The sequence below is a fragment of the Vipera berus genome, assembly GCF_964194415.1.
Source record: "Vipera berus genome assembly, chromosome: 8".
Classification (NCBI taxonomy): Eukaryota; Metazoa; Chordata; class Lepidosauria; order Squamata; family Viperidae; genus Vipera; species Vipera berus.
In genome coordinates this window covers 16,763,594-16,905,623 of record NC_138211.1, presented here as the reverse complement: position 1 = coordinate 16,905,623, position 142,030 = coordinate 16,763,594, and the positions used below count along the sequence as shown (strand labels likewise).

General features: G+C 41.0%; 1 protein-coding gene and 1 long non-coding RNA gene across 2 annotated transcripts; one reads left to right on the top strand and one right to left on the bottom strand.

The window, feature by feature from the left end:
- The first annotated feature begins 27,218 nt into the window (after positions 1-27,218).
- On the top strand, positions 27,219-34,096 carry LOC308671745. The gene is made up of 4 exons (XR_014027286.1): positions 27,219-27,412; positions 28,044-28,169; positions 31,173-31,330; positions 33,229-34,096. It is a non-coding gene; the product is annotated as an uncharacterized lncRNA (long non-coding RNA).
- Positions 34,097-47,441: 13,345 nt separating this feature from the next.
- STC1 (stanniocalcin 1) lies at positions 47,442-69,138 on the bottom strand (the record flags this gene model as incomplete). Its single annotated transcript, XM_081334174.1, has 4 exons — positions 68,889-69,138; positions 64,953-65,095; positions 54,852-55,063; positions 47,442-47,712 (listed from the first exon to the last, which is right to left on the bottom strand). The coding sequence occupies exons 1-4, from the start codon at positions 69,007-69,009 to the stop codon at positions 47,442-47,444; spliced, it is 747 nt and encodes a 248-aa protein (XP_081190300.1). The 5' UTR covers positions 69,010-69,138.
- Positions 69,139-142,030: the final 72,892 nt, after the last annotated feature.

Below are 142,030 nucleotides of genomic sequence, written 5' to 3'. Positions count from 1 at the left end.
GCTTCTGGAGAGGAAATTAAGACCCGTGGCTGGCTGTTGAAATGCTTAGATGGTGTGCAGACTGGGTGGCCTGTGGGATGATGCTTTTTTAATATGCTCAACCGCTTAGCGGCAGCTTTTCACCTGTAGCGCACATTCTTAATGTTTGCTCTACGCCTGTGGGAAATGACCTTCTAACACCCCAGCAGAAGCCCTTCAGTTTGGGAGAGTGAAAGGATCAACTTGAGACCTCCAGCAAGGGTTGCCAACTGTTTGTCTTGTTGGAGGGACACATGGATTCTAGACTTACTGCTTTCTCTGAGAGAGTTGTCTCTCGGCCACCCATCGGTTCATTAGCAAGAACCCTAAGATATTCTGATGGGACTGAAACAAGCTGTAAAATGAACGTTGCCCTATTTCAGGGGTCTTCAAACTTGGCAACTTTAAGACTTGTGGACTTCAACTCCCAGAATCCCAGAGTTGAAGTCCACAAGTCTTAAAGTTGCCAAGTTTGAAGACTCCTGATCTGGAGGAAGTGCCTCTTACACCCAATTTTATGTATATTTCCTTTGGAAATGAATCCCACAATGTCCAAGCCAAATAAAATTATTTAGAGCAGGGGTCTTCAAAGTTGGCCCTTTTATGACTTGTGGACTTCAACTCCCAGAATTCCTCAGCCAGCCAGCCAGTTCAAGTCCACAAGTCTTAAAGACCCCCTGCCCGATTTGAACCCTCAATCCAATCCAACGAAGCACAAGTGGTCACATTCACATAATGCACAATATCCAGACCAATAAACCACATTCTGGCTGAAAGGGACGATCTGCTTCATTCAGCAGGCAAAGAGAATGGTGGCTTCTATGCCACACAGCCTCAATAGGAGAGTCTGCAGGGGTGACCTGCCTGAGCGGGGGTTGGACTAGAACACCTCTAAGTTCCCTTCTGAAGATGAAGACGAAGATGACATTCAAGATATCGGCTGTGGGGTCAGGTTTGACTCCTGCAACTGAATAAGCCCATCCATGCAACTTTCTTGACTTAGTTCAGTTTTGTGACCGCCCCTTTTTTTCAACTACTCATTTAGTACAATGCTTTTCAAACCTCAACAACTTTAAGAGGGGAAGACTTCAACTCCCAGAATTCCCTAGCCTGCATGAGAATGCTGAGATTGCGAAATACTGGTCTAGTAGGTTGGGCAAACCCAGCTGAAAAAGATTTTGCAATCACACCTCCACCTGGCCCAAACACAGCCACTTTTACAGTAAGTAAGGCCTAAAGGTTCATTTTCTTCTTTAGCTTTCTTTTGGTTAATTTTTATTGGTTTGGTTTTATCTGTGATATTTTACCAAGCATCTGGTACAGACTGTGATGTTGGAATAAGTTAAAAGGTGCTTTGAATGTTATAATACAAACCTTGTACCTGATTAGGGTAGTCTGTAGGCCAGAGCATGGTCAAAATAATCAATAGTAGCCACAATGACGCAGTTTTTAATGTCTGGAGCTTCTGAACTTTTTAAAAACATACTTGCAGATCCCTGAAATGAATGCCAGTCACATAATTTGCATTGTGACATCACCACACAGTTTGCAATTCTCCTGTATGCCCCCTTCCATGAGTGTTCATGCTTATTTATTTAGCATATGATGGGAATATGACAAAAGAGAAGTAAACATATACACACAGTCCATGTAATTTTAACTTCTATGGGAATATGGCAGTGGCCTCATAACTAGATGTCCGGTTCAGTTATCCCGCTACTCAGCTATCTGGTGTTGCTTTGTGCAGATATTCTAGGGAATGCCTGTTGTGGACAATCTTTCATAATATGTTTAATTGTTTGCATATCAGCAGCGCAATCACAATAAGGAGAATCTTTCCATCCCCACTGATACAGGGCAGAGGCATTCCTTGCAGCATCACACTTAATTCTGTTCACTTTCAACCAGACAGAATGAGGCAGGTCAAAACCAAGCGGTTTGGTAGAGGGATCACTAATGGTCAGGCCACAAGAAGGTAACGTGGACCCTTCCTCTCTCCAGCCATTCTTGGGGATAAACTAGTTAGATGTTAAGAATGGCTGTTTTCCATGCGGGTCTATGGGATTTCAGTCTTGTGATGGGCTGTGCGTTGTCCTGGCCAAAAGAGAGGAATTGTTGTTCAGCATCCTTGACCATAATGGTCTTGCTCCCTTGGAAGATTATATTGGAGGATTTTGCTTCTACTTGGAGTTCTTGAAGTGCATGCTCTTGCTCCTGTAAGCTGCTTTGGGAAGCAATCTAGCCTTACAGGCAGCTGTAAAATAGAAAATCTTATGAATCGACCATAGGAAAGAAAGGGAGGGCTTGAAAGATGTGGTTAACTTGCTTCAGAAATGCTGCGAGATGTGAGTTTCTGAGTTTATTTTGTTGTTCTCTACATTGCCCAATACTGGAACTCAAAGCATTCCATTTGGAGAAAGGACAAAAGCTGGGAGGTTGCTGGGAACAGGAATAATTCCCCACAGGGCTTCAGTGTGTGTGTATATGTGTGTATGTGCAATTTCTCCATTGGTTGTGTAAACGAATACAGGTGGCCCATGACTTACGACCATTCCTCCAGTAATTGTTCAAAGTTACAACGGCACTGAAAAAAAACGACTTATGACTGTTTTCCAGGCTTACGGCTGTTGCACATTCTCACGGTCCTTTGAACAAAATTTGGGTGCAGCATCCCTGGGGTCTGGTACTCAAAAATTTGGTGACTTGGGCCCTGGCTTGTCTTTATGGCATCATCTTTTGCATCCCTGTGACAAGCAAAGTCAAGAGGGAACCAACTTCATTTAACAACCCTGTTATTAACAACTGCAGTGATTCACTTAGTAACTGTGGGAAGAAAGGTCATCAATGGGGCTAACCTCACTTAACAACCGTCTTGCTTAGTAATGGAAATTTTTGGCCCAGTTACGGTTGTACGTCAAGGATGACCTTTATTTTGTTTTTCATAAAGGGACTTTCTCCCCCCCCCCCCCCCAAACAGTTCAATTTTCCTGCTTATAAAGGAAAGTTTCCCTGTTGGTGGGATCTAGATGCCATTTCTACATTCTGAGCAGTAATGAATATTTTTGGAGGGTTTTTTTTTGCAAGTTTGCCTCTTTGTGGCCCATGTGGGTATTGCACAATTCAAACCCTGCTGCGTTTGGAGGAAAAAAGAAATATTTTGACTCGGTGGGTGCCTTACAAAGAGATTGCTTTGAAGAAGTTTTATCAGTTGATCTACAAAGGATTTACTTTAAAGCTTTAGCGTATTTCTTTTCACGATATTTTACGGAACAGTTCTATTTATTTTGTTTGTATTTGGAAGAATATTCTAACCGGGCTTTCTGAACAGGGAGGCAACATATTATTAATCGGATAAGCCAGAAAGTTTGCAATTACTAAATACATTGTGTTCCTATTAAAAAAAACAACAACACCCCGCAACTTAAGTTGGTGATATGACTTTCTCTACCCTTGTCTGCGTTGGATGAAAAGGGGATCGTTCTACTCAGGCTGATTAAGATCATTGGAATGGATGGGACCCAGAACGTTACATCATTCTGAATTTTGTGTGGAATGCATTCTCTATGTCCAGGTGTGTATTTGGTCAAAGTGAAAGGGTTTCTTGATAGATGGTGCTGATTTTGTTACAGGGCAGAGTAGATAATCTGGACTTAGGTTTAGCTCCACTGTTTCTGGCTCCAGACTCTATCAGATATGTTACTACACCTGCCTCTTATCTTAGTCAGTTGGAGTCAGTAAACCATTGGCTGTCCTGTACGGCAAATGTAAAGAGACACTATTGTCTGAAAGACTCTGCTCCTGTGGCTCAGGAGAGGTGGAGACCATTGGACACATACTCTTTCGATGTTCCTTCCATAGAGCAATTTGGAAAAACCATATCTTCCCCATAATTCAGTGGTGGCGAACCTATGGCATGCATGCCAGAGGCGGCACTTGGAGCCCCAGCCCCGCCTCCCCTCGCAGCTCCCTCCTCCCGAGCAGCCCCCCTGGAGGAGAGTCGGCCCCCCAAGCGCAGCCCATGTGGAACAGCATAGCCAACGACATGGCAGCTGGGCAGCAGGAACAAGACTCCACCCTCATGCCCCATCACGCGCAGTTGATGCTGTGGGGCGCGGGCAGAGGGCATGGCCACCATGGTGCTGCTGGGCTGCCTGGGCGATCTGCGGCAGGCTGTGGAGGCGGTGAGGCCCTATGGGTGGATGGAGCGGGGACGGGCTGGGGGCAGGGCGGGGCAGAGTAGAGGAAGGCTGGGGGGCGGCGGCGGTTTTAGGGCACTCGGTCTCTAAAAGGTTCGCCATCACTGCCATAATTGATAGGTACCCTGGTCGTTCGGAAAGTACTTATCTCCAGTGGCTGCTTAAGGACGAGCAGGCCGTGATCACGGGGCAGGTGGCTAGATTCTGCGCAGCAGCACTGGGGATTCGCCAGAAACATACATAAATATTTTTTAGATCTTGTTAACAATCTTTTATAATGAATTTTATGACGTGTTTTTATTCAGTACTAGACCATACTCAATGTATTTTTATTGCCAGGTCAGTATGGCTCAGTCTCTCTGAAGGCAGATAGGTTTTGTTATACTGTCTGTAAAACTAGGCAGACTTTGGACACTCATCGATTGCATCATTAATTGTAATATATTGCTATGTCTTCTTGTGTTCTCTTTAGTTCTGTTTTATTGGAATGTTTAATTTCATGTTTTGGCCTATGGCTGTATAAACGGATTGACTGAATCTAGTGTGCTCCCTACCTACTAGACTCAACTTCATTGCAGTTCATGTTGGTGGGACTGAAAAAGCACAACATTTGTACAAGGAACTGGGATGCTTATTCTTGTCCCAAAGATTGACCACATATGGCCAACCTAAAATTTTATTTATTTAGTTAGTTATCTATTTGTATCCCATCTTTATTAATTTTACAAATAACTCATGGTGGCGAACATGCACCTTCCTCCTTCTCTTTTTTCTGACAACAACAGCCCTGGGAGGAGAGTTGGCTAAGACTGACTGTCCCAAGGTCACTCAGACGGCTTTCATGGCTAAGAAGGGACTAGAACTGCTCTCTTGCCTGGTGTCTTAACCAGAATGTTAGGAATTAGGTTCATGACCACATCTAGCATAAAGTAGATGACTTGGTCTAGCAAGTACTAGATTGTCTGTTTAACATGGTCCTGGATCTAATTTGCAACCCTTCCTAGACCCAAAGGCTGAAAATGTTGACTGGAAGAATCACTGTAGCTGCTAACAAAGTGGTAATCTTACACTCTGGGTTTGTTGGTGGCAGGAGAGTTTTGGTACCTAGAAGAAATGCTTGACTCTACTGAAACAAACAAGAAGAGCTTGGTGTAGCCACTTGTATCCATGTTTAATGGCTATGGAGATTGTTAAAAAAATAATCTTCATCAGAGTCCAGTCCAAGCTGGGAATAAACAAAATGGAGACTGCTTTAGAAAAAAGGTTGTAGTTTATTGAAGAGGAGACCCAGACAGAAAGATGGCTCTGGAAAAACTGACCGCATGTAGCAGGGAATGGTGGGTTTTTATAACTTCTTGGGCTTTTGTTTGGAGTTGTTTCTGTGGTATGAACTTTGACCTGAATCTGAATGTGCCTTTCTGGTATTCTGATGGTGGTGGGTTAGTCCTATTATGTCCCATGGGTCATATCCTGCTTTCCTGGGGCTGTGGCTGATGACTATTGGATTTTTTTTGGTGTGAGGGGTTGTTGATTCTAGGGATCTTTGTCTTTCTAATCCAAGCTTCCTGGCTCCAATTTTTCTGACAAGATTATCACATCTGCATTTCTGCAGACCTGGCTTTTGTTTGGGGCAGAGAGACGTTGGGGGGTGGGTGGGTTGGTTTGGTTTCTGCCTTTATCCTTTGGGGAAATAGATTTTGCCTTTTTAATATTTCCCAAAATATTTCTTTTTCTGGATTCTTCCCACAAGATTGAGGAAACCTAAGCTTTTCAGTTCAATGGCCATTTCAAGTTTAAAGGTATCTTAATTGGAATTACAGAAAAATATCTGAACTAAAAAAAATTGGAAGCAGGAGCCATGTGCTCAGGACCAGGATTTGTAAAGTTGCATACTTATGCATGCTCAACCAGAAACACAATCCTTTGCACAATACCTTTGTCTTCGACTTCACACAGTTGAAGTGGTTGAACGTAAGCTAGAAAGCAGAGGAGAAATGTCTAAGCAGTTTTTAAATAAATTCTATTAACAATACATGTTCGTAATGTCCTTACTAATTACTGTAGCCTCTAAATCAGGCAAGGGACGTGGTGGCTCAGTGGGTTAGGATGCTGAGCTTGTCGATCAGAAGGTTGGTAGTTTGGCGAGTCGAATCCCGAGTGCCGTGTAGCAGAGTGAGCGCCTGTTACTCGTCCCAGCTTCTGCCAACCTAGCAGTTCGAAAGCACGTAAAAATGCAAGTAGAAAAATAGGGACCACTACGGTGGGAAGGTAACAGCGTTCTGTGTGCCTTTGGCATCTAGTCATGCCGGTCACATGACCACAGAGACATCCTCGGACAAGCGCTGGCTCTTCGGCTTTGAAACGGAGATGAGCACCGGCCCCTAGAGTCGGAAACGACTAGCACGCATGTGCGGGGGAACCTTTACCTTTTACCTAAATCAGGCATGCTGGCTGAGGAATTCTGGGAGTTGAAGTCCACAAGTCATAAAAAGGCCACCTTTGAAGACCCCTGCTCTAAATAATTTTATTGGGCTTGGACATTGTGGGGTTCATTTCCAAAGGAAATATGCACAGAATTGGGTGTAAGAGGCACTTCCTCCAGATCAGGGGTCTTCAAACTTGGCAACTTTAAGACTCGTGGACTTCAACTCCCAGAATTCCTCAGCCAGCCATGCTGGCTGAGGAATTCTGGGAATTGAAGTCCACGAGTCTTAAATCAGCCAGGTTTGAAGAGGCCTGTATTAAAGAGAGTGCGATTGATAGAAATAAAATATAACAGAGATACAAATGGAAAATCGTGCCTGCTTTATTTTCTTCCTTTAAAGTTCCGGAAAGGAAGCCAGAACTTTAAAAGGAAAATATCCTTCAGTGAAGTGGCCCATGTTGGCCAGCAGATGGAGACAGAAAGCTGGACATCCTGAGCTCTCTGCTATTTCTCTGTGGGAAACTGAGATTTTTCCCATGGGGTGAATGGACTCTTAAAAATGAGTGAGAGTTGCAACTTTGGACACAAGATTTACATCTGGATTCACAAGACACACAGAACCTAACCAGGAAGCCATATTCTGGCTTATCACAATGCCATTTCTTCTACGATGCTTGGTTGACCACAGATTACTCAACCTCTTTTTAGCCTAGTCCAGCGGGGTAGGCAACCTTGGCTCTTTTATAAGAATTCTGGGAGCTGAATTCCACGAGTCATAAAAGAGCCAAGGTTGCCTACCCCTGGACTAGTCTGCTGTTTGAATAAGCTGTTGGTGTGATCAGGTGCTTCCTGTGCGCCATTTGTGTATTTAAGAATGTGCCTACATTAAAGTTTAATCAATTAATGCCTTTCTTGGAGAAGTTCAAAGCAACACACATGGTTTCCTTCACTTATTTTATCCTTTTAGCAATGTTGTGAGGGAGACCGAAGTCACCCAGAAAACTTTGTGGCTGAGGGAGAATTTGACCTAATCATAATCATAATAGTAAAGTTGGAAGGGACCTTGGAGGTCATCCAGTGCAACCCCCTGCTCAGGCAGGAAACCCTGTACCATTTCAGACAAATGGCTGTCCAGTCTCTTCTAAAAAACTTCCAGTGTTGGAGCATTCACAGCTTCTGGAGGCAGGTTGTTCCACTGGTTAATTGTTCTAACTGTCAGGAAGTTTCTCCTTAGTTCTAGGTTGCTTCTCTCTTTGATTAGTTTCCAGAAGTTGCTTCTTGTCCTGCTTTCAGGTGCTTTGGAAAATAGCTTACTACTATTGAGCAAGGTACCCCCTATACTATACCTGTACATTTGGTTTTTCTTGCCTAAATGTAGAACCTTACTTTTTTTAGTTCTAATTTTTAGTTCTAATTTGGAATTCAGACTGGGCTCCCTCACTTCATCAACTCAACTTTATCCAATTATGTGGATGTGTCTGTGGTTGTATAACCAGGGAACGTAGTAGGAAATTCCTCAGCAAATACAACTGGATTTGTGCCTCAGAATTATCATGTAGGATGGCTGGACAGTGTGCTTCAGTGTACAGGTAGCTGTTGATTTACAACCATTTGTTTAATGACTGAAATTACTGAAAAAATGGATTCAAAACTGGTCTTTGCACTTACAACTGTCACAACTTCCCCATGGTCACATGATCAAAATTTGGACAATTGGCAACTGACTTGTACATATGACGGTTGCAGCTGTCCCGAGGTCACATGATCCCCTTTTGCGACCTTCTGACAAGCAAAGCCAGGTTCACTTAACAACCAGGTTACTAACTTAAAAACTGCAGTTATTCACTTAACAACTGTGGGAAGAAATGTTGTAAAACAGGGCATAACTTACTTAACACCTATGTTGCTTAGCAACAAAAACGTTGGGCTGAATTGTGTTTGCAAATTGAGGAGTACTCAATGCCATTGTGACTCTGACATTCTTTTTAAGAATTTAATCCTGGCTGCTTAATTTTATTTTTATGGGTTTGGGTTTTTTTTTTTTGAGGGAAATTGACTCACTTCTGATGGAAGTGAGGATACTGGAGGATTTGGGGAATCTGGTCTGACTCATGAATTGTGTTGTGATGGTTTGGGGAAAAAGGAATTTGTAGTCAGATTGGTTTCCATCTATTATATTTTCTTGTTAAAAGTAAAATACACTTAATAGCGACGAAGAATTGGTGCCTTTGAACGGTGGTGCTGATGTAAATTATTGCGTAAACCGTGGACCGCCGGTGTTAAATCATATAAAACCAGACACCTCACTAAGATCATAAGACTGTGTCTGATTTACTTTGGCCATGTCATGCATGCAAATTCATTGGAGAAGGCAATGATGGTAGGAATAGTTGGTGGAACAAGAAGGGCAAGCAAAGAGCTCACTAACTTGATAACATCAAATCCAATGCATCCAACAATTGAAAGAAGTTGTGCTTGACAGGGTTGCAGGGAGATCGCTTCCTATAAAGTTGCTAAGGAGTTGGACATGACTAAATGGTTGAAACAACAACACTAAATAACCACTGTGCAGGTTAGCATCTTGTTGATATTCCTGACTTATTCCTCTAGAACAGGAGTCTTCAAACCTGGCCCTTTGATGACTTGTGGACTTCAACTCCCAGAATTCCTCAGCCAGGCACGCGTCCACAAGTCATCAAAGGGCCATGTTTGAAGACCCCTGTTCTAGAAGTTCCCCTCCCTCTCTGAAATATTAACAATGTCACATTGTACCAGGGTATCGTAAGAAATGGAACTCCACAGACAGGAACTAATAACGATTGATTCCTTATCTATATAATCCCTTTGTCCCCCCAATGTCTCTCTAACTTCATTTAAAATGGGGGGGGAAAAATGTATATTTATTACTTGGTTTCCTTTTGATAAAACTGTTTGAAGTGAAGGCGGGCATTTTTCTTCTCCTTAAAAAAAGGAAAAAAAGTCTTCTGCAAAACATCAGGAATATATAACATGTGTTTGTGCCTCAGTGTGTTTTCCTTTTGTTTTTTTAATTAGAGGCATTTATTTAATTTTGAACAAAAATGACTTGGTGAGGAATTACGACCTAAACTATGTAGACTCCAAAGAGCAAGGAAATTGCTTAATTTCTCCCTGACGTCCTTTGTGGGGTGCCTGAGCTGTGATTCCTGACATGATAGGATCTAAATAAAACACAACTTGGAAGCAAGAGCAGACTGGAGGAAAAGCATCATTCATTAGGAATGATTAGATTCTATAGATTTCCATGCCTCCCCGCCTCCCCATTCCCTTCTACTGGGTACATGTTGGGAATAAGCTGCATTCTCCATCTCAGCTTCGTACCTTGAAGAAGTATGTCAAACATGAGCAGATGATTTGACATTCCACAGGAAACAAGTCAGGGTCTTTAATGACATTATGAAAGAATTTGATGAATGATTCATTCCAAAGGTTTGTGGTTTTGATAAAATACTACTAAAATGGGAACATTTTCTAAATTTGTGTATTACGGTAAAGGGGTTTTAAAAAAGAAAGAAAAAAGACCATCTGTGGGCTATTTATAGCTCAGGGTGACCAGACTTATGTGGTTAACACTGCCTGGTCATCTCTATGGTTCATCACCAGTGTTGCAAAGTTATTTTCTAGTCCAACCTCCTGCTATAAGCAGGAAAGACTATACTATTTCGGACAAATCGTTGTCCAATCTCTTCTTAAAAACCTACAATGTTAGGGCACCTACAACTTCTGGAAGCAAATCGTTCCACTAATTAATTGTTCTAACTCAGGCACACTGGCTGTGGAATTCTGGGAGTTGAAGTCCACAAGTCCTAAAAGGGCCAAGTTTGAAGACCCCTGTTCTAACTGTTAGGAAATTCCTCCTTAGTTCTAGGTTGCTTCTCTCCTTGATTAGTTTACATCTGCTGCTTCTTGTCCTGCCTTCAGGTGCTTTGGAGAATACCCCCCACTTTTTTGTGGCAGCCACTCAAATATTGGAAGACTGCTATCCTATCTCCCCTAGTTTTTCTTTTCATTAAACTAGACATACCCGATTCTTGCAACTTTTCTTCATATGTTTTAGCCTTCGGGCTCTAGACAAATTTTAATTTCTTTACTTATTTATTATTGATATGACTGCCCATCTGAAGCAACTCTGGGTGGTTTGAAACAATATTCCTACTTGTACTCTGCTATGTGTGAATTTAATGGCCCAAAATAATATTTCCTTTTTTAAAAAAAAATCCAACCACTTGAAGTCAAATGTGGAAAGGTGATTGGAAGTTTGAAAGCTGAGGATGGCTGGTATTTGTGCACTGAATAGATAGTTGGACTCTCTGGTCTAAATGACTCCTCCCAACTTTTAAGATTCTATCACAGAACATCATTAAAGTCGTCGTTTGCAAAATACCACAAACCTTTGGCTGGCAAAGATAATGACACTATTGTTGTTGTTGTTAGCTGCGAAGTCATATCCGACCCATCGCGACCCCATGGACAACGTTTTTCCAGGCCTTCCTGTCCTCTACCATCTTCCGGAGTCCATTTAGGCTTATGCCTGCTGCTTCAGTGACTCCATCCAGCCACCTCATTCTCTGTCGTCCCCTTCTTCTCTTGCCCTCAACCTTTCCCAGCATTAGGCTCTTCTCCAGTGAGTCCTTCCTTCTCATTAGGGGGCCAAAGTATTTGAGTTTTAGCTTCAGGATCTGGCCTTCTAAAGAGCAGTCAGGGTTGATCTCCTCTAGGACTGACCGGTTTGATCGCCTTGCAGTCCAAGGAACTCGCAGGAGTCTTCTCCAGCACCATAGTTCAAAGGACTCAATTCTTTGGCGCTCAGCCTTTTTTATGGTCCAACTTTCTCAGCCATACATTGCAACTGGGAAGACCATAGCCTTGACTATACGGACATTTGTTGACAGGGTGATGTCTCTGCTTTTTAGTGTGCTGTCTAGATTTGTCATGGCTTTCCTCCCGAGGAGCAAGCGTCTTTTAATTTCTTGGCTACAGTCCCCATCTGCAGTGATCTTGGAGCCCAGGAAAATAAAATCTGTCACTACCTCCATTTCTTCCCCATCTATTTGCCAGGAATTGAGAAGGCCAGATGCCATGATCTCGGCTTTCTTAATGTTAAGTTTCAACCCAAGTTTTGCACTCTCCTTCTTCACCCGCAACAAGAGGCTCTTTAGTTCTTCTATAATGACATTAGCTTGGGTTATAAGGTGAAATGCCCCAACCTTCAGGTCTTAGAAACTGTAAAAGAACCACTTAGTGCTTTTCTATGGAAATTCTCTCTCTCTCTCTTGCTCTCTCTCTCTTTTAAAGGTTTTTTTTTCATGCAATCCAGTAGTACTTATCCAACAAGCGTGTTGTCTGAGTTTATCATTCACTAATACAAATTTAATTCCTAATCCTTTATCCTTTTCTCCAGCCATTGATAAAATAAGTCCCAAGATTGAAAGCTTGTCTATGGAGATTCTCAATGGTTGTCCCAAAAGGTGCTTTTCAAAAGACAGCTGGGCTTCGGGGGGTTTTTTCCTTGAAAATGTTTCGCTTCTCATAGAATATAAAATAACAGAACTGGAAGGGACCTTTGGAGGTCTTTGAGTCCAACCCCCTGTTTGAGCAAGAGACCTATATCCTTTCAGACATGTGGCTGTCCAGGCAATTCTTAAAAGCCTCCAGCAATGGGTTTTTTTTCCATGCAAGAAGCTTCTTCAGAACTTAAGAGAGTCCCGTTGCCTTTTGAAAAGCACCTTTTGGGACCATGTAGTGATTGTTTATAAAAGTCGAGAAAGACCTGTTAACACTGGACTGGATGAACTTAGAATCTGATATCAAAGGGGAAAGATGTATCCTAAGCTTTATTTTAGCTTCGGTTCCTTCAAACAGAAGCATTCTAATGCCTCGTGCAGTCTACCCCTCTCTCCTCCAGACTAATAAAAATCTCCATTAATCACTTTTCCTCAGCTTCGTTAACAAATGCCTTAACCAAATGTTTATAATTTTCCATGTTTGTATTTTTCCATGGTTTGCATTTTTCCATGTTTTGGCAATATTGCATTTTTGGGTGGTCAACAACTATTGCATTGTAATTGTGGGGTAGGGAGGCGTGTAACAACAAAGGCAGAAAAAGAAATGTCATCTGCCTGTGTGCGTATATATAAAAAATGTTTGGAAGTCTATTCCTCTATTACTAATCTTGCTCTTAGGTCTATGTAAGGCTTACAACATCCATTCTGCCCCTTACTTTTTTTTTCCTCCTGCAAAGGCAAAATAATAGACATGTTTGAAGATCTCATCCACTTTGGAGATGTTGGGGGGCCACAAGAAAAATGCTGCTGGGCCCTACTTTGTGTACCCTTACGTTAAACCTTTGTGTGGTATGCTTATTTCTGGCATAGTGTGATGTATTGAGCTCACTCTTTACGGCTTAGCATTGCATGCAAACTAAGGTACTGTATTATGACTTGTTGAACCAGCTGAGGTCTTAAAGAAATCTTGGCTGACTATTTTGTGTAAACAAAGCCCGTGAACAAAATAGGTGGTTGGTTGCTGAAGGCATTCTTGTGCCTGAAAGGCAGTTGTTCTGAGAGCTGTCCAAGGTTCTGCCTGGACCTGAATTTACTCAGGAGCACCATCTGGCCACAGGATGCTGGTCAGCACTGCAAAGGGGGAGGTGTGAAGTGTAACACTGTTGCTGTGGTCAGTTTAAAATGGGTGGTTAGGCAGACTTGCTATTGATCCTGCTGTTCTTTAGCTATTGAGTAAAAGGGCAGGTAACCCACAAATTCTTTTTCCCTTTCACAATGGCAGTCATTATGTAACCCCCCCCCCCGACTTCTCCTTTCATTTGGATCACAAATGTCTTAGAAAACCAATTGACAAGATTTCTTTGAGATTTCTTCCCCCGCTTCCCGCATATCATTATCCCCAAACAGTGTCCACAGCCTGGAGTTCTGGATTGCCAATCTGAAGACTTGACTGGGGACCTTGGACCCAACGTGGACATCAAGCACCTTAGGAGTTGTTGTTTAGTCACTAAGTCATGTCTGGCTTTTTGTGACCCCATGCACCATCACTTCCCAGAGTTTTCTCAAATTCACGTTTGTTGTGTCGATGACACTATCTAGCCATCTCATCCTCTGCCACCCCCTTCTCCCTTCGCGTTCAATCTTTCCCAATATCAGAGTCTTTTCCAGTGAGTATCTGAGGAGAATGGGAGGCAATTAGCATATCACTGAAGTTTCATTGTAGCATAGAGTGCAGATTAAAGGGGTAAGCCAAATATTTTCTGGGAGTTAATTATAGTGAATATGGAAAGAGTCATTTCCGCATGAAGATATGCACAACTCATGGCTGCTGCATAGGCTTGCCTTTTGTTGTGAGCTCAGATGAATATTCTGAACCAAGTCCCCAAAAATGGATAAGTAATTGAGTTTATAGCTATCACTGCCAGTAGGTGGAGCCCTTTCTTTCACTTACCTTTTTTTCTTTCTCCAAACTTTGATGCTGGTGTTTAGAAATAGCATAGAATATCAGCAGATAGGCTAGAAATATAATCTAGGGCTAGATATTTGTTGTAGCTAAAATGAATTAAAAATGGTCCTAACCGGACATGGAGGTAGTTATTATTTCTTCTGCTACACAGTGACAATGTGAAAAACCTTTGTGGATTCCGCCCCCCCCCCCCCCAGCAATGAATAGCTACATCCAAACATGTGCAAGACAATGGCTGGGTGCACAAAACACATTTAAACTGGGTTATTAAATTTACTTTCTACTTTTGCAAAAGGCAAGTGGAGCTGCAAACTAGAAATGGAGAACAGGAAAGTGAACCAAGGTTAAAGCAAATGTAGAACGACATATTAATGCATTTGATAAATCTGCAACACACCTCATTAAGCAGGTTGCACTGCCAGTCGTTTCAATGCAATGTTGCTAGGAAGTAGAGGAATCTTCAAAAATGCAATAAATATTATACACACACAAACACACACTCACACCCCTTTACGGTAAAAGGACGATTTCACTGTCTCTTGCTCTTCCAAGGAAATCATGTGCCTACTCCCTTAGAAAAAAGGCTAAAATTCTGGGATAGAACTGATGTTTTCCATGCAAAAAAATTTGGTGCCTACCATGTCCAAAGAGAATTCAGAAAGAATCCAATCAAAAACTGCTGCATTAGCTGGTTTTCTGACAAGGAACAAAGTGGGCTTTTCTGCGACTTGGAATTAAGCCCATCAATGATCTAACTTGGAAGAACATGGAGCAATAGTCAGTTTGAACTTCATCTAATTCCGATCTTCACGTACTGATAGTCCCGGTTAATATAAGGCAGTTTTCTTTGTTCCCTGCCTAGTGTCATCATCAGCCACTCTTTTCATCACTATGTTAAAAGCCACCTATATTTTTTTTTTTGAGGTGGGGAGTGGACGTGGGGAAAGTCTTCACCTAGAAAGAGTCATAGATTGCTGTATGTGTCTCTTTCTTTTCTTCTCTTTTAAATGAAATAAATAAAAACCTTCCTACTTTTTTGAACACATTTATTTATATTTCACATTTCTGAACCGCTCATCTCCCTGAAAGAGTAGATTCTGGGCAGGGTACGATAAAACATCAAAACATAAAACAGTACAGTGTATAAAATTAAAATGTTAGAGTTAAAATTTTAGAATTAAATCGTCAAAGAAATGTAGATTTTTTTTTTCAAGGAGGCAAGCATCATGAAACTCTGTTCAAAATTACTTGACAAAGACAAAGGGAGTGGTCTCATGTCTCCAACCGTCCTCACTTCTGAAGAAGCTTCTTGGATGAAAGTGAAACATTTTCAAGGAAAAAAAAACAAAGTCCAGTTGCTTTTTGGAAAAGCACTTTTGGGACAACCATGACCTGGATGACTGAGTATCTCCATAGACGCTTGTCTCCTGGAGTTGTGGGTGCTCCATTGCTGGAGGTGTTCAAGAAAAGATTGGATAGCCATTTGTCTGGATTTGATAAATTTTTTGCCTTAGGTAGGGGATTGGATTAGAACAGGGGCCCCCGACCTGTGGGCCATGGCCCACTAATGGGCTGCGGCCACTTGACGCATGCACACATGTGCATGCATTCACCCCACACACACACTCGTGCTAGCGCCGCCCTGAGCATCCCACTGGCACTAGCACCGTCTTGAGTATCCTGCTGGCGCTAGCCCCACCCCATCCCTGAATGTCCCACTGGCACTAGCGCCTACCCGAGCATCCCTCCGGTGCTAGCGCTGCCCTCTTTGCAGCACTCACGCCTGTGCAGCTCAGTTTGCATGTATGCATGTGCTCATGTGCAGCTGTTTGTGTGTGCACATGTGCTTGCGTGCGGCTGTGTGTGTGCATGTGCTCATGCATGGCCCATTTGTATGCATGTGCACGGGGATCATTTTTGCACGTGCATGCGTGCGGCCCATTTGTGCACCTGTACGTAGCGGTCCTACCTCCCTTTCTGGGCCACCAAATGAAAAAGGTTGGAGACGTCTGGATTAGAAGACCTTTTAGGTTCCTTCTAGTCCAGGGGTAGGCGACCTCGACTCTTTTATGACTCATGGACTTCAACTCCCAAAATTCCTCAGTCAGAGTGAGGAATTCTGGGAGTTGAAGTCCATGAGTCATAAAAGAGCCGAGGTTGCTTACCCCTGTTCTAGTCCTATGGACACTATGATACTTTGAACCAGTGGTTTGATTTTCCAGGCTTTGTAGACGGTTCTTTGCAGCTGAGTCCAACCTTTAAAAAGTCTGGCCCAAAGACTGGAGCAATTGGAGATCTATGTATGCACTACAATAATAGAAAGCAACTTTCAGTGTGGACCTAAAAATGAATGTGTTTATTTTTGTACTCACAATGCAGTCCGACGACGCAAGTGTCTATTCAAGGGTCAGTTCCACTGAACTGAATGGGGCATTTTCTCAGAGAAGCCACAGCTAGGATTTATAGCACTATGTTCACAGAGGCCACCCAACAACATTGTTGTTTGGGCAATAATCGAAACAGAATGGTGAAATGCTATCTCAGAATATATCAGGAGAATGGCAGCCCAGCATTTCTGCAGAGAAAATAAAGACAGATTACTAAAAACAAGTATCTTATAAATAGTGGTTCATTCGCAGCCTGAAATTACTCAGCAAAGGATGTGCAGCTGTCTCCATTGACCCAGAATAGGATCATTTATTTATTTACAGCATTGTAATACTGACTTATAATATGTTATCCTGTCAGGGTCAAGAATCAGAACCCTGAAAGCTGATCTTCTAGCCCAGTAATTCAACCGTGAGGTCTTTCCCATCATTTGCTTTCTGATTTTTAAGTGGAAGTGCAGACATGACCCTGGATTTTCACCGTACAAAGCCTATGGCATGCTTTACCACTCATCTAGGGCTACCAGATCTGGGCTGCAGAAATCTGCAAAACCACCAGAGGGCAACAAAGAGACATAAACAATTTTTACTCTTTGCTGCCTTCTAGCAGTTATCTGTGTTTTGCAGCCCTGAAGCGTGGCTGTGTATTCATCCATGGTACCTCTCAATAGTTGGATTCACATATCGCACTAAACATGACAACGGCATTAACAAAACATTGTTGCTATATATACAAAATCACAAGGGGTGGTATCCTTCTTAGCCAAATCTATTTTTTTTCCTATTTTTTTCCATGTCTAGATCAAACTTTAAACTGCCAGAATGAAACCACCTTCTTGGCTTTGTCATTGGCCAAAAAATAAGTCATTATCGGTAGATATTTCTGATAGTAGCCGACATACCAGCAGATGGGTTGAGCTTTATGTCTCTCCACATTCACACATCATGTTGTTACCCACTAAAAGCCTCCACTTGAGCATACTGGTTTTACATTTAGGCACTCCAAATCTAATCTACTAGGACAGGATTGGGGAAAGGAAGAGAAGGGGGGGCATTATTAGTCCCATATATAGAGGCTTCCCTCCTCCCAAAGTATTTGACATCCTTTTTTTGAAAGGTTTTTCTTTTTCTTTTGCAAAAAACATGTTCTTATTTATTTATTTCCCGCCTTTATTTTTATTTTTTATTTTTTATTTTTTGCAAATAACTCATATTCACTATTTCGCTGGGCCACTGATTTCAGTAGATTAGAATTAACAGGAGGAAAATACTCAATTGATATGAAATGCTATGATTAAAAAAATAGATGATGCATTGCCAACGGACGCAGCAAGGTCACCCTGGTGTCCTCTTTGTATGATAGAATGACCGCTTGCTCAATGCCCAGCCAGCCTGTCTGAGTGGAGACAGATCAAGCCAGCAGGTTCATGAGGAGGAAGGTGGTTAATTGCAAGTCAGTAAGTAGTTCACTCCATGGGTCTTCCTGCACAGATCCCAAAATTCTGGATCCTTGCTGATCAATCAGATTGAACTGAATTGTATCGATTCAATTTACACACCGCCTGACTCTGAACCGACTCTGGATGGTGCACAACAAAACCAAATAGAACAAAAATACAGTAATACACACACACACACACACGTGTGTGTGTGTGTGTGTGTGTATGTAGATCTAAAGAAACATGATTACCAACTTAATCCGAAGAGAGACACCCACAAAAACCCAAGACAGAGAACAAGAAAATGGCAAAGCCCTCCTCCCATACTTAAAAGGGACCACAGACAGAATCAGCAAGATCCTCCAAAAACACAACATCAAAACAGCATTCTACACAGACAGAAAAATATCCACCATCCTAAGAAACCCCAAAGACATAATTGGGTTAGAAAACCAAGGAGTATACGAAATCCCATGCACCACCTGCCCCACCACATACATCGGACAGACCAACAGAAGAATAAGTGCACGCATTGAAGAGCACAGGAACTCACTCAGAAAGGGAGAACAAACTTCATCCCTGTTCCAACACTTTAAAGCCACGGGACATGAAATTGATTTAAAAAAACCCAAAACTATCGCCAAAATTGAACATTTTAACAACAGAATAATCAGAGAAGCCATTGAGATAGAAAAACGCCCCCACAGCATGAACAAACGAGATGATACCTCTCACCTACCAGCCATTTGGAAACCCGCCTTGATTGACAGACGAGTCCCAACCACCAAGAATGATACCAGACCTAAACTCATGATAACATCACATGACATCACCACCACACAACCATTCAAAAAGCAAATCCGAACCCACAACGTTAACGACACACAACCACAAAACAGAAACCTAACTACAGCTGCAACATCAGCCACTTTAAACCCCTCCAAACCACACAATAAGCAAACTGACACCCACTATAAAAACATGGCACCACCACAAACACGGAGCCGAACGAAAACAGCACAACTCACCAGTTCAGGTCTAAGGCTGGCAGCTGAGACCAGCCCATCCACTCAAAACACATCCAATCAGAACACAGCCCCCATTCAAAACACACTCCCACCCAACCAGAACACAGCTAACCCCCCACCCAATCAGAGCACACCTCCACCCACAGAACACACCATCTTCTGGAGTCCATTTAAGCTCACGCCTACTGCTTCAGTGACTCCATCCAGCCACCTCATTCTCTGTCGTCCCCTTCTTCTCTTGCCCTCGACCTTTCCCAGCATTAGGCTCTTCTCCAGTGAGTCCTTCCTTCTCATGAGGTGGCCAAAGGATTTGAGCTTCAACTTCAGGATCTGGCCTTCTAAAGAGCAGTCAGGGTTGATCTCCTCTAGGACTGACCGGTTTGATCGCCTTACAGTCCAAGGGACTCGCAGGAGTCTTCTCCAGCACCAGAGTTCAAAGGCCTCAATTCTTTGGCGCTCAGCCTTTCTTATGGTCCAACTATATATATAAAATCCTATGTTGCTGTTAAAACCGGAGGAACTTGCTTGTTTGATTAAAAGGAAAACTGGCAACTTTATTTACTAAGGAACATGTGGCAGACCCATCCATTGTTTTGCCCGCCATTCACCTCCCTTTCCCCACTGTGTGGAGGAACCATGGACTGGCCTTAAGTCCCAGGGTTTAATTAAGGATATTAATTAATTAAGGATAGGATATGGCCCCCTCCTTTTTAGCCCTGGCTCTGCCCAACTTGTCTTCTTTTGTGTGAGAGATGATTACAGTATTCTGATTCCCTCCCTCCCTCCCTCCCTCCCTGCCTCCTTCCTTCCTTTCCTCTCCTGGTCAACGGAGAACAGAACCGCTCAGGTTTCCATTATTATTCAGAGCCGGCTATTGACACACAAGGACATTGTGAAGAGTGCCGGAGGCTAATCTGGGTCACGTCACCTTAGGACAAGCTGCACTACTTGGAGCAGAAGCAGAAAATTGCTGATCTTCTGCCGCTCTCCACAACCCTCCGTCTGGAGAGAGGACACTTCATTTTCTTGTTTATTCAGCACGAGACGAAACTCATTTACTTGACATATTTCGTACTTGCACTCCCGGATGGCTGTTTAGCCAGTTAAATTTCTACTATTTCATTCCTGGCTGTCTTAAATTCATTGCTTTAATGGACTGCAGATAGTCCCTGAATTACAATAGGTCATTTAGTGACCATTTGAAGTTACAATGGCACTGAAAAAGGAGACTTATGACCATTTTTCACATTTATGACCATTGCAGCATCCCCGTGATCCATATGATTTACATTTGGATGCTTGACAACTGGTTCATAGTTATGATGGTTGCAGCGTCCCGGGGTGTGTGTGTCATGTGACCATGTTTTGAAGCCTTCTGACAAGCGAAGTCGAGGGGGGAGCCAGATTCACTTAACAACCATATTTCTAACTTAACAGCTGCATTGATTCACTTAACAAATGTGGCAAGAAGATGGGGTAAAACTCACTTAACAAATTTCTCACCTAGCAACATAAATTCAGGGCTCAATTGATGTCGTAAGTCGAGAACCACCTGTCCATATTTTTCACTGAAGTCTTACTATGCCTAGCACTGAAAATGGGGCTGATTTTATCAGGAAATTTTTAGACTTATAGGCTGATGGAGTTGTTTGGAATTTTAAGAGCAAGCTGTGGACAGATTCTTAATATTAGTATGGCTGTTAACCAACTTCTATTTATCAGAAGGCAACTGAGGTGGTGGCTTAAAATTATCTTGTTTACTTCCTTGTAATTATCTTATCATTATCTTCTTTACACTTGGAATACGGTAACCAGTTTTGGTCACCACGATGTAAAACAGATGGTGAGACTCTAGAAAGAGTACAGAGAAGAGCAACAAAGATGATTGGGGGACTGGAGGCTAAAACATATAGGGAACGGTTGCTGGAATTGGGTAAGTCTAGTCTAGTGAAGAGAAGGACGAGGGATGACATGATAGCAGTGTTCCAGTATCTCAGGGGCTGCCACAAAGAAGAGGGAGCCAAGCTATTCTTTAAAGCACCTGAGGGCAGGACAAGAAGCAACGGATGGAAACTAAGCAAAGAGAGAAGGAACCTAGAACTAAGGAGAAATTTAATCAGTGGAACAACCTGCCTCTAGAAGTTGTGGATGCTCCAACCCTGGAAGTTTTTAAGAAGAGACTGGACAGCCATTTGTCTGAAATGGTATAGGGTTTCCTGCATGATCAGGGGGTGGGACTAGATGACCTCCAAGGTCCCTTCCATCCTCCTCCTCCTCCTCCTCCTCATTGTTATTATTATTATTATTATTATTATTATTATTATTATTATTATTATTATTATTATTATTATTAACCTCCTTGTAACATCTGTTATCATTTTCTGCCCATTTTCTAACCAAGTGAGTACATTTCCTAAACAAACAAACAAAAAAACAAAAACCCCAACAGTAACTATGGCAAACTATCAATTTAATTATCCAAATCTGTCTCTGATGTTTTACTCTGCAGCGCGCCTGTTTTGTTTTTGCTTTCTCTTTCTATACATAACATGTATAGGCTATTTTTAGAAGTCATCTAGGGCAAGAAACATGATGGACACCAAGATGAGTTTGTTCAGACTGGGTCCCTAGAATGCCATAATATGTCAACTAACAAATTTTAGCTAATAAATAGGACAAAATAATGCGAATTGTTCATTCTTTTCTTGAGTCTCTGGAGCATTGCTAGTCAAAGCAGAAGACATTGTGACACGAGATAGAAGGATAATTTTTGATCTTATATAAGGAGCATTCAGAATATTGCTAAAGGCAGCAGAGAGGAAAGGAATGGATGAAGGAGGAGAGCAAATTCTGTTTCCCTTTTAAAAGAATGTGCAGTTTTGCCCAATTATCTTTACCAGTTACTTCATTTTTCACATTAAATTGTAGTGTAATTCTCTTGTAGTCCAAGTACTCATAAAAGTATTACCTACGGATTACCTACGGCAACACCTGCGACCGGCGTCAACGTCCCTCCGTCCAGTGCGCTCCCACAGAGAGGGCCTCCTCAGGGTGCCGCCGATCAAAGAATGCCGATTGGCGACCCCCAGGGGGAGAGCGTTCTCTGTGGGCGCGCCAGACCTTTGGAACAGCTTACCGGTTGAGCTCCGGATGGCCCCCGACCTTCGCTCCTTCCGGCGCGATCTTAAAACATTCTTTTTCGAACAAGCTGGCCTGGTCTGACGGGGTGGGGTTGGGTTTTTTAAAATTAGTTTTTAACTTAATATGTATTGATTTTATGGGCATGATGTTTAATTGGTTTTTAATGGTTTTTTAATTTTTGTATCTGATTTTTATTGTGTATTGCCCTGTTCACCGCCCTGAGTCCTTCGGGAGAAGGGCGGTATAGAAATCAAATTATTAAATTAAATTAAATTAAATTAAATTAAAAGGAGAATGCATTTGTTTTAGAATCAGATTGTAGACAGCAATGCTTGATGAACTAGAGGTAACATCCATTCATCCATCCTCCATCTGTCTGTCTGTCTGTCTGTCTACATCCATCCATCCATCCATCCATCTCATCTCAAAAGCATTAATGTCTACATAGTATATATACTTCCACCCACTCCTAAATCTTGTCTTCCTCAAAATCACAACCTATATGAGATTGCCATGGAAAACTTCAGCCGAGCCACTGACCACTTACTTGCCTGCTCCTGATTTCCCCTGCAGTCCTCTTAGCACCAAGGGCAGCAAAAACATTTTGTGATAATTGGATCACACAGGAACAGGCAGATTTCCTCAAATGCCCTGTGACCACCAAATATTTTCAGTTTAGACACTAGGACATCTTCTCACTGGCATATGCTCTGAAGAGTCACTGAACCTTGAAGAAACTGCACTTTTCAGTTTAACCGGAACAGAGGCAACTCTGGGAAATCAAGAAGACGCAGCGGGTGGAAGGAGACAGATGGACAGATAACTAATCATAATGGGAATCCATTCTGGGTTTCATCAAACAACATGAGCGACACGAGCTCTTGCTCTTAGTCCATCGATCACTTGTTTCTGATTTAGAAAATAATCCTGAAGTATTCAATATGGTAGAGTCTTAGTGGGTGTAACTAGAATTAATAATCTTTATTACTTAATTGCGTTTGATTTAATGTTACCGCATGTAAGATGGCCATTGACTTTGTTCATCTTTAAAAGGAGAGTGAGAACATATACAGACATCTGGATACAGAGACAATTCATGTCTTCATTCCAGTTGTTGGTGGAGACAACCTCAGAGGAGTGTTATTGTTTTTATAACTACCCATGACATTTAGCTGGTCACTGAGTGAATGACATTGGCCTTGTGGTCTTATCCAGGTGGGCTTTTCTTAGAGTTTTATTCCAATGCTCAGCAAATAAAATTTATATTCCAATATGTAATGACTGCAAGATGTCTTCACTCCACTACTAGTCCCTGTTGTAAATAGGGAAACAAAGATAAAGGGAGACTGTATGATGGGTTTGAAGATGCTGCCGAGTTTGCATCTTTTGTGGTTCAACACTTTCAACCACAGAGTTCCTCCAGTGTCTTTGCTATTTAACTTTTTCGGGTTTTTTTACCCGATTTCTCTGAAGACATCAACTAGATTTCTTCTGCCTTTATTGTCTGAAAGTGAGAAAAGATAGATGGATTTGGCATGCAAGGAGTATGAGGGGATTTCACCTCTCTTGGTTTCACAAAGCCTTCTGGATTCCCTTGGAAGGTTCTCCCTTTTTAATCCCCTCAAGACCTCAATCACAAGATTTTGATGGCAGTCTGCCACAACTAGTTAGAAAAAGAATACACCCATTGAGCTCCATTCAGTCTTGCGCTGAAAAAGTAGTCTCTCTCTCTCTCTCTCTCTCTTTTTGTTTTCACAATGCCTAATTCACTCAAGTGGTACTGAAGGTGCCTTTTGTTGCTTTGTGGGGGAGATCTGAAGTATGATATCTTGGTCTAGAATGGTAAAAAACAACACTGTGTAGTAGATCAGCCAAAAGATGCTGTAGACCAGGGGTGTCAAACTCAATTTCATTGAGGGCCGCATCAGCATTGCGGTTGCCCTCAGGGGGCCGGGTGGGTATGGCCAGGGTGGGCATGGCCTACTGGGTGGGCGTGGCTAGAGTGCGTATGGCCTACTGGGTGGGCGTGGCCAGCTCTACATCGTTCGCAACAAGGGTGCCTATGGGGGCCTGGGCAGGAGTGGGACATATCTGAGTGTCTCTGGTAGATGGAGGGTCTCTGGGCCAGGGCCAAGGCAGTGGGGGCCGTTCCCTCACTGTTTCCAGGATGGTTTCACGGGCCACATGTAACCACTTTGTGGGCCGGATCTGGCCCCTGGGCCTTGTGTTTGACATGTCTGCTGTAGACAGATCTGTTAGTTTTGCTAAGGTGAAGTGAAAGGAGACACCAAGTGTGTAAACATGTAAAATTATAGTTACTCATCACCACACCTTTGGGGGCTGGGGTAAAAATAAAATTCTTCTTCACCATGTCTGTGGAAGTTGTCATCCAGGTCATGGTTGTCCCAAAGGTGCCTTTGGTTGGTTTGAAAGAAGGGTCAAAGAGGCCATCTACATTAAGATTGAATAGCCCTCTCGCAAGAGAGGGGGAGGGATACAATATCACCTATCTCCTATTTACAACACAGCAGTTCCAGGAAGGTTCCACACCCTTTTGCACTATTCAAGTGACCCTGAGGGCACAAATAAACCTCCAAGCGGCCTCAACGACTCTCAGAAAGAGTGCTAATGACCAGATGACTGCAAGGAATATAAATCCTTCCATTCTCCACCATTCAGCCAGAACTGAAAAAAGCTTCTTGGGTGAGAAGCGAAACATCTTCACGCAAAAACAAAGTCCAGTTGCCTTTTGAAAAGGCACCTTCGGGTCTCCTTCACCATGGTGCAAAGGAAACCAAACATCTGAAGCTTCTGTTTCTTTAAGGAGAGAAACTTCCATTGATACCAACAGTTCTTCATTTTGCGAAGATTTGAGATGTATCTCGAGGTTGAGAACTACATACATCTCAAGGTTAAGGTGTATCATTTTGTTCATGACCTCTTCTATATCACTTGGGAGTTGGGTCCTGCGTCCTGTGACTGCTGCTATTAGTATTTATTTATTTATTTTTTAAAAAGTGCCTATTTGTTTATTATTAATTTTTGCCCTACTTTTTAGACAGCGTCTTCCAAAATAAGACAAATCAGCCAAAACAAACCAAAGAAAAGGCCCATTATCAAACATATGAACCAAGAAGACAAGAGACACAATGAGAAGGGAGTAAAAGGAGAGAAATTCTCAAGGGCAGAAAAAATATCTCTATACTTCCAATGAAGAATCTCAAGACTCTGATAAGCATGTAGAAAAAATTCACAGGCACTCGAACTATTTCTCACCGAAAAGTGCCTAGGGGTTCCCTGTCCTCCCATCTGTTTCCATGGGCCATCACAGCTTTCTCATCAACTCCCTGCCCAGAATCAACACTTTTTACATTAGTTTTCTGTCAAGGAGAGTCTTAGACAAGGTGTTCTTGAGCATGCAAGGAGATAAATTAGATTTTTTCCAATCTTCCTCCAAGGTAAATTAGGATGAATCTTTGTGGCTGTGGAAGGGGAAGGGAACTGCAACCACGGAGGTAGTGAAGGGCTAAGCTGTGTAAGGAGAATCTCCCCTCACAAATAAAGTGAGGGCAGTTCTAAATTAGTTATGAGCTTTTTGTTGAACAGGGAACTCAAAACCTGGTCAATCTTTGCTTATGCTGAATCTGTTCAGGTGATCCAAGAACTTAGTTTAAACGTCTGTGAAGATTCCAGCCTCCAACTCACGTCATAATAATAGCACAACCTGTAAGGGAAGATGGATGTTTCAATATAACATGCTACCAGTGGGACACTTTTGAGATGAGAAGAACCCTGCCTATTGCAGATCTAATGCGGCTATCCTAACTGAAGAAGTAGATGAAAGGTTGACCTCAGCCTTCCCAGGTAGAACTCAGAGCCAGCTAGTCAAAGGTTGGTGCCTCTCATTTTTGAACAAGTCAGATGAAGAACAAAGAGCTGAAAGGATGGAAGGAAGGAAGGAAGGAAGGAAGGAAGGAAGGAAGGAAGGAAGGAGAGTGTTAGCAGTTAAATGGAAACAGAAATGTGTATGGTTGGGAAGGAGGGGTGTAAGAGATAGCCTTGGCTTATTAAGGACATTAAAACATGACTAAGCTTCTTTACATTATTAGCCTTCTCAGAGAGCAGCTGTGTCTTATTAGTGCAACTTGAAGATCAGAGCAATCTTTTCTTTGATCTATCTTTACAATGTTGCCAGCAAATGGGGGAACATGGATGTATTGGGCAAAGGTTATTTCTCAATCATTTCACCAGCTTTGGGCCAAAACAGCTGAGAACACACTATGGTGCCCCTTAGGGCTGGGAAGATGAGAGGACAAGAGAAGAAGGGTAAGTAGATAACAATCTCAGATTGTTTTGCAGAAGAGTTAGGAGGAAGTTCAGCTCTGATTTGCTTGTGAGCGTCTGCAAGGCAGGCTTTAATATAAATATTTCAGAATGTGGATCTCATTTCTTCTCTCTAAAAAATTTCTAGTGAACCCAGCTTCCAGTCAGAAACAATGCCTTGCAAAAGATGGAGGTTTGAGGAAAAAAGAGTTCCCTTACAACTGCAGATAGTCCAGTTCATTTACTGACCGCTCACAGTTACGACAGCAGTGGAAAAAAAGTGACTTACAACCATTTTTCCCAGTTACGACTTTTGCAGCATCCCCATGATCGTGCGATCAAAATACAAATGCTTGTCGACTGGTTCATACTGTGTTTTCCTGAAAATAAGACCTAATGGGAAAATAAGCTCTAGCATGATTTTTCAGGATGCTCGTAATATAAACCCCACCCCCAAAATAAGCCCCAGTTAAGATTGTCAGCCAGACGGACACATTTAGTACCGTATTTCCCCGAAAATAAGACCTAACCAGAAAGTAAACTGTATCCCAAGGTCATGTGATCATCTTTTGTAACCTTTTCAAAGGGGAAGCCAAATTCACTTAACAACGGGGTTACTAACTTATCAACTACAGTGAGTCCCCTAAAAACTATGGCAAGAAAAGTCTTAAAATGGGTCAAAATTCACTTAACAACTGTCTCACTTAACAGAATTTTTCAGGCTCCATTGTGGCTATAAGTGGATGACCACCTCTACAATCTTGGAACCAAGAAGTTATGAATTACAATGTAATAATGCATTTGCAGCCCTAATGATGACCAGCAGTGAAGGATTAAGATCTGCAGCTCAGCAACATCCAAAGAATGGCCACAAGATTGCCGGCTATAAAACTTTATACTTAGCTAATTGTGCCAATATGGCATCCTGGCAATATACGAAGCAAAAGTGAGCTAACTTTTAAACTTGCACTCCATTTTAAGTTCTCCAGGGAGGAGGAGAAGTGTCAAAATGCCTACATTTAGCAACTTGTGGACAGAAATGCATATGTTTGTGAAAGTAAATATACAAAGTTGTTGTCTTACAGAAAACCTGGCAAAAATACATATTCTTTTCTTTGTTTTTTTTTTGGTTAGCCAACCCTGGTCCTTTTGAAGAAGGGTAGATTAGAAATATTTGTGAACTGAATAAATAGAAAGGGGACATACATTCAAAAATGTATTTACATATACACACAGCATACAACATATTCATTTCTGCATATTTATTTTAAAAATTCTCTAATGCAGAAGTAGTGTGAATGTAAGGCTGAAAATAGAAAAGAAACTGACATCGGCATATTTGCCAATAGCTAGTTGAAGGCCATATATTTTGCATACATTTTTAAAAGAAAAGGAGAAAAAAAATCCCAAGGCTTTTCAAAATCCTGCTGGGATGTCTGGTTTTGGCCATGGCAGAAGAGAACTTTGTTCCTTGTGGTTTATTTTGGTGGCAACTCACAAACTTTGGGATATTTGGAACTTAAGCCTAGTAATGTACTCTTTTCAACTTATGTTCAAAATTTTTTTTTTGTAAGCAGACCTCTGCCAGTAATAATATATTCTTCCTGGCAGCCAACTTTAAAAGAAGAAAAATGAAAAACAAAAGAAAAGAAGGAAAAAAGAGAGGGAAGGTATTTCAGAAGGAGAACAAATGATGGTCCCAGGTATTTTGGATTTTGGCCCTCATTACGGCTTGCTTCTCTCTTCACTGATAATTTGTCTGTATTATAACCTAAAGCAAGGGTAGGCAACCTTGGCTCTTTTATGACTCGTGGACTTCAACTCCCAGAATTCCTGAGCCAGCTATGCTACCCCTGACCTAAAGGAACGTGGCTATGAGCAAGGAAAAAAAAAGTCCACCCATCATGGGCATAACTTGGTGGCCTTCAGACATTTTAGAATGGGTGTTAGCTCTCTTAATTAGGATTCAACCGCAAATCATTGGAGCTCCTGATACTTCAGAGCTTGACTTACATCAGCCGTCTTTGGTGCTCTCTGAGCTTGGTTGTTTTCTTGCAGACGTTTCATTACCCAAACTAGGTAACATCATCAGTGCATTTGATTTATATCCTCAGATGGACTTGACCAGAAATCCAGACATAGAAAAGATTCTGTATAGCAGACAAGAAAGAACCATACAACAAGGTAACCAGAGGGATAGAATCACGTGAAGTGTTAATACCACTTTACAATGCCTTGGTAAGGTCACACTTGGAACACTGGATCCAGTTTTGGTCACCACAGTGTAAAAAAGATCTTGAGACTCTAGAAAGACTACAGAGAAGAGCAACAAAGATGAATGATTAGGGGGCTGGAGGTTAAAACATATAAGGAACGGCTGCTGGAATTGGGTATGTCTAGTTTAATGAAGAGAAGGATGAGGGGGGGACATGATAGCAGTGTTCCAGTATCTCAGGGGCTGCCACAAAGAAGAAGGAGTCAAGCTATTCTCCAAAGCACCTGAAAGCAGGACAAGAAGCAACGGATGGAAACCAATCAAAGAGAGAAGCAACCTAGAACAAAGGAGAAATTTCCTGAGAGTTAGAACAATTAATCAGTGGAACAAACTGCCTCCAGAGGCTGTGAATGCTCCAGCGCTGGAAGTTTTTGTGAAGAGACTGGACAGCCATTTGTCTGAAATGATATAGGGTTTCCTGCCTGAGCAGGAGTTGTACTAGATGACCTCCAAGGTCCCTTCCAACATCATCATCATCATCATCATTCTGATGGGTAGCTGCATCTGCTTAACTACTTCTCATGAAGCAATGTTCATCATCACATCATTAATTTATTCAATAGTTCTTATTGAATAGTTCAACAGTGGGCAATCTACTGGATTTCCAATATGATAATTCTTTAGATATTTGAAGATAGTTATCATGGACCCCCTATCTGTGTGTCATGCCCCTTCAGGGTATGAATTGTCCCACATTTAGAACATACAGCATGTACTACAACCTGCCCCCAGGAATCTAAATTCTGTATTTCCCCAGTTGCAGCTTTTTACCGTTTCCACAGATTGCCAAGAACAGTGTGTTTTAAGGTTATTGTAGTCTCGATTTCACTTTTGGGACACTGTTCAGGGAAAACGTGCATTAGTTACATAAGCACAGAAAATCAAGCTGACCAGTTTTCTATAGACATTGTGAAACTGACTAGACTGGATTAAGATCTAATTTGTGAAATCTACTAGAAAGCAGGCCAAAGGCAAGGACTGTGGGAAACAGTGACTTTTGCTTCCCAACCTCAGAGAAAGATTCCTTCCTTCCTTCCTTAAAAAAAAATCAGTTGTGCATATTTAGAACATAGAATAACAGAGTTGGAAGGTACCCTGGAGGTCTTCTAGTCCAACCCCCTGCTCAAACAGGAGATCCTATACCATTTCCACAGCCTTGGTGGAGCAGTGGGCTAATGCCTCCTTAAGTAACACCAGCTGCCTGCAATTAGTGCAGGTTCGCATCCCACCAGGCTCAAGGTTGACTCAGCCTTCCATCCTTCCGAGGTAGGTAAAATGAGGACCCAGATTGTTGGGGGCAATAAGCTGACTTTGTAATAATGCCGCTTGGGGGAGGTGTGAAAGCCCTAATAAGCAGGCTTATACATAGAATGAAGGCTACTGCTACTGCTAAGTTTGTAAGCCGCCCTGAGTCTTCGGAGAAGGGCGGGATATAAATGGAATTAAAATAAAATAAATAAAAAATAAATTTCAGATAAGTGGCTGTCTAGTCTATTTCGAAAGCTTCCAGTGATGGAGCACCCATGACTTCTGAAGGTGAGCCATTCCACTGGTTTAATCACGCGCACCATTAGGAAATTGTCTCCTTCGTTTTAGGTTGCTTCTCTCCTTCAGTGGTTTCCATTCATTGTTTCTCATCTTGCCTTCTGATGCTTTGGAAAATATTTGACCCCCTCAGATATTGAAACATTGCTATCATGTCTCCCTTCGTCCTTCTTCTCATTAGACCAGACATACCCAATTCCTGCAACCATTCTTGGTATGTTTTAGCCTTCAGACCCCCTAATCACCTTTGTTGCTCTTCTTTGCACTCTTTGCAGAGTTTTAACATGTTTTTTTTATATTGGGATGACCAGAACTGGATGTAGTATTCCAAGTGTGGTCTTACTAATGCTTTGTAAAATGGTGCTAGAGCTTCACTTAATCTTAATTCTATCCCTCTGTGAATGCAGCCTAGGTTTGCACTGGGTTTTTTTTGGCTGCTGTCACACACTGTTGCCTCATATTTAAGTGATTGTCCCCTAGAACTCCAAGATTCCTCTCAGAGTTACTGGCGTTAAGCCAAGTTTCACCTAGTCTGTACCTGTACAGTTGGTTTTTCTGGTCTAGGTGTAAAAACTTTTATCTACGTTGAATTTCATTTTGTTAGATAGGGCCCAATTCAAATCTATCAAGATCTTTTTGAACCTTGAGCCTGTCTTCTGGAGTGTAGGTGATGGGAATAACTACAACAACAACACAGTTGGAAGGGATGTTGGAGGTCATCTAGTCCAACCCCCTGCTCAGGCAGGAAACTCTATACCATTTCAGACAAATGGCTGTCCAGTCTCTTCACAAAAACTTCCAGCGCTGGAGCATTCACAGCCTCTGGAGGCAGTTTGTTCCACTGATTAATTGTTCTAACTCTCAGGAAATTTCTCCTTTGTTCTAGGTTGCTTCTCTCCTTGATTAGTTTCCATCCGTTGCTTCTTGTCCTGCCTTCAGGCGCTTTGGAGAATAGCTTGACTCCTGCTTCTTTGTGGCAACCCCTGAGATATTGGAAGATTTACTATCATGTCACCCCTCGTCCTTCTCTTCATTAGATTCAAGGTGCTGGTGATGACCTATAAAGCCCTAAATGGCTTGGGTCCGCGATATCTGAGGGAACACCTGCTGCCGGCATCAAGCTCCCTTCGTCCTGTGCGCTCCCACAGGGAGGGCCTTCTCAGGGTACCGCCGGTAAAAGATTGCCGGCGGACAATACCCAGGGGGAGGGCCTTCTCTGTGGGTGTGCCTACCCTTTGGAATCAGCTGCCTGTAGAGCTTAGGACTGCCCCTGACCTTCGCTCATTCCGCCGGGACCTGAAGACCTGGCTCTTTGAGCTCTCTGGCCTGGACTGAGCATATTAATTGGGATTTTAATTGTATTTTAACTGGGGTCTTATTTCAAGGTCAATATAATCTTTTTAATTGATTTTAAGTTTTGTAATTGTTGTATCTGTTTTTTAAAATACCTTGTGAACCGCCCTGAGTCCTACGGGAGAAGGGCGGTATATAAATCAAATAAATAAATAAATAAATAAATAAATAAATAAATAAATAAATAAATAAATAAATAAACTAGACCATTGGTGGCCAACCTAGGGCACACATGCCAGAGGCGTCACTCAGAGCCCTTTCTGTGGGCATGTGTGCATTTGCCCCACCCCACCTCGCCCTGTCGCCCCCTCTTCACCAGCAGCCCTCCTGGAGGAGAGTCACCTCCGGGCGCAGCCCATGCAGAGCAGCGCAGCCAAAGACATGGTAGCCAGGCAACAGGGACAAGACTCTACTCTTGCGCCCCGTCATGTGCAGATGATGCTGCGAGGCGCGGGTGGAGGGCATGGCTGCTATGGTGCTACAGGGCCGTCTGGGAGATCTGCAGTGGGCCGCAGAGGTGGTAGGTGGCCCTGTGGGCGATCAAGTCGGGGCAGGGGTGGAGCGGGTTGGGCGAGCGGGGCGGTTTTGGGGCACTCGGTGTCTAAAAGGTTCGCCATCACTGGACTAGACCTTTGAAATGATGCTTAAAACTGTTGCAAAAGAAAAGAAGAGATTAACTTGGCAGAGGTAATCAAGAAAGACTAGCAGACCAAAGAGACAGGAAAAAATATCTCAGACCTGAGAAAGGAGGGAATGTGAGAAAGAGACTCAAAATAACCCCACCTTGATCCTCCTTAGTATAAGAGGGAGCAGAGGGAAACTGAAAAGCTTTCAAGCTTCATCTACTATACCCGATAGGAATAAAGCTACTTCAAGTATCTGTTTCTTGATCTGGCTTATCGTGAAGGGTTGATCAGGATTTTGATACTTCTGATCATTGGTCAAAAGGTTCTTAGGTTGAGATGGGAGAATTAAAGTCCAGGCCTTAGCTGGCCTTAAAGATTGTGGAAATTTCTACAAGAAACCACAAGCCTGAGGGTTGGACATGTGATCCAAACCACAGAAGGCATACATGGGTATTTTTTAATAATTTCTATACATTATCTACTGTGCGCTGGCTTCCTCTTATGTAACTAAGTAGGAATAAGAATAAGAAATCTATATGAACTTGCTTCAAATTGCATTCAGGGTTCTTCCAGTGTTAAGGGAGGATCCACCTCTGTTCAGCTGAATAAATGTGTGCTTTTAAGAGAGATAGCTTGGACTCCATCTCTTTGTTTGCACCAAGCCTGATCTCTGCCTGACAGAATGGCTAATATTGAGGCACACGCACAGAATAGAATACTGAAGTTAAAAAAAGAAAGAAAGGAAAGGAAACGAATGTACAATAGCAGTGGAAGCCTGCAAAAGCCATTCTATTCTCTGCTGAAAATATGAGGTTTTTTTTTCCTAGCTTATCTTTATTCTCTTGTAGTATCAGGATGGATGGTGCATTTTTTGGCAGGTCAAGTGCCTTCGGCGAGGTGCTTGGTGCTCTCTGAGCTTGGTAGTGGATCTTGTATTTTATTTTTATTTATTTTTTTTTGCAGATATTTAATTAACCCAACTATCTAGTCTGCATGAACCATCAAACTCAGAGAGCGCCAAGGACTCTACAATTCAAACCTGAGCTACAGATATTCTCTTCTGGTGAGCAGCAAGTGGATTCTGACAAATGATCAGCGTTGTGGGTCTTTTGCTCACAAAAGGGACTGACAACGAGCATGCCGTCTGTGGCTCCCTTTCCTCTACCTCAGGTTAAAATACATTAACTAAAATATATTCTTATTCATCTCGAGTTCTATATCTAGTCTCCCTTTTGGTTGTCTTTTCTGGATTACTTTATTTATTTATTAAATTTATTTGCCCTCCCCCATCTCACCACAATGTACATCATGACAGAGATTTTTAGATTAATCTTCAGAATCAGGTATTTTTCTGGATGTTGCAAAAGAGCCAGTGTTGCTTCTCTGTTTCCTTGCTCTAATAATCTAATGTTGCATATCTAGAAAAAACAAACTGGACCAAGTTGTTTTAAGAGCTGAGGCATGTTAGGCATATGGTGATAGCCTACATAGTTGGGTTGAAAATATATAAACTATGATGTTGTGACTTTAAGATGTTAATTGGCCAATGGGTGTGTAAGTGTTCTCATGGCCATAAGAGGGAGCTAGGAACGTAGCTTCTTTCTCTCTGAATTCTCTGCTCTATCTACTATTGCTGTTTTTGCTCTGTTTTGCTGTACTGTTGGTTTACTACTGTGGTAAACCTGAACAACTGTGTTTTTGACCTCTGGACCGGTAAGAAGACTTTGTATTTGGATTGCTACTTGGACTGTTACTATTGTGTATGACCTGGACTGTTAATTTTTGACCGTGCATTTTTCTTTTTACACCACCTCAAAAGTAAAATACTTTTTGTTTTCACAACTCAGTGTACTCTTGTAGTTACTGTGTGACTCTTACTGCTCTCAGTACCCTTCCTTTTCTGTGCAACTCCTTGGTAGCACAAGGAGACCTCTGCACAACAAATCCCTAACAAGGCACAAAAGCTTTCTGGGAATGACAGCCGACGTGTCTCTTCCTGACATCTGAACTGAGCTGTCTCATTCTACATAGTGGTAAAGACGGCAAAATTGGGCATTGCCTTAAGTCCACTGAGCGATCTTTATGTTCTTTTCTGAGTCTGTGCTGCTGTCTGACCTCCCCACCCCAAGGGAAAAGGGAAGGTCAATATAGGGAGCCCTTGACTTACAACAGTTCATTCAGTGACTGTTTCAAGTTACGACAACAGTGAAAAAAGTGACTTATGGCTGTTTTTCAAACTTATGACCATTGCAGTCTCCCCATGGTCATGTGATCAAAATTCAACTGCGTGGCAACTGACCCATAGTTATGATGGTTGCAGGTTCCCACAGGATCCCCTTTTGCGACCTTCCGACAAGCAAAGTCAATGGGGAAGCCAGATTCACTTAACAACCGTATTATTAAGTTAACAACTGCAGTGATTTATTTAACAATGATAGCAAGAAAGGTCCTAAAATGGGGCAAAATTCACTTAACAACTGTCTCACTTGACAACAGAAATTCTGGGCTTAATTGTGGTCATAGGTTTGAGGACAAGCTAAAATTATTATTCATACTAAGAGAGGGATAGCAGCCACAAGAATCATTGTAATAGTAACGACTGCGATAAAAATGATAGTGTCATTGTTGCAGTGGACATAAGTTTGGAAAGTCCGAGGGAGACTGTGAGGGACGGTGGGGTCTGGCATATTGTGGTCTATAGCAGAGGTCCCCAACTTATGGTCTGTGTTCCGGTACCGAGCCATGGCCTCTAGGCCACTGGGCCCTGGGAATAGCTGGTGAGCCCTGCCCCATTCATGGTAGCACTGCCGTGTGGGAACTAGCAGCCCCATTTGCGTATGTGCAGGGATGCTAGCACCGCCACCAGTGTCACATGGCCAGGTGCAGCCCATTTGCGCATGCATGCAAGTGGCAACACGCATGCCATGGGTGGGCACAGTCCACTTGCACACGTGCGCAGATGCTAGTGCTGCTTTTGTGCATGCCCCATTTGTGCACATGCACACGGGCCACACACATGCACATTTCCCTGCTGTTCCCTTTCCTTCTGGGCTGCCAAGCTGGAAAGATTGAGGAACTCTGGTCTGTAGGGTTGTGTAGAGTCAAACATGACTTAGTGACTGAACAACAATGACAGCAACCATAAAAATATGTATCAGTTAATAAATCATAGGCATTCTTAAGGTACCTGGCAGGAAAATAACCCTCCTTCATTCATACTCTGTGACCCACAATGGCTTCTAAATCAGCTTCTCAGTTAATTAGGAGAGTTAATTAGGAAAGAAGCTTTTAGTCTTTTCTGTCATGTATAAAACCACCCAGTGGGGCTAATGTTTGGTTCACTGTATTGAAGAAACCTTGAAAAATATTTGAGTGAAGCATCTACTATGAGATAAGTATGTAAGAAATAATAAGAATATATTCCATTTGAATTTTGCCCACACCAAACCTGTGTTTGATGCTTCTCTAGTCCTCATCTACAATCACTCTGGAAAATTTGAGATTTGGAATGACGGGAAAGGACAGGCTTCACAATGTTTGTGTTAAGGGTTTGGCCAAAGCTGTTAATTCCCCCCCCCTCTGTCTCTGCATTAATCAGATTTTCTTTCCCAAAGTTCCACTCCCCTCCTTAAGGGAAACTGCTTCTTGACCCGGTTAGTGTCCCTCAAGAGGTTTGGGTGGATCTGCTTTAAGTCCCTTCCTCTGATGGAACGATAAAGCATCTGTCATCTTGGATTCAGTCTTATCCAGGCTTAACCCTGCCATGTCCACAAGTGTACGTGTGCTGGAGTTGTTCTGCAAATGCGTCCAGGTTCAGATTACTTCTCTGAAAACTTTTTCTGAAACTTGAGCTCAGCTCTGTATTTGCACTACTGAATTGTTGCTGAGATGAAATTGGAGGAGGAAGTATTATGCACACACACAACCCCCGCTCCCCCTCCCTTCCAGTTCTTAGAGAAAAAGCAAGTTTCAAATTGATAAGAAGAAGAATTCAAACAACAGCATCTGCCTATCCCACATCTTTGGGAAGCACTTGGGAAAAAAAAGCCAATCCAGTCTAAACATCTGGCTGACTACACGATCCACCATAATATGCTCAGCTTAGCTGATTAATGTGCTTAAACTGGGGTTCAAGAGAAAAGTCAAAAGGCAGCTTTCAGCCTTTGGGATAATTTTGCAAAAGGGGCAAGGGGATAAAACCAAGAGCATAAGAGCAAACATGCTTTTCCCAGGCATGATGCTGTTGCTTTTATCATCTCTTATTTTGCACTGAATTGTGCTCTGCCAAGGATGCTTGCAAGTACAAACCAGAAAATTGATAAGAGACATTTCTCACCTGGGAGATATTGCTGCTGTAACATGAGTTCTGTGCATTGTTCTAAGTGGCATTGTAGTTTATTTGATTTTGCTTTAGCATCTTTGGTAAATTCAGCTGTTGTGCTTTAGCACAGTGGGAGATCACAGCCAGCTATGATTATTCAACAAACTGTTGTTTATTGGTGCTGTATGAAACAGGTCACATGGTTTTACCACGTGATAGCTCTGGCCAGTGGTGGGATTCCAGTATGTGAACAACCAGTTCTCTGTGTGGATGCTGCTTCCGGAAGTCCATTCTGGGCCTGGGAAACAAAAAATTAGCTACCGGTTCTGCCAAAGTCATGAGAACTGGCTGAATCCCATTACTGGCCATGATTCATTTCCTTTCAGGTTAATTACTTGTGTTCTGTCCCAAAGAACAAAAAAGTATGTCACCTTGCATGTAATTAAAGCACCGAGTCTCCTGTAGGAGCAGACTCCACATGTATTCCTAAAAACTACCTTTTACATTATAATATTAAGATCCCCATGTCCTGATCTACTTTATTCTTTTTTTTTACTTATGCATTTTCTCCAACCGATAACTCAGTTAAAGTGTAACCTAATTTAGCACACAGCCATTCTTGCTGGATTGGTTTGTTCTGGTCAAAGCTGAGATCCCACAGCCTGTTTTCAGAGTAGGGCTGTGCATGGTGCCGATTGGGTAGTTCTTCTGCCAGCCATGAAGCTGTGTTGGTCCTTCTCTGCATGGCTGTATACAGTGCTGATGGACTGGCCCATCTAACAGCCATTCATGCTGTGCCCAGTTGGCTGACTTTTGTTTCAATTACAACCCATTCTTAGAACAGCTATCAAATGTTAAAAAAAACAACCTGGGAAAATAGTGCATTAAATGAAATTCCCAATAGATGTTCTAGATTGTAACCACTTCAGGCACAAACATTTAGATCCTATTTGGTCACAAAACATAACTGCCTGAAGAGGAAAGAAGATAGACATCCTATTCAAGAAGATTATGTAAATTGCAAATGGGCATATGGATGAAACAGTGGGTGGAAACAAAAAGCAATGAATAGAAACATATCCAAGAAAGGAGCAACCTGGAATTAAGGAGAAATTTCCTAACAGTGAGGACAATTAACCACTGGAACAGCTTGCCTTCAGAAATCATGGGCGCCCCATCATTGGAGGTTTTTAAGAAGAGATTGGACAGCCACTTGTCTGAAATGGTGTAGGGTCTCCTGCTTGAATAGAGGGTTGGAGCAGAAGACCCCCAAGGTCCCTTCCAGAGCTATTCTGAATTGTACTGAATATGTTGATATCTGGTTTCTGCACTTAACTTTTGGGAAGAGGCTAAGAGACATGGTAGATGGGACAAGTTGGAAACAGGTGGGGTTTTACAAAGTAGGTAAGACAAAGAGTGTCCTTTGTCAGGGGAAAAGTATTGTTAAAACAACATTAAGTATGCTTTACACTGTTTCTTGTTTGATTCTGGTCTCAAAAGAAAATAATATCTTAGCAGTGATTTTCAGCACTCATACTAGTTAAAATCTGCACAAAAGGGAGTTTGAAGGCTGAATGTAAGTCTGGCCTTTTGTTGTCCACCCCTAATAGAAATGAGTGCACAATAGCTTATTCTTTTATTTTCTTATCTGTGCCCAACTTTAAAGTACTTGAATACATCTATAAAAAATGAATACAGCAGATCAGGACCTTGGCACTTAATATTATAGTGTAAACGATAGCTTTTGGGAAGCAAAGCAGAGTACAAGATGACAAATTCACACCTCAATCATTTTATACAATTCATTTTAAAAGCCATATGATTTTACTTTCCTTTATTTCTTTAGCCTTTGGATTGAGATAGGGTGGGGGAGTGAGAAAAAAGAAGAGAGAGGGAGAAGCAGGAAGGGTGAGGGCCAGGAAAATTTGAGCCAGTTTCTTCCTTGTTACACAACAAAGCTAAAAAAGAGCAGAATATCACTCAACTCTTTGGTGCTGAGCCACATCAAATCACCCACAATTGTCCACTTTTCCTAGTCTTAAGAGCTCGTGTTTCTTTGTTTCATTAAAATATTAATAGCCCTTGGTTTCCTTTTAACCATTTGCTCGGCAGTATTAATCATATAGAGCCAGATAAAACATGGACACACTATAAATTATAATTAAGTAGACAATGAAGCACTGGTCCATTTTACCCAGGTTTGTCTACTCCAATTTCCTAACAACTTGGGGCCACCCAAGCGTGAATCCCCCGAATTTCTGATAGACCAATCACATTTAAGAGGGTCTTTGTAGAAAAGCTCTTTCACCATGTCTGATCAAGGTTGTCCAAAGTTTCAAGCGAAACCCTATTCTAGCTCTTTGTGAAGGCGTGAAAGACTGAATTTGGAAACTATAAATTGCTTTGCTTTTGAGCTATGGCCCTCCTTGTATGCCCATTAGACTTCATATCATATATGCTGGTTGATGCAATCCCCTGGGTTTTAAGATTAAAATCCCTCTAATGACCACCTCCTTATTCCTTGTGACTGGATATACCAGGGAGTGAAAGCATACATTCTAAACTGTTGTGTTTACATTTTCCAGTGAACAGAATATCACTGACACAGGGGTTTTTCTGGAAATTGTTGCAATGCAATGCACCACCTGAGATGTTCATCTCACTCCATTATTTGAGTTATTGACCCATCTGGAAGGGCTCCTGATCTTGTGTCACCATTTTCTCTAACTCGGTTACTGAAGAGACTCAGAGCATGGTCTCCCAAACTTTGTCACTGTGAACATGACTCACAAATGTGAATAACAAGATGGGTTCTTGAACAGTAGAATGGAACTATTGTAGGACATCTTTTCCTAGCTTGTGGGAGTTCAATAATGGCTAATTTAGCAATAGTAGCAATAGCCAAATTACACTCCAAGTCCCCTAAATAAGTTTATGAAAAAAAATTATGCAGAAAACTGAGAAATGGGGTTTCTATAAGCAAAGGGGATGGTGAATATTGGTCAAATTCCAAAGATGTATTTCTGCACTGAATATGTGCCAAAGAGGACCCTGTTCTCAAACTCTGGAATCTCCTAAACAACCATGATTTGGGGGACTTTCTTACCCACCTCACACAAGTTTAATACTCTTCTTCCAGTTTTTCATTGGTTTCGTTTCTCAAAGGATGCCCCATGGTTAGTCTTTCATTTGTTTTTGATGGTTGGTGGTTACTAATCTCTGACCACACCTACTGTCCAAATACATGCTCAGAATAAATATGTTGAGTGCCTGTTGGGTGAGAAAAAGGAAGTCAAAGGAACAGCCAGGACAAAGAGAGAGGAAACAGAAGCTTTGGAGAGACAAATGCCTTGCCAGGTGTTGGAATGGATTCTGGATTAAGACCTGCTGGTCTCTCTGGAAATTGCAGGAATCTTAAATAACAGGGTTTTTGGTTTTTTTTTATTTTGAAGCAAAGGTCAAGCAATCTGTGTTTCTCAGACCGATTTAGATTTTGGTTGGACTTTTTTAAAAAACAAAACAAAAAACCATTGACATCCAGAACCTGGGAATGAATGGTCAGTTCCTATTGGTCTGTTGCAGTGGTGGGATTCAAATATGTGAACAAACGGTTCTCTGTGTGGATGCCGCTTCCTGAAATCCATTCTGGGCCTGGGCAACAAAAAATTAGCTACTGGTTCTGCTGAACTGGTGCGAACTGGCTGAATCCCACCACTGGTCTGCTGGATGGGCAATAGTTGAGAAGAAGATGGGATCAAGGATGAGCTTTCCTGAAAAAGGTGGCCTTTACCTGAACTTAAAAACTTGCCTTGCTAATGTTCTTTAGAGCAGAGGGACATTCTTTGATGTACCAAATATGGTTAGTATATGTTTAAGGGAATTCTATGCCCCATGGATAGAAATCTCAAGGATGTTCTGGGCCACCCATCCACCTCCCCTTTTTTGCTACATCTTAGACCTCCCCAAACATTTGTCAGCGTGCTTTTCAGAAACTAATCAAAGGAAGATGGGCAAAATAGATCAGACTGGCTTGGATTATTTTTTTTTGCTGCCTGGAATGGGATGATTTGACTATATGTCTAAGATGGTTTGTTCATTTAGGAAGGCAGTTTGGAACAGTAAGTGGTCCTGGATATTTCAGAGATGGAGTATATAAGCCAATTTGTGTTCCAGATTAATACCTGTCCATTACTTGCAAACACTCTAAGAATACAGGTAGTCCTAAATTTACAACCATTGGTTAAGCCAGGGGTCTTCAAACATGGCCACTTTAAGACTTGTGGACTTCAACTCCCAGAATTCCCTAGCCAGCTGTGGCTGGCTGAGGAATTCTGGGAGTTGAAGTCCACAAGTCTTAAAGTGGCCAAGTTTGAAAACACCCCTGGGTTAAGTGATCATTCAAAGTTACAATAGCTCTGGGAAAAGTGACTTATGACCAGACTTCCCACTATCGCAGCATCCTCAGGCACTTAATCAAAATTCAGACACTTGGCGTGCATTTGTGATGGTTGCAGGATCCGGTGTGTGTGTGTGTGTGTGTGTGTGTCATGTGATCACCATTGGCTGATTTGTGACAAGCGAAGTCAATGGGGAAAGCCAGATTCGCTTAAAGATTCTATTGTTCACTTTAACAGCTGCAATGATTTGCTTAAATATGGCTAGCAAGGTTGCAAAGATGGCTGCAACTCACTTCACAACTGCCTTGTTTAGCAACAGACATTCTGATCCCAACCTGGGTCCTAATTCGAGGACTACCTGCATCAGGTTGAGAACCAGTGACTTTAGAGAAGAGAGATCATTACTACAACCTCAAGTGAATTTTTAGCTGTTGTCCAATAATTCAGGCTGAATGCCAGCTTCAACTGAATGAAGGCTACTGCTAAGCTTGTAAGCCGCCCTGAGTCTTCGGAGAAGGGCGGGATATAAATGGAATTAAAATAAATAAAATAAATAAAATAAACTTGATCAAATAGAAAGGATATATGCAGTACCAGAAAATAACCCCACTTTCCAACAATTCAAAAGAGGCATTTTGTTCTCTTGCAATTTTTCATAGGACAATCAGTGCTGCAGTTTAGGAAAAAAGATATATTTTTTTTTAGTAAAAAAGAAGGCAGACACTTAACATGGGGCCAGATTTTTTTTTAATTTGCTCTCATAAGGAATCCACCACAAGCTTTATAATGTTATGCATTTTTTTTCTTACTTATAAAAATAAGCAGAGAAAATAACTTGCATCTTTTTCTCATTGCTGCAATAACTTTTAAATAATCTTTATAAGAACACCGGTGGTTATTTTCTTTTTCTTTCTAAATTTTTTTTTGCAATTTAATAAATAAATAATGACATATACCAGATATGCTCACTGTTTATTCCAGCATTTGGCCAAAAGAAAAAAAATTAAATTATAAATACATACTATATATATATATGTATCTGTATAGAAATGGCACAAAATATCTAAAGTGCGAAAAAAATCACAATTAAATCATGCAATTTTTCTTTATTATTTTTAAGATAAGCCAGCCCTCAATTTCAAGTGGGATTCATCAGTATTATAAGGCCAGATGTTTTTAAGAAGGGGTGCACTTTGATCTAGTATCACACTGAGTTGCAATCACTCTATTGCATGGACTGATCGCACACAAGAGTTCTGTTATTCATCTACCTTAAGCTTATAAAAATTGCTCAGAGCTATACCAGTTACTTATTTTAGGCTTTTGACAGATATGAAATGGAGAGTGTACAAGCTCCTCTTCCATTCAAAGTGGGAATTCCGTTTCCTCGTCATATTTGGATGAGGAAGAGGAGGAGAGAGGATTTGTGTGTTTTTTTCTTTTAATAGTATGCAAAATGTTCCATATTTGGACCGGCTAGAATTTGAAATGCTCCTTTCAAATGAGCTGTTTCGAACATTTCTGAAGTGCAACTCCTCCAAAAGGCTTGAAATGTCCTGTTTTGAACCTGAAACCATTAATTTAGGATTCAGAACGGCTTGAATCTGAACATTTTGCACACCCTTTTTAAAAAGTTCTCTCTCCCTTCCTTTACACTTTTTTTTTGCCCCCAGTAGAAACCTTGTTCCTTACAAGTGGCTAGTTCTGTTCATGCAAGTCACTTTCATGGCATGAAGAGGGGATACAATCAAGAAAAGGGGAAGAGGAGAAAGGGAAGGCAGGAGTGCCTGGAGCAAGGGTAAGGAATCTGTTACTCTCCATGGTTTTTAGATGTTAGGCACAACATACAGGTCTTCAGATCCAGCCCAGCATGGTTGGAGATGTAACTCAGTAGAATCAGGAAAGCTGTATTTTGCTAGGCTCTTGCTTTAAATCACAAGCTATAAACTCCCACAATCCCTTGCCACATTTTGATGAGATGTTGACATCTGCAACATCTTGAGAGCTCTCCTTTGCCTAAGGAGGTTGAGATGGGGATATATTTTGCTTTCCTTAAGACAATTAAGGCCCAATCAATTTGGCCATCTTAGGGATATGCAGTTGTTTCATGAACAAGCTTGGGTCTGGTCTATAGTCCAATGGCATTCGTGGGAAGAAGTCAAAAGGAGCAATATGATGGTTAGGACCTTTCACTGAGATGCCACATCCACTATCCAACCTCTTTTGACCCATTTGTTGCTACAGTGACCATTATTATAAGTACACTTTTTCCCCCCAAGGAAACCCCATTCTAAAATAAAATAAAATATCAAGTTTCAGTGCAGTTAAAATTACTCTGTGAATCAACCTATGGGATTTAAGGAATTACTATACTTGTCGATGTAAAGCAAGATCCTCTAATGCAGGGGTCTCTAAAGTTGGCAACTTTTAAGAGTAGCGGTCTTCAACTCCCAGAATTCCTCAGCCAGCATGGCAGCTGAATTCCACAAATCTTGAAGTTGCCAAGTTTGGGGACCCCTGCTCTATTGTGATATAATCTATTCGCCAAATAGATTTTCCTTCCCCCATACACATTCTCTCCCCGCCCTGTCTATAATTCCAACATGCCATTAATATTCAAGCAATGTACTGTGGAATATCAATGCTCCACACTCACAAATCAAGAAACACGCTTCGTTCCCCAATCAACCTTCATTTTAAAGCATTGTTGAAAAGACACATTCCTGAAACAAACAAAGGAATCGAATTTACCTGAAAAGCGTTAAGTTTCTATTCCACAGCATCACACCTAGACTGAGCTTGACTGCATAATATGGAGTATAAAAATCTTGCTACTGGCAATTCTTCCCTTCTTCCTTTGCTGCTTGTAAGTCTATAACCACATTTTTCTTGGGCTACATGCATTTAAATGAAGACAGCAAAGGCTGAAGTACTGCCTCGGGTGAGAAATGTATTTTTAGCAGCAAGTTAATGCTTAAAGGCGTCGTGGTAAACATTCTATTGCTTTTTAAATAGTTTTCCATGAGAAGCATATTTTCGGTATGTTCATTGTGACTATTCGCTTCTCTACAGTAAGGTAATGGTCACCTGTAGTTGCCACTTCCCTTGCTGGAGAGGTTTGCAGGGGTGTCCACAGAGGGCAGCAAAAGAAAAAGAAAGAGACAGAGGTGGACACACCATCTGAAGCCACCATCTTGATCTTTTTGACCCTTTTCCTCTGGTGGATGACCTTGCAAATTTGGAATGTACATGGATCAAGTCTCTATTGAACCTGACTGCAGTCCAAAAGATTTCTCATTAGAAGATGAACTTCACACAAGATGGACAAGATTTATTCTGAAAGTGCAATAGGTAAAGTGCCTGTTTAAATCCTTCCAGTAAAGTTTCAAAGCCAGTGCATTAGGAAAGCTAATTTTTCAGGGGAGCAGCAAAGCCTCGACTTGAACAGCCCTCTTTTAAATTCAAGCTGCTCCGGAAATACCTCTTTTCAAACTGGAGAATCAGAGAAATGCCCAGCGGAATGTATCGTCCTTATAAGTGATTTGCAAATAGAAACCTACTTGATCAGAAAGCGTGAGAGCCTAGTGTTCTGCCTGACATGCTAGCTTTCTAGATGCGCCCTCAGCTTCCCAACAGACGAGATATATTCCAGGAACAATTTCTCCAAAATTAATTTCGGCACCCAGCGTAGTCAAGCATATGGCCAGAGTCCTACCAAAGTCTTCCAGTAAAATTGGCCTACGTTCCCTGCAGTAACCTCATGCTGAAGCATTGTGAAACATGCAAGGTGGCAGGGCACAGGTAGCTTCAAAAATGTGGGTCTGTTGCCTGCCAAAACTTGCAAGAAAAGAGAAGAGATATCTCAGGAGAATCCATCAAACCTACTTTGCTAACCTCTCCTCTTACACTACAAGCTGATCCTGAGTTTTGCGATTCATCTGAAAGGCTGCTTCAGTGGGACATTAACTTTGACATTTCAAAGGTCGCACATCAAGGGATTCACAACAGACTAAGTTAGCTGAATTTGTGATTTAACAACCAACCTGACCATGAATCTGGAGGGGACCCGAGTTGAACTACTTAGTCTTGTTCCAACCCAGTGCATTGAGAGTTAAGGCAAGCCCTCACTAATTTGTTAAGCTATGAGTAGGCACGTCATATATAGTTCAGTTTTCTGAAGTTATTTTTTTTGAAGCAGTGTCCAAGAAATGTAGGCAGGAGTTTAATGTAGGCAGGGGTTATGATATAGCATCTGACAATGACCGAAGTAATTTTCTTGTCCAACCCTTTCTCTTGATTCAGGTGGCATTCCTAAACCAAATAATTTAACAGTATAGTGCCCTTAGAACTGAGTCACTTTTGTACTGATGCTTTTCAACAGAGGTGTTGTTCTCCTAAAAGTTAAGTTGTCTAGAAATCTGCAAAGTTATCAAATGGAACTATGAATTGCAAAGCTATTTGATACCATTTGAAAAAGAAGAAGTTCCCTGGAATTTTTGTCCAGTACACAATTTGTTCAGGTTCTATCACAGAGTAAGGCTCAAGGCTCTATTCTTAAGACAGTGGTCACCAGATTCTTTAAACTGACTCAGGAAAGTAATGGTATCTAAGATGGTTTCATCCGCTCTTTTAGAGACCATGCAAGAGGTATAAGCATCCCAAGAAAATACAGACACGTCTTAAGCCCTTCTGTCCACTACCATGCAAATGGTCCTCTAGTGAAGACCTTCCACTTCAAACTGTAAGAGGCTACTCTTAAAATAAAAAACTGCCCTTCTGTCCAAACAACACAAGACTTTCTTCTAGCAAAATAGTATGTCCACTGAGATATAACCAAACCTATCCCTACACATACCAATTTCTCATGCAAACACTTTGTTTTGGGCATGCCACATTCCATCATAAAGTTCTCTACCTACAGCCTCAAGAAGTGCAGTGCAAGACAATTTCACCACCCTTAGTTAGGACTAGGACTGGACAGTCGTCTCCCACCCAGTGTACTTATGATGTGTTGGATTATGTCTACAATCACTCTATAACAAGCATGCTGCTGGAAAGTGATGAGAGCCATAGCTCAACACATCAGGGGACAGCAGGATGTGGACGATAAATCTTGAACATAATTTTCTATGGCTAAGCTCTTGCCATATGTTAAAATGGAAAGTGGGGAGGAACTGTCCACAGGAAGTGAAACTCTTGCAATGCAAAGGCAGCAGCACATTTCATACAAGTTGTTGGTGTTTCAAAGTCCCAGAAGAACAACTTGGACATCACTTCATCTTACCCCACCTGCTTACAACCTCTGGACTTTGCAGAGTAGTGTAAGGGAAAAAAAAGATAAATATCTAATCTTTGGCAAAATGCCTTTTTTTTTGAGGAAGACCTGAAGGGGCAGCAAATCTAGTTGTTAGAAAAGTTCAAGACTTAGCTCTTCATTGGCTCAGTCCTCAGGCCAGCGAAAATATTGTTTCTTCACTTAATCAGAAAGGCTGAGACAACATTCCAAGCAATCCAAGATGAACTGCTCATTTGTTATAGGACCCTCTTTTACTGTCAGAATTCAAAGAGGTCAACGTTGATTAAAAATAGTCATCTCAGGAACTCTCAGAAGTGAGAAAATTAAACCTTGGAGCATTGAGATTCAGAGTCTAGATAGGACCATGATATTTGCCTATGAACCAGTACCATTCATATCAACGAGGCCTACAGAATACACATTTTTCTTTCTTCTCGCTTTGTTTTAGACTCCCCATTCTTGTCTTCCACTTAGGATAAGCAGAACTATATCTACACTGACTGACTGTCAAGTCACTTGAGCTACAGTACAAGAAAAGTTTGGTGTCTGCTGAAGTGCTCTTATGATCACTTTCAAAAAGCTTATATTCGTTTGATCTGTTGGGGGCAGATCAATGGATCCACCATTCCATGATGAAATGGAGCTTTTATATAGTCCTAACCAGAATTCTATTTTCATACAGTTTGTCTGAAAGGTGGGGTGGGACCGGGGGATGAGAAGTAAAAATTCTATAGCAGATGACCAGGGACCAATCTATACTTCCACAGAAAACATGGAGAACCAATTATTTCTGACTGTACCACTTCAGAATATGCTATGATTAATGGCAGAGGAAAAGAAGTAGACTGTCAACTATTCTTTCCCAATTAAAGGAGGTCCTCATGAAATATTTTAGACTGTTGAAAGAACTATTTAAGCATGAGTACATTTGCAGTATTAGGCTTTAAATAGGCAGTTTTCCCCACCTCAATCTTTAAGTGGTACAGTCCCAGGAACACTATGCCTTGTCCTTTTTGTTTGTTTGTTTGAATGTATAGATTGGCTCAATGTCCTTAGAAGTCAGTTACAGTACATTTCTGTTGTATTGTGAATGCAAAAGGAAAAAAAGAGCAATTTCTTAGTTTGGTACAACTGGGATTCTCTACTCATTCAGTGGCACACATTACACACTTTCTGAAGAATCACTCTTCACGTGGGCTGGTGAAGGTCCCTCCCCCCGGAGATTCCTCAAATAGATTTTTAACTTTTGAGGCTCGGCGATGCGTCTCCGATTGAAGTCTGCTCTCGGATGAATTTGGGCGCAACGATCTGTCTGCAGGAGATGGAACAGGCTGGCCATGTTTGGTCCAATTTTGGCCATCAAACTGTCTTTAATGGTCCCGACTGTTTCTTCCCCACACTCCAGCAAACTTCTCACAAGTTTGCTGTAATACCTGCATAAAGACAACATTAGTTAGTACTCCATACGATTGTCCCAGGCTCAACAGAGTTCATAGAATTCAGGACCATTCAGAAGCCAGTATGCAGAAAATCTATGGAGATTCTCAATCATCCAGGTCATGGTTGTCCCAGAGGTGCTTTTTCAAAAAGGCAACTGGAGTTTTTTCTTTCTTTGAAGAAAAAGAACTGGAGAAGCTTCTTGACTGAGAAGCGAAACATTTCAAAGGAAAAAAAAACCCCCAAGAAAGTCCAATATTGGGGCAATATTCAGGACCAGCACTCGTTATAACAGGTCAGTAGCTTAATATTTAGAGATGGAGATGAAGGTGGTTTTGTGGCTTAAGAACACTCAACCTATTTTTGCACAGCCCAAATGCAATCTTTGGTGACAATCAGGGCTTTTTTTTTCTCATAGAAGGCTCAGAACGGAGTTCCGGCACCTTTTTTGGATGAAACCTTGTACGGTAGGCAAGGCGGGTTGTATGACATGTGTGAGTTCCGGCACCTTTTTCTTTTACAAAAAAAGCACTGGTGACAATATACCTTAACCATGGCCCATGATAGGGTCAGCTCTGTCAATAGGTAGCAGAAGAAAACAGAGGAGGCTTCTAGCAGCCTCTTCAAAAATGATCAGTTTGGTAGCACCTTTTATTAAATGACAAAAGGTTTCCTTAAAAACTTTAAATTTTTGATTACCATAGGGTTACACAGCTCTCCTGAACCCCATGGGCTGCTGTTCATGAGCACCTGCCATTAAAAGCTGTTGCCACGTTACGCTATGGTAAGGCTGACTCCTTCAAGGAGTAGATGATGGAGAGAAGGTAGTAGATGGAAGAATGGTGAGGACAGAGCAGTGTTTCCCAGCCAGGCTACCCCGTATTGTTCGTGCTAGTTTACTGGTGGTAGGTCTGGTGGAGACACCCTATCTGAAAATAAAATCCATCTGTCAGCCAAGCCAGCTTCTGAACATCACCGTATCTTTTTTCTTTGGTAGTTCAACATCCTGGTGCTATGCTGTGCTTACTTCTCAATCATGCTAAGATGTTTCTGCTCACTCAAGAGTATTTTCCTCCACCTATCCATCTGCCCATAAAAGTGCAACACAAAATTCTTCTCTCATTTCAATCTTTATACAAAGCTTGTGTTTTCTGCATGGCTTTTAAAAATAACTCTTAGTCTCCAACTCTTGCGTCAGAAGCCTAAGTGAATGCTAGGGTCTAAAATAATACCATATTCTGCTTTCCTGGGATGAACACTGCTGCTACTTCTCTTCCATTTTTTTCTTCTGTCCTTTGTCAGCTTATGAAGGTATAAACCTTTGGAGCTGAATCTCTACTGCTATCCTGGTGGTGCTTTGTGATGAATGTTCTCCAACCATCAGCCATCATCAGTCCTATGAGAGCAGAGTACCAGCCAAAGCCAAAGCTTTGTTTATTCTAGTTTATTCTAGAAATGTGTACAGGTAGACTTTGACGTACGGCCACAATTGATCCCAAAATGTATGTTGATAAGGGAGAAATTGGTTAAGTGAGTTTTGCCCCATTTTAGGACTTTTCCTGCTACATTTTTTTAAGCGAATCACTGCAGTTGTTAGTAACACCGTTGTTAAGTGAATCTGCCTTCCCCATTGACTTTGCTTGTCAGAAGGTCGCAAAAGGGATCCCATGACCCCGGGGACACTGCAACCGTCATAAATATGAGTCAGTTGCCAAGTGACTGAATTTTGATCCTGTGATCACGGGGATGCTGCGATGGTCACAAATGTGAAAAATGATCATAAGTCACTTGTCCATGCCGTTGTAACTTCAAACAGTCAATAAATGAACTGTTGTAAGTCAAGGACTCTACCTGTACACTGCACTTCAAATCGGCGTTTGCAAATCAAATCCATATTTGGATACTGCAGTGAAGCAGTATTACCATTTCAATCAATTCAATTCAATTCCCTTTTGGGGAGGTCAAATTACAAGGAAATGATTTGAGGTCAGGAAAGATTTTTTAATGATAACAACTGTTTTTGGAGGTATTTCAACAGGGACTGCATAGCCAACTTTGGAAATGCCATTGTAATGGATATGTGCCTGGGCAGAAGGTTGGACTAGATCAGACATGTCAAACTCATGACGTCAGGTGACGTTGCGTGACATATCGGGACTGTTTTGCCATTGCCGGCAATGGGGTGGGCGCGGCTTCTGCGTGACGCATCTGGCCCTTTGGGCCAGCAGTTTGATGCCCCTGGACTAAATAGTCTTCTAACCTTTCTATTCTATGACCCTAAAACCACAAATGAAATACACTAAAAGCGTAGATAAACATCGGAGAACAATGTGAAAATGCCTGAAGTGAAAATGCATTGTAATATGTAATTGTAATATGAGACCTCCGGATTTGTGCAGTCCTTGGTGCTCTCTGAGCTTGGTTGTTGCACTGATGATGTATCAAGTTGGGTAATGAACCAACTGCAAGCAAACAGCCAATCTCGGAGAACACTAAGGACTCTGCACTTCAATCCTGAGCTACAGATATTCTTTTCTGTTGGGAAATGTCTGTGGAGATTCTCAGCCATTCAGGTGATGGTTGTCCCAAAGGTGACGTCTTTCAAAAGGCAACTGGACTTTTCACTTCCAATCCAAGAAGCTTCTTAAGTTCTGACTTGTATGGTGGAGAACGGAAGGATTTCTGCAGGATGATTGCAAGGAACATAAATCCTGCCATTCGCCACCATTCAATCAGAACTTCAGAAGCTCCTTGAATGAGAAGCAAAATATCTTCAAGCAAAGCAAGAAAGACCAGTTGCCTTTGGAAAGAAAGCTCCTCTGGGTCTTCTCTTGGGTACCTCCACATTTGTCCATTAAAAAGCACAAATAAATCACATCAAACTGCACTCCTCGCTGGCAACGTATTAGTCAGCTCCATCAGCCAGTTCTCCGCGCCTCCTAAGCTAAACAGTACCATCAGTCTTTCAGCCATCTCGCCCTGAAAGCAACTGGGCTGCCCCTTCTCTGACAAAGAGCTTTAATCAAGCTGAGACCCTTTTCCAGGGGTCTTCAAACTTGGCCCTTTTATGACTTGCGGACTCCAACTCCCAGAATTCCTCAGCCAGGCACGCGTGCCTGAATTCTGGGGGTTGAAGTCCGCAAGTCATAAAAGGGCCAAGTTTGAAGACCCCTGCCCTTTTCCCACCCAGCAACTGCCCGCAGTCACATCAGAATGGCAGAGCAACACAAAGAAGGCTAATCTCATGCATTGTTCTCATAGGTTTGCCTCAGAGGGTTTGGGAAGTCAGCTCCTCCGATGATCCAGACGCTGGTGTCTTAAAAATCTGAAATATTTTTTTTCCAGCCCCATAATAACCGCTCCAGACATGCAAGTCATATTTTCATTTACAGAGAGGAAATTTGCGCAAGCATGGGCCGAGAACCTGTTTTAGTGCCGCACATGTCAATTTTGGAAGGCGGATGAGAAAAGGGAAGAGGGTTTAAATCCCGTTAGATGCTCATCCACTTGGCTGTTTCACTTAGGGACTAGCAAAAGACGCACCAGAGGCCTTTATATTAAATTGGTCAAGTCAAGAATGCTCCCTCTGTCATTTTCACCTAAGGGCTGGCTGCTGGAGGTGAAAGCAACAAAAGACTTCCCGATTTTACTCATCTGGAGTCAATTAACTTGAAATGGCATAGTGTTTAAGAGACGGAGCTAAAGCTTAGGAAATTGCTTGGCCTCCGCCACAAAATCTTCCTCTTTCAATTCCTCTGAAGTATAGAGGAAATGCAGGAGACCCAGTGTGTTGTAATCGTTACGGTGGACCTACACTTCAAATCCATTCTTGGCCCGGAAAGCACACTGACTGCCATGGGGATAAAATGGAATTGAAATCTTGGAGAAAAGGAGATCTAAATTTAGATCACAACCGTAGGCAAATTCTCTGAGCTCTCAAGAGGGCTAAACAAATATAAAAGTTATAAAACGCTGATCATAATTTATATCATTTTCTTCTTCTCTCTCATCCTGGGAAATGTGGAAGAAAAGAGATGAGGAGGGCAACATGGGAAGTGGGACTCCATTACAGGGGCTATGGGGGCACTGCTGAAAGACCAAGTCTGGACAGATCTTCACAGATAGTCCTTGACTTAAGTCCACAATTGAGCCCAGCATTTCTGCTGCTGAGACATTTGTTAAGTGAGTTTTTCCTCAGTTTACGACCTTTCTTGCCACAGTCATTAAGTGAGTCATTGCAGCTATTAAGTTAGTAACATGGTTGTTAAGGGAATCTGGTTTCCCCATTGACTCTGCTTGTCAGAAGGTCACAAAAGGGGATCACATGACCCCCCCCCGGACATTGCAACTGTCATAAATATGAAACAATTGCCAAACATCCGAATTTTGATGTGTCCATGGAGATGCTGCAACAGTTTGTAAGTGTGAAAACTGCTCACTTTTGCAGTGCTGTTGTAACTTTGAATGGTGGCTAAATGAATGGTTGTAATTCGAGGACTGGATCTGCAAAGAGTCAAGTCTGACATAACAGCAGATAATCAGTATGTGTCTATGGCAGGGGTCTTCAAATTTGGCCCTTTTATGACTTTTGGACTTCAACTCCCAGAATTCCTCAGCCAGGAACATTCTTCTTCTTACTTCTAGGTTGGCTCTCTCTTTAATAAGCTTCCACCCATTACTTCTTGTCTGGTCCACTGGTGTTTTGGAGAATAAGTCAATCCCCTCTGCTCTTTGACAGCCTCTCAAGTGATGGAAAAGGGACGCGGTGGCTCAGTGGGTTAGGACGCTGAGCTTGTCGATCAGAAGGTCGGCAGTTTGGTGGGTCGAATCCTGAGTGCCACGTAACAGAGTGAGTGCCTGTTACTCGTCCCAGCTTCTGCCAACCTAGTAGTTCGAAAGCACGTAAAAAAATGCAAGTAGAAAAATAGGGACCACTACGGTGGGAAGGTAACAGCGTTCCGTGCGCCTTTGCCGTCTTGTCATGCCGGCCACATGACCACGGAGACGTCCTCGGACAAGCGCTGGCTCTTCGGCTTTGAAACGGAGATGAGCACCGGCCCCTAGAGTCGGAAATGACTAGCACGCATGTGCGGGGGAACCTTTACCTTTACCAGTACTGGAAGACAGTTATCATGTCCCTCCCCCCCATCCTTCTCTATGATAGGTTAAACATACCTAGCTCCCTCAACCATTCATCATACAATAAATGGCAATAAAGCTAAATATCCTTGTCCATAAGCAGGATTCCGTTCTACTCCATCAATAGTTCTGAATCATTCACTTTTAGTTTCACCCTCTCTAAATGCTGTGTTGTGACTCAGGGTCAGCCTGTGGGTTCGGCACCCGGCTCAGAGGTATCGGATGACTCAGATGAGGGGGAGGAGGTGTGTGTGGGTGACGAACCGGCTGATGATGGCTTGCAGGCTTGGCAGAGCTCCCAGCCGGGGACCTCCTCTCAGCTGCGTGAGCCCGATAGTGCGGAGGATGATGACCCACAGCTGGCCCTGTTCAAGGACGCCCGACGCAGGAGGCAGTCGAGCAGGACTAAGCAGAAAAAGGCTGCGGGTCTCCTCGGGAGGAGGCACAGGGAGACCACGCCCTGAGCTCTCTATAAAAGGAGTGTTTGGGGAGGGGCTGGTTGCTGAAAGCAACTTTTCCGCTTGAGACGACAAGCTCTAGTGTTTTTGTTAACTGCGTAATTAAATCTTGGCAGAAGCCTTTTAGCCTTGGACGCTTTCCAGTCTCTTCTTTTTGAATAGGGGTTTGCTAGAAGAGGGCTGGTTCAGAACATGCTGTCAGCTCCAATAATTTTCCCAGCGGAGACGTGGAAGGACGTGGAGAATCCAGAATCTGATTTTTTCCTTCCCTCAGGGATGAATGGAAAATCCTTTTGCTTCGCTGGAGATTTACCCAATTCAAATTTCCTGAATAGTCTGACCTCATACAGAAGACCATTTCCTATATTTTCTAGTGTACACTTCTTTATGGGAACCTCATCCTGGCTGTAGGATTTAAATTCAGAAAAAGTTACCATCCAGACCAAGTGTGAAGATTATCTTTTAGGTTGTTGTTGTTTTTTTTTTTAAAAAAAAATCTGTCTTGAGAATGGCAGTATTTTAGGATAAATGTCAATATATGAAGCTTAAACCTTGCTTCCTGTATCACAAATGTTTCTTTGGGCTAAACCACAGGAAGATGTGCTGACTTTTTAATGACTTCCTGTTCGAGTCTATCACCAACTTAGCCATTCTTAGTACCTTTGGAAGGGGTGTGGGAAGTGTCAACTTACTTACTAGGAAATCCTGTTGGGTTTATTTCTAGCTGCAGTAGTAGCCTTTTATTTCAGTCACTCAAAAAACCCAAACCAAAACAAAACCCCACCACGTTTTAAGAACATGCTGTGACTGTGTGGCCCATTCTTTCAATAATGTTTTCGGGAAAACTAGAATACGTCTAATGCTCGTGTTCTGTTTTGTGGTTCACAGCAGTCCCAATATTTTAATAGGCCACTCATACGGGGTCATAAAAGTCACGTCTGCAAACCTGTGACTGAGGTCTTGCTTCTTTTTTTGTATGCTGTACACATAAAAAAGGGCAACGTTTTGATGGCACAACTCCTGCCACCCTGTTAACCTTCCCTTCCCTACTACTCAGCCAGCCCAAAGCTGTCTTAGTCTCCTACCCCTCTAGTAAGTCAGGACTGACAAACCAAGATTTCCCAGCCAATGGAGCTGCTACACATTGCCTGGAGGTGTTTTCTCTGGGGTTCACACTGCAGCCTTTTTCAATTTGGCTGAGATTAAACCCAGGCCTAAATTTCACCTCCTCCTCCTGGGAGGAGGGGGCTCCGTGGTGTCCGAAGCAGAACATCCAGATTCAGTCACAGCTTTGTCCCATACAGTATTAACCTTGGGATCTCTAAAGCTTCTTCCTTCTGTTATGTATTCAAGATGGACAGTGAATAGTATTTATATGTTACTTACTGTAGGGGGTAGGTCTATACATGTGTCATATATAGTATTTTTTAAATGTGTTAGGATACAAACAAGCCAAAAATAGAATCTTGTTGGCCAAGGACTTGAACCTCCCTCGGTCAAAGTCCAACCTGGGTCATTTAAAGGAATATCAGACCTACCTGTTTGAGAATTGGTTTGGGAGTTGGACCACTTCTGTGATGGCTTCTGGGTTCATTTTTGCAATGCCACAGATGTCCAGCTTGCTATAACATTCTTCCTGCACTTCTGAAATCATACGCTGGAATGTGGAACACCGGCGAATGGCTAGGAACACCTTGGATGTGATGCCGTTGGCAATGCATTTCAGACTTTCCTTTACAAAGGCCTTCCCCTGCCACAAGGAGGACAGAAACATGTAAGAAACTAAGTTAAAACCCATGGGACAGCAACTGAGCACTGGTGATGTCACCTAGTTTGGGTAATGAAACGTCTGCAGGAAAACAATCAAGTTCAGAGAACATCAAAGATCCCTCGCATCAATTTTTGACCTGAGTTTCAAACTCCCACTATTATTCCTCAGAGTTGTCCCTGAATTCTTCCTAAGGACAGCTGGAAAAATAGTTGGACCTTAGGAATATTTACTGCCTCTAAGAGTTGTTCAACAATGGAGAAGACAGAATCAGGAGCTTCCCCTTTGGCTGAAAAGTGATGATCAGTTGGGAATGCCAGCAGGCAGGAATCTTAATCATGATTCCCAAAGTCTCTTTCAAGGCTTATATTCTACATACTTTATTTAGAGTAACAGTGCATAAAACTGATTAAATTATAAAAGCACACAAGGCTTACAACAATATGAGGCCTACACACACACACACACACACATCATATACATACACATACATACATATACATACATATATATATATATATACATATACATATACATATACACACACACACACACACACACACACACACACACACATATATATATATATATATATATATATATATATATATATATATATATATATATATATATATATATATATATATATATATATATATATATATATATAAAGGTAAAGGTAAAGGTTCCCCCGCACATGCGTGCTAGTCGTTTCCGACTCTAGGGGCCGGTGCTCATCTCCGTTTCATAGCCGAAGAGCCAGCGCTTGTCCGAGGACGTCTCCGTGGTCATGTGGCCAGCATGACTAGACACCAAAGGCGCACGGAACGCTGTTACCTTCCCACCGTAGTGGTCCCTATTTTTCTACTTGCATTTTTACGTGCTTTCGAACTGCTAGGTGGGCAGAAGCTGGGACGAGTAACAGGCGCTCACTCTGCTACGCGGCACTCGGGATTCGACCCGCCAAACTGCCGACCTTCCGATCGACAAGTTCAGCGTCCTAACCCACTGAGCCACCGCATCCCTTATATATATATGTATATATATATGTATATGTATATGTATACATTATATATGTATATGTATATGTATATGTATATGTATACATTATCCTGGGACGTGTATATTTGCCTTCATTCATCTGGGAAGAATATATATATATACATTCTTCCCAGATGAATGAAGGCAAATATACACGTCCCAGGATAATGTTGCAGGATCCAATCTGAGTTGGTCACCAGGAGAACAGATTTAGTCTTTCAAGCTTTGGGATTCATGCTGGAGCCCATCTTCTGGAACTTGTGCATACACCCACACACCCACACACACACACAAGTTGCCTGAAGATGAGCTCCAGTATGAGTCTGAAAGCTCGGAATATTAAATCTTCCCAGATGATTTGGACTTACAGCAATCACACTTCCAAGCTGGCAGGACACTGAAGTGTGAGAATTCAGTGGATCTGGAAGACACCAGGTTTGGGGAAGCTAGTTTAGGAGCTGTCAAATGCAAGGGACCAACTTTGCATTTCCCAGTAGCTTCACTTGCAAACTTCATTTGCAAGTCTAGTCCTCTATCTCAGAGGTAGGCAGACAAGGAGACTTCATCCAACAAAGAAGCTCTAGATAGTTTGCTGAAGTTCAGCAAGATTTGATAATGGGAACACAACTGAAACTTTGAGCTCCCTTTAAAAGATTTAGGAAAGACCAACCAGTATTTAATTTTCTACCTTCATTGTTCCTCATTTCCAAAATAGGCATATTTGGAGAGGCTGGATTCACTTCAGCTAGAAGCCAGAGTTTATTAATCATGATGGTTAACCAAAATCAGATAAGCTCTGCTTAACAAAATACATGAAAGTAACAGTAGCAAATACGTTTGCTACAGCTATTACTCAAACAGGGAATGAAGAAACAGTGGTTTCAACTCAAGTTGTACCAAATATCTCATGTCTATTTTAGTATCAGAAAGTCCTATGCTGAGGAATGACCATTAGTCTGAAGGCTGGTGTGTTAATGTAATATGTTTCCATTAACATCAATTGTTTGCAGCCTCCCACACCACAAGTCACAAGGGAAGGAACCTCAGATCAGTTCCAAAATCAGGACTAGTCAGGGACCCTGCAGAGAGAGGGAGAAGAGGGATGTGCACCACAAACACCCCTCTTTTTGTCAACTCACAACCCTAAAACAAGCTGAACCACCCACCACCCCCCCCACACAAATTCTGAAGACTCTGAGAATGAAGTAGAAAAATGAAAGCCCCTTTTGAGATGTTTCAGCAGAATGGAATGGACATTGCTGAAATTCTCCATGCTTCCTAATGGCATTCAAGAGCTTCTTCCAAACTTGAGCTGCAGGAAGAATCTAAGGAGTGTCTAGATTAGTCAAAAGGAATGCAATAAAGAGTGATAGTTTGGAAGTCTTTCTTCATTGCAATGTCGAGCCTGCTTCTCCACAAAAGGCTGTTAATCCCACAGCCAACGATCAGTGGCCCAGATTTCCAATAGCAGAGCAAACATGTACATGTGGCAATAAGGAAGTTGAAAACATCTCCCAGGTCTTTTATAGTGCTGCAAGTTCTACAAGGGACATCAGATCAATGTACATTCTCCTTCTATTAGGTTAATAGGGAGTGTATGTGAACCATCTTCTCCAGGATTCAGATCAATAGGAACATTTTGTACTGCTGCAACAGTTTAGAGAACTAGAGTTCTTTATCTCTAGTCAACATTTTCCTTAGTTATTTTCCAATAACTTTTACAGGCCATATGTTTTAATATAGAGTTTTATTATATTTGGTTAATTAGTATAAGATAAATATAGTATTATTGTAATAGGAGTGTTTAGATCTTTGATTTATTTCACAGTTGGAAATATATAATTGCACCCACTTCTCCCTGTTGATCCTGATTGTAATTGCTATCTGTTACTCTCTTTTTATTACTTTATATTGCTGGTCGTTGACTGAATAAATCAATACATTTCAATTTCAGTGGCCCAGGTTATCTCCTGGAGAAGGGAAGGTCCAGGTTGTTCTAACTCCTAGTCACCTGCATGAAGGGGACCCACATCAGGCACAGCTGGAACGTATATAGCTTTCCAACTAGGGACAAATTCAGTCTCTTGCCAACTCCAAAAATGGGAAAAGCACATTTGTTTCCTCTTGAAAAAGAACACTCCCTTTTCCACCCCACGAGGCACCTTCTTCCGAGGCTCTACACCAGTGGCCCCAACCTTTTGGGCACCAGGGACCAGTTCTTTGGAGAGAGGTTTTTCCATCGACTGGGGAGGGCATGGTTTTGCATGCTGCCTGCATCCCACAGATGGGGCTTCGCTTGTTTGTGCGGCTTGGTTTCTGGCATGCCACGTAATGATGCCAGTCCATGGACTGGGGGTCGGGGACCCCTGCTCTACACAGCTTGTGGGGAAATAATGCATTGACAGAAAAGAGATCCCTTGTCCCAACCTGCTCTTTGTAGAGCATCATGCTTTGAACTGAAGGCCATTGTGGGCTTTCCCAGATGATAGTCGTACAAACGTTTAGCTAGGAGAATGGAATGGAATGGAATAGAATAGAATAGAATAGAATAGAATAGAATAGAATAGAATAGAATAGAATAGAATAGAATAGAATAGAATAGAATAGAATAGAATAGAATAGAATAGAATAGAATAGAATAACTATTGTCACTTTAAATGTACACTAATCGGCACACATTAAAATGAAATTTCATGCATACAGCTCTCAAAGGGTCACCACCTCCAATACACGCTACATAAGTAGGACAAAACGAAAGAATTTTCCCCCCCATATACCCACCTATATTCTATGACACAGAAAAACAACACAGTTGAGTTTGGATGTATACATGATGAGAAAAACGAATCTTGCGAGTTTATCAGACGGATGGCATAAAGAACAAAATTGTTACAGAATCTGGTAGTCCTGCTGGAAATACTTTGAAACCCCCTCCCAGAGGGGAGCAACAGAAACAGATGAGCCCACAATCTCCATAGATAGACTACTCTATCATTGTATAGTTCTGATCAGAAATGGTTTATGACCATGTTCTCTGTAACTTCCTTCCACGGATAAGGGATGATTCAGAGTCATTCTGAATACCACTAACCCATGGGTCTTCAAACCTGGCCCTTTTATGACTTGTGGACAACAACTCCCAGAATTCCTGGGAGTTGAAGTCCACAAGTCATAAAAGGGCCAAGTTTGAAGACCCCTGCACTAACCTAACAATCTTGCTTGGAGACCTGGGGTTGCCTGACCTATAACCAAAGAGATTTTCACATCTGACCAAGCCATAAGGAGATAGGATCTGTTTCACCCCACATCACCATTATTTGCATTCCTGAACCCTTCCATCAGCCCCATTTGCTGCAGCTATCAAAACGAACTAAAAGGGAAAGGCAGCTAAAAAGCGAATTATTCTTGGGTGTGAAAATGGTCCCACATTAATAACTCTGCTTCATTCCCCCCCCCACAAGGACTTATTATGGAAAGAGAAATATTGTTAGACAACTTAATATAGACCTTAAAACAACATCTTCTGCTCTGAATTTTGATCACACAGCCCTCAGATATATTAACTAGAGGTCTGCAAAACATCCCGGGCTGCTTTAACACCAGAAGGAGCTGTTTTAACCATGGAAATGTCTGTCCCAAAGGCGCTTTTTCAAAAGGCAACTGGACTTTCTTGTTTTGTTTGAAGACCTTTCGCTTCTCAGCCAAGAAGTTTCTTCAGTTCAGAACTGAAGAAGCTTCTTGTACGAGAAGCAAAAGGTCTTCAAGGAAAACAAGAAAATCCAGTTGCCTTTTGAAAAAGCACCTATGGGACAACCATGACCTGGGTGACTGAGAATCTCCGTAGATATGGAAGTGTCTGTTTTGAATGGCTCAGACATGGTTTAGCAAAGTTCTTGTGATTGCTTTATCATTTTCACGAATTTAAACCAAGTTTCTCTATTATTTGACCCTTTTTCTTAGGTCAAAATTTCCATTAAAGCAAATCTCTAGAAGAGGGGTGTCAAACTGCCGGCCCGCGGGCCGATTGCATCATGCGGAGACCATGCTCACCCCAGCTCCGGCAATGCAAAAAAAAGTCGTGATATGTCGCAACACATCACATGACAGGGTGAGTTGGACACCTGCGCTCTAGAATATCTAGGATCATGTGGAAATAGTAATATTCGTTTCCTTTCCTGTTTTTCAAGATTTTGATACTACTGGATGTCTGTGACGAATAATAAGGTATCAAGTTTTAATATTTCAACAGTTTGTTTAGATTATCAACAAAACAAAATAAAGCCAACATGGGATGCAATAACGTCATATAAAACCCGTTTTAACTTTTAAAAGAAACAGCCCCAAAAAACCTGGACAATTATGGATAAAATAACACCCTATAGATAATATGCACCTAATTCTTTACTTTTTCTCCAAAGCATAGGGTGTACATTAGGGTCCTAAGCTTCACTGGTGTTGAATACCATCTACAAAATACTTTTGAGTTTTCCCTGATTTGGGGGAAAATTGATTTCAATGGTTTTATTTATTTATTTATTTAATTGGATTTGTATACCGCCCTTTCCCGAAGGACTCAGGGCGGTTTACAGGGAATTAAAACAAGAAATACAAAAATTAAAAACAATTAAAAAGATTATAACAGTCCCTGAAAGAGTAAAAACCCCAATTAAAATTAAAATTAAAATTAAAATTCTCAGCCTGGGCCAGAGAGCTCGAAGAGCCAGGTCTTCAGGTCCCGGCGGAATGAACGGAGGTCGGGGGCAGTCCTCAGCTCCATGGGCAGCTGGTTCCAGAGGGCAGGCGCACCCACTGAGAAGGCCCTCCCCCTGGGCATTACCCACCGGCAATCTTTTACCGGCGGCACCCTGAGAATGCCCTCCCTATGGGAGCGCACAGGACGATGGGAAGATGATGCCGGCAGCAGGTGTTCCCTTAGATAGTCCAGACCCAAGCCATTTAGGGCTTTATAGGTCATTACCAGCACCTTGAATCTCACCCGGAGGGCAACCGGAAGCCAATGCAGCTCGCGGAGTAGAGGTGTTACATGGGAGTATTGGGAAACCCCCATCACAACTCATGCGGCTGCATTCTGCACCAGCTGAAGCCTCCGAGTGGTCCTCAAGGGCAGCCACATGTAGAGAGCATTGCAGTAGTCTAAACAGGAGGTCACGAGCGCATGAGTGACTATATCATTTTCTATATCATTTGAGTAAGCATCAAGTGAAAAGGAAAGGGATTTTTAGGACAGCGACTTTGCTGTAGTGTGTAAAGGCACTGGGCTAGAAATGGGAAGGCCGAGTTTTCATCCTGCTTTGGGCCTGAAGCCAACCGGGTGACTTCTGGTCAGTCATTCTATCTCAACCCTGGGGGGCTTTTATATTTGATTTTATACATTCTTTTCAACTTATTCCTTTTATGTTCTCTGATAAGAGTGTTCCACATTTCTGAAATTACCCACTTATCCCTGTTAGAGAATGAATTTCGCCCCATTTCCAATTTAGTCCTGGCTCCAAATGCTTTTATTCTAATGGCTAGAACTGCAGTAAAAAGGAGAAAGGGATGTATTTGAAACCATGAATGAGCCACATCTCTCAAACTTATTTTTTGAGTTGGTTTCCCATTTTTGGAGTCTTGTGAACATATAGGTCTGGTAAATATGAAAGCCCTTTCATTTCCCACCCACCCCCCACCCCCGCTGTCAAACTTCATTTTCAGAATAAAAGTCAAGATGAAAAAGAAAGAGTTGAATAGATGATGGGTATGAAATTAATTTAAGGGCTCATCCTTTTCAGATGTTGAGAAGGTTTGGAAGAAATGGATTCTGACCAACTTCCAGTTGTGGGGTCCTTGGTGTTCTGTGTGTTTGGTTGTTTTCATGCAGATGTTTCATTACCCAAACTAGATAACATCATCAGAACTCTGATAATGTTATCTAGTTTGCATAATGAAATACCTGCAAAGAAAACAAAAGCTCAAGAGAGCGCCAAGGACCCCTTATTTCAATCCTCTGCATTTCTTGATTTAGTTTAGGAAACTTAATTTTCCAATTGCCCTAATTTTTATTAATAGTATATTTACACTCCACCTTTAACCAAAGTGCTAATTCTTCCAACCTTTTCAAAAATGTTGATGATCATAAAAAGATTTAATATTTTGAATTCCGAGGCCACCTTTGATTATCTTTGAAAAGAATCTCTGAAGATACTTTTTGCCACTATGTATAAATGTTGTCTAAATTCAGCTACTTTGATGCCACTCAGAAGTGTGAATTGGTCTGAAAAAAAACCCCTCATGTCTCTCTGCAATACTGCCATTGCACCCCTACCAAAGTTAATCTGTGCTTGCTAATGATATTTCGAACACTTTTCTTATTTCAGTGGCAAGACCATGATATGGAATGAAAAATAGTTGTAACTATTAGATCTTGGTGATTCTGGACAAATTCATTTAGCTCTTAAACATTTTAGACTTGTTTTTTTTAAAAAAAAGTTGTTGGTAGGTAAAAAAGTTAAGTGGTAAGATCGGGAAGCACATAGATCTTGGAAGATCATGCATGCTTCTGCAATTTAACATTACTTCTAGCAGGTAAAAATGAAGTGGTGCAAAGCTATTTCATAAATAGCAAAAAAAAAAAGTGGGGGGGAGTAATGCAGGATCCAATCTGGGTTGGTCATTGGGACCAAAGGTTTAGTCTCTTTTGAGCTTTTGGACTTGTGCTGGAGCCCATCTTCAAGGACCTTCTCTCTAGCAGTGTGTGTTCTGTTCTCTGTGTGATATTAATGTGGTGCCTGTTGTATGTGGCTTTTTAGATGCTGATTGGGGTGTGTTGATAGCTGGCTTTTTAGTTGTTGGCTGTTGTGTTTGCTTATGCTGCCCAGCTCTTGCCTTCTAAGTACTTGATAAGGTGGGGTAAAATAGTTAATGGAGTAGACCAGGGGTGTCAAACTCACCATGTCATGTGATGTGTCACAATGTATTGCGACTTCCCCCCCCTTGCCAGAGCTTGAGTGGGCGCGGCTTCTGTGTGATGCATCTGGCTCATGGGCCGGCAGTTTGACACCCCTGGAGTAGACATTCTCACTCATGATCTTTATTGCTCACATGTCTTTTACCTAATGAAGTTTGCATTGGAAGAAAAAAGTACTGCTGGAAATGACAGACTGCAAATTCAACGCGCTGTGGGTTTCAGCAGGTGTTGTATAATTTTATTACAACCATTTCTACTTTCGACCGTATGATACCAGCCTTTGAAAGCATTGAGGTGGCTAGGTGTGACACCCAACTTTAAGAATTACTGCTCATCTGGAAAAAAAAAGTCCAAATTGCACTGGTGATTTTAGTAGCGCGTCTAGGTTGTTTTCTTGGCAGCCATATGAAAATGGCATCGTCTTCTATTAAGGTGGTTTTTGTTTTTTTTTAAAAATACCTTCATTTGAATCTATAGTTTTTGTAGTGTTGCATGTAAGTACCAACTGGGTCTGACCCTCTTCAGCTTCACAGACTCCGCCCCCCCATGGTTGCCCAGAGGTTGCCACCTACTGATAATAATACCTATAAAGCCTTACATGTTTTATGATTCAGGCCCATTAAATGAACCATTGCAACATCAATCAACTCATGCAGTAAGATCCATGGGAGAAGGTTCCTTCTCCCAACCAACTGATGGGTTCACAACCCACACCAAAGGACCTGGCTCATGATGAGATGATCTGAAATAGGGCCTTCAAAAAAAACAACAATGCTTTAGTGCAGCTGGTTTCAATAACTGAAGGGATGCTGGTTCATACAAAAATCTGTAGATAGGACTAGACTTTCCTATGGGTTATTGCTTTAAAATGAATGTTGCAGGATTGTTTCATCATATAATGACTCAAGAATTTCATTGGCTATGCCATTGATTCTTTCTGACCTCCCTTCCTTCAAGCAGGAAAAAAAAGATAAGGTTATTAATGCTTATTACTATTACTAAGTTATTGCTCGATCAAGTAGGGCTCCTAATCCTTTTTCTTTAAAAAAATATAAAATGCAATCAATGAAAGACTTTAGTCTTAAATGTAAGAAAGGGTCACTAAAATCTAGTTACCTCTATGTCAACCATATCACACGGGTTCCCAACATTTGAATTCTAGATATAGCAATGGCCCTAGCAACTTCTCAGTCACAGATGTGTAGACTGGCAGCCAAACTCAAAAAACTTTTACAGGTAGTCCTCAACATACCCATTCCTTTGTTTAATGACCAAAGTTATGAAAAAAGCGACTTTTAAACAGTTCTTGCACTTATGACCGTCACGGAATCCCAGCAGTCACATGATCAAAATTCATGGATTTACAATGATTGGAAGGTCCCAGGGTCATGTGATCACCCTCTGTGACCTTCCTAGATAGCTTCCGAGAAGCAAAATCAATGAGGAAAGATGGTTTCACTTAACAACCGAATGTTTCACTTAACCACAGTGATTTTCTTAACAATCACACGGCTGAAAAGATGGTAAAATTGGCTGGGACTGACTGGGCAACTGTTTCACTTAGCAGTGGACATTTTGGCTTGGTCCCAATGCTGGTTGTAAGTTGAAGACCACATACACATTATGTAGGATTTTACTCATTTGCTGCTGCTCCTCAGATTCCCCCCCCCCACAAACACACATCTAAATCTTTCTCAGTTCCGAGAAGAGATGCTAGGGATGAGGCTTAAGGTCTTTTGTGTACAAAAGAGCTGTCCTATTTTATATGCAACTGAATTTCATACATTCACAAGCCAAAGCTCTTTCCTGACCTATCAGAAAGCCTTGCTGCACATAAAAAGGATATTCAAATCTGCACCGTACCTGAGTGTCAAATTTAGCAGCGCTGTAGAGGAAAGATTTGCAGATGTCATACATGCCACCTGTGTCGCACGTAGAGTTTTCCAGACAGGCAAAAGCCCCACATCCCACCTGGAGGGCACTATTCAGGCATCGAACCACATCCGCTGCAAAGACAAGGGTGGGCAAGAAACAGAAAACAACTTAGCCCGAGCTTCTATCACAACCACAGCAGCTTTGAGCTCAGATGGGGGCTGGTTATCTGCCACATTTGCTGAGTCATGTTTTCCTTCCAGGTAGCTCTCCTCGACACAGCACCCTTAGTAAGGGATTCATTGCATTTTTTGGTCACAATATTCAACTTTCAGGGTCTCAGTGAGTCCAGTTGCTACCCTGGAAGATTTTCTTTCACGAAAAAAATTGTCTCCTTTCTACCACCGTAGAAATTGGGAGCAGTTTTGACAATCAACCATGCTCTAAGACTACCAGGGACAGGCAATTTCTGACACCACTGCTGCATGGCCATCCCTGAACAATGTTCCTCTCTTCCTATTACAATACTAGTTTCTCATATATCTGCAGCCTGTGGGGGTGGGGCAAATTCATTTCCAAAGGTTTGATGAAGGAAATGCCTTTCTTCTCCACCCATCAGGACCCAACTCTGAGGCATCAGAAGATAGAAATTCTGGGCCGAAACCATGCCCAGGTGAGCATCAGAACTGCATGTTATTCTCCAAATCAAACAGCTATTTTGGAGTCTACCAAACTGATGCAATTCTATCATTACCAACCTGCTGTACAGCATCTTAATACACCTACCCACTTTAGAGAGTTGATATTTAGTTGAGATATTTTTATATTACTTCTCCGAAGGAAATATTTCTCTCAAGGCTCTTTATAAATTCAGTACAATTTGATTCAGGGCAATTTGACCATAACACAAGTAATTTCCAATTCTAATTCAGAATCCCAGCAGTTACAAAAGCAGCATCAGATATATGAATCATTGAAATTATCTGCTTAACGCAATTACTCCAAAGGAAGAAACGGGCCAAGATGGATGAGAAAATATGGGAATTCTCATCCAATAAATCCGAAGTCCCCAAGCTACAGTTGACTGAGGCAAGCTGGAAAGATATTTCCTTATGGGGTTCCATAGTCACCAACCAAAATGGCCTTACTGTCTATGTTGGCTAACCATAAGATAATAAACATACCACCTCTTTAATAAGGTTGACCAATTTTATAAAGGGGCACTTTTGAAAATGCCCACACTGGATTGTGTACATGGAATGGGAACATAGCAGAGGCAAAGTAAGTTTACTTTTGTTGTTTGATTGATAACAATCCAACATAAGACCTCGGGTCTCTCCTCCCTCCTCCACCCCCCGCCCCCGGTATGCAAAGATTCTTATGAATTGAAGCTACTATCCTGTATGGACTGTGGAATCAACATTTTTTTATAGTTCTGCTCCACTATTCCAAAAGACATTCTATGAAGGCCATCTATGAGCATGTGCGTCTTTATCTTTTGGACTCAAATAGAAGAAATACATTAGAAAACCATCACCAAAGATGACCTTAGGAAGTCCATAAAAGTGAAGTACAGATGGAAGATTTTGTATAAAGACAATGAATGCAATGTTGCACTAGGCCAGGGGTCTTCAAACTTGGCCCTTTTATGACTTGTGGATTTCAACTCCCAGAATTCCTCAGCCAGGCTCGCTGGTTGAGGAATTCTGGGAGTTGCAGTCCACAAGTCATAAAAGGGCCAAGTTTGAAGAGCCCTGCACGAGGCCCATGGAGACCCTGATTTAAGCTTTTTCTTGGTCATGAAGCTCAGTGAATGGACTTCAGGCAACCAAGATCTTTCAGTCCAAGTTGAAGGGATGTTGTAAAATTGAGGAAGGGGAAAAGATCAGGAACATCAGACCTTGAGCCAGAGCTAGGATATACAGTATTTTGTAAGATATTTCATAAAAAAAATCCACATTATGGCAAATGAACATTAAGTAAACTTACAATCTGAAGTTAAAAAGGCATTGAACAAATGACTTATGACCATTGCAGCATCCCCAAGGTCACATGATCAAAATTCAAATTCAAAATTCAAACCAATATGTATTTATGATGGTTGCAGCATCCTGGAGTCATGTGATCACCATTTGTGACCTTCCTAGCCAGCTTCTGATAAGCGGAGTCAAAGAGGGAAACTAGACTCTCTTAAGGGCTTTGTGATACCCGTAACTGCAGTGATTTGCTTAACAACCTTGGCAAAAAAAAGGTCAAAAAAATCAGGCGTGACTCACTTAAGCACCTTGCTTTGCAGTGGAAATTCTGGTCCCAATCGTCATAAGCTGAGGACTATCTGTGTGTAAAAAAATATTTTCTTCCAGCAGATTGCCTAAATCGATGCTAATATCTCCTTTTATGCCCCCCCCTCCAAGCTGAATTTGTACTTAGCTACATGCCACTTTTAAACCATATGCCTTATATTCTACCAGATCATGTTGTAGGCATCAGGAACATATTGAAGTGTATTATTATTTTTAAAAGAAATGCTTTACTAAGGCAGGAGACCAAGGAATTTTGGGGGACAATAGCAGTATTATTTTTTTTTTAAAAAAATAACCTTTGTTTGCATTTTAGTACCTTGTAAGTGGAGTCTTTAAAACTGAGGCATTCTCTTCCAATGCTATTAGATGTGCCAAGTGGGTAAAAAAAAATCAAATCAGTAGGTACCCTGTGAATCTGCTTTCTCTTATGTTTCCATGGATTCAACTTAGAACTTTGCAATCTGCAGGTTTAATAAGCATTAGTGCTCCCATTGTTTTAGACACCCTGGAAGAACTGAGACCCTTAGGTTTCTATAGTAACCAAGTACAAAAGGAAATTGAGCAAATACTCCAGCATCAATGCTGCAGAGCCCTGCAGATCTGAAATAAAAACCATCCCCCTGGCAAGTGTCAGATTAGGGGAGTGTAGGTGCCTTGATTGAAAATTAAGATGCAAGTGATACCTTGCCATACTGGAAGCCGGAGAACCTCCCAGTATGTCTTTCATTATTATTATTATTATTATTTTAAAAAAAGCTCTTTGAAGGCAGTAGGATATATGCACATATGGAAAACTCAAGCTATGCGTGTCGGGCTGTGCAATGCAAAATAAATAAATAAATAATAAATAAATAAATTGCTGAAATGGCTCCAAAAAAGAAAAGTTAAAAGTTAAAGACGCCTCCTGGAACCGGCATCCATGCTCCTACTTACGCATGGATACCGGTTCCTTCCTTCCTTCCCCCCCCCTTTTTTTTTTAAAAAAAAAAAGGGCACTTTTTCCCGACCTGGTATTTTCTGTCTTTGGAGAAGCCAACTAATAGAATATTGGGTTGTGTTTTTTTAAAAAAAATTAATTTGCAAATAAGGAGGGGTGGTAACCTGCTTCGCTTAACTTCTGCAAAGGGCAGGGCTTAAGAGAGAATAAGGTGCGGCGAAATCTTACTCCAAACGACCCGGGATTTCGAGTCAGGCTGTCACTCGCGGAAGGATGGCATTCTCAGTAGGATGGCGCGATAAGCCTCGGTTTTGCTGCCCCCCCTCCCCGCGCGCCCCTCCCCCGACCACCACCCCCCCGAGAACCCCAGACCACAAGGGATCGCTTGCCTGCACCCTTCTCGTGACCCGAGCAGCCAAGCCAAGTCAAGTCAAGCGAGCGAGCGAGCCAGAGAGACCCAGTTCATCCCCTGGAAAGTTTTCCTTTGCGCAAGCTCCTTCTTGCGCTCGGCTTCTTGGATTTCAGAGAGGGCACTTGCGTAGGTGAACTTCCCCCCAGCGCTTCAGCGTGGCCACAGCCGCTTGCCCACTCGGGGTGGTGGTGGTGGTGGGTGGTGGTGGTGGGGTGGTTTCCCCCTTTACTTCTCCCCTTCCCCGCTCAAGGCCAAGGAGGATCTGGAGAAGTTACCTGAGTTTTGGGCTGCGAGCCTGATCTTCCTGGGGCTGACCGAGGAGTCATTCTGCTCGAGTTCATAGGATGCAGAAGCAGCAACCGCCAGCAGCAGGAGAAGCGTGGGCTTTTGGCGCATTCTCTTAAGTTTCCGCCAAGTTCGTGCGGCGTGCTCGCTCGGCTCTCTCTATCTCTCTCTCTTTCTCTCCCTCTTTCTCTCTGCCCACTTCTTCGGCTTGAGCAAAGACGCGGATTTGGCTGCTGGAGAAAAAGAGAGAGAGAGAGACCTCGCCGAATCGGCTCAACGGAAAAGAGAGCCCGTCCTTTCTTCTTCGATTCTGCCTCCTACTCGCTGCAGGTGATCAACCTGGAGCTTTTATAGCTTCTCTTATCTCCCCCCCCACCCCCACCACCACTCCTAAAAGCCCTTCCCTGACCAGGAACCAATCGGGGGACGCGGTGGGCGGCCAATGAGAAGCGATGCTCATTCAAGCACAAGGACGCCTTGGAAAGTTCATAGGAAGAAGATTTTCCAACCTATGAAGAGGATCTCCAAAGGGAATCTAAAACCGCACAGACACACGAGCAAGAGACACACGCGTGTTCATTTTCCTTTCATGGGAAAGAGAAGGTGAGAGCTTAGGGGGAATTGGGTTCACGCGACAATCTATGCCAAGGGAGACTTTGTGCCCGAGTGTCTGAATAAATGTGGATTTGCTCCGACGCATCAGAAAACAGCGTCAAGAGCATTTGTGTTCCCAATACATGAAAAAGGGTAGAGGTTTAATAGGTACTCGCTCCATACTGTAACGAAATTCGGCAATAAAAGCAGTCGCATTAACAGGCACAGATGAAGGCAGCACGTTATAAATCTTTAGGATCAGTGTTACTATGCAATTCCTTACATTCCCCACAAGTTATGTCTATACGTAGGCACATGTACATATATATGTGTGTGTGTCTCTGTGTGTGTGTGTGTGTGTGTGTGTGTGTGTATCTGTATATATGTGTGTGTTAAATATCACTCCCGCCTTGTTTCTAAGACCTAGAAGATATAGATAGATTTATAGATATTGGACTTGAGTAACAAGATTCTTAACATCAATAGTTGCCTTTGAGATGGGGCAGGTACCCCTCAAAGTATTTTGGGGGGTCTTTGGTGCTCCCGGATTTTGGTTGTTTTCGTGAAGACGGTTTATTACCCAAACTCGGTAACATCATCAGTGTTAGAGCAAATCCCATTCCTTACTATTTTTTTTATTATTTTAATTCCATTTATATCCCGCCCTTCTCCGAAGACTCAGGGCGGCTTTTGATTATCTAATTTGGGTAAGGAAATGTCTGCAAGAAAAAAAACCAAAACCAAGCTCAGAGAACACTAAGGACCCCTCGTTTCAACCCTGAGCTACAAATACTCCTTTCACTTAGGAGACTGTAGCCTGGTAGATAGATGTCCAATTTCTGATGGCTACTAAGTGATAGAATGGTTGACACAGACATGCCTTTTTAATGTTAGTATTACAAGTCCTTGAATCACTTGCCATTGTCCGTGCTGGCTGCGGTTGATGGGACTTGAGGTCCAAACCATCAGGAAGGCATTGTGTTGATTTTCTCCATTGTGGACAGTTCCCCATTGATATTCAACCCAAGATGGCCATTCATTTTCGTTAAATTATTTTTTTCCATATTGCAGTGATCTTCCAATCAACCTATGTATGTAAGTCTACAGCACTTGGAACCTAACAATGGAATGTGAGAACAGAATCCATTAAGATGCATTTTTTTTCTAGAAGATATAGTAGGATCATTCTTCTTTTGATCACACTTCTCTAGTGGCCTATGAACTGTGACTTGATTTTGCAGACATCAAGTGGAGGCAGGTACATATGAGGTGGTTTTTGCACTTCTTCCTACCAAAGGCTGATCTACATGTTGCAGCTCCTCTAGTTAGACTGCCCTAAATATTTGTGTGCAGATGCGTCTCAGTTCCACAGAGAAACCTCCCATCCACAGTACGTACTGCTGGAAACTAAACCAGAAAATCAAGGAAAGGATTTTTGTTCAGGAGTGCAATACATGTAATGGATGCAAAAGGTTCTGGACTCATTCTTTGATTAGGGCGATTGTAAAGAATCACTAGGGACGTGGTGGCTCAGTGGGTTAGGACGCTGAGCTTGTCGATCAGAAGGTCGGCAGTTTGGTGGGTCGAATCCCGAGTGCCGTGTAACAGAGTGAGCGCCTGTTACTCGTCCCAGCTTCTGCCAACCTAGCAGTTCGAAAGCACGTAAAAAGGCAAGTAGAAACATAGGGACCACTACAGTGGGAAGGTAACAGCGTTCCGTGCGCCTTTGGCGTCTAGTCATCCCAGCCATATGACCACGGAGATGTCCTCGGACAAGCACTGGCTCTTCGGCTTTGAAACGGAGATGAGCACCGGCTCCTAGAGTTGGAAACGACTAGCACGCATGTGCGGGGGAACCTTTACCTTTACCTTTAAAGAATCACTGTATGAAACCCTTAAAAGCTGCTCCAGGCAAATTAAGAAGAGAAGACATCAAAAGAATCTTCCTAGCTCAAGCTAAGAACTCACTTAGTCCATGGTAGGCAATTTAGTAATAGACAATTAATCCAGAGTAGACATAGTAGACAATTATTGGACATTCAAGAAGCCCACAACGGTCAGCAAGATAAACAAGATTGTCTTTTTTATATATAAAGTAACTTTTCATATTCTCATTATTGATGATAACCTTTCCCTGCCCATTATCCTCCATATGTTTAGGACACAAAGGCTCATCATTCCTAGCCATTTCCTGAAGATGTTTGGTAAGCGGGGTAACTAAGGAGGAATAGGCAGGTTGGGGATGCTACATTAAACAAAGTTTATGTTCAGGTGGAAAGAAACATAATGCTTATCATTGCCCTTGTTCCTCTTTCACTCTTTAGCTCTAAAAATTTGTAGCAAATTTCATTTGTAGCAGCAGGCTTTCCTAAATCAAAAATATGGATGTGCTATATCCAATATATGACTTGTATTCTTTATAATTGCAACATTCATGTGATTGTTCCAAACCAAGAGTGGAAAAGAAAGTCATAAATGGCTTGACAATACCTATATAATATGCTTTACAGTTCCCCTAAGAGACAAATTATGTAAAGCAATGATCTCCTTTTATTGCATGGATAGAATACAGCATTTAGGGGCACTGAACCAACTGTAGGGACAATGCAAGGCCAGTTGCTGATGGCTTCTTTCATTGGGGTTAGAAAGGATGATCTCAGGAGACCTTGAGGTAGACAAAGCTCTGCAAAGCAACATGGAAAGATTACTGCATTGGGCATGAAGAAGTCTGTCTAAATCATCTGACAGATTAAGAGCTGGTAAATTACAAACAAATAGACAATCAACCTCAATTAAGAGATAGGACTGGCATCTCCACCCCAGCTTTATAGAAATTCCAGGGTGGTGTCATGGAGTTAAGTGTTGCTTGTTTTCCTTGTCATGACAATTTCATAAATTATCTGGTTCAATTTAGGAAAGGAAAAGGGAAACCAATGAGGAGCCTCTCCTCCCACCACAGCAGATGACAGTGATGAATACTATCTTCCAAGATTGAACAGTAACTTTTCTATTTTGTGGCCAACACCATATTCTGCTTTTACCCTCAATTATCCTATAGATAAAAAGGTAAAGGTTCCCCCGCACATGCGTGCTAGTCGTTTCCAACTCTAGGGGCCAGTGCTCATCTCCGTTTCAAAGCCGAAGAGCCGGCACTTGTCCGAGGAGGTCTCCGTGGTCATGTGGTCGGCATGACTAGATGCCAAAGGCGCACGGAACACTGTTACCTTCCAACCGTAGTGGTCCCTATTTTTCTACTTGCATTTTTACGTGCTTTCAAACTGCTAGGTTGGCAGAAGCTGGGACGAGTAACAGGCACTCACTCTGTTACGCGGCACTCGGGATTCGACCTGCCAAACTGCCGACCATCTGATCGACAAGCTCAGCGTCCTGGAGATAAAACTACCATAATCAACACTCAGCATAATGCAATAGGAAACTCTGCTGGAGAAATGATGAAAAAAGGACATTCTCATGAGCAGACTGGTCCTCTCATTCCCTACATAAATTCAGGAATCCTCTACTTTGTTTATCTGAAGTTTAATGGAAGATTTAATAATCTAGCTTGCTTCTTAGGGCCATGGAAAAAGGGTACAACGGTCTATGGAGATTCTGAGTCATCTAGGTCATGGCTGTCCCAAAGGTGCTTTTTCAAAAGGCAACTAGACTTTGTTTTTCCTTAAAGATGTTTTGCTTCTCACCCAAGAAGCTTCTTCAGTTCAGAAGAAGAAGCTTCTTGGATGAGAATTAAAACATCTTCAAGGAAAAACAAAGTCCACTTGCCTTTTCAAAAAGCACCTTTAGGTACAAAGGTCACCTTTGGGTTCCATAGGATGATGATCCCTACCTTTTAGAGTAGTGAGTAACCATAGTTGTCCATTTGTAACCATCATGACACCAAATGACAAAAGGGTATTGCACAGTCATCTAATGTCTACTCCTTTGCGGTGGCATCGTGCTGTTCCCAACTAGATAAGAGGTAGAGTTTCTTTTTGAAGTCATGTCATATTTATCGTTTACCATCTCCTTGTTCCTCTCCTGAAGATGTCTACGGGGTGACATTAATTAAGAGACTTCTTGTAAAATTGCAAAATTGAGTCCACTGTCTCTCTAATTTCATCTCTGATCTGTACTCAAGCCATATTTTCTTACGGGCCATTTTAATAAATAAAAAGAAATGAGATGAACAAATTAAAGCATAAAATTAGATACTTCAGAACAAAGAAACTAGCAAATTAACGTGGAGATTTCTCCCTCAATCTATTTATCGGAGCCCTGGAGTTCTTGATGGATAATTTCCACATGCCATTAACAGCTGTGAAATTGGTGTCATTCTTAAAGGTTAAAATAAAAACCCAACTTCTCAGCTGAGCTGCCAAACATTTCTTTGTCAGATCCCCATCAGAGTTCTGAAACAGTAATATTCTTCCATTCTTTTATGTAAGTGTAGGGTTCTGAGATGATGGTAGCTCAGACACCACCTCCTGCATACTTTTTCCAAAACTATTTTTCTCAATTTGGGGTGGGAGTGGGGGGACTAATGGGTGTTTAATTTCTCCCTTTCTTTTCTTTTACTCTATAGAAAATTAGAGACGATCCTTTCTGAAACATTTTCCAGAGGTCCCCTCATTCTGTAGAATGAAATATTCTTTATATGTTCTTTTTCCAAACTTCAGCTCTTTATCCTATCCCTCAAGGTCATCCCCCTCATACCATCACACTTTGGATATAATGGTCTTATTTGGGGGCCTTTTTATGTCTAGTCTAATGAAAAGAAGGACTAGGGGTGACTGGATAGCAGTGCTCCAATGTCTAAGGGGTTGCCACACAGAAGAGGGGGTCAAGCTATTCTCCAAAGCACCTGAAGGCAGGACAGGAAGCAACGGATGGAAACTAACCAAAGGGAGAAGCAACCTGGAATTAAGGAGAAATTTCCTGACAGTTAGAACAATTAATCAGTGGAACAACCTGCCTCCAGAAATTGTAGGTGCTCCAACACTGGAGGCTTTTAAGAAGAGATTGGATAACAATTTGTCTGAAACAGTATAGGGTTTCCTGTCTGAGCAGGGGGTTGGACTAGAAGACCTCCAAGGTCCCTTCCAACTCTTTTATTCTGTTCTATTTTGTTCTGATGCTAACTTCACTCACTTCAAAGTGTGGTAAGTTAGCACTGATGTGTTTAGGGGCTCTTCATTCCTTCCGAACAATGCCCCCCAAATATGGATCTGAAATCACCACTGGGTGTTGATTCCTCATGCTATGTCAGTTTCATCGAATGGATTTGCTGAAAACTGCCTTCCAATTTCTCAAAAGTTGCTTCTCCTCTAAACAACAGCAACAACAAAAATCTTGTTCTCAGAATGCCTGGTTCTGATAAATCTTGGTGATCCCTTTCGATTTCGTTATCATCGGAAGTAGCAAAGAAAGCTACTTTTGAACCTGGACCCGTTTGTTTCCAGTGACTTGGTTGTTCTATGCTTCTGAAGATTTCCTAGCTTCTCCATATTTTCTAATTTAAAAATTCTTAAGAAGGGGATTTCTTGCTGTCTCCTCTTAGGGATGCATTTTTACGTGCTTTCGAACTGCTAGGTTGGCAGAAGCTGGGACGAGTAACAGGCGCTCACTCTGCTACACGACACTCGGGATTCAACCCACCAAACTGCTGACCTTCTGATCGACAAGCTCAGCATCCTAACCCACTGAGCCACCGCATCCCTATAATAACATATAGTTGTGGGCAAACTGAGAGAAGAGAATTATTTGTCGCTCGGAGTTGAACTATGGGATGCCTGGTGCTCTCTGAGCTTGGTTGCTTTCTTGCAGACATTTCATCACCAAACTAGGTAACATCATCAGGGCTAGTAAGGAAGTAGAGTTTGCTGTCATGTTATATACTAGTGGCTTGCCCTGTTAGCGTTGGTGGGATTGATGTGGTTATTCCTTCCTATGGGTGAATTCTAATGCAGGGCTTTTCAGCCAGTGGTACGGGTACCACCTGTGATACATTGGCACCTGGCAAGTGGTATGCGACCATCCTAGAAAAGTGGAAGCTCCAGGATCAGTGCCAGGATCCAGCTGGAGCTTGGCACTGATCCTGGCGCTTCTGAGCCCAGAGGAAGCGCCGATCAGCTGGAATGTTGCAGCATCTCCAGGGTCTTGTGATTTACATTCAGATGCTTGGCAAATGATTCATATTTATGATGGTCAGTGTCCCAGGGTCATGTGAAGTGACCAAAACCTGCTACAACCACCCAGCAGAGAGGGGGAATAAAAACCAAACACCCCCCACCCCACCTCCACTGCCAATCCTCAACCTCGGACAGGAGGAAGAGCGCCGCTGGGCAGACAGGCAGGAGTCTTGCTCAGCTGTGGCTTGGGGGGCACTTTTTCAGTGCCATTGTAACTTCAAACAGTCACTAAGTGAACTATTGTAAGTCGAGGACTACCTGTACTTCATCACTTTTTTCCTTTTTTTTTTGGTCATCAGGTTTTTGACACCTTGCTAGGTGACTGGTGGTACTTGGATGTTGCCATATCCTAAAAGTGGTAAAATCGGTGAAAAGGTTGAAAAGCCCTGTTCTAATGCACTTCTTTTTCTAAAATCTGCACCAAGCAGCGAGCTAAGAACCTCAACTGGACTGAGAAGTGTTGGAGGTCAGAAAGAAGATGGTGAAGATTAGTCTAATCTCTGGGGACAAGAGTGTCAAAGAACTGCAGCTAACCCATGTCACTCCAGGTTTTCTTTCTCTCTGTTAGCTGAGATAACATATAGAAATGAAAGCTAAGCTGGTTGCTCATCATCATCATAAAAATTTTGTAAAATAGAATAGAATAGAGCTGGAAGGGACCTTGGAGGTCTTCTAGTCCAGCCCCCTGCTCAAGCAGGAGAACCTATACCATCTCAGACAGATGAATGTCTAGTCTCTTCTTGAAAATCTCCAGCGATGGAGTGCCCACGATTTCTGAGGGTAAGCTGTTCCATTGACTGATTGTTCTCACTGTCAGGAAGTTTCTCCTTAATTCCAGCTTGCTTCTCTCTTTGATCAATTTCCAACCATTGTTTCTCGCCCTTCCCTCTGGTGCTTTGGTGAACAACCTGACCCCCTCTTCTTTGTGGCAGCCCCTCAGATACTGGAACACTGCTTCATGTCTTCTTTTCTTTAGACTAGCCAAACCCAAGTCCCACAGCCATTCTTTGTATGTTTTTAGTCTCCGGGCCTTTGATCATCTTAGTTGCTCTTCTCTGAATTTTTTTCCAAACTCTCAGCATCTTTTTTGTGTTAGGGTGACCAAAATTGGCTGCAGTATTCCACGTATGGTCTTGCTAGGGTTTTATAAAGTGGTGAGTCCTTCGGGAGAAGGGCGGTATATAAATCAAATAAATAAATAAATAAATAAATAAATAAATAAATAAATAAATAAATAAATAAATAAATAAATAAATAAATAAATAAACAAATAAATAAATAATACTTCGCGTGATCTTGATTCTATGCCTCTGTTTACACAACCCAGGACTGTATTAGCTTTTTTGGCTGCTGCTGCACATTGCTGGCTCATAGTCAAGTGATCGTCCACTAGGACTCCAAGGTCCCTCTCACAGCTATTGTTTTTAAGCCAGGTCTTGCCCAATCGTACCTTTGGTTTTTCCTGCGTAAATGTAAGACTTGGCTTAATTCTAAGCTAGAAATGGTTGTGGCCAGTTATGCTATATGTTATGGAAATTTGAGCTCCTTTGGAGGATGATTGGGAGATTGTAAAAGATGGAATTGTTTCCTTTGGTCTCTGCAAGACCCCTGCCATGATACCTTTAAAAAAAAAATCAATGAAAAATGTTGACTTGTCCACATGACAGTACTCTGATGGCCGCAAAACAGGTACAGGGTCCTCCTATAACCTGTAAACCCCTTAATTCTAAGTGAATCTTGAAATGTTAGTTTCTATCACAAGCAGACAATCTCATGGATATAATAAAAAATGGAAAAATGAAAGAAGAGAAAAGAGAACATCAAGCATTGAGACATGAATTCCTTTTTTGGCCAGTAGATAGGACCAAGTCTATTTTAAGGAGTTTTATTTTGCAAGGAAGAGGTGTAGGAAATAGTTTATCTGTAGCAGCTGCTTCTCCAGTAAATGCCTGCAGTTGGTCTCCCCTTTGCTCTGTCATTCTGTTGTTCTTGGAAGCTGCAAGGTTTATCCTTCCAGAAGTTCAAGCTCTCCTAAAGCGTGCTTCTTTTTGTCCTCCAGCTCCAAAGCAACATCAAAAATGGGCGGTGACTGTCCAAAAGCTGCTTTTTCCAAAAGCAACTGAACTTCCCTGGTTTTTTTCCTTGAAGATGTTTTGCTTCTCATCCAAGAAGCTTCATCAGTTCTGACTTCAGCGAAAAACAAAGAAAGTCCAGTTGCCTGTTGCAAAAAGCACCTTTGGGACAAGCATGACCTGGAGACTGAGAATCTCCGTAGACATGTGTGATGACTGCTTAAATCTTATTTTTGTCGGATTGCTTTCCTCTGTTTTCAAACCCAGATTGTTAACGAGCTGAAACAGCACCTTTCTCATATAAGAGTTTTGTGAAAATTCCAGTTTTTGCAGAAAGACAGAAACATGTTGTTGCAGTATAAGAATGGTTTTTAAAAATTACCCAAATACTAACTTCTCAAATACTTTGGGACATCATTGCTTAATTATTTTAACTAAATTAGCAATTCGCCTAGCCAACCAATTCAAAGTTTCCCCAGTCAACCTTTAAAAGTAGAAAAGAAAATCAAAAACAGATTTTTTTTCCAAAAGATCAAACACCATCATCTGAATCCTTCTCTTTCTATTCAATATGAATACGGAAGTACTCTTGAGAAAGTTAAGTGGAAGAGATAATAATAGAAGAGGTAAAATAGAATTTTTTTTCACAAGGTTATCATTAGAGGGCATGGAACTATGTAGAAGATTTCTAAGAGAACAGTCTAGCTAGAAATTGATTTTGGGACATTTTGACCAAGTTTTGAATAAATGACTTTTTTCTATGTTATATACAGGCTGGGAACTCAGCTGACATGATTCAGACAAAGCAAGAAACTGAATTTTAGTGTTCTCAGTGGGAGAACAAATACAAGGTCATTTGACTGATATCCATGGAATCTAGACAGAAATGAGAATATTTGTAGCTCAGAGTTGAAATGAGAGGTCCTTGGTGCTCTCTGAGCTTGGTAGTTCTCTTGCAGACATTTTATTATCCAACTAGGTAACATCATCATTAGTAGAAAGGAATGGGGTTACTTTCTGCTTCCACAGTTACTTTCACATCCATGAACACTGACGAGAAGTCAGAAGACATAACTAAAACTCCTTAATTTCACAACACTTAGACCAGGGGTGTCAAACTCAATTTCATTGAGGGCCGCATCAGCATTGCGGTTGCCGTCAGGGGGCTGGGTGGGTGTGGCCAGGGTGGGCGTGACCTACTGGGTGGGCGTGGCTAGACTGCGTATGGCCTACTGGGTGGGCGTGGCCAGCTCTACATCGTTCGCATCAAGGGTACCTATGGGGGCCTGGGCAGGAGTGGGACAGATCTGAGGGTCTCTGGCAGGAGGAGGGTCTCTGGGCCAGGGCCAAGGCTGTGGGGGCCGATCCCTCACTGTTTCCAGGATGGCTTCGCGGGCCGCATGAAACCACTTCGCGGGCCGAATCCGGCCCCCGGGCCTTGTGTTTGACATGTCTGACTTAGACAGAGTACGCCATAGTTTCAAGTGGGAGACAGTGAGCATCCCCAATCAGGTTAAGTTCAAAAATGCTAGTGAATTCCTGGAAGCCAGACAAATCAGCCATCCACAGGGACATGGAGATAAGTAATATCTACATATCATTCCAAAGAGACAACCCAAAAGTTAAAAGACCGCAATCCCGATAGAAGAGAATATTTACAGCTCAGAGTTTTACTGTAGGGTCCTAAGAGCTCCCTGACCTTGGTTCTTTTCTTGCGGACATTTCATCACCCAAACTAGGTAACATCATCAGTGCTGATGTTGGTGATTCGCTATCATCAGAACACTGATGATGTTACCTAGTTTGGGTAATGAAACATCCGCAAGAACACAACCAAGCTCAGAGAGCACCAAGGACCTCTCAGAGGTAACTTTAATTGGATTATTACTGCCATTGGTGCTATTCATACATATATTTATTGATTTTTTTAAAAAAAAACCTGGACTCCTGATTGCTTCAAAGACACACCCAGTCAATTTGCATGACTTGTCATTGTCTTCTTCTAGGATGATGGTTCTCAACCTGTGGTCCGTGGACCTCTGAGGAGCCATGAAATTGTCACAAGGGGGGTCCATGAAGGTTGAAGAAATGTTATGATTTAAATCTTGAGTTAAGTCTTGGGGGGGGTCTGTGGCCACAAAAGTTACTTAAAGGGGGTTCGTGGTGAAGGAAAGGTTGAAACCACTGTTCTAGGATGGTTTGTTTTCAATTCCCAGTCTGGCTTACAGCCAAACATTCCCAGTGGTATCCCATGCACGGACTATCAGTCCTGACATTGGTTCACTTTTCAATGCAGCTTCTATCAGCCAAATGACGCTATAGAGTTTTATTAATGCTAAGACATTATATTGTTAACGATGGAATTATTACAGTAGTAATAAGAATGGTCCTGATTGTTTTTGTTGGGTATAATTACAGATGCTACTGTTGTGGACACTAAGTTGATGTTGAATTTAATTACAGCAGCAAGACTTTTAATAGGTCAATATTGGAAGAAGGAGGAATTGCCGACTATAGAAGAATGGACTTTAAAGGTTTCTGACCTGGCGGAAATGGCAAAGATCTCGGCTTATTTGAAAGATCATTCGCAAGAACGTTATATTATGGAGTGGAAAAAATGGATTGAATATATCCAGAACAAATATGGGACTAAAAAGTTTCATTTAGCATTTGAATAAGTCTTCCTTTCTATTTTCTTTTTTTTCCTTTTTATATGTAATCTTTTTATATGTAATCAAAAGTTATCTGAGCTAGAGAGTGATAGATTTAAGAATTTATTGTTGGTAGCATATGGATGTTTATGATTGTTCTTTGTTTTTATACCTTGTACTTAGCTCTGGGAAGTCGGGGGGGGGAGGGGTAGGGAGGGATAGGTAGGGGTGGGGGGAGGGGGGATTGTTAAAGATAAAATGTATTCTAAAACTTTTCAATAAAAAAAAAGAATGGTCCTCGCTTCCTTCTACATTAGATAGTGCTCTTGGTCTAATGCAGGTAGTCCTTGACTTACGACCAAAACTGAGCCCAGAATTTACGTTGCTAAGTGAGAAATTTGATAAGTGAGTTTTGTCCCATTTTGTGGCTTTTCTTTGTTAAGTGAATCACTGCAGTTGTTAAATTAGTCACACGGTTGTTCAGTGAATCAGGCTTCCCCCTTGACTTTGCTTGTCAGAAGGTCACAAAAAGGGATCACATGGCCTCGGGACACCGCAACCGTCGTAAATATGAATTAGCGTCTGAATGTAAATCACATGACCATGGGGATGCTGCAACTGTCATAAGTGTGGACAATGTTGATAAGTTGCTTTTTTTAGTGCTGTTGTGACTCTGAATGGTCCCTAAACAAATTGTCATAAATCGAGGACTACCTGTATTGTCTAGTGCAAAACAGCAAGTCAGCTGGAACAAGGAAATGTCAGGATGCAGCTCCATTTGAAAAAAGTATTGTTTGGATTCAAAGAGAGAAAAGGAAAAAAGATGCCACTACAGTTTGTCCTCCTGTAGATGCAACAGTGTCCTAAACCTTCGTCACCTTTTTTTTAGCTGAAAAAAAAGACCACATAAAAATAGAAAGTTATTTTGATGCAGTAAATTCTTCTGATTTATGCACAAAGAAGCGCCCCTCCCCCACACAAACATACAAGGATTTTGGATTCCATTAGGAGAGCCCAGGCCAAGATTTGATCAGGTGTTTTGATGGAATCATAACCATAAAGGATTAAGTCTAATTGGGTCACCCTTTCAAGTCAGGGCCTTGAATGAAACGGGGAAATTCCACATCTTTTGGCCCTATTTGGACTTATAACTGCCATGAAGAATACCACAAGCCATTTCTTTATATTTTCTTCCTTTTCTATTTTTATTCACAAACATCTTTTTTCCCCCTGACTCAACTCAACCACTGTGATTCAACCATTCAAAGAAAGCAGATTAAACTTTTCAATGCAGTGTTTCAAAACAAAGCTTGGCTAGCTAGGTAAGGTAAAGGTAACGGTTCCCCCGCACATGCGTGCTAGTCGTTTCCGACTCTAGGGGCCGGTGCTCATCTCCGTTTCAAAGCCGAAGAGCCAGCGCTTAGTCCGAGGATGTCTCCGTGGTCATATGGCCGGCATGACTAGACGCCAAAGGCGCCCGGAACGCTGTTACCTTCCCACCGTAGTGGTCCCTATTTTTCTACTTGCATTTTTACGTGCTTTCAAACTGCTAGGTTGGCAGAAGCTGGGACGAGTAACAGGCGCTCACTCTGTTACGCGGCACTTGGGATTTGACCCGCCAAACTGCCGACCATCTGATCGACAAGCTCAGCGTCCTAACCCACTGAGCCACCGCGTCCCTTTTGCTGCTCTTTCTCTTGCCAGCTTAATGTGACGGACAACTTGCTTTCTTCTGTGCAGAAAGTCCCATTTCCAATCGTCCCTTGTTTTGATAAGTTAAAAAACAGTATCATTATTATAATTTATTATTAAATTTGTACACCAGGAGAACCAGTTTGATTTAGTAGTTAAGGCACCAGGAGACTGCCAGTTCCAGTCCTGCCTTAGGCATGAAAGCCGATTGGGTGCCTTTGTGCCAGTGGACCTCTCAGCCTACCACATCAGGCTTGGGTGATAACTGATTGACTGATTGTGACATCGGTCAACTCATGTCACAATCAACGGATCAACAATTGGTTGATTTAAAGCTGGGGTGTCAAACTGCCGGCCTGCGGGCTGGATGCGTCATCCCGATACCGTGCCCACCCCAGTGCCAGCAATGGAAAAAAAGTCACAATATGTCGTGACACGTCACGTGGCATCGCGAGTTTGACACCCCTGATTTAAAGCATGGATCCTGCAGTGTAGGAGAGTATGAAGAAGAAAAAAAGAATTAAAATTGTGTACTGTCCAATTCCTAACAACTGAGCAGTTCAGTATCAGAACAACAGTTGGAAGGGACTTTAGAAGTCTTTTATAGGAAATCCTATACTATTTCAGACAAATGGTTGTCCAGTCTCTTCTTAAAAACCTCCCGTGTTGAAGCATTCACAGTTTCTGGAGGCAAGTCATTCCACTGATGTTCTGTCAGGAAATTTTTCCTTAGTTCTAGATTGATTTTCTCCTTGATTAGTTTCAGATTGTTCTCCTCAGAGTGATGTGGGTTTAGCGGGACAAAAAGATTGGGTAGCGATCAGGTTTGTTGTGTTTCAAATGAAATCCAGTTTATTGTTGCTTCTATTAATCCAACTTTTTTTTTGCTTAAAAGCATCAGAGGCACCTGTCTGTTGAGCAGGGGTGGAGAATGAGAAGACATTCTCATTCAAGGATAAAAGATGCTTTCAGATTTTTTCTCTAACCATATTTGGAATCCAAAGAAGATTGATATTGTAAGTCAAAAATAGTAAAACCTCCCCAAACCAATTATGGATCAATTTATAGATTGAAAGATAAAAAGGACTAGTATAAAAAGTGGAAAGAGGGGCACATAACTAAGGCAGATTATCAGCAAATAGCCTGTGCCTGCAAAGATGAAGTGAGGAAAGCTGAGGCTCAAAATGAACTAAGGCTTGTGACCAAAGTCAAAAATAACAAAAAAAAGCTTCTTTCAACATGTAAAAAACAAGAAAAAAGTTAAGGAAATGATTGGTCCATTAGTGGGGGAAAGTGGCAAGAAGGTGACAAGCAACAGGGAGAAAGCAGAACTATTGAATTGTTTTTTTGCATCTGTCTTTACACAAAGGGAAAAAACAGTCCAACCTATCAAAAACAATACCATAAAAAACAGATTAGAAAGACAAGATAGGCAAGAAAATGGTAAGTGAGCACCTGTCCAGCCTAGACGAGTTCAAATCACCAGGACCAGATGGATTACACCCCAGAGTTCTCAAGGAGCTGGCAGACGTGATCTCAGAACCACTGAACTATATTTTTCAAAGATCCTGGAGCACTGGGGAACTACCAGAGGACTGGAAGAGAGCTGATGTAGTTCCCATCTTCAAAAAAGGGGAAAAATAGACCTAGGAAACTACAGACCTATCAGCTTGACCTCAATACCTGGGAAGATTCTGGAAAAGATAATCAAAACAACAAATCAGCATACACCTAGAGGCAAACAAAGTCATTACTAAAAGCCAACATGGGTTTGTCAAAAACAGATCATGCCAGACAAATCTTATTGCATTCTTTGACCAAGTGACAAAATTAGTGGACCAGAGGAATGCTGTGGATATAATTTACTTGGACTTCAGTAAGGCATTTGATAAAGTAGATCACTAACTTCTACTTGATAAGATAGAAAAATGTGGGTTAGACAGAATCACCACCAGATGGATTCATAGCTGGCTGACTGGCCATACTCAGCGTCTGGTCCTCAATGGAACCGCATCTACATGGAGGGAAGTATGTAGTGGGGTGCCCCAGGGCTCTGTTCTGGGCCCAGTGCTCTTCAACATCTTCATCAATGATTTGGATGAGGGGATAGATGGGGAACTTATCAAATCTGCAGACGACACCAAGCTGGCAGGAATAGTCAACACTCCAGAAGATAGGCTTAAGATACAGGAGGATCTTGACAGACTTGAACACTGGGTGCTATCTAACAAAATGAAATTCAATGGTGAAAAAAGTAAGGTTTTACATTTAGGCAAGAAAAACCAAATGTACAGGTATAGTATAGGTGGTACCTTGCTCAATAGTAGTAACTGTGAGAGGGATCTTGGAGTCCTGGTGGACAATCCCTTAAACATGAGCCAGCCATGTGCTGCAGCTGCCAAAAAAGCCAACACAATGCTAGGCTGCATTAACAGAGAGATAGAATCAAGATCACATGAAGTTTTAATACCACTTTACAATGCCTTGGTAAGGCTACACTTGGAATACTGCATCCAGTTTTGGTCACCACGATGTTAAAAAGATGTTGAGACTTTAGAAAGAGTACAGAGAAGAGCAACAAAGATCATGAGGGGACTGGAGGCTAAAACATATAAGGAATGGTTGCTGGAATTGGGTATGTCTAGTTTAATGAAGAGAAGGATGAGGGGGAACATGATAGCAGTGTTCCAATATCTCAGGGGCTGCCCCAAAGAAGAGGGAGTCAAGCTATTCTCCAAAGCACCCCAAGGCAGGACAAGAAGCAACGGATGGAAACTAATCAAGGAGAGAAGCAACCTAGAATTAAGGAGAAACTTCCTGACAGTTAGAACAATTAACCAGTGGAACAACCTGCCTCCAGAAGCGGTGAATGCTCCAAGTCTGCAAGTTTTTAAGAAGAGACTGGACAGCCATTTGTCTGAAATGGTATAGGGTTTCCTGCCTGAGCAGGGGGTTGGACTGGATGACCTCCAAGGTCCCTTTGAACATCATCATCATCGTTGTCGTCGTCGTTGTTGTTGTTGCAAAGTTTCTTTCAGGAAGAAGTCTGTGTTATAAAAGCCTTCTTGTAAAGTGGATTGCAGATAAAAATTATTATTATGATTGGTTATAGAGTTATTATTATATTGCAGTTCTGGACCATAGATACTGTCCAGGTTCTCAGCTAGTCCTTCAAACATTCCAATTGTGTAAAATCTTTTCCAGGCTATTTAACTTTTGGATCTGAGGTTGCAACTATGTTCTCTCCTCATTTTCAATTAAGAGGTAGCCTCCAGGCTACCATGCTGCTGATTCACTGCTCTACAGTTATACAGCCAGTGGCTCATGAAGAGTTTGCATTAATCTGATTCCCTAAATAGCTCTCAGCTACATCACAGCCACAGGGGTGATTTTCCTTCCAAAAATGAAAAAGTTGATTCTTTGAGCTTCCAAAAGTCACTTGGAGGCTCATCAGAGGAATTTCATCAGAGAGTTCAAAAGGAAGGAAAAAAAACCTTGATGGTTATGCCTTGAAAATGGGCAGAAGTCCTGAGTTAAAACCCTCTGAAGGTGAAAGGATCCTTGCTAATATTAAGGATTTGGAATTCAAAGTGCAAAAATTGCTTTCAGTCTGAAAGTAAGACATATGCCAGTGCTTAAGTTACAAGGAGAAATTAGGGCCTGTTATAAAACCCCATCTTTTGGCTGCCTTCCAGCTGCTGCTGCCTTTTAAGCAAAACACAGTCTTAACAATAACTGAGACAGCAGGAGAAATTCCAGGGGTACTTTGGGACCCTTCAGCCTCAACAAAGAGTTACAATCAACTTTTGCACACATGGTACATTTGTCCAGTCCAAACTCGATTGCAATATCTTGGCTGTACGTATGGACAGTGCTGGGCAGCGATTCTGTTTTTCCATACAGTTTCTGATCATCCATGTAAAGGAGGTGGGATAGCTTGGCAGATATTTCTGATGTTTGATAGCCATGGCCAGACTCTGTGAAGAGAGAGGGAGTGACCCAAGGTCACCCAGTTGGCTTTGTGCTTAAGAACTCCTGGTTCCGGCTGCTTGCCTGACTACACCAGCTATCTCAAATACACGAACCCACAGCACCTTAGGTGAGACCAATTGGTACTTTCTGATATCTATTTATTATTATTATTATCACAATGACTCTGGGTGGCTTACAGAAGCTTTAGCTGTTTTATTTATAAGTAAACCTATACTTTCATTACCACGCATGCCTTCATTAACCACATTCCAGAAGATCGGAGCATCTTCATTCAGAACTATTGCATCTTTCCTTATTTTGAGTTTCACAAACTTACAGGATACTTACATTTCATTTCATTTGTTATGTTATGTTCTGCTGTTCGTCATTTACTCTTCTTATTTTCCTAATAATTCCCAGGATATGTCAATACATTGCTTGTACCTCCTGGTTAGTCTGAGGCATGCAGCATTGTGTTGACTTGCAAGGCTGTCTCTTCATTGCTTAATACCATAACCATGCTTGGGGTAACTGGACAAAGGGTCAAGGGATGTCTTGCACATCATTATACAATTGATGTACAAGGCTGTGTTTTCATAACAAACAAAGGCAACAAACGTAAATAATATAATTCCCACTATTTGCATCATGGTGTTTCTAGTGTCAATATGACCAAATACCAGCTAGTAGCTTATGAAATTGAGTTTTGGTTGTGCTTATAGCATACTGGCCAAAGTGTGCAAAATTGGTGTGTACTGTCTTGTCTTTACCATTAGTAGGTAATGCTACGTGTGTCCCAACTAAGGCAAGTGTACAGACTAGAGGACAGAAAAACAGAGTTGGAAGTCTTCTAGTCCAAACCCCAGCTCAAGAAGGTGACTCTTTGCCAATCTGGGCAAACGGCTGTCCAATCTCTTCTTAAAATCCTTGTAATGGAGCACCTACAATTTTTGGAGGCAAGTCATTCCACTGATGAATTGTTCTCACTGTTAGGACATTTCTCCTTAATTCAAGATTGGATGTCTCTTTGATAACTTTTCATCCTTTACTTCTTGTCCTGCCCCCAGGTGCTTGGGAGAATGGGTTAGTCCCTTTGTTCTCTGTGACAACCCCTGAAGTACTGGAAGACTGCTATCATGTCATCCCTAGTCATCCTCTTCATTAGACTCGGCATATCCAATTCCTCCAATCATTCATCATACACTTTAGCCCCCAATCCCCTAATCATCTTTGTTGCTCTTCTTTGTACTCTTTCTAACAGCCCCACCATTTTTGTACCGTGGTGATCAAAACATGATACGATATTCCAAGTGTGGTTTTACTAAAGCAGTATAAAGCATTACTAACACTTCACATGTTTTTAATACTATCCCTCTCTAGATGCAGTGTATTTTCTGTGTCTAAATAAAAAGTAAGTGGCATGTATAAAGTTTACGGGTATGGACAGGATATTGCTGGGAAAAAAATAAAATTTCAGGCAAACACTGAGGTATAAAAAATGACTTAACAGGAAGCAGATAACTGGAAAATGGGATCAATCCTTTAGCTAAAATGAAAATTCACTTTTTTCTCCTGCCTTGAGTCTGTTGATATATTCAGATTGATATCTCTGAATGATGGGACTACAATTTAAAAACCCATTTCAATAAAATAAGTAAGAATATCACGGGGCTACAAACAAAATGCTTTTCTGCTATGAGGTAATCAACTTTGATTACATCGGCAAAGTAATCAACTTTGCTAATATATTCCAGATTAGATATTCATTAGGCTTTATCACAACCCAGGCAGAGAACTTTTCTTCTCTTTTTCAACCTCTTTCTTGTCTGATGGTCTTCCTGAGAATTTGGCCAATTGAAGGAAAGGAAATTGGAGCTTCCTTATGCATTGTCATCAACCTGAAAGCAGTTGTTGCAAGCAAGGGAAACTTTTTTCTCTGGCTCAATGGCTAGAAAATCATGGAAAAAAGATTGCGGTGGGTGGTCATATAATCTTCCTTCCACCAGACCAAGGTTGTGTGCTTCCTACGGCTTTGTCCAATCAAAGTATTAAATATCACGAGTAACCGAGCTTCAAAAGGCTTTGTTGTTTTTGTTTAGACAAATCTTCTCAGGCAGGGCGCATTTCTAAAGAGGAAGATGAGTGAGAGGCCATTAGAAGAGAAACCAAGAATGTATGCCTCCTTCATGAATGCTAGGTTGGTGATAATGTTTGTTCCTGCCTTGGATGACCTGATGCAACTACCATCTTGAGAACTGGTGGGTTAACCTAGGCAGTGCAGTGTCACAGATGTGAGGACTTTCTTGGTCATCTATCAAGGTTTCTGTCTTATCCATTTTTTAGTTTTGCATGACAGTGAGAACAATGAGTCAACTGAACATTTTGCTTCCTGAAATTGTAGGTGCTCCATTGTTGGAGGTTTTCAAAAAGGATTGGCCATTTGTCTGGGATAGAATAAGGACTCTTGCTCTGGGCAGGATATTGAACTAGAAGACCTCCAAGGATCCTTCCAGATTCTGTTCTGTTTTCTGTTCTACTCTACTCTACTCTACTCTACTCTACTCTACTCTACTCTACTCTACTCTACTCTACTCTACTCTACTCTACTCTGTCCCATCCCATCCCATCCCATCCCATCCCATCCCATCCCATCCCATCCCATCCCATTCTTTGCCTAGAACTGGAACAAACTGCTAAAGGCAGGAATAAGACCTTCAGATGTGAGTTAAAACAGAGATCTCCAACCTTTCTGGGTTTGCAGCCCGAAGGGATGGACAGCAGCTTCCAAATTGGTGTGTGTGTGTGTGTGTGTGCGCGCAAGCAAACTGCACCACATGCACTGGTGTTGCACTAGCGGCCCCGTTCATGCCTGTGGTATGCACTGGTGCCATGTGCATACACGAATGGCCATGTACCCCTCACAGTGGCTAGCAGCCCCATTCGTGCATGTGCAAATGGGCTGCACAACTTGCCTGGTGCTAGTGGCCCTGTTCATGCATGCACAAATGCTAGTGGCCCGCCTGATGCCAGCAGCCCCGTTTGCACCTGTGTGCACATGCAAATGGGGCCGCAGGTGTGAGAGGGAATGCATGCCCACCAGCCAGCCATTTCCATGGCCTGCTGGTCCGGTCCTGGGCCGTGGCCCATAGGTTGGAAATCCCTGAGTTAGAAGATCTAAATATGACCATTAGATGCCAGCAAGACCTCCTTACTGACCTCTAATGGTTGTCCACTTTATTGGTAGACCTGATTTGGCCTATCAATCAAATATGCATATATTTTTTCATAACTTCTTTGCTGATGGACAGTGATCACCAGCATGTGCGATTATTGCTTTCCTGCCTGTGGTTTTTATAATGAAGGTTTATAAATGCATATTTGCCTGATGGATACATTGTCTCTGCTGCCCTATTTAATTTACAAGATTATATCAGAGTAGAATGCAGCTCTTCTGCATTATATGAAACAATTATGCTGTTAACATTCCTTGTATATGGACAGTGTTTGCATATAGAGAAGCTGTCCAGATGCCCTTACTCTGGCTGGGATCATGCCTTGCACTAAGCTGTGGCTTGGTTAACCAAGACTTGTTGAATAAATCATTCTGGGTTGGAATCAACTCACCAGAAAGGCTGACACTATGAGACTAAGTAAGTGAGCCACCTTAAAACTTAATGTATTGTAGGAGCTTCTGTATCCTCATGAAGGTACTTAGGCACTTGAGGGGAAAAGAATAGAGGCTGTGAATTCTTGGTATTTCTAGTCTGAAAAGGATGGTGTGCAGAAGAAGTGAAAATGTATTGTGTCTGAGCCAGGACAGCTGAACAATGAAGAGGACAGGCTTGGGTTGATTAAGATAAGTTATATAATTAAACATCTGGAGGGTACATACGGGTAGTTGCCTGCTCCCTGCCTGTTTGGAACTATCTCTATGAGCGTAAATCCTTTCATTTTGTCTTCTCTGCTTACTCTTAAAGTAAATGCACAGCCAGATAATCCTAAGGAGCATATATATTTGGAGTTTCTACAGCCACAGAACATATTTTTTTGATTGATGGTGGACCAACATTTCTTAGGAAAATGAAAATTGCCATTAATACTAGGAGGGCCTTAATTTCTTAAGGTCCCTCTCTATTTACATCTCTTCAACTCCTGATGTTACTCTTCTCCTCTAACCATTAGTCATCACTTCTTTCAAGAATCAAAGACTGATTTGAAGAATTTTCACCCCCACATCTACCTTTCACATCCCAGTTAAAAATTATTCCGGGCCCTTGGCTTGAAACCCCAACACAACTGTTACGTTGCAGGTGTACATGGGTTCAACATAGTCTGTAGCATCTGCTAATGATCTGTAGATCCTTTGTCTCCTTCAAGAAGAGCCAACCACTTCAACCCTTTCAGCTGTCAGATCATCTAAGGTGACACATTAGAAAATGCACATCCACCTCTAGACTTTGGCAGCCAAAACACTGATCTAAGAGTGAAGACAAGAATGTGGAAATCTACTGTTGCCTTTTGCCAGCAGTCAAGTTGGCTTCTATGGAAAAGAGCATTCAGGTCTGCCACCAGAAATGACCTCTGTGGTTTGGGCTTTGGTGTCCTACCAGCAAGAGTTGACACTGAATGATTAAAAGGCCAGCTGTGTGTCTCCTTTGAGCCAAGAGATCAAATGTTTTTTGTCAGCATTTCTGTGGCTAGTCACTATGTGCCATATTGCCTCAGGTCTATGTTTCCTGGAAAATTGTTACTTTGCTCCAGATTTTCATTATTCTCCTCCTCCTCCTCCTCCTCCTCCTCCTCCTCCTCCTCCTCCTCCTCCCTCCCTCCCTCCCCTCCCCTTCCCTTCCTCCCCTCCCCTCCCTTCCCTTCCCCTCCCCTCCCCTCCTTCCTTCCTTCCTTCCTTCCTTCCTTCCTTCCTTCCTTCCTTCCTTCCTTCTTCTCCTTCCTTCCTTTCCTCCTCCTCCTCCTCCTCTGTCTAGATCAAACTTTACACTAGAAGAATGAAGCCACCTTATTGGCTTTGTTATTGGCCAAAAATAAACCATTATCAGTATACCATTCTAGACAAATACCTGTCCAATCTCTTAAAAACATCTTGTGTTGGCTTCTGAAGGCAAGCCATTCCTATGATTATTTGTTCTCAGTGGCAGGAATTTTTTCCTTAGTTCTAGATTGGATGTCTCCTTGATAAGTTTCCATCTGTCATCTCTTGTTCTGTCCTCAGGCGCTTTGGAGAATAGGTCGACCCTCTCTTCTCTATGAAAATGTTCGAAGATTGCTATCATGACACTCTATTTTCACTTCTGCTTCTTTTGCTCACTTAGATCATGTAACGCAGGACTATCTCCACTTCCAAGTGAAAATTGTGGGGCATATCAATGAGAATTTGCAATGGATTTTGTTTTCTAATGAAGCTAAAGCCTTTGTTACATCAATAGTTGCTGAGCCTGTATTTTTCAAGCTATTGTTCTATCTTCTGAGACAAACTTTGAGTTCAATTCTTAGATTAAACTTCTCATTTCTACCATCCCTGATATTGGATTTCGTTTTGTACAATTCTACCAGGGCTTGTGCATTTTGACACCTTCTGGTCATAAGGTGGTGCTGGAGAGCAGATTGCAAAATTGTTCCAATTAGTATCTTTTACTCTTTGTGGAATTCAGACTTAGCCTGGAGATAGGAGGAATTCTTTTCAGTTTTTTAAGAGAAATACACTTTGGATCCCAATAAATAAATAAATAAAAAAATAAAGTGGCATACATATAATCTTTCTTCCTTTTTCTTTCCTGACTTAGAGTCAGAGACCAAGAGGAACATGACAATCAAATCTTATCTGATCTAAGTCTTCTACATCATGGATGTCCAACCTTGCCAACTTTAAGCGTTGTACGTTTCAATTTCCAGAATTCCTTAGCTAGCAATGCTTCAGTTCTGGGAGTTGAAGTCTACAAGTCTTAAAGTTGGCGAGGTTGGACACCCCTGATCTAGACAAAACAAATAACTGAAAAGATCTCATTTGAATTGTGGACTTAGTTTGCAGAACAGCGTCATTTGACCAGATTGGGTTGAACCAATGCAGAGTTTTGATTAATAAAAGTGTAAAAGCCTTTGCAAATGGTTGAATCAATTCAATTCTATCATTGAATCAGAATCTCTTAATAGTTTCATAAAGGCAATTTTATTAGTAGATTTAAATGGAACTTGGAATCTTCCTGTTTGAAACTGTACCTTGTGCTGTATCTGTTATCATGTAGTGAATAAGCAGTGGTGCGCACACCTTGGTACTATGCTCAGAACAAAGACACTAAATTATGCTTTAATGCTGTGCTTTGTGCAATATGCTAAGGCAGGGGTGTCAAACTGCCGGCCCGCGGGCCAGACGCATCACCAGGAAACCGCGCCACCCCATTGCCAGCAATGGAAAAAAAAGCTCTGATACATTGCACGATGTCATGTGACATTGCGAGTTTGACATGTCTGTGCTAAGGCAATAGTTGGCCGTCCACCAACACACTGAACTATAGCCTAAGCATAGTGCTTTTGTTCATTTTTTAATTGGTAGTCCTCGACTCATTTAGCAACCATTCAAAGTTACAACAGCATTAAAACAAGTGACTGATGATGGTCCTCACATTCGTGACCATTGCAGCATCCCCACCATCCTTTGATCAAAAATTAAGGTGCTAGGCAACCAGCATGAATGTGGGACTGGAGGGTTGCAGCCTCCTGGGGGTGGCTGGGTTTTGACTAGCATAGTTGATGGGGGAAAGCTGGATTTGCCTAATTGTCAGAGCGTGCGAGAACCCAGGAGTAAGCACAGTAAACAGTGGTCTATAGTAAATGGTGGTTTATCTTAAACTATCTTTGATATTGTACACTAGGAACAATATACATACACGTGCTAATACAGCAGGATCCAATAAACCACAGTTACAGCAGGAAATGGAAGAGAGAAAACACATCAGCAGAGCCTTCCCTTTATAGAAAGGCTCTTAAAGAGACACAGACCCTGCTGAGTCATTCCCATCATTGCATCTTACATTACATAATCTGGTTAGCTGTTAAATCAATACCTTGACACTAATGGCCCTGTGATTCACTTAAGAACCATGGCAAAAATGTAAAATTGATGGCACTCATTTAACAACTGCCTTGCTTAGGCATGGAAATATTGGTCTCAAGTGGGGTTACATGTTGAGGATACCTTTATGCTGTATGAACCCTGCCATTATAGCTTATATAATGTCATGCTGTTGCTTTTAGCAAGCAGCCTGGGTAAATTAATCAAATAGCCATCCTTGTTCAATTTGCTGTTTTGGGACTCCTTGATTCCTTGGTATTCACCTCTGAGGTGAGCTATGCGAGACTTGGGTTTTGCAGGATTTGGGTTTGAGAGGAAGGGGTCAACTTATTCTCCAAAGCACCAGAAGGCAAGACAAGAAACAATGGGTGGAAACTAATCAAGGAGAGGAGCAACCTGGAATTAAGGAGAAACCTCCTAACAGTGAGGACAATTAAACAGTGGAACAGGTTGTCTTCCGAAGTTGTGGGTGCTCCATCACTGGAAGATTTTAAGAAGAGATTGCACAGTCACTTGTCTGAAATGTTATAGGAACTCCTACTTGAGCAGGGGACTGGACTAGAAGACCTTCAAGGTCCCTTCCAGCTCTATTCTGATTCTGATTCTGAGACTGCGAAAGATTTAATGGTGACGTTTCTGCCTCTAGACAGGCTGATAAAGTCAAAATTGTGACCCTTCCACATTAAAGGCAACAGCAAAGATCAAGGATTTGGTAGTCTAGCCTTGGCAGCTTTTCTAAGTTGTGGAAACTGGGTGGGGTCTCAACTGACTCCAGCCCATGCATGCAAAGCATAAATCCAGCTCCTTCTAATTTTGAACTACCAAGAGTTTTCCAGAACTACTACGGAAACATTTGACACTTAAAAAAACAGAAAAGCGACAAAAGCTTGTTTCGAAATGTGGTCAGCACTGATAGCATATTTGGACATTCTTCTTTTTCTTTTGTGTCCCCAAGAATTCTTGTGATCAACTGGAAGTTTCAAAAATACGTTGGATTCAAGGGCTCTTTCGCAACAGGAGCAAGGCGTTCCTTAGCACGTGCATTATTCCAGCTATCCAGCGCAGTTGGTTATTCAACTTGGAATGAGCAAAGAGTGTTGTTTATTTTTTATTTACATATTTATTCTTTTATTTATTATGCTTGCAGAAGAACTTTGCTGAAGGCAAGGGGATTGTTTGTCCTTTTTATTTTAATCGATGAGCAAAGGAAACGTTTGAAGCAAGGTTTGTGGAGTGTTGGGTAGAATAGACAGTTCTTCAGAGGAGACCAGCTCAAAGACTGGTGACCATCCCAATATTGCCAAATAACCATCTCCACAATTTCAGCATGATTTATCCAGCTCTCTATTTAATTTGATTATACCGCTTGCCCAGCTTGCTAAATGCGACTCTGGTTAACAAAACTTATTGCAATAAATAAGAAATAACAAAAGAAAAAAAAAGAATTTTAAGTGGTTGCTGAAAAATGCCAACTGGAGTCAACTACTCTCTTTTTCCCCACTACCAACTTTCTGAAAGTCCAACAGGATGGAAGATAGCCTAAGTTTGGGTGATATGCAATTCCAAAAGGCTGACATCGTAGCTGAAAAGACACACTTCCTGGGTCCTTAGGTCACTTCCTACGTTCCTAGATGACATTTCCTAATGGTTGGGACCCAGAGCTTTCTCCTTCTGCCAGACCTGGTAGGGTGGCTAGAAAAAATCGGACAAAGTTGGTTCTTCAACATTTTCTGTGTTGATTGAAGTACTGGGAATCATAGACTATAGAATTAATCCATTTACATGGACCATTTAATACCCTGAACCATAAACTAATCAAACTGACTTACATCAACATACTGTGCTAAGACATCAAAAGTAATCGGGTCATAGAACCTAGAACTGTAAGGGTGGAAGGGACCTTGAGGTTCTTCTAGTCCAACACCTTGCTCAAAGCAGAAGACTTTATACCATTCTGGTCTAGTCTTATTTTTGAAAACCTCCAGTGATGGAGCACCCACAACTCCAGGAAGCAAGCTATTCCATAGATTAACTGTTCTCACTGTCAGAAAATTTCTCCTTAGTTCTAGAATGGATCTCCTTAACAAACTTCCACCCATTAATTCTTGTCCTGTCCTCAGGTGCTTTGGAGAATAGTCAATCCTCTCTTCTCTGTGACAGAACTTCAAGTCTTGGAAGACAGTTATCATGTCCCCTCTAGTCCTTTTATTCATTAGTCTAGACATACTTAGTTCCCTTAATTGTTGATCATACAGTTTAGCCTTCATACCCTGTGTATTTCTTCTTGGCACACTCTCTAGGGTCTCAACAAATTTTTTGTACTGTGGTGACCAGAAAGGTACAGGTTAGCAGTAACCAAGCTTAGCAAACTGGCTGAATGAAGCTGGTTGGTCTCTAAATGTGCCATGTAAACACCACCTTACAGAGCAACATCTGAAGATACATTAATTTTCCACCCTTGCTCAGCACACTTTCTCTGGAATATGATCCTGCAGTAAAATTCTCTTTCCCCACTCCCAGACTTGCTGGTATGGGATTAGCTTTTATGGAGAGTTCATGTTAACAAACCAGTGGTGCCATTTGATCATTTCAGACCAGGGTTTTCAAACCACAGTAGACTTCCAGTTCAATAGACCTGATTTCTCAGAATTGTAAGTAATAGTCATGCTAGATGGGGAATCCTTCTAGTTGAAGTCCACACAAGAGCAATGTGTCATGGCCGGAGAAAGTTATTTTATGCCTGAACTTAGATTTAACCTAGATTCACAACTTCTTCTGTAATCTTCATGCATTAAAGCAAACAGAAACACGAACTGATCTACCAAATCTGATCCTTTTGTAAACATTCTGTGAGCCCATACACTTTTGCATCTTAAACTTATTTGAATCATTGTAATCTTGTCTACAGGGAGAAGATAACTTTGAGGTAACTATGACCTGGATAAGATAACTTTGAGATAACTATGACCTGTGGAGAATCTCCACAGACATACAACTTCCGGGACAAATCTATAATGGAATTATCCTAGACCAGAGGTCCCCAACCTTTTGGGCACCAGGGAGCGGTTCTGTGGAGAGAGGTTTTTCTGCGGACTGGAGAGTGTGTGGTTTTGTGTGCTGTCTGCATCTTGCGGATGAGGCTTTGCTTGTTTGTGTGGACCGGTTGCTGGCATGCCGCAGCCCAGTACTGGTCCTAGACCATGCATGCAGATCAAGTATATTTTGGGAGGAAATATATACCAGATTTGCAAGAATTGCAAGGAGGGGGATGTTGTGTCTCACACTTAAAAAAAATAATCTTATATTCAGCAGCACTTTGCCCAGCGAAATATAAAAAGCTGGTCCTGATTGTAAGATTGCAGCTCTCATTAGTTTCAATAGGGTTGTACCATTTGACAATGAGTCCCACCACATTTCTCCCCACAGTGAGCATCTGGAGTCCATGTGCTTCTTCTAATTGCATCCAGCCTTGAGTATTTGCACTCCTTCTCTGTCTATGTGCCATGTGCCGCCGTTTTCCAACTCTCAAGCGTGCCTAAATTATAAAACAAAGTTGCAGTTTCTCAGTGGTGCATAAAGTAGTTATTTATAGGCTTAAAAAACAACAAACCCAAGATGGTTATTTACTGCACAAAGACAGTGGAAAATTCTTTGGCTGGGTTAATTCCACAAAGGGTGGTGAGTTGGAGTTGGGTTGCTTTTTTTTTGGTTTCAATTAGTCTCATCATCTTTTATTCATTAAGCCTTTAATTTTAATTGATGTGAGTGTGCCCTCCCAACCGATGTCAGTGCAATAGATCTACTGCGGCATTCTCCTCTGAAATATTGATTAAACAAAATAAAACAAGCCCTACTAACTTGTCATTTGGGTTGCCCCAAGTCTTCCGCTGCAGACACAAGTTGATTTTAAAGCAAAGCCTCGAGCTGTGGATTTGTGGGTGGCTGTACCAATTATGGAGCGGGATGAATATTGTAGGGTGGAAAGATGCTTGTCATCTTGTCTAAGTCTCTGTGGGTGTCTACTTATCTGTGAGACAGAGGACTCCTCTTGTGTTTTTCTCCGCCCCCCATCCTCATCCACTCTGATGGGGGTCTGTGACATCTCGCCACAGGCAGCTTGCTGCAGCCAATTCGCCACCTCCATCTTGCTGTGGGACAACTAGCCACAGGCAACGCACCACAGGACAACTTGCCATGGGACAGGAGTTACACTTATATCGAAGAAGTAGTCTGATAGAATCATTCAAGAAAGGATGCCAAAGGAGGGATAAAAAAATGTGAATGACAAACATTAAAGTATGTTAAAAATTATTTTAATAATAAAAGTAAATTGTTGAATTGTCCCACAGCTGGTTGTCCCATGAGAGTTGGCCATGGCGAGTTGTCCCATGGTGAGATGGCTACGGCAAGTTATCCCATTCCACTCTGACAGAAAGAAACTTGGTCTCATCTTTTTTTCCCCCAAAAAGAGAAATGTTCATAAGTGATGACTGTAGTTATATATTTGCACATGTTTAATGATAGGGGAGGGGGGGCAACAGGTGAATGAGAATATACGCAGCCTTTCCCTAGCAGTGTAAGGTCCATCTGGCTCAAAGACTTCCATTAAATCTCAAGAGATGGCATAAAAAAAGATACTTCTTTTCTAGGAAGTATGAGCAGCCAGGGAGACTTCTCAGCGATGGAAAGTTGCATAATAAAAAAAAAAACAAATCATTGCCACCTCTGCTGCCTCCAACATCTCCAGTGAATTCTCAAGTGCACTTGGAATAAAGTAGGAAAAGGAAATGGTTAAGAAATTTCAGAACAGATGGAGCTTAGTATTTATCAATATTCATTTCATTGGCTAGCCATTATAACACAGGGGCCTCTTGAATCTAGAAAGGGAACTCTGCAATATATGAAATGGTTTCAAAATGAAAATAGTTCCAGAGCGGTTTATAATACAAAATAAAAGTGGTTCCAAAATAATTAAATTCTGAACTTTCCTAGAGTCTTCATGGAAATAAATTTAAGTTGTTTCAGAGTTAGCCACAGCTGCAGCTAAGGAGGCCACAGAGCAGATTGAAAATTGGAATTGGCAACAAGGAAGCACTCCCTAATATCTGTAATTTACAATCCAGGTAGAGCTGGAAACATTTCAGTTCTAGAGTTTTTGTTAGCAGCAAAGCATCATCAGAGCTATTATGTCATAACCAGAAAATGGAGAGAGGACATTGGCTCTTGACCTAGTTTTTATTTATTTATTTTTATTCTGCCAGATTTGCAATCTGCATTTAACCACCTCATTACTGGGCAGCTTGCTGAAGCAAGCAATTAGATCGAGGAATGTCTTACTTTTCAATAATTTCTCCAGCACCTTTATATGCCTGCAAGCTCTTCCTCACAGCTGTCTTCCTTGAGTCAGCAGAAAACTATACTGGCATAATCTATGCAGCCCTGATAGCTCAACTCTCTTTCAGTAACTAACTGGAAAAAGTGCTATTCTTAAGAATACATGAAGGACAGTGATTGGTGGATTACTAGGGCTGTTTCTCCTCTCACACCATCACCAGTTCAAAACAGCTAGCTGTTCCCTTTAACACAAGGGTCTTCAAACTTGGCCCTTTTATGACTTGTGGACTTCAACTCCCAGAAGCCCACAAGTCATAAAAGGGCCAAGTTTAAAGACCCCTGCTTTAAAATCTGGAGATTCTCAGTCATCCAGGTCATAGTTGTCTCAAAGATGCTTTTTTCAAAAGGCAACTGGACTTTTTTTTAATAATATAACAACAACAACAACAACAACAAGTAGAAGTAGAAGTTCCTCACCCAAGAAGCTTCATTGGTTCTGGCTGAATGGTGGGAGTGATGGAAGGATTACTTCTGACAGGATGGGTGAGTGGGTTGGAACAATCATATTTATTTGCAGTCATCTAGTCATTAGTACTCTCCCTGAGAGCTCTTGAGTCCACTTGAGATTTATCTGTGTCTTCAAGATCACCTGTATCAGAGTGCAATTGGTTGTGGAATCTTCTTGGAACTACTGCAAGGACTGCATTGTAGACAGGAGATAGGTGGCGCCTTATCTCTCCCCCTCTGTTGAGAGAAGGCTGCTCAATATTAACATAAATGACCTCTTTGACCCCTCTTTCAAACCAATAGTCTTCCCTTTAGCAGGCAATGGGACAGTTTTAAGGCCAGGGTGGGTGGGTGCCTGAGACAAAGGTTTTAGCTAGCTATCATGAGTGATAGGTTGCTGGTGTGGTGATGTTCTATCCTGGTGGTCTGTCAAATGTATGTCGAATGCATGCCACATACTCTTCTGGAACAATACATCAACTCAACTGAGCAAGATGAAGAAAGCAAGAGTGAGGTAGATTTTGCCAAGGTATTTTGACCTTCGCTCCTTCCGGCGCGATCTAAAGACACTTGTTTAATCTTTTTTTAATTTTTGTATTCTCTCTTTTTAACATGTATTGCCCTGTTCACCGCCCTGAGTCCTTCGGGAGAAGGGCGGTATACAAATAAAATTAGAAAATTAGAATAGAATGCTAATCTCGGGGTAATTACAGGCTCTCGAAAATTGCAAAAGGATTTTCCAACCTGATTTATGATGAATAAATGTAGCAATATGTGGGAGATTGTGGTGACACTGGGAAAATAATGAAAAGGAGAGTAGACCTGTTAGACTGACAGTTAAGTAGAAATGTGAAAAGAGAGAGAGAGAGAAGAAAAGAGAGTATGTATTCAGCAAGCAAGTCTATTTGAAAGTGAGATAGGAGAAACCAGGTGTCAAATAGAGAAAATCATATATTTTGTGCACACCTCATGAGTGGATTAGAAAAAGCAATTATCTTCAGCAAAGTTGAGGCGCATAGAAGAAAGGTGAGGCAGTACGGATAATGTGGATAGGATAAGGCAGATTACTGGAATGTCCTTAAAAGACCTACAATTTAGATGGTGGCTATTCATCTCTGCAGACATCCAGGGATGAACTTAGAATAACACAGTTGAAAGGTACCTTGGAGGTCTTCTAGTCCAACCCCTTGCTTAGGCAGGATCACAACCTGACCAGCACTTAACTAATCAAAACAACTCACAACAAATACACACAGGAAAGCTTAACCTTGGGGCTTCTTTGTCTGTTGCTTTGAGGCAAATCCCACAAAATTAGTGGAATTTGTAGCTAAAAAACCTGGATTTCCCTGCTTTCTCTTAGAAGTATTGCAGCATGCCCTACCCTGATGCTTATTATGTGGTGGATTTGAAGAAAAGGTTACCTACCTAGCAGCTGAGTGGAAGGAATCTTTGTTGCGAGACACTCCACAAATGTGACAGGGAGGAACCAGGCAGTTGGATCAATGAAACTATAGGATGTGGGCAGAGAGAGTTGCTTGTTAATTGCATTAGGTTTAGCTCTGCAGAAGAATAAATGAAGACTAAGAAACAAAGAGGAGCTCCTACAAAATGTTGAAGCCCAAAATGGTCCATCTTTCAGGTTCTACCATCTCTCAAGATCTTTTCTTCTTCAGGAAATTAGTGAGCATCCTAATTTAAAGCATGTTTTCCTATGCTTTGAAAAAATAATAATCTGAAAACATTGGGATTCCCAGAAGGTCATTGATTTTTTCCCTTTTACTGTTTCAACTGACTAAGCATTTGAAGAATGAAGATAATAGAATCCAGCAAGGGTAGGGAATTTTTCCACACAGCCTGAATGCAGATGATACTTTATTATTGTTTGTGTCTTTGGTAGATTAAGAACACAGTGGGTGGATTCATATAACACAGGAGAACTGTGATATGGCAGGGTGTGTGTGTGTGTATGTGTGTGTGTGTGTGTGTGTGTGTTCAAATATTTCTCTGCCCCCTATTATTTTTGGAAGGAAAGAGAATTAAAGGTTACTTTAATGTTTTAGGATTTCTCCTTTTTTCGGGTACCCTACCTCACAAATTTCAGGATTGTAATCACAAAGAAAATCCTTTGTATTTTCCAGTGGTATTCATGCTAGGTTGAATATTTTTTCATTTTCTGAAAACAAAAAGCATGCTTTGCAATGTGCTTGTTTCACATTCAATTTATTCTAATTAAAATAATGCCTTTTTTTAAAAAAAAGTCTAATTAGGGAAGGAGTCACAAAAGGAGATGTCATCAGGTACGTTGGTCAGCATAGCACAAATTTGGATGTATTATGTATGCTAACCAGTGGTGGGATTCAGCCAGTTTGCACCAGTTTGGCAGAACCGGTAGCTAATTCTTTGTTGCCCAGGCCCAGAATAGACTTCTGGAAGTGGCATCCACACAGAAAACCAGTTGTTCACATATGTGAATCCCACCACTGATGCTAACCATACATAATACAGAATAACAGAGTTGGAAGGGACCTTGGAGGTCTTCTAGTCCAACCCCTTGCTTAAGCAGGAGACCCTATAACCATTCCAGACAGATAGCTGTCCAATCTCTTCTTGAAAACCTCCCCTGATGAACCTACAATTTCTGGAGGCAAGCCATTCCACTGATTAATTGTTCTCACTGTCAGGAACTTTCTCCTTAGTTCTAGGTTGCTTCTCTCCTTGAGTAGTTTCCATCCGTTGCTTCTTGTCCTGCCTTCAAGTGATTTGGGGAATAGGTTGACCCCGTCTTCACTGTGACAGCCCCTCAAATATCAGAAGATGGCTATCTTGTCATCCCTAGTCCTTCTTTTCATTAGACTAGACCTACCCATGTCCCACAATCGTTCAACCTATGCTTTAGCCTCCCAACCCATAATCATCTTTGTTGCTCTTCTCTGCACTCTTTCCAGAGACTGAACTCCCATGTCTCTATGTCTCAACTCTCACGTCCTTTAATGACCCCTAGTAGATTCCATCTTGGCATGTGACTAAATACTAGCCACGTAGGAAATCCATATACTGTAGGAGTGCCTGAAGTTTTCTCACCCTTTGCCAGTAATCAGCTTCGCTGTTCTGATAATATCTTCCCCCCCCCTTCCTCTTCCTGACATTGAAATCAAAAAGCCAGGAGGCTACAGAGTGAATTCTGCTTCTTGGCCTCTTGGGATGGAGAGTTCACGTTTGTCTCTTACTTCCTTTCACTGCAGGCCTGGAGCATAGGAGGGGAGAGGTTCTCCATGGAGAATTCAATTCGGCAGAATTACGTCCGCTTCCAAATTCTCTCCCACGCACTGACTGCATTGCCGGTGGCTCCCAGCCCAACAGCCCTGCAGCCGTAGTTTTGTGTTGGCTTTGATAAGTGCCCCTGTGTAATCAGCAAAGCAACTCTTAGCCCGTTCTGGTACAGTTTTATTTCCCTTTTGCGGCTTCTTCAATCATGTTTATAATTAAGGCAAGGCTCTTTGTGATGCCAAAGGCTACATGGACGTGGGGGAATGGTAAGTCATAGGAAAACGACTTGCCTTCAAGACCTGACAGTTTTTATTCTTATTTTTCTAGCCCAGCAATTTCTTTCCCCTTAATTTTAACATTGGGCTTTCAATTTAAGTAGGTTTTAATAAAGAAAGCGAAAAATCGTAGGAGATAAACCCGAGTGACAGGAAGGAAGCTGCTGATCCAGATTCTAAGATTAGAAACTGTGTTCCTAACAAAAAAGGATGGGATTTTGTCATTACGTCACAGGGAAAGAGACTTTTCTCAGATAGATTTTCCAAAGGCCTGTTGCCAAGAGGTAGGTAAAGCCATACATATCCACATATCATCTCTAGCCATGTTCTGTTTGACATTTGATTTGTTGATAAGACACCGACGGTTCCGTTGTTTTTGCAGTGCCTTTAAAAGCAGTGGAATAGTTGCCCTCGCTGTTACCAGCTGAATGGCAATGCGTTATACAGGAGAATAGCTCAGAGAAAGCAGTGGGCACAATGCAACAAGATGGATGAATCCCTGCCTTGGTCTCTTCTTTATTTCATGAGCTACTTAGCATCATAATTAATCCAACTCTTCTTAACAAAGTGTCTACTTCTAAACTATTGGAATGGCAATAAATCCATTAAGAAATACAGCATACAAACTATTTTTGGTGACAAGGTCAGGATGCTAACGAAGGTCGATGTGATCATGTGTTGTCTTTATGTTATGTAAGAAACATAAATAACAGGTCCCACCCCCTCCCCTCATTCTACTCCCTCCCTCCCCATCTTTTAGTTATAATTGATAATTTGCATTTTTATAAGGTTTTATTTTTATTATATATACATATAGATGTACATACACATACATATACACACACACACACAAACACACACATATATTGTGTTGTTTTATCCTTTTTTAAGATTGTAAACTGCCCAGAGTCACCTCGTTGGTGACAGAGTTTAAGAAAATGATAAAGAATGACAAAAAATTTAGACATAACTTCTTTTCATTTGCTGAACAATGTTTCATTGATTTTCATGTTATAAAGAAGGCTCTCAGATGAAAACTTGAGACTAAGACCAGGATATTTTTGAACTGTTATATTTGACACAAGGCTTTACTCTTAACCACAGGAAAGAAGAGACAGACGTAGAATTCACAAGGGAGAAATGAAGGCTGTCACTCAGGTGAGTCCTGCATTGAGTAATAAATGTGCCAGCTAGTGAAACATGGTTTTACATCAATTTCCTCTTTTGCACTTGCTTCAGCGTATGCCTAGATCAATTCATCTAAATGAAATTGACTGAATTCAACCAACTAAAGGTTTACAAATCTTTGGTGTCAGTGACAGTCTGAATTTGGCCCATTTTATTATCTTACTAGGGGAGCGTTCTGGTCTGGCTTTTATAAAATACCGGTACCTTTTTAAAATAGTATTAATTCTAGTCACTATTCATCTGAGGAAGCGAGCTGCAACTCCTGCATACTTAAGTCTTTCAATATACTTTATTAGCCAGAAAATAATGCATTCAGATAATTTCTGATTTTTTTTGCTACTGTGGATTAACACGGCTCTCCTCCTGCAATGCCTATTCTTTGCCACTTTATATATTGCATTTCTTCCTAAAGTAAATAGCAAAGTCCTTTTGTAACATAAACAATCTCTGAGTAATTAAGGCACTTTTAATTCTTATTTTTCTATAGTCTGTCTCCTCTAATTTGATCAGAGATTATCCTTTCATAGTCAAAACTAGGCTGAAGGCTACAAGATTGTTAACATAATTTGAATATGATAGTTATCCTTTAAGGAAGCAAGTGTGCACATTGATATATCCACAATATCTGGAATTTATTGAAATACTTTGTAACAAGGTTAAAAACCATAAGAGACAAATTAGAAAAGAAGAACCTCATGAACAAAACAACTTCAAAAATATTGACTTTATTCTGATTTTGGGCTATTAGATGGCTTTAAAATTAATAAATGAAACACAAACAAAGAATATGAACATTGAAAAGCCAATGGAATTGATGGAAAAACCAGGTTTTAAGATTGAGAAAAGAGTGAAATACTTGGGTATCACTGTGACTAATATGAGTTGTATGCTATAACAGAATATTTTTTAAGACATGGAATGAAATCAAGAAGGACATGTTAAGATGGGAGAAATTACAATTGTTATTGTTGGGAGGAATTTCTGGGATTAAAATGAATGTTTTGCCAAGGAAGATGATTTTGTTTTGAACAATCCTTATTTCTACAACTGATGTGGTTGTAAATTGAGGCCTATACAAAAGCTTTCTTGATTCACCATTTCTGGCAATCCATATTTCCATTTGAAAAAGGACTGTTGCTTTCCCATCATTCCCAGGTCCCTTTGGTCCTCATTCATTTCAAGTCACGAACTTTGTGGTTTTGGGTTTCCCTAGTGTTGATCAGGTTTATAGTGACCAAAATTCTTGTACTGAAATGGCTGAATTAAACAGAATAAATGAGTTGTAATAATATGTAAGAGTCCATAAAAGCGTGACAGAAAACCACAAATAGAGGCAATAGACTTTGCTAAATATGTTTCTTTCTAAATATGCTTCTAAATAGACTTTTGCTTTTTATCTACTTTTATGCAAATGACTGTTTCTTTGCTTGTGTAATCACATAAACCACATACAGTACAAAAGCATTCTGAATAGATCATATAGAGTGAAGTATATAGACTAGACTAGAATAGACTAGACTAGAATAGACTAGACCAGATCAGACTAAACTAGACCAGAATATTTTTTATTGGCCAAGTGTGATTGGACACAAAGAATTTGTCTCCGGTGCATAAGCTCTTAGTGTACATACAAGCAACAAGTGATAAATCATAAGATACAATCATAAATCTTAAGTTACAACCCACAAAGAGATAGCCATAAGATACCAATGGTAGTAAGTAATAGGAAATATGAGAAACATAATAGTAATACAGCCCTACTACATGGTTAGATAGCCTTAGGCATAAGACAGTGCTGTGGGAATTAGGTGTTTAGCAGTGTGATGGCATGAGGGGAAAAACCTGTCTTTAAATCTACTTGTTTTGGCATGCAATGCCCTATTGCTGTGTCCTGAGGGGAGGAGTTGAAACAGGGTATGACGAGCATATCAGGGGTCTGTAGATATTTCCCTCATAGGAGGACCAACCTCTATCCAGAACTGAATAAAAATGTCACTCAGAGAGAATTGAACCCTGCCTCTTTGCTCATGTTGAGACAAATCTAGATTTCCAGCTTGACACCAGCAGGAGTCAAGCTAGACAGTGTTGGCTGGTGACCCCCAGGGGGAGGGCCTTCTCTGTTGGGGCGCCTGCCCTTTGGAATCAGCTCCCCCGAGAACTTCGGATGGCCCCAGATCTCCGGTCCTTTCGTCGCGACCTAAAGACGTATCTTTTCCAACTGGCTGACCTGGACTGAGGATGGGGTGTTTTTTTTAATATTGTTTTAATTTTATTGGTTTTAGTAATTAATTATGGGGCTTTGTAATTTAATTCTTTTTTAATATTTGTATTACTGTTTTTTATAGCCGTTTTATTGTTGTGAGCTGCCCTGAGTCCTTCGGGAGATAGGGTGGCATATAAGTCCCATAAATAAATAAATAAATAAATAAATAAATAAATAAATAAATAAATAAATAAATAAATAAATAAATAAATAACTTTGTGCAGTATTTTTTTATTTTTTTATTTTAATTCCATTTATATCCTGCCCTTCTCCGAAGACTCAGGGCGGCTTACAAGCTTAGCAGTAGCCTTCATTCTATGTATATGCCTGCTTATTAGGGCTTTCCCCCCCCAAGCGGCATTATTACAAAGTCAGCTTAATTGCCCCCAACAATCTGGGTCCTCATTTTACCTACCTAGGAAGGATGGAAGGCTGAGTCAACCTTGAGCCTGGTGGGATGCGAACCTGCACTAATTGCAGGCAGCTGGTGTTACTTAAGGAGGCATTAGCCCACTGCTCCACCAAGGCTCTTATCAATGGTAGTAAGTAATAGGAAATATGAGAAACATAATAGTAATAATAGTAATACAGCAGTACTCAAATATCTACACATTGATGGATCAAACTCTTTGAAATGAAACACTGCAGTTGGGTGGAAGGCAGCCTCAGGAAGGGCTAAGCAGTGCAATCCATTTAATGAAAACTTTTAATAAGGACATTCTCCCTTCGTTGGCTCAGGTTACCATATAAAGCAAATTCGTTCCCCATTAAACTGAAATGGTTTCTTTTCCCTAAGGAATCATTTGGTTCTCGCTGTATTTCTCACTGAGATGGGGGAAGGGAAGAGAAAGAAAAAATAGCCATGACAAATTGAGTTCTTTTACTTAAGGAGCATGAATAGACTAAAATCTTTGTCTTAAAATTATCTCCAGGTTGCAGTAGCAATGGGGCATTCCTGAAGTAAATGACTTGAGGATTGGAGCATTTATACTAGTCAATCTCTTAAAAGCCATATTTAGAGCAGGCTAAAACTGTATTTTATGAGCCAATAATAAATCCTTCTGAAGAAAGGCCATAAAAACTTCAAGGTCACCAATTTTTATATCAGGTGATAATTCTGAGATCCAAACCATTTCTGGATACAAAACTAGTATCCTTCACTCTCTGGAGAGCATTTATCATCATGGCAAGGACATCCATTTCTACAGTCATTATGTGAAATGGATTCAATCTGACCTCCTTCCTTCTGCAAATTTGAAATTTTATTCTCTTTCTATACAGACCAGGTTGCTTCCAGATGCAGTGATCAAAAACTCATCGCAATTTTGGTTTGATTGATGAAGGCACAGTGATGGTAGAAACAAAGCCTTTCTCCACTTGACCTAACCAGAATGCAAGCATGCCCTGGCAATACCATTTTTCTAGCATGTCACCATGACATGGCCTTCATCTTATTTCAACCCATGATAAGACAAGCTTCAGATATACTGCTCTATTGGTCCCCCCTTATTCTGACACCATCCTAAAGCAGCCACAAAGTCCATAAAATCTTCTAAGGCTATGCTTCTTCATAAGGAAGTCAGGGGACTGACACTAACTGCGAAAAGAAATTTAATAAGAATCACCAAGATCAAGACCACATTTCATGCTACTTAATTAAATTGGACAAGAATAGAAGGGAAAGAATATTGAACATCAACTAGCAGTCAGAAGACATGTTGAAAAGTCCTTAACTGCACAACACATAGACAGACTTCACCGCAATTTAAACTGGAAAGTGTGAACATCCTAAACCAAACCAGGTCCAAAGATGCTAGAGAATTCCAGGAAGCCCAGAACTCAGTAAAATTATCCATCAATAGGCGCACAGGGATAAGCAATATCTACATACCGTTCAAAAGAGACAATGCAAAGCCAAAAAGACCATGACATCTCTCGCCAGTGATGAACACCCACATAAGCAGGGATTAACACCAAGATTAAAACTAGACCAACAATCAAGAAGTAATACCCCAATCAAGGAATTGCCAACTCAGACAAACAATCAGAAAGCATACAACAGCCTAATCAAGGAACCATTAAGAACACTCCTACCAATACTGACAGGGCAAGCCATTAGTACACAAACACAGAGCAAACTCCACTTCCTTCTAGCACCAATAATGTTACTTTGCTGGGTAATGAAATGTCTGCAAGAAAAGAACCAAGCTTAGAAAGCACCAAGGACCACACAGAAAGAAAGTTTTTCTTGTCACAGTCAAAGTTGTCCAGTCTGGGACTTCAGCTCTGCTTTTACCTCAATATTCTGGACAACAGAATAAAATATCTCACTCACCTTCTTTGGTAACAGGCAAAAATTAATCTTGTGAGAGAAATCATACTTCCTTGCTTTAACTGGAACATCCCAAGATGCAGCAAACCTTGTGTTGATGTTAGCAATTTCAGCTGTGAAATCTTATCACATCTCAGTTGAGAACCTAAAAATGATTTGAGATTTGATCATCTTATGGCCATTGAAAATTAATCATTTTTAGAAACCATCTGAGGTTCTGTGGATACATAGCCAATAGGAAGAATGGTAGCATATTGACCACTCTCACATTTAGTTCCAGATCGTGACAACTCTTGATGACTTGTCAGGAATTGGCGAGTGTTCATACAACTTAATAATTCTTGTTAACTAGACTGGATACTTGTTTAAAACTGAAATGTCTTGGGAAATAATAGAAATCAATATAATTCACTGGAAGCGTTTAGAGAGAGGCAGAAAATTAATTTGCTTGCTGTAATTATACAACCAGGGCCAGAGCTCTTAAAAATATAAATAGCAGTCAAAGCTAATACAGGTTGTGTCCTCAGCTGATATATAACTCCATTGCTTACGTGTAGGCTGTACTCAACCAAAGAGCAGAACAAGAACATCGAGGAGCACAGAAGGAAAATGTTTTTACAACTTGAAAATAAATCAATAAATAACAATCAAATTAATAAATAAATAACCCCGGAGCAAGTAAGATATGGAGCATATTGTGAGAGAAATCTCAGGATCTGCCTTCATGTATTTACCGTAACTACACTGATTAAAAGCTCAGAGGTTTCATCGACAGAATTCTAAACTGCATTGCAATAAATCTTTCGGGTGGGTGTGCATGTGTATGTGTGTGCATGTGTGTGTGTCTATGTTTTATTTTAGTCCTAGTTTGTTCTACATCATGTATTGTACAGAACTAGGAAACGAGTTGATTCAGTATCCAGGTTAAGTTCACTGATAATATTACCTCTTTTGGTAATGAAACATCTGTGAGAATTCTACCAAGCTCAAAGAGCACCAGGACCCCAGAATTTGACCTTGAGCTGTTGGTACCAGGATAAGTGTGTGGTATGAATGGAGACAATGAATTCAGAATAGGTCTATTCTACAACAACTGCACTTTTGATCACAGCCTCTTTGAAAGGTCTTCATCAGATAGATAAACAAAAATACTTGGAGCTTGTATTTCAGGAGGAGTAAGATATAAGGCTGTAGTTCTAAGCATTTTTATGTGTATTAAACAAGCTCTGAGAGTCAGTTTGTTGTATTGGTTTAAGGGACCAGGCTAGAACCAAGGAGACTGTGAGATCAAGTCCAAATTCAGAAGGAACCTTAACTCTGATGGCTTTATATGGCCAGCTAGTCCTACAAACATAGAAGTCATCTCAACGAGTTTTCATAGTTGTCCCACATAGATCCTGAAACAATTATAAATGCAAAAAGAAATCTCATCACATACTGACCATGAAGAAATTTAAAGAGCTGAATTTGGTTACAAATTCATTTCAAATTTAATTAAAAGGATTGGAGGATTCTTGAATAGAATTATACCTGACTTCCTTCTTGACTGGAATATTGGAGATGAAATTGACACAATGTGAAAATACTGGAAGTTGTAGAAGGACAGGCAGAGGCAGGGGTGGAATCAAGAGAGGAATCAGCCTAGAGTCATTATGTTCCTACAGATGGTCTAAAACAGAGGCCCCCAACCTTTTGGGCAACAGGGACCGATTCTGTGCAGAGAGGTTTTTCATGGACTGGAGGGGGTGTGGTTTTGTGTGCTGCCTGCATCTCGCAGATGGGGTTTCTCTTGATTGTGTGGCTTGGTTGCTGGCATGCTGCAGCCCAATACTGATCCATGGACTGGGGGGTTGGGGACCCCTGGTCTAAAACCAATCCCTCTTGAATTCCGTTAAATTCTTATCTAGCACCAATTTAAAGCTGACCGTTAGTTGACTAGATTCTTATGTATAGGCATGAGCAATAAGTCATCTTTTTTTAAAAATGTTTTTTATTGATTTTTCAGTTTTACATCCAAATATTTAGAAAGCAGCGTGGTGATTGGGTAATCAATAGTTCAATAACAAAATCTTTTGTAAATGTCTCAGGTTGCATTATCAAAAATTCCTACTCTATTTTCCTTAACATTTAGTATATTACATTCAAGCTAATACATTTCTAATCATAGCACGTTCAATTAAGACATTTATCAATATATTTTTACTTATACATATCCATGTCCTGTTGTTAAATTTTACCTAATTTCAACAGTATTCCAATTTAACCTTTAATATCCATAGTATTTAAATTTCGGGTAACCCAAAATTCCTTTATTTCACTACATAACAATTGTCATATCTAAAATACACATATTACTTACTTAAATACATTCTTATTTTATTTCACAAACATGTTCTATTTCTCATCCTAGTACCTCATCACTTACTAATAAAATATCCTTTATTGTCTCAGTCCATCTTCTGTATTATAATTCTATAATTCTATAATTCTATAATTCTATAATTCTATAATTCTATAATTCTATAATTCTATAATTCTATAATTCTATAATTCTATAATTCTATAATTCTATAATTCTATATTCTAATAGCTAATTTTCATTTCCCTTATAAATCTAAGTCCTAAATATTAAGCCAATTGATACCTTTTAAAATCTCCCTGTAGCCCATTAAGTGAGGTTTTTGGCTCTTCTATCATAAATCAAAAGATCCCATTTTTTAAATCTAACTCTGGCTTTCTTTTTGTGCCAAGCTGGCTTCCATGCCAGTGCCTTTAAATTCTCAGGTAGATCTCCCTTCATTCCTGTGCACGTTACTTGAATCAAGGGAGACCATCTAGTTACCAATTTTACAAAGGCCCATTTGTAATCATTAAATTGTTGCCCTAATAGTTCAAATCTCCGTGTTTGGTTTGGTATATTTGTCTTCAATTCAATCTGGTCTTCTTCTTCCTCAGGTTTCATCTGGTTTAAGTAAAAAGTCATGTCCAGTGTTGTGATTGTTGTTCGGTTGTCTAAATTTTCAGTATGCTGTACTTGTTGATCTTTAGCACCCTCCATCTTAGTATTGCTTTCTTCTGCTTCTGTTGCTTTTTGGATTGTAGGTTTTTTTTTAGTTGTAGTCAGGAGCAATAAATCATCTTAGCTGGAACTGAACATGTAGCCTTAATTCTTGGTGCCTGACAGAGGCCAGATTGGTGTGGCTCTTTCAGGTTTTGCACCCTTGGAATAAAGAAAGAGGGGAGAAGAGAAGGGTAGCACAGAGTAGGACAGTTACAGTTCATTAAATCTTGTACATGTAAGTGCCAGTGGGAAGGACTTTGAATACTGGATCCAGTTTTGGTTACTGTATTATAAAAAAGATGTAGAGACCCTGGAAAGAGTGCAGAAAAGAGCAACAAAGATGATTAGGAGTCTAAAACATATGAAGAACAGTTGCAGGAATTGGGTTTGTCAAGTCTAGTGAAAAGAAGGACTAGGGGTGCCATGATAGCATTGTTCCAATATCTAAGGGACTGCCACAAAGAAGAGGGGGGTCAACCTATTCTCCAAAGCACCAGAAGTCAGGACAAGAAACAATGGATGGAAGCCAATCAAGGAGAAAAGCAACCTAGAACTAAGGAGAAACTTCCTAACAGTGAGAACAATTAATCAGTGGAATGGCTTGCCTTCAGAAGTTGTGGGTGCTTCATCACTGGAGTCTTTTAAGAAGAGGCTGGAGAGCCATTTGTCTGGAATGGTATAGGGTCTCCTGCTTCAGCAGGGGGTTGAACTTACTAGAAGACCTTCAAGGTCCCTCCCAACTCTGTTATTCTGAGTGATCAAGGTGTGGCCTACAATCTGACTCCATTCCACATTGTGAATTGGAGTTCTGCCTTAATACCCTAAAAACCTAGCACATTTTGACCTGGAGAGTAGGAACTAACTTCAGAGCACACATTTGTCAAATGCTCCAAATGGTTGCCACATGTTCCGATAGGCAGGAATGTAACTGAGCTGCTTTTCAAAATAAGCACTTCACTGACAATAGTTGCCTCCAGCCCCATGTTGTCTCTCAGGGGATCAATCCTTTCACTATTTGGAAGGATGAAATCTGAGAGCTTTTAAATTACCCCTCAGATAAATATTTAAGGTAAAAGTAGAATGCATGCACATTTTTCATCTTTGTGACCTTTGTTTATTTATATTGGTGAGAGCCTGTTAAGAGGAACATGGTAGTTTAGGCCTTTTAAAGAAAACATCGATGTTTGGAAGAACACAAAGGCATACGATATGTAGCTCAAACAACCATCTTGATTACCAGAATTGCTAAGCGAGGTTGCAGAAATCAGGGACTTGAACATGAGCTTTTATTAAGGGCTGCGCCTTTGCATCACTGGTGTATCTAGGAATCTGTTTTCTGCACAAATTTGTGGAGCATATTTGAGATGGACTCATGAGACAAATCTTTTTTATTAAAATATTAGTGCCGCACATATTTTGAACACGAGCCACTATGGTATATAGTGGTTAAGGTGCTTATCTAGAAACCAGTGAGTTCTAGTCCTCCTTGGGCATGAAAGCCAGCTGGATGATTTGGGGCCAGTTCCTCTTTCTGAGCCCAACACAAATCAGAGGGCTGTGGGGAAGATAAAAGGAGGAAGGAATATTAGAGAGAGAGAGAGAGAGAAAGAGCAAGAAAAAAAAAAAAGAGAGAGAGAGAGAGAGAGAGAGAGAGAACAGTTCACATACATCCATAAACATAAAACATCCATGCTATTGAAGAGACATGGTTACATATAAAAAGACACACAATCAAAATCCATCAAATGCTCTCTGAAATATTTCCACTTTTAGTAGTTTAAGGGGAAGCAAAAAATGTGGGGGATGGTTGAAATTTGGTGTAGGGATCATATTTCAAGGTGTAGGTGGCACCAAGAACATTAATGAGTCTCCAAATTCTTCCAGGAGTCTTGCTTAGTAAGTCCAAATACTTTGTAGCCAAGCCAGCTTAACTTCACTTAGAATTTGAAAGGGAACCAGTGCAGGGCCCAAAGCACAGGGGTAACATGTTGACCAGGCTACTGAACTCTGAATAAGTTGAAACTTATGGGGTATGAGTAATGAGTCCTCATGCTCCAGGTAGGGCTCCCACTGATGTACCAGATAGACATGGCAAGAGTCCTCTTGGCCATGGCTTCAACCTGAGCACATAACAATAGATAGAAGCCAACAAGCCCTCTTCTCACCCAATCAAAGACTTTGTCCTTCGGGGATAGAACTTCAACAGTCGAGATATCAGTGGACCTCGGTGATGAAACAGTAAGTCTGTCTTGCTTGGTTTTGATTTAAATTTCTTTTTCATCCCATCCATACCTTCCCTTGCAGCTTCCAGTTCCTGAAGCACAGCATCTTTAACATGACCCTTAAAGCCATCATATTTATTTTCAGGCTCATGTAAAAAACCTGAAAAAGATATTTCTTTTTAATAATGAAGGCTGGAACATTTCTTCTGAATCGTTTTTGAAAGGTGTGCAGCCCAATTAGATATTGAGCCTGACCTGACACACAGGTCATCTTCTCTTCTCTTCTCTTCTCTTCTCTTCTCTTCTCTTCTCTTCTCTTCTCTTCTCTTCTCTTCTCTTCTCTTCTCTTCTCTTCTCTTCTCTTCTCTTCTCTTCTCTTCTCTTCCCTTCCCTTCCCTTCCCTTCCCTTCCCTTCCCTTCCCTTCCCTTCCCTTCCCTTCTCTTCTCTTCTCTTCTCTTCTCTTCTCTTCTCTTTTAAAACATATTTATTGCTAAGTATAACAAACAGATGTTATAATAAAGATGATATGTTTTCCAGGCTTCCATCAAAAGTTTTCAATTTTTTCTTTGCAATGGAGTGACCCAAAATTTTGTAAGCCATCATAGCTATCTGTAAACTCTTTATTTGCTGTGAGATTTCATATTTTCCTGTGATGTTTCCTGCACATGTAGCTTATCCGCTGTGTTTGTGGGTGTAGGGAGGTGATTAAACAGAGTGGCATATATATATAAAAAAATGTGTGTGGGTGCATCCAAAGTATTCTTAGTTCATGTACCCCCAGCATGTGCTTCAGCAGAAGGGAATCCCATTTAGCCCACACAATTCTCCCTGGCCTCTTTCTTTTCTTTCTATTCAAGGCTCTCTGAAATTGGAGAACATTGAGTTTTCAACAAAACCTATCAAAGAACTCATTTTCCATACATTCTATTCCCCTTAAGGTTTATTTAAGGCTATCATGTTGTTGTTGTTAGTTGCAAAGTCGTGTCCGACCCATCGTGACCCCATGGACAACGTTCCTCCAGGCCTTCCTGTCCTCTACCATCTTCTGGAGTCCATTTAAGCTCACGCCTACTGCTTCAGTGACTCCATCCAGCCACCTCATTCTCTGTCGTCCCCTTCTTCTCTTGCCCTCAACCTTTCCCAGCATTAGGCTCTTCTCCAGTGAGTCCTTCCTTCTCATTAGGTGGCCAAAGTATTTGAGTTTTAGCTTCAGGATCTGGCCTTCTAAAGAGCAGTCAGGGTTGATCTCCTCTAGGACTGACTGGTTTGATTGCCTTGCAGTCCAAGGGATTCGCAGGAATCTTCTCCAGCACCATAGTTCAAAGGCCTCAATTCTTTGGCGCTCAGCCTTTCTTATGGTCCAGGTTTCACAGCCATACATTGCAACTGGGAAGACCATAGCCTTGACTATACGCACTTTTATTGGCAGGGTGATGTTTCTGCTTTTTATTGTGCTCTCTAGGTTTGCCATGGCTTTCCTCCCCAGGAGCAAGCGTCTTTTAATTTCTTGGCTGCAGTCCCCATCTGCAGTGATCTTGGAGCCCAGGAAAATAAAATCTGTCACTACCTCCGTTTCTTCCTCATCTATTTGCCAGGAAGGCTATCATATCTGGCTGCAAAAGTCCTGATAGTCACCAGATGGCCACAAAAGACAGAAAAATATCTAGCTCTTTGCTGTTGCCTAAAGATTGTTATTGCAAGTTTGCTATTATGTCAGGCACAAAGGACCAGTTCCACAAATGAAGTCCAATTAAACTGATTCATTGGTAAAAAGCCTATGCAGAAGAATCTTCTTAACTAATGGTTAAGAGTTAGATAAGGATTGGAGTTAGATAAGGATCCATAGAATGAAAGGTCTTAATTGGCTTATGCTACGTAGGGATTCTAGGCTGATCCCTTTTTTAACTTGGGCCCCAGGTTCTGCCCCTCTTTCTCCCACATACTATGCCTATATGAGGAGTTGACTTACTAAGCCTTTTCCTTATGGCTTGAAATCTCTTTAATGCACCCAGGACTTGTCTATTTAAAATCCCTTCTATTTAAAGTTCTTGCAGTTGGCTCCCATTTATTTAAATTAGGTTTGTAATTTTCCACAGTCGGCTGCTAGCTTTTCCGCCTTACAAAATATGGAACTGTTTACCATATAGGATCAATTTGATGTGAGAGAAGTGGAGTACTCACCATGCAATCCAAGGGTTTTAATTTGCAGGAAATGATGGAGGGAAGATAACATACTTCAGAAACATTTGAAAACTGATGATTCTAAATCACAACATTGGGCTCTTAACTAAGAATTCTCATTGTGCACATTAAATACTGGTGTCCACAATGTTCAATTTTTCAAGAAGGTGCATGAAATTAATATTCCAGGCATAAGAGTTGAGGCAGAACCTTTGTGTATATGGTGCTATTTTTATGGCCTTCTTCTGTTATATTCCTTACTCTTCTCCCAGGGCACTCCTGCAATTAGACATAAATACATCTCGTTCCAAGCATCAGATAAAACAAAGAATACTGATTAATTGTTTTTGCTGTCAGGAAATTTCTCTTTAGTTCTAAGATCTGGATCGAGATTGAATTTGTACATGTCATTTAAGAAATTCATTACACAGGGTGAAATATGCCGCCATCACTTTCTCATTTCCTTTTAGTTTAGCATCTCTTGAGTTAGTGAACTTACCATAACAGCAGATTTTGGTTTAAAGCTGTATTAAAATTTGCTTCTGTTTTGACACTTTCTTGTCTTGATGACATTGCTCAGATACAGAGTTTTTGCCAAGAGTTCTCCCTAAGACAGGACATTTGTCTTCATGATAAGCATTTTTCTATAGTTTTTTTTCTTGCAATATTTAGTTGCAAAATTTAGAATGGATTTTGAATGCCAAGGAGGTTTCATTTGGAGCCTGGTTTTTTGTTTAAATGAAAAATTAGATGATTTTGTATTCAAATACAAATGAAATTCTCTCTTGTCCTTAATGATGAATCAGGATCATTCGATTGTTCCTATATCTTCTAAATTTGCTAAATGAATGCTGCCCTCTAGATCAATTTTTTCTCAACCTTGGCAGCTTTAAGAGATGTGGTCTTCAATTCCCAGAATTCCCCGGCCAGCATGAAATTTCTGTCGACTTTTAGCTGCTTCTTTATGTAAGTAGATTTCATCCCAATAAGTGTTTAAAGGCTAAGATTTCAGGAAACAGTAGAAACCTGGATAAATCAATTTTTATTTCCCCCCAATCCTAAAAAAGTCTTCAGATTTTTATTGCTTTTCATTCGGAATACATCACAACTGGTCCTTTTAATATGCTTTAACTTTTATTTGGGTGATGATAATAATATGAAAATGAGAAACCCTCCATCTCTCCCACTGCAGTGTCATGCTATAAAACATGCTTGAGGAAGAGCATTTAACTCAATTTCTACACTTTGGATGGAATCAAGCTTCTCTGATTTTTTTCCCCCTACACGAAGCACTTTATGAGAAAGTTTATTTGATTACCCTTAGATGAGATTTCCAAAGACACATAAAAAGGCCATCAGAAAAGTCACTATTTAACGGGAACAATAAACACTGCCTCACAAACAGAGTATAATCAAAAGCTTTAAATCAAGCAATGAGTGTCAATTGTGCAATGGGGGTGTTGGGGTGGTTACGGTGAAGCATCATGGCGTTATATCAGTTTTAAACTGGAAAAAAAAGAATTCTTATAACAATAAAAACTCTTGTGGGCTCAGTCGAAAATACTGTCTCTTTGAAGGTGACATAGGGGATAACTGATATCCTTCAGTTCTCAGATTTCCCAAAGACGCTTTTAATAATATCTTCATTTTATATGTTCTTATTTTCTGGAAAATGCTTTTTATCCACATAGTAGTTTTGGTGTCTGGACTTAGGTTAGAAATATTTTGATAAGAAGTGCTAAAACTAGGAAGGGCAGTTATCTTATGATCAAAGGTTCTACTTTTTCAGAGGGGAAGAAATATCCTTTCCTGGTTCGGATAGCTATAATGTCATGGAGTCATGCCAATAAATGATGCTGATTTAAAAAAGTTGTCTGGATTACATTCTCCTTCCCTCCTTCTCCTCCCTCTCTTCTCAGCCAATGGATAGTTAACTAGTTAACTATCAACGGGTAGTAGTTGTTGTTGTTAGCTGCGAAGTCGTGTCCAACCCATCGCGACCCCATGGACAACGTTCCTCCAGGCCTTCCTGTCCTCTACCATCTTCTGGAGTCCATTTAAGCTCATGCCTACTGCTTCAGTGACTCCATCCAGCCACCTCATTCTCTGTCGTGCCCTTCTTCTATTGCCCTCAATCTTTCCCAGCATTAGGCTCTTCTCCAGTGAGTCCTTCCTTCTCATTAGGTGGCCAAAGTATTTGAGTTTTAGCTTCAGGATCTGGCCTTCTAAAGAGCAGTCAGGGTTGATCTCCTCTAGGACTAGGACTGCAGAAAAAACAATCACAACCAACCTGCCTTCCTTTGAAGACCTGTATACTACACCAGCCTGAAAGAGGGCTGAGAAAATATCTACAGACTCCTCACATCCTGGACATAATCTGTTTCAACTTCTCCCCTCAGGATACGCTCTAGAACATTGCATGCCAAAACAATCAGACATAAAGATAGTCTTTTCCCTCATGCCATCACTCTGCTGAACACTTAATTCCCACAGCACTGTCTCGTTTCTCATCTTTTCTCACCTTCTCCTATTGGCCTCTTAGGATTTATTAGTTGTTCTTTGTAACTTATGATTAATAATTGTAACTATGATTACAACTGTGAGCTTATGTACCAGAGAAAAATTCCTTGTGTGTTTAATCACACTTGGCCAATAAAGAATTCTAATTCTAATTCTAATTCTAACTCTAACTCTAACTCTAACTCTAACTCTAACTCTAACTCTAACTCTAACTCTAACTCTAACTCTAACTCTAACAACTCTAACTAACTCTAACTCTAACTAACTCTAACTCTAACTCTAACTCTAACTCTAACTCTAACTCTAACTCTAACTCTAACTCTAACTCTAACTCTAACTCTAACTCTAATCCTATCCTATCCTATCCTATCCTATCCTATCCTATCCTATCCTATCCTATCCTATCCTATCCTATCCTATCCTATCCTATCCTATCCTATCCTATCCTATCCTATCCTATCCTATCCTATCCTATCCTATTCTATTCTATTCTATTCTATTCTATTCTATTCTATTCTATTCTATTCTATTCTTTGCTTATTGCTTATTCTATTCTATTCTATTCTATTCTATTCTGTTCTGTTCTGTTCTGTTCTGTTCTGTTCTGTTCTATTCTATTCTATTCTATTCTATTCTATTCTATTCTATTCTATTCTATTCTATTCTATTCTATTCTATTCTATTCTATTCTTTCATTCCATTTAGTTGTGCTCATCTTATCGAAAGACTTCCAAAAGATTGCAAGAAAGATGGCAAATAAAGATTGCCACCGATCTTTATTTACAGATGAACTTCAGGAGATTTAGGACTAGAAACACCCTGCAGGGTGTGAGCTGCCTAGCCTTATGTGAAAGGACCATAAATGAGAAGGTCCAAACTCATGTTTTCAATTCATGATATTGTGTAGTTATTCATATTTCCCAATCCTTGATTTCACGACAACCACCAGTTTAGAAGGAAAATGCCCTACAGCACAGCTAAGGATTGTAATTCATCTTTTGCCATGATGACGCATTCCAGCAGTATGTTCACATAAGCTTTCTCATTCAATCACATTTCTCTCCTCTTTCAGAGAACATAGAATAATAGAGTTGGAATGGACCTCGGAGATTTTCGAGTTCAATCCCCTGCTTGAGCAAGATACCCTATACAATTTCAGACAAATGGTTGTCCAGTCTCTTTTTGAAAGCCCCCACTAATGGGGCACCCACAACTTCTGAAGGCAAGCTGTTCCGTGGGTTGGTTGCTCTCACTGTTAGGAAAGTTCTCCTTGGTCCTAGGTTGCTTCTCTCCTTGGTTAGTTTCCAACCATTGTTTCTTGTCTTGCTTTGGTGCTTTGGAAAACAGTTTGATCCCCTCATCTTTGTAGGACTCTTTCAAATATTGGAACTCTGCTATCATGTCACCCCTAGTCCTTCTTTTCATTAGACTAGACATATCCAATCCCTATAATCCTTCTTCATATGTTTTAGCCTCACGTGATCTTGTTGGGGAGAGAGAGAGAGAGAGAGAGAGAGAGAGAGAGAGAGAGAGAGAGAGAGAGAGAGAGAGAGAGGATTTGGGAGGGAGGATGGGAGAAAAAAAACCCTTTTCTTTCTATAGATGGAGAACATCCTGGATACAAACATTTTCAATTAATTTGATACCTGCAAGATTTAAAGAGCAGCCTGGCTGGTTATCTAGAAAGGCTCTAAGAAAATTTGTAAGAAAGCAGATTGATTCTAAAATGAATTGAAGAAATTGTACCTAAAATGAGGAAATGGATGATTCTGAATCTCAAACCATGCCTCCAATATATTATCTTGTCCTGGTAATTCTTGAATTTCTGATTTATGACCCATTACTTGAAAGGGAGGAGACACCAGCAATAAAAAAGTCTGCTAGAGACAATATCTAATTCCCACCTTCTGGATTTGTTTTGGTTTTTATTGTTATGCTTTCAAATTTATGGGAACTGCTACAGTCTTATTTGAATTATTTTAACGTTCTCTATTGTTTGGAGCTAATATAAAATTCAAACAAAATAATGAAATAATTTGATCATCAGAGGAGATTGCAAACTGTGATTTCATCATTCAGGAACAAAAGCCTACCTTTGTAAAGCTAAGAGTTAAAATGAAAATAATTAATTGTAGCAGAGTTGTTTGACATATTTTATTTTCATTTATTCCACACTGCTTCCCTACAGTGATGTTAGGATTGTAGTTTCCCAATTCCCAACCTCCGTGGCTGGCCAAGTTAAGGACAGCTGATTTAATATACTTAAGAAGTGTCACTATTGTCCTTGATCTCTGCTACTGAATTGGCATGAAGGGAGGAGGAGAAGAAAACCTCAGTGGTTCTTCTGGGTTAAGCTCACTCACTTTATGGAAAATAGAGCATTTAATTCCTTCTTTTGAACTTCAGTAGGCAGAATATGTTCATTTGAAATAAATTAAATTCTGGTGTGGTGGAAATTATTCCATAACAATGGATTCGGGAATAGAAAACATTTACTCCTGCATAGTATCATTTATCTAGATTTATCTAGACTAAGAGACAAAGGGACGCGGTGGCTCAGTGGGTTAGGACGCTGAGCTTGTCGATCCGAAGGTTGGCAGTTTGGCGGGTTGAATCCCGAGTGCCGCGTAACAGAGTGAGCGCCTGTTACTTGTCCCAGCTTCTGCCAACCTAGCAGTTTGAAAGCATGTAAAAATGCAAGTAGAAAAATCAGTGCTTTTTTTGTAAAAGAAAAAGGTGCTGGAACTCACATATGCCATACAACCCGCCTTGCCTACCCTATAAGGTTCCATCCAAAAAAGGTGCCGGAACTCTGTTCTGAGCGTTCTATGAGAAAAAAAGCCCTGAGAAAAATAGGGACCACTCCGGTGGGAAGGTAACAGCGTTCCGTGCGCCTTTGGCATCTAGTCATGCCGGCCACATGACCACGGAGACGTCCTCGGACAAGCGCTGGCTGTTCGGCCTTGAAACGGAGATGAGCACCGGCCCCTAGAGTCGGAAATGACTAGCACGCATGTGCGGGGGAACCTTTACCTTTACCTTATGAGAGACCCAATAGTTAAAGCTAAGAATAGAATAAAATAGAATAATAATAAAGTTGGAAGGGACCTTGGAGGTCTTCTAGTCCAGCTCCCTGCTTGAGCCTATACCATTTCAGATAAATGATTATACAGTCTCTTCTTGAAAGCCTCCAGTGAGGGAGCACCCACAATTTCCTGAGACAAGTTGTTCCATTGGTTCATTGCTCTCATTGTTAGGAAATTTCTTCTTAGTTCTAAGGTTGCTTCTCTCCTTCATTAGTTTCTATCTATTGTTTTGGTGCTTTGGAAAATAGTTTAACTCCCCTTGTCTTTGTCCCTCAAATATTGGAATACTGCTATCATGTCACCCCTAGTCCTTCTTCTCATTAGACTAGACATACCCAATTCCTGCAACCCTTCTTTGTATGTTTTAGCTTCCAGTGCCCTAATCATTTTTGTTGCTTTACTCTGACCTCTTCTCAACATTTTTTAAAAATATTGTGGTGACCAGAACTGGATGCAGTATTCCAAGCATGGTCTTACTAAGGTTTTGTAAAGCAGTACGAGAAATTCACATGATTGATAAGCCAAAGGTTTTTCAGAGATACCTCTTGGTTGAAAAATGACATGGTTGTATCCTGCCAGAATTTACACTACCAGCGCTTTCCCCTCATAGCTGAGTTGAAGTGCTCTCAATGTTTTCTTGGAATGGCAGGAAATGATACCGATAGTCCTTGACTTAACAACCACACTCGAGCCCAAAATTTCTGTTGCTAAGTAAGACAGTTGATAAGTGAGTACTGCCCCATTTTACAACCTTACTTGACCCAGTTGTTAAATGAATCAGTGCAGTTGTTAAATTAGAAACATGATTGTTAAGTGAATCTGGCTTTCCCCATTGACTTTGCTTTCAGAAAGTTGCAAAAGGGGATCGCATGACCCCGGGTCGCTGCAACCGTCATAGATACAAGTCAGTTGCCAAGTGTCTGAATTTTGATCAGGTGACCCTGGGTATGCTGCAATGGTCATAAGTATTGAAAAATGGTAATAGGTCACTTTTTACAGTGCTGTTGTAACTTCAAACTATCACTAAATTAATGATTGTAAGCAGGGCTTTTTTTGTCATAGAATGCCCAGAACGGAGTTCTGGCACCTTTTTTGGATGGAACCTTTTAGGGTAGGTAAGGTGGGTTGTATGACGTGTGTAAGTTCTGGCACATTTTTTTTTACAAAAAAAGCACTGACTGTAAGTCAAGGACTATATTCTCATAAAATTGGCCATCCCATTGCTGATTCCTCTTTTATCACTATTGCCTCTCTCCCAGTCACTATGACCCTATGACTTCCCTTCAAGTTAATGGGGTGAAAGCTTAACTTTTTACATACTCTGAGGTTGCCCTTGAATAGTGCGGAATGAATGATAAAAGTCTAAGGACAACATAAGAATGCCTCATTCTCTTTATGAGCTGGGGCCAGATAAGGGCAATGCCATAGGAGCATAGCAGAAAAATGACGTTGCCAGGGTATGCATGTGCCAGGCTTAAATGCAAATGGGAAAAGGCATTCATTTTTTTTCTTTAGCATTCAGACAGAAGTTATAATACAAACCATGATAAGAGCTATTCCACAATGGCAGAGTCTACACTGAGAAGTAATACGTTCTCAATTTCTGGGGGCTTCAAAGAAGACATGGGATGGTCATCTTTTGATAATGTCTTAAGTGTGAGGAATCCACTCTGAGCTTGGTTGTTTTCTTGCAGATATTTTATTACCCAAACTAGGTAACATCATCAATGCCTTAGTTTTTCTGCTTTCAGCTCCAAAATTAGATAGTTCTAGGATCTTTTATTTCCTCTACCTTGTCGTAGCTGCTAAACTATGGCATTGAAATATAGCATTTTGGAGATGTTATACAGTAAATACATAAATAAACAGCTACCGAGGTGGATTAGGGACAGGGAGGAGACCCATGTTTATAACATTTCTACAATGTTCATCTCTCTAAATGACTTTGGGTCATTTAGAAACATTATAGTAAAATAATATAAAAACATGACTAAAAGCACAGTTAAAAACAGAAGTAAGAACAAGGTTAACATTTACAAGTTAAAAAGTAAGTATCAAAGATAAGAAATCCACAAGGCTAAAAGGTTAACAAGGCAAAAGGAGTGCCCTCAAGCCGCTAGTCTTCCCCAGCCATTATACTCTTAACACCTTTGGGACAACCATGACCTGGATGGTTGAGAGTCTCCTCAGACATTAGACTCTTAGCCTCCCATGCTAATTGTCAGAACCAGGTCTTAATATTCCCAGAAGGTCAAAAGAGTGAGGACTCATCTCACCTCTGGGGCTAAGGATAGGGGCAACTGCAGAGAAGACCCTCTTTCTATATGCCACTAGTTAAAATTCTTTAACTGATGGGAGTTGTAGCATATCGATGGGGAATTGCCATCCTTCATTCTACACACTCCCTTTCTTCCTGACAATTTTAGTAGCTTGATTTTGAAAAGATGGAGAAAATCCCAACTGTGAGCAAAACTGGTGGGTGGTTGACTCCAGTGAGTCACAGGAAGCCCCTGTGTTCTAGAGGCTTATTATATTCCAAAGCTTCTCTGAAATGCTGAGTAATGATTTACTGATATTGGTTTGGATTTTTTCTTTTTCTTTTTTTTAAAAAAAGAAACCCTGCTATTTTTATGACAGATAACTTAAAGCTAATAATGTTGCCGAAGCCGGTCTTAAAAAAAAATCCATCTCATCTTCTAGCTTTCCATTATTCGGTGTGTGGAATAACCATAACAATAGCAGCAAACTGCAATTAAAACCAATGTGAATTTAAGCTTCAGGCTGAATGTCATAATTGGATAGAACCTGGTGGAAAAGCCATCTCTTTCTTCAGGCAACCTTGCCACTGAATGTATAATCTGATATGCTGAGACCCCCAAGATGTCTTTCTGAGAACAAACAGAAAGACTTGCTGAGGCAAATTGGATTTAATTTGGAATTCTTCTTATGCAAACCCTGAAGATGCTCGCTAGGGTGGAACAAATGTCTTCAGGGGCTGTCGCTTTTAGTAAATTTCTTATCTAGTGAAGTCTGTAGGTGCAGCTAGTTGATGGGACCATATCATATCCTTGACACTTATACAGACTGGGTTGCAGCCAAAGTACAAAGGGAAGAGAAGGATGGAGTCTGGAGGTCAGCTGAGAAAGAAGAAAGTAATTTGACTTACTGTATGAATGAAGGCGTATATACGTGTCCACCAATTTCATACTAGGTAATTTGACTTATGCATGGAGGGGAGGACATGGGTGGGGTAAGATAACTCAAAGGCTCTTTGCATATATCTTTTTTCTATCCATAATGTTTTTACATTCATGTTTTAATTAAAAATTTAATGCTGTACTGACCTGTATTTTCTAGTGAAGAGATCAGTGTGAAGTCTTTCAGCTGGGAGTTTATTCTGGAGATGGACAATTATCTGGGTATTAACATACAACAACACAAACTTGCATGCGATTATGAGTAAACATTGTCCTTCACATCTATGAGAGCATCATAACAGACATTTTCTGATCATAAAAATGGGTGAAACATGAATAGGAAAGGATAAAAGAAAGAAAAGGGACATTCCAGTACACAGTCATCTTTTCCTGATCCTGCATGATACAAGATGGTGCATAACAGAGCCTTGGTGGAGCAGTGGGCTAATGCCTCCTTAAGTAACACCAGCTGCCTGCAATTAGTGCAGGTTCGAGTCCCACCAGGCTCAAGGTTGACTCAGCCTTCCATCCTTCCGAGGTAGGTAAAATGAGGACCCAGATTGTTGGGGGCAATAAGCTGACTTTGTAATAATGCTGCTTGGGGGGTGTATGAAAGCCCTAATAAGCAGGCATATACATAGAATGAAGGCTACTGCTAAGCTTGTAAGCCGCCCTGAGTCTTCGGAGAAGGGCGGGATATAAATGGAATTAAAATAAAAATAAATAAAATATTAACCTGTGTAAGGATTCCAGGATCAACATTGTTCTTTGAATGGAAAGAACATATGGCCAAATGCTTCCCTTCCCCTCTTCTTATCCTTTATTTAGCCCTAAGATTTGTAAATGTTTCAGCAGTTGGTTGTGATGAAATGGAGATATTGTTTCTTCAGATTTTTCTGTGTGAGAGGTTTCCAGTACTAGTGGCAAAAATGCATTTTTGTTGTTTTGGAAAAGGAAAACACAGCTTCTGCCAAACTGTCTCCTTCTGAGTCCTTTCAGAGGTCCATGAGTCAAGGGCATTCTTGGAGATGTCTCAGACCATTTTCACAGTTGCATAACTGCCTCTGCAAATATGCTCCACATTGTTCAGAGACATTGAACTACAGAGAGGCTTGTCATGTGTCCTGTTGATGGGACTTTCCTGTCTGGGTTTACTCTCTGACCATATTGCCACCATCTGGATCACATGACATGATGTGTCCAAAGCAAAGGGGTCATTTGATGCCTATGGGCTTAAAAATAACTCACATTCCACCCTGAAATTCTTTGAAACCAATGAGCTTTTCTGTGCAGCCAACCTCCCGCTGAGTTTGGTGATGGTTTTGCAATGTCACTGAAATGGCTGTCAGGAATGTCACCACAACATAGAGTCACCCTAAAGCCTTGGATTAAAAGTAAGAGAGAGCCACAATGGAATATATAATGGGTATTCCATCTCACCAATGTTTTTCCACATGGGTTTCCACCAAGATGTACACTAAAGTCAAAATCCTTCGAAAGCTTGCTAGTGTTATGGGTAAGCGTGATCATGGGCTTGTGTTTCCCAATATTGAAGAATAATGGCTAGGGGATAACATCATGGGAATGCTATGCTCCTAATATGGTGTTTTGGGTCATTCCTGGAAACTCTGGAGATAAACAATGAAGTTCAGTTGATCTTAGGCAGCATATTCTGCTGTCCTTCAGCTTGGCTGTATCAACTGCTCATCAAGGGTTTCTAGAGAGTATGGTTAAAAAAAATGTCAATATTTTATTTTAACAGACTATCAGAATAAACAGTGTTGGAAGGGATCTTGTAGGTTTTTTACTCCAACCCTCTGCTCAAGCAGGAAACCCTATACCATTTCAGACAAATGGTTGTCCAATCTCTTCTTGCAAACCTCCAGTGTCGGAGCACCCACAACTTCTGGAGGCAAGTCATTCTACTGGTTAACTGTTCTCACTGTTAGGAAGTTTCTCCTTAATGCTAGGTTTCTTCTCTCCTTGATTAGTTTCCATCCACTGCTTCTCATTCTGCCTTCAGGTGCTTTGGAGAACAGGCTGACCTCCTCTTCTTTGTGGCAGCCCCTTAGATTTTATTTTTTGTGCCTTCAAGTTAGGAAACTGTCTGGACAAGTGCAACTGTTTAGGCAAGTCCTGCAAGGTTTTTTGGAAGTGGTTTTGCGATTGCCTCCTTCCTAAGACTGAGAGAGACATAGATTGGCTTTATGCCTAAAGTGGGATTAAAAATCACAGTCTCCATGTTTTTAGCCTTAACCACTACACCAAAATGGCTTCAGTATATCTCTAACCTTTGCCTATAAAGAAGAAAGAGTTCTGATTATACTGTCATACCCTCCATCTTGACTGTTTTGATCTTAATCTCTGGTTCCTTGCTGCTCACTTTTCTAAAAGTTTTCAGGCTGCATTGGAATCTACTACTTTTTCATGGGGGTCAGATTCGATATGATTCTCACTTGGACAAATCCAACAGCTCACAGGTAGAAGGCAAATTACAGAGAGAGCTGCAGAACTGCAGTTTTTCTCTTTTCCTTTTAAGTAGCCCTGGAAAAACCAGAGATGCTGTCACTGTGGGAACAAAACAGAATACCCGAGACTGCAAAACCCAAATGTAATCACAGTAGGGCATGGGTCTTCAAACCTGGCCCTTTTATGACTCATGGACTTCAACTCCCAGAATTTCTCAGCCAGGCATGCTGGCTGAGGAATTCTGGGAGTTGAAGTCCATGAGTCATAAAAGGGCCGAGTTTGAAGACCCCTGCAGTAGGGGGAAAGAAAAAACTTCGGTAACCTGTATAAAACAACAAGCTTATCAAATGAATATTTTATAAAGTACCTTTTGTGACTGGATACAGTTAAACATTGATATGTATGCTCATGCACACAAATGCTGGTTTGGAGGGAAAAACATAAAAAACAATATTAAAAACATAACTCAAAATACTTCAAGTTCAGGCTCCAAAGATGATTCCTAATACAATATATTCAACAGCAATTCCAGTGTTCATTTTAATATGTACAATAATGTTCCTATGGAAACCAGAACTTTCAGGTCTCTCTGTGACTTGGGCAGCTGTTATTAAAATAACCCTTCCTTCCTTCCTTCCTTCCTTCCTTCCTTCCTTCCTTCCTTCCTTCCTTCCTTCCTTCCTTCCTTCCTTCCTTCCTTCCTTCCTTCCTCCTTTCTGACTTAAAAGTTTGATGTCAAACTTACAGGTAGACCAGACAGAAAATATGCCTAATGTTTCTTATACTAACACTAAAGCTAATACTACTTTATTGTAAAGCTACATTAACAGAATTTTGCAACTTTGAAAGTAGAATTCTCTTGCTGTATCCATTATGTAGCTGTAGGCTACGCTCCCTCTTATCTGACCATTCTAGGCAGAAACTCTTTGCCTGGTTTCCCAGTCTTTCCCATATATCCTTACATTAGTATAGGCAGAATAATGACTTGCTATGGGGATTTTAAATGGTAACTGAGTTTTAATTAGCTCAGGTGAATTGTGGGCATTTTCCACCTATGTTCAGCAATCAAATGTGGTTGGATTGTACTAGTCCTTCTTCTCCAGGGAAAGATGACAAACCTCTAGCATAAGACATAGAAGTATACTATATGTCTAGATTTTTCAACTTTACAAAAACCTAGAATTAAATTTCTACTTTTGAGAAATGTTAGATTCATATGGACCACGAGTTATTGAAGTAACTACTATTTTAGTTTTGAAAATTAAAAAAAGTGGGTTTTTTTTAAAAAAATGATCTGTTCTTTTTTAAAGTAAGATTTTCTAAAATTTCTTCAGACTCATAGGTACGCAAGGGTTATCTTAAGGAAAAAAAGGTTGTCAAATGATCTGTTTGTGTGCATGTATGGATAAACAGAACAATAGGAAAACCACTGTAGTTGTGATGCTTGGCGGGCTTTGGTCCAGTCAAGTTGGACTGCAGCTCTATAAAAAAAAACCAAGATGCTGTTTTAAGTTCCTACTAATGTATGATTTCATTTGCAAAAATGAAATAGGACAGTAAGACAGGATGTGCATCTGAGATGAGGAAGGATTAGTATGACTGTATATTTTGGACCATAGTCAATCGAGGTCTTGGGAATGCTTAGACTTCTGTCTGAATCATTACAGTATGTCTCAGAAAGACATCATAACTCACTGGTAAGAACATGTTTTGTATGCAAGAGGGCCAAACCTGTATCTTCACATGGAAAATAGGACACAGAGATTGACTGAGACATCAAAAGTGGCTTACTTTTTCCAACTAATAGCCTTCCATATGCTACTGGCTTGCAAGTCCAATGATCATGAGCAATGTTCATGGATGGTTGATGACACTCATAGATGGTTTGCAGATTCATAGTTCAGATTGCAGAAGATACAAAAAGAAGGAAAGTTTGAAATCACTGGTATTGGATTAGATTGAAAAAAATATCTAAATCAAATTCAACAACTTTAGGATGTGTGGACTTCAGCTCACCGAATTCCCCAGCCCAATGCTTGAATCTTATCTCATTTGGAGGATTAGAAGAGATATAGGAAACAGAGTTAGTCCAATTACTGAAAAATAAATAATTTTGTGTTCTTACGTATTTTAGTTGGAGTGAACCCCAAGTGCTTTCTAAGAACAATTTCAGAACAAACAAGGTCATATTGTACTCAGAATGATTTAGCTTTTTTGAGGTTAATTGAAAACTTTCATTTGGATAGTACTTATTCTTCCATAAGGCTGATTTTTCCCCCTCTCTCAAATATAACAGTGCATATTCCTCATAGAAAACTCTGAGTTTAGTGGCAGAATCTCACTTCAAAAAATGAACCATGAAGCAAGGGATAGAGAAACCTTCAGCCAAAGTGAATAGAACCAAATAATTGAACAAGGAGTTATAGGATATCTTATCTACTTTTTTCTAAGTTCGGGTGACCTTCAGCTCTAGGGCATGTTGGGGACGCCTAACCCTTTGCTTTATGCTGGAAAAAAATAAGACTTAGAGTATCCTCAAGAAATAATTAGCCAGCCTGAAAATATCTCTAGTGGCAGAGAGCTTGTCACACTTCTTAGCTGAGTGTCAAACTGTTCATGCCTTCAACACTTTCCTAGCATGCTAAAGTCCGATGTGTGTCAATGTTCCATTTTAATATCATTCTAACACTTGCCTGACTTTCACTATAAATAGCAATATTGGCGTAAAGTCATTCGGTGGCCACTTCAATACGTAGGTGCTAAATCCTACTGCAGGGATAAATGGGAGGAAATGTACAAATGAGAGCACTATTGTCAATTTGTTATTTACAGCTCTTCTATCTGTATTAGCAGTCTTTGTAATGAAGGATTGTTTTGTTACCAATTTAGAGAGTGTTTGAAGATGAAGCAAAAATCATCTTTCCACAACACCAATTATATCAGAAAGCCATTTCATGGCAGTTTTATGCACAGAAGAAAATCACTGTCTAGGCCTGTAGTGGCGAACCTATGGCACGTGTGCCACAGGTGGCACGCAGAGCCCTCTCTGTGGGCACGCGCACCATCGCCCCAGTCCTAGTAGGCCTTCAGCTGGGTTTTATAAAACCTTTTCGCTTTCCGCCACCATGTACAAAAAAAAAAGTTCAATCAATCAATTTCAACTTTTGGCAGGAAACAAAAAGATCTTGCAAAGTTGGAATTGATTGATTGAACTTTTTAGTCTCACCCAGTCTGCTGTTACCACTGCAGCCATTCCCACCCAATGGGCCATGCCCAACCAGCACCCAACGATACATAAGTGGGTTTCGGGTTGCAATTTGGGCACTTGCTCTCTAAAAGGTTAGCCATCACTGGTCTAGGCCTATTGAATATTAAAAAAGAATTACTCTCTCCAATGGAAGAGAATCTATGCAGCTCAGGGTTGAACTGTGGGGTCCTTGCTGCTCTCTGAGCTTGGTGGTTTGCTTGCAGGTGTTTCATTACCCAACTAGTAAGTAGGTCCCTTGAAAATCCATGAAATCTACTGATGTAGTATTTAAAATTCTAGTAAGATAAAGGGGATCCAAGATCAAATCTCTATTCAGTGATGGTGTGAAGGAATGTAGTCTGGATTCCCTGGAGGGGAAGGCTGCTTTCCAGAGGAACAATAGACAACAAACTTTAGGTAGTTTGATTGGGAAGAAGAAAGTTAAGGCAGCTCCTCCATAGAAGTTCTTTGAGTATATCTTTAATGATGCAAGTAAAGTTGAACTTTAGTTTCTGTCTGCAGGTGTAGAACAATAAGGGAAAGTGCTTAGAAGATACTTAGCATGTCTTTCTTGGTTTTTGGAGCCTGACAGATGGAGCTTACTGGGTGTCTTTTTTATTGTTATTCCTTGCCTAACCTACTTCACAAGATTGTTCTTAAGAATGGAAGTGGAGTGCGTGGGAGGATGACCTCTTTAGGGCTTTTTGACCTCCTTAGAAAAGCTGCAGACTCTTATGTGTAATAAATAAAGAAAATACTTCGTGACGGCATTGTAAAAATACATTTAATTTTACTTTACAAAAGAACTGAGCTTCTATTGATTGCTACGACACAATAGCATACACTTAATAAACCAACTTGTTCTTGTTCTATTTCCGATGCTGCAGTACATGAGAACTGAGAAGATCAGGTTTGAAGGTCACACTCATAGGAACTCTCTGGTTCCTAGGAACCAGTCTCTTTCAACCCAACCTATTTCAGGGATCTAGCTATATCACCACCACCGTCATCGTCATCATCATCATCATCATCATCATCAATGATTGGATTCATCCCCTGGTATTACCCAGAAAACAGAAATCCACCCAACCTTCTGATAACAAATTTATTCTTTAATCAGCAAGGCAATAGGTTGCTTCCTTTTGTTTTTCTTGATATGATGACTTTTTCCTTTTGTTCACTCACTATCCTGGGGGGTGGGGGCTGTTTGATGTATCTCTCTGCAGAGATTGACTAAGAGCTTGCTCATGCAAATCCCTTCTCAATACATCTTCCGATTTAGGAGAACCAATTGTCATTGTCCGGGAAAGAGGAGGGGAGAAAAAAAAAAGCTTTTCTAAAAGCTGAATTAGTCAGTCCATAGATAACTTCCTCTTCACTGCTGACGGAAAGGAAACATGCTGGGTTTTAATATAATAACAGTGGTATGGATGGTGACTGCCAGAACCAACTTTTCTGCACTTGAGTAGGACAAAAAAAAAGAAAAGAAAAGAAAGAAGACTCTAATCAGCAAAAAACTCATTTCCACTTGTTCAGGCCAATGACTAAGACTGACACAACACTGTTGATACAGTAAAAATCAGAGAAAATAGTCTGACTGGGAATGTAAAACAAATTACGTGTGAATACATATTACAATGAATCTCTGATATTCTCCCAAACAGATTCCACTTCAGTACAGATATAGGAGCATCTTCATTCCAAAAACTGAATGAAAAACATTTTTTGATATAATATTTAGGTGAAGGAGAGAGGAGAGGAGAGGAGAGGAGAGGAGAGGAGAGGAGAGGAGAGGAGAAATTTCATCAAGCAATTTTGAAAAGCCTATATTGGGTAAATCTAAAGAACAAGGAACAACATCAAAATTTTTGCTAGACCTTTACGTTGAAAACTATAGACTTCATCTGGAGTTATAGCAAAAAAGAGTAGCATTTTTTTTAAAAAAAGCAACAAAATCCAGGCGACTAAAATAGTGCTCTTGTAACACAGACATTAAAACACAGAGTATTATTCCATGCAATACATCCTTAATAAAGTCAATCAAAGTTATTCTCTAATTAGCAAAGGCACAGACCCTCCCCATTTGCTCGACTCAATCAATGAAACCAAGCTACACATTTTATTATCATTTGGGAAGGATCACCTAGTCCACTGTGGCTTATCAGAGAAAGACGCAGTCTTGACTGACTCCAGTGGCATCAGAAGCAGAGTTAAAAGATGAAAGTAATCCACAGTTAAAGGAAACAAGAAAAACCAAAACCAAAACCCTGAAGACTGGAAGTGAAGAATGTAACCAAAATGAACTGGTGTTCAGTATCTGGAGCAAATGACTAAAAGGGTAAGGAGAGGATCTGTTTAGCATCTTTGCTAAGAGTTTGCTTGGACTGGGGAAGGAGCAGCATTTAACGAATATGTAAAGCAGTGAGAAAAGGCTGGGCCTACTTTTAGGCAGGGTGAACGGGGCATCTTAATGCTAGGGGTTATGAAGTAGAGTAGGAGATATGTATCAAGTGGGCTACTTTGCACCTGCCTAACTATAATAGTTAGGGATGCGGTGACTCAGTGGGTTAGGATGCTGAGCTTGTCGATCAGAAGGTCGGCAGTTTGGCGGGTCAAATCCCGAGTGCCGCATAACAGAGTGAGCGCCTGTTACTCGTCCCAGCTTCTGCCAACCTAGCAGTTCGAAAGCACGTAAAAATGCAAGTAGAAAAATAGGGACCACTGCGGTGGGAAGGTCACAGCGTTCCATGTGCCTTTGGCGTCTAGTCATGCCGGCCACATGACCATGGAGATGTCCTCAGACAAGCGCTGGCTCTTTGGCTTTGAAACGGAGGTGAGCACCGGCCCCTAGAGTTGGAAACGACTAGCACGCATGTGCGGGGGAACCTTTACCTTTACCTTTCACTATAATAGTTATGTCTTGCATTATGAAGTATCCTACATCTTTAATTATTTTTTGTGAGCTGCTTGGAATCACCATGAGTTGTGCGGCCATCTAAATTTTCTTAATAAATAAATAGGAGCCCTACTGGCTCAAATGTTTTAGAAGGCAGTATTGCAGGCAAACTCTGCCCTCAGCCTGGAGTTTGATCCTGACCAATTCAAGGTTGATTCAGCTTTCCATCCTTCCGAGGTTGGTAAAACGAGGACCAGGATTGTTGAGGGCAATATGCTGACATTGTCAACTGCCCAGAGAGTGCTATTAAAGCACTATGGGATGGTATATAAGTCTAAGCACTATTGCCATTGCTAAGTGCTATTGCTAAATACATCTCACCCTTTCTTCATGGAAGTTTTCATGTTTAACTGACAATTTGGGGCCACAACGCTTGTCAGTGCTCTTAGGGCAAGACATGAAGTTGTACATTATTGAAAGTGTGTATGAACTGGATATATTTTTCCTGTTGGTGATGTTTATAAGAAAAGGCAGGTCCTCCGTGGTGAATTGTCATCCCTATGCCTGAGGTCTGCTTTTAATTAATGAGGACTTTTGGGCTGCATAGAGAAGTTTTGCCATGGAGCCCATTCAAAGCTTTCAAAGTAAGCCATAAAATTTAGTGGCATTTATAATGTTTTAATCTCCGTGCGCATAGCAGGGGGGCCCAAACTAAAGGGAAAATGTTGCTCTTTGCACAATGCAAGAATGTGGAGGGGAGATGGGGACAGAGAAGGAATGGGATTCATTTTCTCTTCAGCACAGTAGAGAGGTTATCCTGAAGCAGGTTTGATCTCTTTTCATATTCTGGGCGGACTGGAGCCCTTAAGGAGGGTGAAAATAAATATACAAATCTTACCTCAGTGAAAAACTGGTGAACTGAAGTGGAAATCTCTCTGTGGGCTGAATTATACAGTTACTGGGTTGAGACATAATGTTAAACCATCTTGTGAATTGTTTTGATTTTTGTGTGTGTGTGTGTGATGTGCAAAGCGGGCGGGGGGTGGGTGGGTAAAACATCTTCTTTTTCAGAAAGATCAGCCTTTTCACCAAGCCTCTAAGCAAGGCAGAGATATTTGAGACCAAAGCAGCTTTAAAAGAAGAGGGACCGCAGATTAAGATTGAGTCAAAGAAGAAAACATCGCTTTGCTCGCACTCTAAATCAAAAGTGTGCAACCTTGGCAACTTAAGACTCATGGACCTCAACTCCAGCCAGCATGAGTGTAAGTCCACACGTCTTAAAATTGCCCAGGTTGGACACTTCTGCTTGTTCAACCATGCTGAAATTAAAACATAAGTGGCTTAGAGAGGCTTCTCCATAGTGTAGCCAGTTTATTAAAGACATTAATGCATTTAACCTAAGTGGCTTCTGTTACTACAATAGTAGATTGTGTGTGTGTGTGTGTGTGTGTGTGTGTGTGTGCGCGCACGCGTGTTCGTGTGAACATGCCTGTGTGTGTGTATTTGTGTGAGCAGTGGGAACAAACTTGCTGGAAGAGGAGATGGCAAATATTAGTGTTAGGAAACAAATTATTTTTGATTCATTGAGAAGAAAGTCCTTGAACCTTTCCAGTAGATACCTGTCAGCCACAATCATTTTTACAGCTTCTAATGCTGGGAGATGAGAAATAGTGAGATGAAGTAATCCTTAACCTACTCCTTACCTCTTACTACCATGGCCTGCCTGAACAACACACAACGATGTAATGTGGTTTGTCTGGTTATAACTTAACCATGGTGATTCGTAAAACCATGGTTTATGGTTGAGAGTAAGGATGGGCAAGGAGGAGCCTCAGAGCTCCATGGGGACCAAGTTTCCTTTTTGGGGTGTAGGAAGCCCCTTTGACCAGGATGGCTGAAAATAGACATTGCTTTCATCCATCTTTGGATAGGAAACAGATGAAACCTCTAACAGAAGCCCCAGTAGATTATTAAACATAGTTTTAAAAAAAGTATGGGCTATTTATGGGTTGGGCCTTTAGTTGCTCTGATCAAACTCAGGTAGAGTTTGCCTATTCTCCATGTCCAGGCCAAGAGGCTATGTTGAGATTCCTTTTGTCAGTTAGGTCAAGAGGTGGGAGGGGAGTACCCAGAAATAGACCTGGACTTCAGAGTGAACTCTGTTAATATTTCAGTGGGCAGTGAAAACTATTCTTTTCTCATGAATCCTCAGGAAGCATCTGTTTGGGGGTGGTAGAGCAGCATGATGCCTTAACTATGATATTTGAAATGTTTCTGTAGATATAATGCCATCAGGAGTCCATAGAGTACATCACAAATAAACAAAAAATCAGTCTAAAGAGCACTTTGTAGAGCTCTGCCAACATTCAGTGGAAACCCTTGTCCACCAAACATTGTCTGGCTTAATATAGTGTGGACAATTTATTAATTCTCTGTAAGAAATTAAGACAGCTGCTCTTGGACAGAAGTGCTCAGTACCAACTGCAACACCAGAGTGGGTCTCTGTGTCATTTTGTTTAAAAGGGGAATGTCTCTGCTGGGATCCCCTCCTCACTGTAATTTGAGTGTTCATCTATGATTGGAATTTGAGCTGTGGTGCTGGAGAAGGCTCCTGAGTGTCCCTTGGATAGCAGAGGTGACCGACAAGCAAGTACTGGAGGACATAACACCAAACATGTCATTGGAACAAAAAAATAAATAAATTACAAAACTGAGTCTCACTTATTTTGGCCATGTGATCTGGGGGAATTCACTGGAGAAATCAATTATGTATGGAATAGTTAGCAGTAAAAGGAATCCAGGGCAACAAAGAACATGATGGCTGGACACCATCAAAGCTGACACCAGCCAGAGCATAGAAAAATTCAAAAAGTAGTGCAAGTTCGGAAGATGTGGACAGATGTGGTCCTTAGAATTGCCAAGAGTCAGATATGACTGAATGGAAAACATATCATCATCATCATCACCACCACCGTCATCGTCATCATCATCATCATAATCAATGATTGGATTCATCCCCTGGTATTACCTAGATGTTTGACTTTTAATCTCCATCAGCCCCAGCTGCATTGCTGAGGGCAAAGGATCATGGAAGCATTGGTCCAGAATATCTCTAGAAGACAACTGATTGCCTACCATTCATCTAAGTTGTATCACTTATGGATAATATTAACATAGGATAAAAATAGAACAGGAAGAGCTTCTAAGCCAAGTGCACTTATGTACCTTTGCTAGGTTAAGCTCTTTATGGAAAAATGTAAAAAATGCAAAAGAGTTTAAGAAATTCTTCAAAATACAGCCAAAGTATTTTGGCTATTTTGGAAATAACAAGAACATCTTTATTTTTCCCCATGCATTTGTTTTCCAAGTCTATTCAGGTACCTTTAGGATGCCTACCATAAGGACAATATTTTTTGTAAAGCACTGCATTTAAATTGTGCCTTAAGAACTCAATAACCCCCAATTTATCAACCACATCAAGTCCTTTATCTGCTTCACTGCTTAATAAAGCTAATAAGTGGCTTTCTCACTATTGGTAGTTTCTATTTTTATATTCCTAGAGTTATTTTTAGCTTCATTAAAATACCACTGGGTTGTCAAATAGGAAATAAACTTTAGGCCTGACAATCACAAATGCTCCTATTGGGTTATGAATTAACTCTTTGTTTTCATTTTTTTTTAAAAAAAATAAACATGTTTTTGAACCTGCAATCCTGCATGTATTTATCCAGGAATTAGTTCAGTTTAACTTGATGAGGGACTTATTTCTAAATGGACATTTGTAAGATTGTGCCACGAATATCTTGTAATATATTTAATTTCTTTTAACTTTTGTATTGTTGTTTTTATTGTTGTTAGCTGCCCTGAGTCCTTCGGGAGATAGGGCAGCATATAAGTCCCAAAAATAAATAAATAAATAAATGAAATAAATATATAAATATGCCACAGAGGGGAATCATAATGGGGTGCTTATCTTATATGATTAAGTTGACCAACCATAAAGCTTCATCATATCACCTTGTCTGAGGTTATGAAAAACCTGTTGAGCAAGGTTACTACCCAAAGAAATTCTTTTTTTTCCCTATTTTCTTTCTACTAACCACTCAATAAAAGTTTCAGGGTTGAACAAGTTGAAAATCAAATTTATCACTTCCTCCTCTCTCAGGGCCAAAGGAACAAGAACAATCTTTATAAGCTCTCTCAGATGGTTCATAATGTTCCATTTGGAGTCCAAGCTGTGTGGCTGCACGTCCCTTTACAAGATCCATTGATAAATTATTGAGAGTATATCGTAAAAGTGTCAAACAGGATAGGTTTATGAGACTAAGGAGCATAGGGTTAAAAGAAGTTATGTACAATAATAAATGTTTGGAGTAAATAGGCTTATATGAAGAGCACTATGTGAGTTGCTATGTTCAGGATGTTTTAAGCCCCTGAGGAGTGAATGGTATTTCTAAAGCTGACACTACACCCAATTTAACTGTTTCAGCAATATCAGGGTGAAACATAATTGTTTAAAAAATCTTCCCATTTAGCGTCTTTTTCGCCGCAGCATCTCTTGAAAAATGTTTGCTAATTCATTTACATTGTCACTAAATACAAAAAAAAATGTTGAGACTCTAGAAAGAGTGCAGAGAAGAGCAACACAGATGATTAGGGGTCTGGAGGTTAAAGCATATGATGTGTGATTGAGGAGACATACTGTTATAAGTGATAGATTTAGTACCTGAAATTCTGCTATTTTGGGTAGACACAAGAACTCTGTAACAAATATTAATTTGAGGAACTTCAGTTTAAGTTCATCCAGTATCGCTATCTCACACTGTATAAGCAATGGCAAGAGAATTTAGGAATTAGGATTTCTCTTTGAATATTTATTCTATTGTGGGTGGGGGAACCCCCCCCCCAAAGATGGTTACTCATTTCACCTAAAACTTCTATCAGCTTCCAGAAAGTAACCATGTCAATTTCTTTCAACAAAATAAGGTCTTGTGGCACCATAAAAAAAGATTATTGCATAAGCTTCCATGAATCACCTCATCAGCTGTACTGTAAAAGTTATCAATCAAAATTTCCTTTATGAGTAAAGCTCAGATAAGTCCATCTAAATAGCGAGAGTCATGGGACAGTATTGAAGTAAGAAAACGACAATCAATGAACCAATGAATGAACAAACGAACAAATCATCCAACCAGATAGCCAGCCAGCCAGCCAGCCAGCTAACCAATCATTTTGCTCAACTTAAAGTATAAATGTAACGGTAAAGGAGGTTGTTTCCTTGCCTTCTTAGCCAACCCTCCCTTGCTAAACTCCTTTCATTTGTATGTTGGTCCATTTTTGACATTTGAAAAGGACAACATATTCCAGAGTCAAAGAAAATAAAGTGGAAAACTTTCTGAAAATTCCAAGGAGCCAGGCCAGTTATTGCTTTCCACTGTGGGCATATATAGAGACCATGGAAACCTCTTATAGATGGCAAGATGCCCATAATGAACAATATAATTCTTGTTGTCAAGAAAGATATTTGACTTAAACTTTCTTGCTACTGTCTTTTATGGGATTTATTTGAAGAGTTCTACCATGTTCCATTTCCTTTCTCTAGACTAAACATCACCTAGTTGTTCAGTTTTCCTTCCAGCATGACTTTCCATACTCTAATTGTCTATAGGAGATGATCAGGAGTGGAGTGGCGTGGAGTTTATCACGTCATCCCGTTTGGAGTTGCTACGTTGCCACAAGAGACCTAAGTCCTGCCGCCTGTGAATTCCATTGACTCTTACTTAGCTCCAATTTGCCTTGACTGTTAGTAGATCAGATTCTTGTACGCAGTATAGAAAGCATGTAATGAATTCATAATGCATCTGAACTCTATCCTGACTCTTGCGTTCTTGTGCCTGACATTGTCTCTCCTGCACTTCTCAGATCTGTTCCAGTTTGCCATCCATCTCTTCTTCTTTCTCTTCTTCCCAAATACTAAGATTGCTATATATATATTTTAAAAGCCCTATGAGAGCCTATCCCATATTTCTGACTTTCATGCACGAATAGTTCTATGAAGTCTGTGCAAACCAGTTTTGAGGACAATTTTTCCATTTGTTAAATAGATTACCGGTATGCTTCTATTTTCCAAAGGCATATATGTCATTTATTCGTCCACTAAAGAGACTACAGTTCTAATGACCTCAATCCCACATATATTCACAGGCATTTGTTCTTTCTGCTACCTAAGCCATAACTTTCAGCTCAGCCATCTACACATGCTTTCAATCTGAACTTTTCAACATTTTCCAAAGCTCCCAACACTTAACCGCAAAAATGTTACATTTATTTTTCCTTTATTCCCGGCTTAATCCGCCCAATCTGATTTTATATCTTAGAATTCCTCACTCATTTCTACATTGTGCCTCCCTCTCACAAAATACTTCACTAGGCTAGTAATAATCCTAGAAAAATGAATTGGGCTAATTCCAGTGGAATTAGCAACAACCTTGGCTGTTCTTTAATGAAATAACTGGGAAGGAGTAAAAACAATTCGCAAAATCTACATGCCTTTTTTCTTCCACAGTCTGCTCTCATTTCAAAACAACAAACTTTATTAAAGGATTTCATGCTGCATTTCTAATTGTAGCTATTGCGTAAGGAGGAGGAGGAGGAGGAGGAGGAATGCACAAGAGAACCAGTTTAATGTAGTGGTTAAGGCACTAGGCTAGAAAATGGGAGACCATGACTTCTAGTCCCATTTTAGCCGTGCAAGCCAACTGGCTGATTTTGGGTCATTTAGCTTAACTCACCTTACAAGGTTGTTATTATGGGGAAAATAGGAGGAAGAGGATGTGTTGGATATGTTTGTTGCCTTGAGTTATTTGTAAAAATAATAAATCAGGATATAAACAAATAAATAAAATTATGGGCTCCAAGTATATCACAAACCCAATAACTCTACAGAATAGTCCAGTATTTTATGAAAGGAGGTTAGGATGATAGGAATGGTTTAGTAAAATGGTCCAGCTATTGTGTAGCATAGATAGGGCCTTCAGTGAAGTCTTCGATGACTGTAAAGTGATGCTACAACTTGTCTGAGATGAATTTGTTGCGTGGCAGAGAGATATCGTCAATGCCATACATTATATTTCAAATATGAAAAGGAAGCAGAAACCCTAAAGATGCTGAGGATCTTGATATATTTTTTTCTCACTGGCTGTTTTAGTCTAGATTTTTGGAATGCTAACATATGCAGGTTCGAGCTATTGTTCATTCCTATATACCCGATCTAGAATATATTTTTCGAAAAGGAAAGTTGCAGTTTTTTCCACCACCACCCCCAATTCAGTAATTTTCTGAAGAAAGCAAAGATGGGGAGATATTTTACCATCTCACTGTCTGGACCAGGGGTGTCAAACTCAATTTCATTGAGGGCCGCATCAGCATTGCGGTTGCCCTCAGGGGGCCTGGTGGGTGTGGCCTGGGTGGGCGTGGCCTACTGAGTGGGCATGGCTAGAGTGCGTAGGGTCTACTGGGTGGGCGTGGCCAGCTCTACATCGTTCGCATCAAGGGTGCCTATGGGGGCCTGGGCAGGAGTGGGACAGATCTGAGGGTCTCTGGCAGAAGGAGGGTCTCTGGGCCAGGGCCAAGGCAGTGGGGGCCGTTCCCTCACTGTTTCCAGGATGGCTTTGCGGGTCACATGAAACCGTGGGCCGGATCCGGCCCCCGGGCCTTGTGTTTGACATGTCTGGTCTGGACAGTTCAGTTTTCTCAGTTTCATAATCCCTTCTAATCAGTTTCCCAGAGCTAACTCTCCCACCTGATTTTCCTAGCATATGATACTTTGCTTTGGCTCTCAAGTAAAACTGATTGCCCTGCAATTTTTAAGTGCCTCAAATTTTGGAGTACACGGAATCAGCAAAGGCCCAGAATGCTTGTCATAAATGCAATCAGGGTAAAGGAGAAGAGAGTTTTGAGTTAAAAATAGTTCAAGAGGATGGGTACTTAGGATGTGTTCTTTAAGAGAGGCAAGCATCACTGATTCCTTGATGGGATGTTCATCCTTACTGTAACGTAACCGAATAACAGAGTTGGAAGGGACCTTTTAGTCCAGCCCTTTGCTCAAGGAGGAGACCCTGTACAATTCAGGACCAATGGCGTCCGATCTCTTTTTAAAAACACCCACAGCTTCTGTAGGCAAGCCGTTCCACTGGTGAATTGTTCTCACAGTCAGGAATTTTCTCCTTAGTTCTAGATTGCTTCTCTCCTTGATTGGTTTCCATCTGTCGCTTCTCTTCTTGCATTCAGATGCTTTGGAGAATAGGTCGTCCCCCTCTTCTTTGTACAGATGAATGACATTGCGGCTGCTATCCTGTCCCACAGGTCCCCAGACGTGGGAAACCTGTGACTCTTCATATATTGCATTTATTTATTTATTTAATTTATTTATCCCCTTCAGTGATGTCTATGTTGACCTCTGGTGTCTGTCTGGACTTTTCCCTGCGGTGATGTTGGCAACAGTTTTGGAAGTGGCTTGCCACTGCTTCCTTCACTAACCAAACTGGTATATTGTGAAATTACACTTCTCACATTCCTGAATAGCACGGCCAGTGATGAAGGATCCTGGGACTACAGTTCAGATATAGTCTCTCTCTCTCTCTCTCTCTCTCTCTCTCTCTCTCTCTCTCTCTCTCTCTCTCTCTCTCTCTCTCTCTCTCTCTCTCTCTCTCTCTCTCTCTCTCTCTCTCTCTCTCTCTCTCTCTCTCTCTCTCCATAGAAATGTAAGAATGATTTAAGAATGAACATGAGCAGAGTTTGATAAATCAAACTGCTTGATGTCTTTCTCCACAATAGC